At 39.3% G+C, this 142,454-nt stretch overlaps 3 protein-coding genes across 7 annotated transcripts; 2 read left to right on the top strand and 1 right to left on the bottom strand.

Annotated features, from left to right (window-relative positions):
- Positions 1–6,741: 6,741 nt before the first annotated feature.
- Positions 6,742–87,918, top strand: LOC117813093 (vacuole membrane protein 1-like). Of its 5 annotated transcripts, none has more exons than XM_034684169.1 (12): positions 6,742–6,869; positions 9,216–9,318; positions 9,838–9,976; positions 14,458–14,548; positions 17,078–17,188; positions 38,930–39,172; positions 47,423–47,554; positions 56,624–56,704; positions 56,976–57,092; positions 61,787–61,848; positions 84,901–85,003; positions 86,137–87,918. In XM_034684169.1, exons 2-12 carry the CDS (start codon positions 9,240–9,242, stop codon positions 86,278–86,280), a joined length of 1,302 nt encoding a protein of 433 aa, XP_034540060.1. In that variant the 5' UTR covers positions 6,742–6,869; positions 9,216–9,239; the 3' UTR covers positions 86,281–87,918. The 5 variants fall into 5 exon arrangements, with proteins under 5 accessions (XP_034540060.1, XP_034540063.1, XP_034540064.1 ...); XM_034684171.1 differs by having other exon boundaries at positions 6,787–6,869; positions 9,219–9,318; XM_034684172.1 differs by lacking the exons at positions 84,901–85,003; positions 86,137–87,918 and adding an exon at positions 80,671–80,738 and having other exon boundaries at positions 6,757–6,869.
- Positions 87,919–106,292: 18,374 nt separating this feature from the next.
- Positions 106,293–130,743, top strand: rps6kb1a (ribosomal protein S6 kinase b, polypeptide 1a). The gene is made up of 15 exons (XM_034683287.1): positions 106,293–106,580; positions 109,319–109,362; positions 113,112–113,232; positions 115,863–115,931; positions 116,555–116,702; positions 118,816–118,873; positions 119,486–119,586; positions 119,741–119,831; positions 119,961–120,051; positions 121,531–121,638; positions 121,727–121,789; positions 121,927–122,004; positions 122,093–122,200; positions 124,186–124,298; positions 125,898–130,743. Exons 1-15 carry the CDS (start codon positions 106,509–106,511, stop codon positions 126,160–126,162), a joined length of 1,530 nt encoding a protein of 509 aa, XP_034539178.1. The 5' UTR covers positions 106,293–106,508; the 3' UTR covers positions 126,163–130,743.
- A 4,350-nt stretch (positions 130,744–135,093) lies between these two features.
- rnft1 (ring finger protein, transmembrane 1) lies at positions 135,094–141,715 on the bottom strand. Its single transcript, XM_034684076.1, has 9 exons — positions 141,532–141,715; positions 139,601–140,067; positions 139,437–139,513; positions 139,241–139,341; positions 137,027–137,180; positions 136,761–136,919; positions 136,598–136,663; positions 136,405–136,506; positions 135,094–136,170 (listed from the first exon to the last, which is right to left on the bottom strand). Exons 1-9 carry the CDS (start codon positions 141,555–141,557, stop codon positions 136,036–136,038), a joined length of 1,287 nt encoding a protein of 428 aa, XP_034539967.1. The 5' UTR covers positions 141,558–141,715; the 3' UTR covers positions 135,094–136,035.
- Positions 141,716–142,454: the final 739 nt, after the last annotated feature.

Raw genomic sequence — 142,454 nt, forward strand, 5'->3', positions numbered from 1 at the left:
CTCTTGCTCGACTCCTCTAAGGTTTCGTATGTCTTCTCCATCATTTTTTTTGTGGAGAGACTTGATCAAACTGTAAAAGAGGCAGATCTAGTGAGAGTGGAAACCAGAGGGGGGTAAACAACACAAGCTTTATACTTTCTTTTCTTTTGAATTGGCAATCAAACACCTATTAAAAAAACAGAATCTGATAAGGATAAAGGTCATACATTAGCTTTCAAATCTTCATTCTTCTCCCTTAGTGTCTTTTTTCACCTTCTCTGCACAAAACAAAAAGACAAGAAAATATATTAGGCCAAGAAATCCTCACTTGTTTAAGTGGAAGTTGCTAGCTGGTAAAAGTTGATCTGATACCTACCCCTATAAGCAGCAGTTTCAGTTTCTTGTTTGCTTTTGTAGATGATTATAGTTCACAAAGTTAATTTGAGTTTGTTTTATGTCCAGTAGGAAAAACCCTCACAGGAGGTTTAACATAGTGAGGAATAAAACCAGGCTGGGCTAGATCAAATATTCTAGCAACAGAACAGACTTGGTAAAGATGGAATATATTATTTGATAATGCACCACTGGGAAGAAGAAGAAGAAGAAGAAGAAGAAGAAGAAGAAGAAGAAGAAGAAGAAGAAGAAGAAGAAGAAGAAGAAGAAGAAGAAGAAGAAAAGAAGAAGAAGAGTGGTTGTTGTGTGCAAAATAATTAGTATTGATAGACGATTTGATGGTAAAAACTTGACCAATAAAGCATCATACTTATCATGCATCAAATTACATTCTTGCCCCTGATTATTATTGTTATTAATAATAATAATGATAAAAATGATAATAACTTATATTTATATAGAACCTTTAAAAGCAGATGCAACTTGCTTTGACAAACAAAGCGTGGCAGAATTCAGGAGGATGACAGAATACACCTTTAACAGAGAGGGAATAATGTAGAAATTCTAACAATGCAACAAACAAAATACAAAGCAAAAGGTACCGCGGAGAGAATAAACACAAATTAAACCATAAAGTGATGAAACAGTAGACCAATATATCATTGTTATAAAGGTTTTTTTTAAGCATTTAATGACAAAAAAAAGTTTTAAGAAGAAGACGACATCACATCAGATAATCTATAAAGGGATAGATTAAGAAAATTAGAATTATAAATAACAAAGGAAATAATGAAACAATAAATGATAAATTCAAATGAATTAGTGCAACCAAATAAAAATGAATAAATAAAAATAAATTGCAACTAAAAAGGTAAAGTTGCATAAAAGCCAGTCTATAAAAGCCTGTCCTAAGAAGAGACTTAAAAGATCTCGCTGACTCTGGAAGGCCACTGTGGCTTCACCAAGGGTGAGCAGTGAAGAGTTTCACCCTAGAATCAGACAGCTAGAACATATTCCAGTTTCTACACACTGTACATATAAAGGTTAAGGAGCCTGATGCTGTTACATCTTGTCTCTGACTTCTTAACTGGAGCTAAATTTAGGAAGTCAGTAAGCTGTGGTGCAGAAAGTTGGCTTCAAGTTGCAGGGGGAGGAATATGTTCAAAATGTGTGATGCAAACTGTACTTACAATGTACACTGATTTTCAGATATACTGCAACACCTCAAGTCACCTTTCAATTTTGCACCCAGTTTACTTCAATTTTCTTGTTGATGTTATCTTTTTCACTGAGTATACTTTAAAAAGAACTGTGAACAACTTTGAATTGAACACAAACTTTGAAACTATCAGAAGATGTATCAAACATAAGTGTGTCAGAGCAGAAAATGAAGGATTTATAATGTAAAGGTTTCAAGACATGTAATCTGAATTTCATATCTTTAAAATTATCCTCCTAAAAATCTGGACCAAGTTTTGGGTAACTGTCCTTTTCCCACAAGATCATCTTTCCACTATTTTATACCTTTGTCTCTCATTTTCTGATTTGATGTATCTAAAATCATACCCCGAGCATGCACTTACCAACTTCCTTGTGTATACAAATTGACTCTTAATCTCCTCCTCCTCCTCCTCCTCCTCTTCCTCCTCCACCTCCTCCTCCTCCTCCTCTCTACACTTTTTTAAAAATATTTTCCACCTGATCTTGGAATCTGAATATCAAGTAAACCAATGAAATTGCTGTGATTTATATGTTTTCTCAAATGAGATTGGAACATAGGAAAAAGTAAAGTTTTATTAGTCAGTTTTCATACTTTTTGACTTTGCAGATGAGGGGCTTTTTCTCAGCTTCCATCTCGTTTATCCGTTCTTCAATTATCAGTCCATGCTCATACAGGTTTTCATGACACTCTTTTAACTCCCTGCAACTTTCTTCAGCCTGACTCTGTTGTCTCCTGAGCTCCTTTCTTTCTTCTTTTCTGTGGATACACCAGGATTCAAAAGGGACTTACTGACAGATTGCTTTAAGGTAAGATACGATAAGAGAGAGTCCTTTACTTTTACTTTAACATATTAAAATAAAATAAGATTTATCCAACATGAAGGAATTTGCCATGGGCAGAGGGGCTTCATATAGTTTTTACATAACAGGATCGAAAGCCTCTAAAATTAGACCAAATATAATGACAAATTAAATTACAACTAAAATTATCTGAATTATTACATAACAGTGGTAACAGGTATCATGCATTAAAAAAAAAGGCTTATGTTGCATATATAAATGGGTTACTCCACAAAAGTGTTTAGGAAAAGAAACCAGACATCTTTATTTGATATTTATAGCTGTTTGTGTTTATTTTATGGCTCTGTAATGTGAACCTGAGGACAGCACTACATTTTCATATATTTCAACCAAGACTGGGAAGTTGAAGAAAATCCATGTTTTGCCCTGATACAAAGAAACATCCTTGATGTGTTGCTCCTCCTCATTTATCGCCTGTTGCTTTTGCGATACATCAATGATTTCCTCCAGATTAATAAACTGGACCTCTACCTTCTGGCAGATTGCTTCCTGTGAAACATCTCCAGCTGCACAGTTTTCAGACATGACTGTTGCTCTGCTGAGGCTGATTTAACACCAACCTATTCACTACCTTACCAAATAACCTCAGAAACTTAGACTGCCCTCTGAATGTGCTGTCATCCCGCAACGGGGAAATTCACAGAGTTATAGCAGCAAACAAGAAGGTGTACAGTTCAAGAATTCCAACTAGAATATATATAGAAAAAAATATCCATCAGAGACGACAGCTTTGCCATAATTCTCCTGTCACAGCAGTGAGGGTAACACACAGTTTGATTTCAGTTCAGTTAGCAAAAGCAAACAATAACATTGGCATAAAGATAGATCATTATTGTAAAGTTATTTTACATGTCTCTGCGGTCAGCCTTATAAGCATATATAGAGATGAAGATGACGTGGCCCTAAGCCTACAAACATTACATCCTGCCCACCCGTAACTTGGCCATGTCCCAAATCTAAAAATGGCTCATAGTCCTCCTCAAAGCAGCAGAATTAAGTTGACACTCTATTTTACTTCCTCTTGTCTACTGAAAAAAACATGTAACATAGTAAATGAACTGTGCTGGTATATATACAGCTTTCTCAGGTCTTCTTTTTAAAAAAACTTTATTTATGAAGTTCTGAGTTTATACAACATATAAACATAAACACATACTGAACTTGTACAGACAATACACCACAATAACACCCTAAGTACACCCTAAATACAGAGTGATGAAGGAGATTCAAGAAGAGGAATAAACAGAGTAAACAAAATGACAAGCCAACAGATGGTAATATATATATATATATACATATATAAATAGATCAAAAATAAAAGGAGAGATAACCTTACATTAAGTTGTATATATAAATTGATATCTATTGACAAGTAGCAAGTAAGACAAAACAAAGATATATTGAGAGAAATAAAAAAAATATTAAAAAAATAAAAATGAATAAACAATCTCTGGTCTTCTGATCACTCGGAGCCTAAGCACATTGCCCTAATCACACTACATTCATAAACTGATGGCAGAGGCTGCTCTGTAAAGCGCCCATTAGTATGAATTAATCCCATTCACATAGCCAAACCCCCAACCTCCCGATTAGGAGACAGCAAACTCTACCAGTGAGCCACAGCTGCCTCAGCTATAACCCAAAAAGTGTCAGTAGTAGACAAAAATAGTCATTGAATTTAACTGGCATCAACACTGTTCTTCTAATGTAGCGAAATCTTATCTCCTTAACTGCTGAGCTGCGTTAACTCAGTTCATTTGAGGTGTGACAGTAGTACCCCCTTCCAAACTGCAAGTTTTACACCAACTTATAGGCAGATACTGCCCTCTATTGCACAAAGCAGGAATCATCTTATGAGACACAAAGTACAGAAACAACAAAACATTTTACATCAGTCACTTTGAAAAGCTGAGAGTATCAGCATTGTCTGGATAGAATATTCTACACTACTCTACAGGCTAAGGAAGTCCATGCTCTTCGGCTGTGTAAGAGTTTATATTTTTATAATTCAAGATGATCTGACTGTTTCACCCTGAGTGTCCAATAATTAACCCAGCTCTTTTGAAATTAACAAATGATGTACAACTCTGTAACATCTTCACAAGAGAGGGGTTTTAAAAGAGGAAAAGGAGGAAATAAGATGCACTTAATTGTACTTAAGGGCTGTGGGGAAGAAAGAGCATGGGACAACTTCTGCTGTGTGTCGTAATGCCTTTAATGACACTCCATCAACATAGGACAACAGCACATTGAACTCATGGGACACCTTCACTTCAACTCCTAACCATATCACCCTGAGCAACTTTAAAGAGGCAGTACAATATATGAAATAGAAGTCTTTCGAACTTCATGAAAGAACTCAATGATACAAAAAAAAAAAAAATTAAATAAGGACTATTTGGTGACACTTAGACTAAAATCAATCTCATCTCACACAAGAAAAAAATCACCAGTATGGACAGTAATCTTTAAAACAGAACTCTCTAATTAATCTGCCAGCTAGTTAACATATCATCTTTCAACTACAACTTGTAGATATAAAAATAGCTTTATATTGACAAGCTTTATTAGCTACCCTAAAGGCAAGTTAAATGATGTCAAATTGGTTTCGCTCATACCTTCTTGCAGGTAAATGTCCACACACCTATGCTTGTTCTGCATTGCTGTGGTGGAATGGTTCAATGCCAGTATAACCAGAGACAACCTGCATACAATTTTATTTCAATTGTTTATATAAAAAAAACGTGCAGATCACACTGCACTATGAAATGCTATCCATCATCTATGCTTGTTTACATCCAGGTAATAGAGCATTACGGCATCAACTAAATAACTGAAGCTACAGCCCTGGTTAGTGGTGTGTGGCTGTGCTATGGTTAAGACACAACATTTGACCAGTAATAAAGGCCTACAATGATGAAAATATTGATAATTTTGTTTAACTGACAAGTCATCATGATGTCAATAAACAAGGGTGAGGATGTTTAATCTAAATTTAACATTGTTCAATTAAAGGCACACGTCAAAAACAAAATATCAATGTTTTAACACTTTGCCACTGAATGCATTTTCACCTGTTTATTTATAAAGCGCTTGTTGGGATGCTACCATCATACTTATCTTCAATACTAGTTTGGTCCTCTGGAGCAAAACACACCAGATCAACTGATTGGCTCACTCTCCAGGTTCCCAGAGTTAATTCTGAGCTGGGTGGATCTGTCTTTTGCGTTTTTGCACCATCTGCATGGAACTCACTTCAAAGCACTTTAAAAATGAATGCACTGGTTTCTTTTAATCATTTTAAATCCTTAGTTTGGAAATGTTTGACCTCTGATTGTACCCGTTTCAACTTATTTTTCAGTGGTTGTTGTATAACGTTTAATTGTTGTCTGTTTTTAATTCATCATCATTCTTTTAGGGTTATATCTTTTATTTGCTTGGCATGCATTTTAATGTTTCTTTTATATGCTCATCGTCATTGTAAATGAGGGCTTGCTTTCAATGATTTTTTAAGTTTAAATAAAGATAATATACTTTCTCAATATAACAGAGCTTGTCTCTTTGTAATCCCAGGGTCATCTCTGGTGATCTAGAAAACAAATCTGTGGTCAGTGTGATTGGGCAGACCTCAACATGCCATGCTGCCCCATTGCCCACACTAATGAGGTAAGTGTATGCAAACTATGTTTCTTTCGGGCTTTTGTAATTAAGCGGCTACAAGTTATGACCTGGCGTTATTGGAGATCTCCTGAATCAACTCAAATGACCTGTTGTCACAGAATAATGGAGTAAATAGATGTGTGGATGCCTATTTGCTTAAGGCCTCAGGAGAATTGTTTTCATGCCCAGTTATGAGCAACTTCCTTCACTTGAACCATTCTTAAAACATTTTTCACTCTGACTAACAAGATGGCGGCATCACTGAAATAGAGTGACACCCAGTTGAGGCCGTCTGTCTCTAGTTATGACCTGAAAAATGTGATGTCCTGAGGTGTTTTTTTTTTTTTTTTTCAATTTGGGAATTAGCTGAGCTCTCTTTGCCCACATGCCATTCATTCACCGTGTGCGAAACCTACTGAGGACTGAGAAGTGTTAGAAGTGCGCTCCAGGAAAGTGATCCACTTATTTATAGACCTTTAATTAGACTGGCTCTCTGGAGGTTCTACCAGGCAAGTGATGAAATCTCTCCTGCCCTCTCTGTGTGTCTTTCCCTCCTGTCAGCCTGCTCCTTCTCCCCTCCCCCGGCACTCTGTATCAGTACTCTATCCCTCCCTGGCCCCCTCCATCACCACACCCTGCACTGAAGTTATGATGCAGTTCATGGGTAGCATACTTTTGCCCTACATTGCCACCGGGGCTCGTCTGCAGAGTTTATTGTGCACAGAGTTTATTGTGGACAGAACATCTGCTGAACGGTGAGTTACCTCCTCTGCTTAGTACATAAAAAACCTTGCTCTGCCATAATGCTGTCTTTGTTTCCACTGTTTTTTTAACTAATAATGTCTCTCCAAGGCAGGACAGTGTGTTTTTTTTGTTTTGAAATGTGAACACTCGATTGCTACTTATCAAATTTCTCATCCCAAGGTGCATGTGCTCTGTTTTCAGTTTCTTATTGTCCCTCACACAAGAAGTTACTCAACAGGTCCGGGTTGTTTTGGTAGAAGCTATTGCGCAATCAAGGGCTTGAGCAGCACTGTGCTACTGTGTTTTGCAGCACTGCTGAGGTGTTAGTATGAAACTGTTCACAAAGTACTGAGTGTGAATAATGCATATAAATGTATGAAAAAATGAAATAAACTGCTATTTAGAAGAATTTGCATTTTTTACTCTTGCAGATGAGTTGCATGTTTCTTAGATAGTGACCTGTTTGGCACCATCTTCTATAATTAGAGTTGGTGCTGCTAACAGGATATCACAGATTGACGCACTTTGTTGAGCTCTTGTGTTGAACAATGCATTGTTCTCGTCAGTGCAGGAGCAGAAATGATAGGGTGAATTAAATACTATTGTGCCATGAAGGGTCGGCTCAGGGCTTCAAGTGTGTGTGTGTTCAAGGTTTGTGATGAAAAGCTTTTGTTCGTGGTTCCCTGAGAAGTCCAAAAAGAGCTGGCCAAAAGGAGCTCTCCCATGCCTCACAGGCTGATCATCTGAGAAGATTTTTTACTTTCCTCTTTGTGACACTTCAGTTGCTGCAAAATATGCAGAATGTCATTGTTCACTGCCCAAGAAGTGTTTGTGTTTGTCCACTCGACATCAAAAACATACCCAACTTCTGACGTGGTTTTCATCACAATTTCAGGGTTAAGAAATTAGGAAAGTCACTGCAACAACAACAAGAATAATCAGAAGCTGTTAAGAAAAAAAACAAAAAACACAAAAAACTGTTTTTTTTTACTTTCAACCCTTTAATTTTTTTCTATTTATTAACCTTTAAGTAACCTTTATTTAACCAGGAGACTCTCATTCAGACAGATCAAAAATCTGTCCTGGCTGTGACAGGCAGCAGCACAGTATACAAAGTTTCCAACATACATACTTAAATTGCTGTTGCCACATGAGTTGAAAATATTCTTTATTAGCTTTTACATTTCCCATTCTTTTTCTCTTAATCTTTGCTGCCCAGAAATACTTTTATTCTCTGTTAACCAAATGTATTTTACTATGTCTAGAGAGTATTTTCGTCAGCTCATATTGTTTAAATAATGCTTAAGAACGAGAAAAGAAAATGGCCTTGACGCCTCAACAACATAACACACTGAACTCATTAAGTGCATCTCAAGCTGTTTTCATGTCTTGAGGACATCATAATATTCATGCTATGGTTATCTATAACTAAAAGAAATAATTCAGACACACAAAAAGCCCTGACTCTTCCCTGACTTTTTAACAAACACAAATAGTCTTTTGATTTATTAGCGTTTAGATACACACTGTTATATTGAAATCTTCCTATTGCATTAGCAACACTTAACTTTTCTGTTAATTCTAGTGTTGAAAGAACACAATTGACAACCTGAATTTATCAATCAAATCCTGCAGCTTCTGAAGAGGCACCAAAGCCTGGTGTAACATCAGTTTAATGTCTGTAGCGAGTGTAAATACATGGAAACAGGAGCCAGAGGCCCAGACCTCTGGCACAGGATGGAGGGATTTAGCCTTGAGAGAGAAAGTGTGTGTGTGTGTGTGTGTGTGTGTGTGTGTGTGTGTGTGTGTGTGTGTGTGTGTGTGTGTGAGAGAGAGAGAGAGAGAGAGAGGCACACTGACAATTCCACCAGATGGTAAGCTGCATACCTCCATGTCAGAGTCCCCATCTCACTGCTCACTGACAGATTCCTGAGAGACTTGAAGCTCGGTAGTGAGACACTCTGTGCCTTCGCTTGTAAGCGCGTGTATAAATGTGGGTGGCTCAAAAAGCCAAAAAACTGTCCCTGCTCTTTCACTCACACATCACTTTCTTTGATCAGCAGGAGAGGTGTACTTATAATCAAGTGAAAACACAGAGAAGTGCTCCTGGTGTCTACATTAATGCCAATTAAAGCACTCATCAGGTCATGAACAGGCCTGATTGGGTTACCATAATCTGCAGGAGCAGGAAAACACCGGCTGCTCAGCAGCTGTGTCAGAGAGCACGCAGACATGTTGGAGTGTAAAAAGCATTAAGGGGAGCTGCTGTGTGCTTGTGTCTTTTATTTGGGTGTCAGATTTTGTAAGCAGTGTGGAGTGTGTGATAATTGTCCGAACGTCCGTCCCTTGTCCCTCAGCAGGACACCTCTCTGGAGAAAGAGATGGCAGAGAGTGGAGCATTAGGTGAACTACCTCAGAGGCGTGCTGGGGTGAAGGAACAAGAAAATGGAGAGATGGCAGGTGAAGGCAAAACACATTATTTATATATATAACAGAACAAGAGTTAAAACCAGATCTCAAATACACTTCAAACGTTAATGTATGTGTCCTAAAATTCCTCTAGAAAGATGGACATTTTGTGACCAACATGTGTTATTTATTTTTCTAACATTTTCAATATTTTCCTGAGAGTGTTAGGGATTCACAGTATCTGTACTCTGATATGTGTTACTATTTAAATCACTTTACAACACAATTGTCAAAATGAAGTTCAACTGGAGTATGCTGAAAAATTGTTTCCATATGTGCCAGTAGACTTTGGTTACATGGGTTAGCTTTTGGTACTCTAGATCTGTCTTAGCTGAAAGCAGTTGATGGATAGTGTGTTTCTCATTTTGTGCTGTACATGTAAGTGAAAAATACAACATAATGATACAGAAACCTTGTTTGTTTACATTTTTTGTATTTCCCATGTACTTTATTTTTTAAATCAAGTATAGTTTTTGTTGGTGTGTGTGCATGTGTGTGTCAACGCTTTAGACTCTGAGCTGGTCAGGGATGAGAGGAAACAAAAGGACCAAGAGGAGCGTGAGAGTCTGGTGTTGTGGAAGAATCCTTTCCTAACACTGTACTTCTTCATCCTGGAGCTGCTCATCATGCTAAAAGAGTGGATGTCGAGGTAAGACCATAGGCTCTTCTCATTCTCAGGCTCTTTAGTTTGTACTTCATTGTATCCTGTCCTAAGCCCAGAGAGTCTTAGTTATCAGTCTCTAATTCCTCAAATACATCATGAGGGGAAAGGAAGAGAAGACAGAGGAGCCATTAGCAAAGATGCACAGGTGTTCGCTTACAGCAATAATAATATTGATGATGACAATGATAATAGTAGCAGTAGTGACAATAATGGAACATGCTTGCACAACATTATAACAGAATTTTACCTTCCCCCCTGTGGTGGTATCAAAGGAAAATGGCAGTTGTGTGTGTATGTAAACATGAGGCATTTCTGATACTTATATTAGTATCAGAACAACTCTTCACTATTTGTGCGTTGATACCACTGAGAGATGCATCAGCGCAGCAAGGTCACAAGTTTTATTGGAAAGCTTTAAGAGCTGCTTTGAAATCTTAGGCTAAAAGAGAACACAATGGTAGTGAAAAATAACGCATGCACTCTGCATACTTTCCCCCACAGCCACACTAAAGCAAGAACGCACATATAGAGCCAGACAGGAGGTGACCTTGATTGTCTCAGTGTTATCACCACAGCAGGCATCTCCCTCATAGTTTAGTCTTCCGTCAGAGGCCAAACGAAACCTAAAATGAAAAACAAAACAGACATTACAGGAAAGGTTTCATTACACTTCATTCTTCCTGCTGATAGGGCTAACAAATTGAACTGAAGTAACCTCCCTGGTCAACTAAGTACATCACACTAGACAACACCACGTCAAAGCCTCCTTGCTGAACATCTTTTTTACACACCTAATAATCTTTGTTGACATCGAGGGCCCAAAACAAGGTCAGAGTGTTCGCTCAGGGAGGCCGTTGTGGTTAAGTGTGTGAGGACAACGTGTTTATTTTCTAAACTACAAGAGGATGTGGTGAGCCGCAAGCACCACGAGCAGCGTTCTCACTGAGAGAGGCTGCTGCTCACCAACACTGAAAAACACATGGTGCTGTAACTGCTGCAGGGGAATACATGCAAAGATGTTACAACTTAGTCCACAAGCGTGCAGAGACGTTTATCCTGAATGTTGATAAAAGCGGTTGGTAATTTATAGCACATGTGCAGGGAGTCCTCAGGGCAACGTTCTGTTGTGGCTCTGCACTTGTTTGACTTCAAATGTAAATGAGGGTATGGCTTGTGAATCAAAGTGAGGAGGATTTTTGGCGTGTGAGACTCATTTTAATATCTTGTGCAATTTTGAAAAGATTATGGTCCAGTTATTAAAAATCGAAATTTCAAAGCACATTTTCAAAGCATCATACAGTTTGTGCTGCCATTGAGATACAAAGAAGAGACTAAAGAGACCAGTGAAAAGAGATTTTTTTAAGACAGGTCTCTCTTGGAACTGAGACCCTGTGTCTCACTGCGATTACCTGTATAAGTAAAGGTTTACAAAATATCCTATGTGAGAAGCCTAAGGACTGGATCATAATACTGAAGCTTTCATACATTTTTTTGCATCCTTTTTCCCATGATAAATGTAATTTCTGATTGGTTTCTGGAGATCTCAACTTTTCCTTATCATCAAGAGATGAGCATACATTGTTTCCCTTTTGGTTTTCTCATTATCTTGGAAAACAATGTTGGCTCTCCCATCATTATAGAACTATTGCATTATGTCAAGATCACAAAGCTTGTTTTATGTGATAGTGTAACACGCCATGCTGTCATTTCCCGCACTAATGATCTAAATCAAGCCTGTTTCTATGTTTTTTTTGTGCTTTTGCAACTCTGGCAACTCTGGGGATGCAAATTATAATCATCTGACATTACAGTGGTGCAAGTGAATCAAAAAACAATGACTACTTGTAAGAAAAATAAGTTGAGATCTAAAGAAAAAGACCAGAAATAGCAAGTTATTCAGGAAATCGGAAAAAATCAAATGTATAGATGCATGTTTACTAAGGGCTGTCATAGTTGTGTGATCAACTGTAAACAGATTAAGTAAGAAGTCAATACAGAGTTAATGGTATCAAGGCGTTTTGTGTTAGGAGTGGATGTGTTTTTTGGGATAAATCATAGACTAACTTAAATGAACTGTGCCGATTCCTAATCATTGAAATATCTAGCATCCTTCATTTAAGACAAATAAAGTTACAATTGGAAAGCTAAAGCTTGTAAAAAGAGAGCTAATTAAATGTGAACATTTGCAGAATGTACTTGTACTTTTTTGCACTAAAACAAAAGGAAAATTTGGAGTTGTTACTTTTAGGGTTATTATGTTGTGATTTTGCTGGTCCGGCCCACTTGAGATCAACTCGGGCTGTATGTGGCCCCTGAACTGAAATGAGTTTGACGCCCCTGCTGCTGTAGACTAACTGGTCATTGGGTATTAATTAGGTAGACATTAGCCATATTTATGATAGGAATAAACTATCAGTGGTTAGCACAATGCTACCTGTTAGCTAACCGCCACCTGACTTCCTCATAGCCGTTAGCTTAGGCTACAGTTAGCTACGCAGACAGTTGTGGGAAAGGAAGAGTCATTTATTAATCTCACTTCACCCCATGAATCTCGTCAACTTTATCTCTCCGTCAAGCACACCGGTAAGTTAATAAAACCGGCTGATCAAACCGGGAAACAGAAAAACATTTTAATTTAGGTCGCCCGAAATAACTTCAATGAAAAATGACTCATATTAAACTGATGTTTTCTGCGTCAGTTGACAGATAGGAGCCGAAAGAAAACACCAAACAGGTTCACAATGCTGGCATTAGCTTGACAACCTAAGTATAGCAGGTGCTTTAGAAGACCTTCATTTGAAGTCGTAAATATTCGAAAGTACACATCATAGATAATGCAAGTTTAAAGTTAATACCCTTATACTAAAAGTGCCCCTCGGTTAGGGTTGCCAACTTTCTCACTCCTAAATAAAGGACAGGTGCACGGTGCCATGGTGGTGTGAGCATGATGTGTGAATTCAGTGTATATTTATATTCTGATTCAACTGGAAATGCAGAAAGTGTGTATATTCCCTTTAATCCGTACTGTGTCATTATGTATACCTCATATGAGTAAACTTCAAAGAAACCACAATTTGACTCTTTACATCAAAAAACAGGCAACAGAAAATTAAATGCAGAAGATGAATATGATTCACTAAATGTACTTTTTCCATGGATACTTTTTGCTGCTCTTGACTGACTCAAGCAGTCTTTTGTCCTTTTGCACAGCCAGAGAGAAGTCCTTACATGACAAGTCACAGTTTACAGATATTTGAAGTTCATTTTTGATCAGCTCTGTGCTGCATCTGTTTCTTGAGTCTGAACATTTAATGGCCATCTCAGAGAAAATCCTCTCCACACTTGTTTTGCAGGTGTGATTGGCACATGATCTGCCACTGCTGTTTTATCTGATCTAGGATCTGTAGAGTGCAGTCTGCTGTATTTACAAGAGTTAATAGTCAATATACGGGACAATTGAGGTCCCGGTATGAAACAAACCAATTTAGTCCAATATACAGGATGTCCAGGCTAATACGGGACAGTTGGCAACCGTACCCTCGTTTCCAAGTCACATTACAGTTGGCATTGTATCGTTATATAGTTTAGTCGCAGATTAACGAGTTCAAAACATTGCATTCTCTGTGTACCCATCATTTTTTTAAATAACTCTCAACCATGGCTTTAAAATAACATCAGCGTATTAATGTGAAATTAACCTGTTAGCAGTAAATGTGAACAATTCAGCCCAAGTAATTCAAGGTTGCGCAAATATAACGTCACCTGATGTGTAAAGTAAATGTTAATATGCTTCACCACTGTTAGCCTAAATCAATATCAAAATCAATTTTCAAATGTCACATTTCAATTTTCATTAAGTCTCTATAGATTTCAGTGTTTAGAAGTCTTTTTAAGTTTTAGTTGTTAAATTGTAAACTTGAAATTAATCTAAGTGTAGTGTGTCATTGCGGAAAAAAGTAGTCGACCTATGAAAAATATTGTGCCTTATTATATTGTACAATATATTGGTTACTATGTTTATTTATTTTTATACATCTAGTACTCATGATATCCTTACTGTATGTAAACTGTGAAGCCAACATGTGCCATTCTCCTTCCACTCTTGAGGTCAAGTTAACTTGATAAGCATTGTATCCAGCGTACAACACAGTACTGTTATCCTGCTGAGAACATGCCATTCCTGTTGCTTAATTGCAGTGGTTTGAATAGTTTCCAGCAGATGTCCCTCTCTCCCAAAGATGAAATGAAAAGAACCTCCTCTTGTGCCAGAGAGTTGCATCCTTTCCTTTCACTAATACGGCTTCATTATGCATCTAATGATTCATCATCTAATTAATCTGCTCCAACACAGCTTCCTCCCTTCTCATGTTCTTTATCCCATCCTTGAGTACTATCACACCTTCTTCTTCCTCACACTCTCACATCTATCATTTTACATCTTCATTCTCTTTTTCAACTTCACCTAGGCTCTGGCAGCAAAGACAGACTGTGTTTGGCCTGCTGATCCTGCTTGTCCTCTTCTTCATTGCCTACTGTGTTGAAGGAACGCATCAGAAGGTGACGGCGCGCCACTTTTATAATAATATCTTCTGTATTATTTCGGCCCACTTACCTCAGTTCTGACCTGTTTCCCCTCTATGACCCAGACTTGGTTCATTAAGTTTGTCAGGTTTTAGTTTTATCCTCCCATTAATCTTAATTATTTTAAATGGTAAATGGACTGCATTTATATATCGCTTTTGCTGGTCTTCTTTATGATGTTCACATTGACTAGCATACAGCTGGTAATCCCAATTCCTGATCATTACAGTGTTAAGTTATCTTAACACACAAGATTGTGTAACTCTTGATTTCTACCTATCTCAGTCACTCAGGATATAATTAGGGATATCCCGATCACGATCTCAACTATTGAATCGGAGCCGATCTAGGCGTTTTTTTAATTAAATCAATTACGTCTGCTGTCACTGAACACTATTTGCAGCTGAAGGCTAACGCTCCTGTGTATATATACAGTGTTATGTATACATAATGAGAGAAAAATAACTGGGACATTTCTGTAGAACTCAAGCCATGATTTAAATATTATTATAGAACACACATGTGCATCGCCAGACACATTGCAGAGAAAGCATCTGCTGTATGCACAGACGTATGGTTCAAAAGGACAAAAAAATAAACTAAACACAGGACTGTCACATGTAAGCATTTGCATCCTCGTAGCAAATATTCAGTATTAAAAAATGGGATCGGCATCAGTAGCCGAAAAAGCTGATCGAAACACCCCTAGATATAATATTGTTTTTTTTTCAACAAATAAGATAAGATAAGATAAGGGGGGGGGGATTCAGTTGTTACAGCAACCCAGACATAAGTACAATCAAGAAGAAGTTTCAATTAGTAAAATAAGTAAAAATAAAAATAGATAAAATAAAAGACAGAGTGCAATTTAGATATATACAATGTTACAATGTAACATTGTATATATGTTACAATATATACAATGGAGTACCTTACGAATGTAATATAGTATAATGTAGCTGAGCTGATATGGGTAAAAAGGGAGAGCCATGTTTTGGAGGGTAGATGGTTTCCCTGCCCTAAGGTTGGAGAGAATTTAGAGACAGTCTCCCTTTTAACTTTGTAATATTAGGGTTAAACTTTCTACAAGCAATTTGCTATTTATAATGGTCCTGCATAGGACTGTACAATAAAGAAACAATTTTTTACATGCAGTACAATTTATTTATTTATTTATTGCACTTTTAAAAGAACAAAACAAAACACTGCTGTTCAATAACATGAGACAAATTATAACAGGTAAATTCAATAATAAAACTAACCACAGGCTTGTCGAGTGGCCCTCCAAAGAAAACAATCAATACAAAGACAAAGAATCAATGTGACTAGAATATCTACATACAAAACAAAAAATATTAATAAGAGGGAGTAATGTTTAAAACAATGATGAAAAGAAAAGAAATGGAAACATTGCCAAAACTAGAAGTTATAGCTAACATGCACACTCATATATCATCCGTCAAATAGCTGTCGCAGTAATTGGACAATATCTATCAACAAAACAGATATTCCTCCTAATGTGAAAGCCTTGTTAGTGTTCAAATCTGCGCCTCAGGAACTGAACAGTACTTATGACAGGGTACCTGTTTGAACATAACCTCTAACAAGTGTATGCTTGCACCAATGTCTTTGACTTTGGTTGAATTATTAACCACCCACAAAGCTGTGTTTGAGCTGCTAATCTCTTATGTCCACAGTTCAAACAACAGAGCTGTTAATGTATATGAAAGCAAACTGTCCTGGGGTATCACTAAGCCTTTCTCTTCCTTTACACTCTTTTTTTTGTTTTTTCCTGCTTTGAGATGTAGTATTTTGAAACCTCCTTTTTTTTTTAATGCTGTGACGGGAGTTGTGTAATCACTTCTGAGTAACTTCACGTAACAATTGCTCATGGCTGGTACTGCGTTTCCCAGAATTCTGCCAGTAAAGAAAGAGGCCATTTGTGGTGTTTTTGTTTTGCTGGGTTTCCTGGGAAATGAAGTCTTTGGTCCCCAACCTCCTTACAATCCTTAGTCCCCTCCCTTCTTCCCGTAATCTACACACTCCACGCTTCCTCCTGAAAACAACCTGCCCTGAGTGGAGGGAGGAGGTGTAAACAGAGTGGTGGATGAACAGGAGGAAGAGAAAGAGAGATAAAAGAGTTCTTGGCTTGCTTTGCTTAACTAGTTGTGTAAGAGCTGGCTGCCACCAATAAGAATAATAGTTCTGTTCTTCTGTCAGTGTGCTGAACACTCCTACCCTACGGCTCTGTCCTCTACACTCAACAACAACCTCTGTCTCTCTAAAGGTCTCTCCCTCTCTTTCTCTACCACTCACTTGCCCTCTCCCACCCTTTAAAGTGCCCTCTGTTTTGCACACTTTCACTCTCGTACCTTCTTTCAGTCTGTCTCTCACTCCCTCCCTTCCTCTATAACCCCCCTCCTCCCACCCCCTTCTTGTTTTCCTCACACTCTGTGCATGTGTCTCTGCCATGTGGTTCACCGTCCCTCTCTCTGGCCTCTGCAGTATGTGCACTACATGGAGAAGAAGACGCTGTGGTGCGCCTACTGGGTCGGTCTGGGCATCCTCTCCTCAGTGGGTCTTGGCACTGGCCTGCACACCTTCCTCCTCTACCTGGTAAGAAGTCTTTTTCCCGTGACCACGACAAGTTGTCTGCCACTTTTTGCACACTGCAGTTATTCACTTGCCTGTGCATGCTTCTGACAGAACTGAAACTCAAACACAGTGAGTGGATGGTGTTGGTGGTGGTGCAGTGACGCAGGTCTCAAAAAGGCTGTTTTGATGCTGTTATTGGGTTGTTGCTAAGGCTTTAATAAGAGTATTAAAAGCTTTTGGAGGAACCTCATACATTTGCACATGCATACATGAGTGCGTTAGTATAGGGTTTGTGCGTGTGTGCGTGCGTGCGTGCATTTTCAAAGTGGGGCGGAGATGAATAGGCGCTGTGGTAGCCGCACTGTTTTGACAGGCAGTCCAGGAACAATCGCACTCACTGACCCCTCTGACTGAGTGCAGATGAGGATAAAATCACTCTCCCTCCCACTCTTAGAGTTCTTTCTCTTTCCTTTCTCCGCGCTCTCCCGCTCCCCACTGTGAGGCTCCCTCCCCTCACTTGTTCTCCTTTTTATGTCTCTTCTCTGCCTTTTCTCCCCCCTTTTTCCTTCTTCCCTCTTCTTTCATTCTGTTTTTTCACTGCAACTCTCTCCATCTTCTGGGTGTTTCTGCTCTGTTTTGAGCATGAGGAGGTGTTGGGTCTCCTCTGCTGATCAGATCAGGGTCCCTAAACATCTGCTTGTCTTCAGTGTTCTGAATCCATCTGTCATCAGGGTGTCCACTGTTGCACTCATGTGCCCTTGCCCAGTGGAGCTGAACTGGAAACTTTGAAGTGCGTGTCCTCCATTCTGCTCTTTTTAAAAGCCAAACTCTTGCGCTCCCAAATGTAATTTGACTCCCACTTCATGGCGCAGCTTAGTTTTGTAGAAGTGTTGGTAGGAGACCACCATCTAGTGTAGCGTAATTGCTACTGCAGGATTTGGTGTCACTGGGTTCATGTTAGAACTTGGTGCTCTTTGCTTGAGCTGCTGTGGTGCATTTTTATAGAGTTTGACAGATATTTAAAAGCCGATACTGGTGCAGATATTTTTGAATTAGATCTGTTGACGCATGATGTTGTTGTGTGGGTATTCCAACAATTATTTAAGAAACAATTTACCCCACATGCATCCTAATAAAAATGACTCTTTATTACTGTCTTCTACAATCACACCTGAACTGTGTCATGGCTTTATTGTTTGTCCCATGTTAGATTATTTTACTGATCAGGCATGGATTTAAAAGACATTTTGCAGTAAGTGAGGATCATGTGTTACTTTAAAGATAAAAGGCCTTAATTAGCTGGTTTTCATATTTAATGAAAGTGTTGCATAACACTGGCCTGAGTTACTAACCCAACCTCATTTGTTTGTAAAGATAACCCTCTGCTTCCTCTCTTCAACTGTGAACCCAAACCTTCAGAACAAAACTGACTTCAGTGAAATACTTCACCTTCATGTCTTTAAAGGATTAAGATGATTTAGTACATCTTAGAGTCCTGATGGAAATGTTGTGACTTCTTTTGATAACATAAAGTAGGAGATATTCTGTGGTGACTGATCAGTGAATACTGCCAGAAGACATGTTGTCCTGTTTCGAGGACTGGGTCAATGTTTAAAAGTAGGTCACAATTTCAGAACATTGGCTAAGATGCCTGTACTTGTTATATTAGCCTTACCCTCCTTAAACTGTTTCTTTCTTGTCCATACGAGTTAATATTCTACGTGTAATGAGAAATGAAGTGGATCTGGGTGTTAAATTGCCTTTGAGTTTGATTTACTCATGTGTCAACTTGAAAAAAAAAGTTACCCAAGTGTGCAAGTGCACCACCAGGGAGGTACACCAGTTTGGGAGAGAAATTCTACAGCTTCTGTTTAAGTCTACAAGTTGGTGTGACCCTTAAAGGAGTCCTTTGATGATGAATATTACAAGGAGTATGAACAATTCAATAACACATAATGTGCATTCATTTTACGTAGGGATAGACAGATTATCTGCGCCGATATTCGGCATTTTGCCGCATATTGGCATCTGCCATTTTTAAAAAATCTGATGGCCGATAAGAGGTAAATCTAAAACTGTGGTATTTTGGCTCTAATGCAGCCGCACCACCAGGTAACTCCAAGAGCATACACCTAAACGAAGTTAGTGCTCGGGTCGGAATCTTTCAAAATTCGCTAAATCATGTGGCAGAAATGACACCGTCTGTAGAAACCATAGCCTAGCTTGCGTTCCATTTCTCCTGCAGTTTCTCATCACAGGGGCTGAGCTGAGCAGCATCTGTTGTGGCCCCTACAATTACTAGTGATTTAAAACTCATACAACCCCACTTCAAAAACACTGAAATATCCCCATAAAACAAAGATAAGTGAAAGATTAACATTTCAATTATATTGATATTTTGGAAAACTTTATTTACTGTAGAAATCTTTACAGAGCTATTTATTAGTTTAAGTTTTCATTTAACTTTATAAGACATGCTGCTGAACCTGGGAGCTCCCTGCACTTTGTGTTACACTTTTAAAACAAAGATGTCTACTGTCTAAGATAAAAAAAAAAAAACTTTAACATGTTGCAAATCTGTAAAGCTGTTCAATAAACATATGCTTAAAGGAATTTAAATGAAGTTAAGCATTGGAGTTTGTATTATTCAAAATTTTGACTCCAATATTTCCCCTTTTACTACAAATGAATATCGGCTCCAAATATCGGTTATCGGCCTCCTTGACTACTAATAATCGGTATCGGTATCGGCCTTGAAAAAATCATATCCGTCTATCTCTAATTTTAAGTTTTACTGTATGCATATGATGGTATGCTCTTTATGCTGTGACAGTGCTACAAACATTTTAGGTTGTAAAATCCCACTGTTGTGTTTCGCAAAGTATTTTAATGCCTCGCAATTTATGCGTTGTTTGACAGGCCTCTTGCAAATACCCAGCCCTTTATATATTTAATTACATGACAGAAAACCAATCGTAATATTGATGAGAATGTGTTCATCATTTTGGTCGTCTTTAAGCAAGATTTGTGTAACACTTATGAAATTAGGTTTGAATTAAAATGTGTGTCATATGGCTCAATACTAGGGCTAGAGGTCCGCCTCGGAGGCTTTGTTGGAAATTAATAAACACAAACAAGAGTCAAGTTCAAACAGCTGTATTGAAATGTGATAACAGAAAGTCAAGGAGCAAAAACGTAAGTAAAAATAAATGTACAAACAAACTTAATTTGTCACTGTGTTATAAAAATTAGGAAGTAAAGAAAAGCTAGCTCAATAAAGTTGAGCTATATCAAACGTTTCCACTGTTCACAATCACTACCAGGATCAATCATGGTTCATTTACCTGGTGAAGTTTCCTTTCTGTGGCAGTAAACTGTCTTCATTAAGACTTTTCAAAGGCAAAGTTATAGAAAATAAGACATTAAATTATGTTAGCCATGGGACTTTGAAAGTCACAAAGTTGATTCAATCAACACATACCAGTATTATTATTATTATTATTATTATTTTTTAAAGTTATATTTTTGGCCTTTTTGCCTTTATTTGAGAGGACAGCTGAAGAGAGACAGGAAATGTGGGGAGTAGAGAGTGGGGGAAGACATGCAGGAAATGGTTGACCGGCCGGGAATCGAACCGGCAACCCCTGCGACGAGGACTGTAGCCTCTGTATGTGGGGCGCTTAGACCGCTAGGCCACCAGCGCCCCATACCAGTATTTTTTTAATGGAATTGAGCTACAAGTACTGTTTTATACTCATGATAAGTGACATATTTAGTCGATAAACACAAGAGAAGATCTCATTGTGCCGTTGTGTACATTCTGCAAATAATACATTTATTTTCAACATAATCTAGCATGATCATCCAGTTTCTTCCGATGTGGCATATTGAAATAGAGCTATATAACAATCATTTGAGTTTATTAGAATTAGAATTGAGTGATGATTTGCTTATTAGCTGTGTACATGATTTACCCAATTCATTACTACTAACAAACACTAGAGGGAGCCAGTGGTCTTTAGATGTCCACAAACTAGAAAATCATTGCAGGTCATTCCAGTAATACTTTTAAATGTTTCATATTGTTATATTGATAATACGAATACATAGTTCTATTCAGATGAAAGTTTTGGTCTATGTATTTATTCTCTCTGGCCAGTTAGGCCTGGAAACACAAGAGAGTTTTCTGTTTTCTGTCATTTTCAAAATAAGGACTTCACAACAGATCCCTTGAGGAACATTGGATACCACTATATCACCTTGTACTAGCAAAGATGATACAAAAGAGGATTTTTTTCTAGTAGTTTTCATTACATTACATCTATAGTTCTTGAATATCTGTAGGAAAAGGCAAGTATATCATCAGGTCTATTTACCGACTGTCACATGACATAGCATGTGACCGTGTGATGTCACAAGACTTCTCCCACCGTCCCATCTGTTGTCATTTGTCGGCCCTATTTCTTCCTCCTTTAAAGGATTGAACTTCTTGTCTTGATTTTATCCTGTACTCTCTGTGTTTGTGGTCACACTTTTCTGAGTGTTGACTTGTATTAGACCTTTATTTTACCAGGTAAAAACGTTTGAGAACCAGTTCTCATTTACAAACATGACCTGACCAAGAGGCGCCAACAGGAACACATACACACATAGACATATAAACATAAAATAGAACAAAAGTGAACAAGTAACACGCAATGTGAACGAGGTGTAAAAAAGTATGTGTGTATATAAGTATGACTTAAATAAGATGACAACTTCTGGATGAAAGGTTTCTTGTTGTTTACCCCTGTGGGATTAAGATGACACATTTTTACTGCTTATACAGAATTTTGTTTTAGCCTTGCCCCATGGAAACATTAACTCACCCTTTGGCCATCAAATATATTACACGGAGGTGGTCCCTGGATGTTACCAAGTTTTATCCCTGTTCTGATAACTAGAGATCTTCTATTACAGTTTACATCACAATCAGAGACAGACTGATTAATCGGCCGATTTATGACATTTTAAAATATGCATCACAGATATGTGCGTTTACGAGGTCAAAAAATAATCTGATATAAATATCAGTCATGTTCAGAAACCAATGGCACGACACAATGTATTTTCTATTCCATCAAAAATCCATCTAACACATTTTACTGGCTAAGATGACATGTATATTAGATTGTTATGTGCATTGAATAATGAATCTTATTATTATTAAGCTGTTGTATTTATGAAATGCAAACAAACAACAACAAAAACATGACATCGACATTATACACCGCCCATCAGCCAATCTGCTCTCTAATTATTTGCATTGCCCGTTTATATAAAAAAACGGTTGACCTCTAACAACAGTGTTGTTGATTGATAATGCTGTGTGCTGAATTCCCTAAAAGCAGCTCTTCTCCCTGATTTCATTCAACAGTCATTACCAGTGGTAGACAGTATTTCTCTAAGGTGGAAGTAAAAATGACTTGCTGTGTAGGCGACTGTAGGAGCGCCAAAATTTTTTTTGACCAAACCATTTCCAGAAAATGATTTTTGGCTAATGTGCACAACCTGTTACTATTTTTTTTTTTTAATTGCTTTTGTAATTTAACCCGATTTAACTAGGAGGAACACATTGAGATTACAAATGTCTTTTCAAGATTGCCCTGGTCAAGACAGGAAGCAGTACAGTTAACAAAGTTTCCTGCGACAGTTAGCAGCTATACAAAGAAACATAATCAAGCATACACAACTAAAGTACATTAAACATGAAATAACAAGAAAACAGGAAATGTTTGGGAAGATCAGCCTCAGTGATATCAGGCAGAACATCCCCAGTGAGACCCATCTACTTGCAAGTTGTTCAAAATCACCATTCAGCATCCAGTGAGAACAAAAAACTAAGAGTTCTTTGTTCTTTGTTCCAAGTAAAAGGAGCAGCAAACTTTAAGACCTTTTTCTCTCACCACATGACCTTTGGAACAGACAGTAAGAACAGTTTCTGGGACCAAGACTGTACATTTTTTTGATTACAACATCATGTAATCAGCCCCTTTGGCCATATTGAAAGCATTTCTGATGTAATCAGAAACAGAATTTTTTTTTGCGACAGCACAGCATTGCAGTTCAATAAACATCCAGATTTCTTCATGCTACCATAAGTAAAGAGTCATGCTCTGGCTCTTGAACTGCTCTAATGGCCGAAGAGCTTGAGCAAGTTAGCAGACTCACGCTGTTTTCGAAACCGCCTACTATACTAGCAGTACGTACTGATTTGGTCAAAATTCAGTCTGTAGTAAGTAGTATGTGAACAACAGCAAAATCTGCAGTATGCCAAAACTCCCCAGATGTCGTACTGATTCGAGAAAATTTCTCAGTATGCATCAGACCAGTCTGACTCTCGTACCGTTTCCCACAATGCACAGCGCTCGTTCTGCTTTTTCTTTTCTCTTCTTTTTTTGACGGGGGGAACTCAGTTTTTATGTGCTGTGAAAATTATTAAATTACATATAAACCACTTAACTTTTTAAATCATGAGTGATGCTGAAGAAGCAGTTTATCTATCAGCTTGGCCGTTTTTTACTTCTGCATTCCGGAACTGTAAATTCAGTGACGTCTGACCCAGCGTCCAACAGACCAGATCAAACAGAACTGTCATACTACATACTAAATTCAAACGCAGTATGTAGTAGGCAGTACCTACTGAATACTACATTAGTAGGTAGTATGTAGCAGGCCGTTTCGAAAACAGCCTTTGTGTTTTGGCATGTGGCATCACTACTTGCTCCCATTATTACTACAATTGACCTCAATTCTTACACCTTGACCTGACGTGATGACATTGTCATGCAAAGAAAAATGAGTTACGTCTGGCTATATGCAAAATGTTTTTACAAGTATTAAGATTTTTATTGTGACGGGAGCGCTAGTAAGCCTAGCGCCTTAAGAGCTCACCCCATGTACAGACACTACAGTGTTGTGCACTTGTTACAGCATTTGCTGGTTTGACTCCCAGCCATGACCTTAGCTGCATGTCGTCACCCACTGTATACTTCCCATGTTGTCTCTCTTCAGCTGTCCTATCCAATAAAGGCTAAAAAAACCAAACAAATAAATAGAGTTTTTTTTTTTTTTGTTATATTTTTGGCTTATTTGCCTTTATTCCATAGGACAGCTGAAGAGAGACAGGAAATGTGGGGAGAAGAGAGTGGGGGAAGACATGTAGGAAATGGTTGATCGCTGGGAATCAAACCGGCGACCCTGAGACGAGGACTGTAGCCTCTGTATGTGCGGCGCTTGGACCGCGAGGCCACCAGCGCCCCATAACTAGACATTTTTAAAATAATAATCATGACAATATATTCTTTGTTGAAATATTCCAATTAAAGAAGGATGTGCTGATTTCAGTTATTGCCCTCTCTGAATTTTTTCCATGTTTGTTTACTTTTGGGAAAACCAAAATTGTAACTTGGCCACCAGTTTCAGGAATTTGGTTGCCATTTTAGCCTGTATTTAGACATTTTGAAATACATGAATGAACACACTATTTGAAACAACAATTTGAATATTTGGTAACGAGTCAACATGTATGTGAGAGTACAGCAGAGCCACCAGTAGAGGGGGATGTATGGCCAGTAACATGCAAACCATCCCAGTCAATGAAACCAGAGCAGAAGTGGCAGCTCTCCTGTTCCCTGACATGGGCAATTGGTGCCCTGTGTCTCCTCTCTGTGTTTGCATCCCGCTGAGACTGCGGGAGATCATTGTACCCAGACAGGACTGGTTATTAGGGAAAGATAAAACCCTGCAACTCAAGCGTACAGGAAGAAAAAAAGCACACTTCTTGGCACACCATCAAGTGTATTTTATCCAGCTGCTTTGAGGGAGGAGGTAGTGGGTGGGTGCTTATAATACAGGCCATGAAAACAATAAAATCAGACAGGAACACTGGAGAGATCTCATTTCGGCAGGGGCTGTGGAGGCGAGGCAAACACATACATACACTGAAAGTCCTGCACCTGCGCATGTATCCCCCATAATTGTTATGAGGTTCACAATTATGAGTGGGACTCGCTTTCATCTCCCACTTATGTTTTAAGTGTTTGTTTTCCAGCGACAACTAGTGTCACTGCCCTCCATAAATCCTCTTTTAACTGAGAAGGGTTCGCGATGACTCTCAAAAGCTTGGGAATGCTGTAAATATTTTAGAAGAGAGCTCATCTGAGTCATCTACCATTAAATTACTTTCAGTAATGGCTGTTGCCATTAAGTCATTATGGGCAGCATGAAAATTGTTGTGCTCGACGTTAAATCAACAGCAACAAAGCATTAAAGTCATTATAATTGAAGCCGTGCACGTTGCTGTTTACATAATAGCAACAAGGGAAGTCTTTTTCCCTTTTCCCTCCTGGTTTTGAGATGTTTCATGAGTGAAAGAGGTGAGCACGTTGTGTCTTTCGAGGAGCTTGAATGTCGAGAAAACATAACAACAATCATTCAACATTTAACCATGTTTGTTGTGCTGTATGACTCATGATTTACAGTCCCTTGTCTTTAAAAAAAAACAAACCAGGAGCTCATCTAAATAAAGGCAAATTCTGTAGCTTTCTATATTCAGTTTCTTTTAGGACCACTAAATTATATGTTGCAGAGGAGGTTTGTGTAGAATATACAGTGTTTCCCCAGCAAACCCCCTGAAATTAAGTTTTGGCTGTTGGCAATTACCAAGAGTACAGCCTTAATTAGCGCCAACTATTGCTGTAAGTGCTGACCAGGTCTGAGAGTATGGCTTCCACACACTGAATGTCCCTGCAGTGTTATTGCTATCACACACAGAAAAAAAACACACGACTGCTCAAAAATCTTCAAGTTTTCCGCTCATGTGCCGTTGTACAGTTAAGTGCAGTCTGCCCACACATTTACAGTCTGACAAGCTAATGTTGGTGAGGGAAACTCGGTCACAGCATGCCAGGACGTCGTACAAAGGAGTGGAGTGTATGTGAGATGTGTGCATCTGTGTGTGTCTGTGTGTGTGTGTGTGTGTGTGTGTGTGTGTGTGTGTGTGTGTGTGTGTGTGTGTGTGTGTGTGTGTGTGTGTGTATTGCTCTACCCCTTACCTCACCTTGACCATTGCCTGGCATTACATTGATGAGCTTTTTTACATCCTGGAACCAAACAATGGGGCACCTTCGTGTTCTCATAGACAGAAACTTGGTTGCTTTGCTTGAGCTGTGACTCACACACTCCTGCTTGTCTCTTTGTCTTGACTCAATTTCCACCAGTCTTTACTTTTTTTGTTGTTCTTTTTAAAACAATTAACTAATTGATTGAAGATATATTTTTTTCTCTGCATAGAGTTGATAACAGTCGGGGTGTGTATAGGAATATTGATTAATTTGTAATGGGTGTGGACTCAGTTTACAGTATATACAGTTGTGCTCATCAGTTTACATACCCTGGCAGAATTGATGATTTCTTGGGTAGTTTCTGTTGTCTTTATGATATTAAAAGAGGAAACACAGTTGTTTGATAAAAAAAATTGCTTCCCCCAACCAATAACCATGAGTGACAAAAAAGTTTTTCTCTTAGCATTCATATTATCTGAAAAATGGCCAAAAAACACAAATTCTGCCAGGGTATGTAAACATATGAGCACGACTGTATATATACACATTAAGGTTTAATTAAAATAACTTTTATTGTCTGTAGGTTTGGATCAATATACCAGTTTGAATCCCAACAATTTAGTATCATTCATACAAAATGAAAACATTGATCCTTTTCATTATGATTAAGATAATTCTAATGATATATTGGTACTTTCCAAAGGTCTTTTTTCCTTAAATTAAAAGGAAAAGTTTTTTTTCTTTCATTGAAATTTGGGGAAATTTGGTTTAATATAATTTCATAATCCTATTTTAGGTACTAAATCTTGCCTATATGAATGTGAATTATTGTTTTAATTGGATTGATGAAGTCAACGTATACAGTTGTGCTCATAAGTTTACATACCCTGGCAGAATTTGTGATTTTTTTGGCCATGTTTCAGAGAATATGAAAGAAAAGAAAAATTTTAAAAAGAAAAAAAATATTTTCACTCATGGTTAGTGGTTAGGTGAAGCAAAATGTTTTATCAAACAACTGTGTTTACTCTTTTTATGTCATAAAGACAACAGAAACTACCCTAGAAGTCATAAATTCTCCCAGGGTATGAAAACTTATGAGCACAACCGTATGAATCGCTGGCCTTTTGATTGCATTACAACAAAAAAATCTCATGGCAATAGCAGCAAATATTTTTATTGTTGCCCTGAGTACTGGTATGAGATCAAATCCTTATGAAAACTTGTGATTCAGAGCCCATTTGATGAGCATATTGTCTCTAAACTCAGAAGTCTTTTAAATAGTTACTCTGCTGCTCTATAAAATAACATTGCAAGTTACCGGTTCAGAGCTTTCTTGCTTTCACTGTACATACTTTCTGTAGTCAAACATGACTGGACGTAGCATACGCGCTTCTCTTTCCACCAAAGTGAGAATTGATACCTCACATGCATGTTAGCCGTAACGTGGGTGACACATCAAGATCAAGTTCAGTAGCTCTTTGAAAAGGTGAAAAGCTACTCTTGACTCACCGTTGGCTGGCAGTAACAGATCTCTGGCTCTAACTCCAGCTCCTCTTAAACTTAATTTGAAGCCATCAATTTTTAACTGCATCTAGATAGAGTGTCAGAACTTAATCGCACGGATTTGATCCCCACTCTACAGAAAAGGCAGTATTACTTACAAACTATAAAGATATGTTGGTTGGGAATTTCACACGGGTAAGTTGTGGATCTGCAGCTGCTTCCTCTGGGAATTTTCTGACTTTGGGTTCAAATTTGAGTTTCATGAAAGAGCTTTAGCAGAAAGGAAGTCAAAACTGTGGTCTTCACCGTGTCAGGTAATTACATTTCTTTCTCACAAGGTTGGAGACATGGATCTACCCAGCTATCCTCAGTCTTAGTCATCTTCACTATCTCCTTTAAAGCTGAATACCAGAGAGATGTGTTAACAGGGGCTTAATGGTATCTCAGTCTTAACTGTCACACTCCAGCCATCCAAGGCATGCGTCTGTCTGTCTGTGTCTTGGAGGCCCAGGGAGTCCTGTTAATACCAAGTACAATAACTACTCAAATACACACACACACACACGAACACACATGGTGCCCACAGGAAGCAAATCTCTGGCCAAAGTGAGCTTAGTGTGTAGCCAGTCTGGAATGAAACCAGTAACGCTGCCAGAACAAGCCAAACCTGACCAGACCAAACCAGAGCCCTGCTGGCACACTGCAGGTATTTGGGATATTTGAAGCATTTTTTTTTCAGAAAATTTCCACAAAGGTTAAATCACTCACCCTCAGGTGGGTCCGTGTGTGTTTGTGCGGTCACTGCATCAGCCTCCAGTTTATCCTAGTAAAACTATTACAGGGTCAGAGCTTATGTTTCCCTGCAGTGGTTTGGTTTGGCAGCTGAAAATTACTTAAGGAAGGAATGAACAACCAATACGCTTCGATGTAATTCATCTAGTGCAACTTATACTTTTTTTATTTTTCAGATATAGTCACAAAAAACATTTACATAAAAAAAACCCAACAACAACAGTAACATATGACAATCACAGACAAAAACAAACATGTCCTACTCCCTTTTCCCACAGCACTAGATCATCAATAAGCACACAGCCAGACAATTAAATAGAAACATCTATACAGACATAACGCACACAAAAAATATAAATATATGTGTAATACAAAAATAAAAAAATATACATTTATAAAGACATAAGAATAAAAAAGTAAAGATGGGATAACAGAGTCATGTTGGCAGCTGCCATGTTTTCAACATAGGATAGGAATGGTTGCCAAGTGTTAAAAAATGTCCTGGTACAACCTCTGATGGTGTATCTTATTTTCTCTAGGTGGAAAAGACACATGACCTCCCTTATCCACTAGCTATATGTTGGGGATACAGGGTCCTTCCTTTTAGATAGGATAAGCCACCTCACCAAAAGGGAACAAAAAGCCATCATGTTTAAAAAAGGAGCATTCTCTGGGGCAACTCCGAATAGTGAAATTAGTGGAGAGGGGTCTATTGTTGTGCCACATATTCCAGAAAAGGTCTCAAAGATGGAAGACCAGAAACTATGAAGTTTAGGGGAGGTCCGTGCAACTTATACTTTAAAAGAATACGAGATGTATCAGATTTAGTAGGGAATCCTTTTTGTTAGTTTTTTATTATTAGGATTATACACACTGCAATGAACCATTTTGCCATTTTTAATTGTCATCCAAGTATTTGCTCTGTTTTTACAGCATTAAAGTGAAGTTTGTTAATCACGGGCATTACAATCAGGTGTTGTGTTTTATAAAATTACCTGCACAACTCCCAGGTTGTAAGGTTGTATAGGTTGTAAAGTGTGTGTCTTTGGTTTAACACCAAAGACACACACTTTACAACCTATATAAGACAAAAGCAGGAAACCCTCACAAGAGAGGATCTGATATCAGGGAACATTTTCCATAGTTTGACAATTACGCTTCCCTTAACAATATATCTGAACTACTCGAATTAAAGAAAGACAGTGTGTGTAATCACAATCCATACAGAGAATCATATCTAATAAAATCTAAAATTAAATGGTAGAGAGATTTTCCCCTAAACAAGCTCCTTGATTTTCTTTGAGTGATATACAGTTGTGCTCATACGTTTGCATATCCTGGCAGAATTTATGGTTTCTTGGGTAGTTTCTGTTGTCTTTATGAAATAAAAAGAGTAAACACAGATGCTGATAAAAAAAATTCAACCACTAACCATGAGTGAAAAAAAGTTTTTTCTCTTTTCATTCATATTCTCTGAAAAAATGGCCAAAAAAATCACAAATTCTGCCAGGGTATGTAAACTTGTGAGCACAACTGTAAAATTTAACTGAATTCATTGACTGGCTTTACCTCTAAATGTGAATGACTGAAAACTAATATACATAAATACATCAAGGTTTCCTTTTATTGCCTGTTTAAAGTTAATTATTTTTCATTTTGTAGAGAGTAAATGCAAATGACTCAACTTTATTTAAAATTCCTCATCCTCATGTAACCATCGAATATTATTGTGTCGCTACACATTCTCAAAGTCAAGCTGAAAACAATTTTGGGTTTGGTCAGATTTTGTATAAAAAATGTCCACCAACACTTCTCAACTGAATTCTTCTTCATCAGTTATGTTTGGCAGGAAAAATATAAAACTCACTGGAAAAATATGTTTTTTTGTTCGTTACCACCAGAACAAATTCATCCGTAGTGATAATTTATGAAAGACTCAAATGTTCACCCATTCTTAGTAGAGTTATTGCAAAAGTAACAACATTTTTAAATTTAATTTACACTCAATTTTCCTCAGAATGTTTGCAGTGTGAGATAATTTACTGAAAGTCCTTGAATCAAGTTTGTTTCAAATCATTTGGGTGGTAATGAAAGTGTCTTCTCGTAGATGTATAATCACTCAGTGGGGGGTCACAGTGTCTGTCTGCTAGTCAGGGAGAAGTCTCTGAGCATAAAGTCATTTGGTGAAACCACATGGATAAATCACTGGGACCAGCCCCTAAAACCTCCACCATCTCTCAGTCAGCGTCTGTGTGTATTTGTGTATTTGTGTGTGTGTGTGTGTGTGTGTGTGTGTGTGTGTGTGTGTGTGTGTGTGTGTGTGTGTGTGTGTGTGTGTGTGTGTGTGTGTGTGTGTTTACCACCCACTTCTAAACAGTCCCTGCCCCTCCTCTCGTCTCTGCTCCATCACTGGCCTCAGTCCAGCGCTCTCTTACCTCCCTCAGAGATCCTGACCAGGGCTTCTTCATAACAAACTAACCTCTAATGTTTGTCCTGCTTCGCCTGCAGCAGTCTCCCACTGTAAGAAGCGGTTAACAGGTTATGCTAGCCCGACCGTGTCTAATGCGCTTAAATGGCCCTTGACAACCACAGCGACCTGTTAATGACTGGAGCGTCCTGTGGTCGTGGTCCCTGAGAACTGGTCAGTTTTTGGTCACCCATTAATGTCTGGTTTTGGGCTACATTTGCCACCATGGACTAACAAGAGGATTCCACACCATGAGTGGTGGCTGTGATGGTTATGGTTTGCATCTGGCAGTGTCTCATGATCAAAAACAGTAAATAAGAGATTGTTTAAATTTCCCACATGATTTGTATGCACACATATAAAAGTGGTAATATAGAAGAGTGTTCCTTAATCCAAGTCAAGTAAAAAGAAAACTCTCTGACACTGGCCACTATGACTGTACTTTGATTTTCTGGTATCCAATAAAAGTGCTATGAACACACAATATAAGGACTGTATTAAACTTTTACAATGTTCCTTAAATGTACCTGCAGTGACAGGCGCACTGGACTGGACTGTAAGTTCACAGCGCTCTGAACTGCATCTTCTTCTTTGATGATTAGGAATTGATCGAAGCTTCGAAACATATAACTGAATGTGTCTAATGTATCCCAAACTGGAATGAATCAAGCTGTAGACACAGAGCTATTAACGGTAATAGTGGCAAAAAAAACGCTGGTAGGAGCAAAAGTCGTCAATGAAAATTCAATTCAAAACCTTTATTTATTCTCGAAAAGACACTGAGGTTTCCCCAAGCGGCAACCTCCGGTCTCAAAATATGAAGCCCATGCAGAAGTGTTATAAACTGCAATTCATCGAGAATCCACTTGAGGCTGGCTGCAGAAACACCGGAAACCACATAGACACCAATTCAAAAAAGACGATCTTTGCAGCATTAATAAACATGTTTACAGCCTAGTTCAAAAAACGGCTTGGCTCTACATAGCTAATTTCTCTATCGGCACACACTGTAAGGGGGTGAGTTTTTTTCTAATGCGACAGTTCAGAAGATATTAAGATTACGAGTTTTTGCCCAAATATGGACATTACTGACTTGACTCCTGGACGGGAACACATAGCTGTTGGCTAAGAGGCTCAAACTCCGCCCCTTTACGTTACACACTGCCTGATTGTGTTCCGCATTTCCAATATGGCTGCCGCCGTCGATTGGCTTCAAAACAGCGCTCAGGAACAGATGGGTGACGTCACGGATACTACGTCAATATTTTATACAGTCTATGGGTTTCCCTCATTTCCAATGTTGTCGAAATCGCAGGCACATTACTGTGGCACAGATTACTTAAAACTTACATATTCCATTTTCCCCCATACCTCCAGGAAATTGTAAAAAAAAAAAAGGGGAATTACGTCTTCAACTGGAGTCACCCTCTGACGCATAGGACTTAGATTCAGGTTTGCTTTTCTTTGGCGGGGGGGTTCTCTGTTTTTTTTGGTATAGTGCAGCTATAGCAGATTTGGATGTCATATATACATTCTTAGTTACTATTATTATTATTCTGTTACTGATATGGTAACTGTTGTCAATGTTGCTTGTTGTTCTCTTGTCTGTCTTGGAGGATGCCCTAGCTTGGATGGTGGAATATTATATGTCTTGGTCCGAATGGTTGACCACCAGTTGTTTTCGGTGGTCTTTCTACTGTAAAGAGCGCTGTTATTGTTTTGTTTTGTCTTGTTTCGTCTTGTCCCTTTTGTTAAAATGTGAAAAATCAATAAAAATCTTGAAATATAAAAAAACTTAAATTTTCCTTGATGACTTAAAACGTTTGCTTTCCTGTAGCGTATACTTAAAAGCAAGAAATTGCTTGAAATACAATGTAGATAAAAACATTTAAAATGGGATGAAACACACTGTACTTAGCAGAGCTACAGGTGTCAGGCATCTCGGATGTGGAAGCGGAAGTGTGTTATTGTGGCAGCCCTGAGTAGGCTCGAGGCGAAAAATTAGAAAGATGAATGGAGGCGATCAAAGTTTGTACAGACAGCACACTTGTTGTGGGTAAGTGACCAAGCGAACACTGCACCCCTCAACCAACTAACTCGTCTAACTCGAAAAAAGGTCGTTGACGAACATACAGTATGTTGTCACAATTTTTCGTTAAGGAAATTAACACTATGCCTTTGATCGGTCACAGAATTAAAGACATGATAATTGTTACTAATTACTACTTACAGCACTTTAAGCATTTATTTATGTTTGCATATGTGACATTTAAGTTGCTATTTCTTATCCCGTTGTCTTGTTGTGAATATTAGTTACCTGTCATTGTTTCTTAAGGTTCAGGTGTGGGTGTGGTGATGTAGAGTTTAATGGAGAAATTGTGCGAGAAAATCTAGATCATTCTTATTCACAAATCCAATTTATTAATTTATTGCCCAGCCCTATGTTAAAAACTTAAAAGTCTACCAGTGTCGTAGATTGTATTGTGGACCAGAAAGAGTCATCAGAAGTCAGTGGTGTGCCAGTAGCTCATTTCAGCAGCAGCTATTTGCCAACCAGCTTTCACATCCTCCTTCTGTAGGCACACTTTGTTCCCGCTGTGACTGAGGGGAAGCTCCTTTCCGTTCATGTGATTTTACCAACTGCTGGGCTCATAGCCAATGAATCCTTATCACTTGGGCAGAGTTTAAAGTCATAACCTGGGAGTTTTCTAGTTAATTGCATTCGTGTTAAGTCACTATCATATGCAGAATTAGATAAAGTAAGGAGCAAAGTAAAGTGCTGAAAAGGTTCCAAATTGAGAGTACACCTACACAGAGAATATCGCTTTGATTGGAGTTTGTTTGAATTAGCTGAACTATGTGGTAGAGCCCGTCTGCAGCGGCTGATATCCTAGCTTCCATTCCAGTTCTTCATGGCAAAGGGGTTGAGCTGACCAGCATCCCCTGTGACTTAATATTAACAAGTACCTCATATGACCCCCCAAAAAACTGGATTAACCATTTTAAGTTTAGCGACTGTTCCCTTAAATAGCCCATGTTATGGCATGTACCATATTCAAACTGTGTGTGTGTGTGTGTGTGTGTGTGTGTGTGTGTGTGTGTGTGTGTGTGTGTGTGTGTGTGTGTGTGTGTGTGTGTGTGTGTGTGTGTGTGTTAAGTCTCTGTGGATACACACAAACCCAGAAGTGGGGATCCCACTTGTTTTGGAGACTAAGCGTTGGTTTCTGCAGGTCCCCACAGGAATGCCAGAAATGTCGCCTCCATTGTAAATCCCATCGGGTCAGAGAGAGAATTTTAGTACCTCTGTCACTGCTGATGTATATTTTAGTGGCTGTGAGCATCATCGCGCAGCTAGGAGGTTGAACTGTAATTTCAACACACAGAGGTATCCCCTTACCACAGCTTTATTGAAAGTAAACACAATGTATAAGGTGGAACAAAGGCTTCTCTCAGAGAGAAGAAAAAATACTTCCTCTGCTTTTTATTTTGTATTTTTCTTTCTGAAATGAATCCTCTAGTCTTTCCTAAGTGATGAAATGTGAATGTGTCCCTGTGTGGGCATGCGTGTGTGTGTCACTAAGTCAGAAACAGAATGAGGCTGACAGCAGCTACCTGGATGTAGGTTTCGGGTAGGGCTGCACATGACGGGTGAGTCACCTGAACAACACAAGATGACTGGGCTTTTGTGTAAGGTGAGAGGCAGTGACACAGCGTTAGAGGGAACATGTACTTGAAGTCACACAATGCTCTCGGTTGGCAGGCTGTCTGTGTGTGTTTAGTAAACACACATTACCTGAGACAGAGCTGGAAGAAACATAATCTTACTCGGCCACACAAACTTTCTGCTCGGGCGAACTGTGAGCTTGGAAGTGTGCGTATGTGTGCGGTTGATCTTACTGAGGAGTCATTGAGGAGTGTATGAGTCCGCAGAGTATCCAGCTGACTGGGTCAGTACTGGGAGTTTCTTGACTTCTCCATGATTCACAAAAGATTCTCATAATGTCTTCTGCTTTTGTAAGAAAAACAAGTGTCTGATATTTCCTCTTCATGTCCAGGGAGTGTTGTTCCACATTATTATGCAAATGAGACTGCGCCTACCTCATAACACTGTGTGTATAGTGTGTAATAGAGTGACTTATTTGTGTCATATAAACCAAGTGCTCTTGGGAGTAGACATGGCTGTTTCCTGTTGCCTCACACGCCACTGTCCTGCCCTCCCACATCCTATACTGTCCTGCCTTGCCCCATGAAGCTCCGGAAGTTTTGGCCCCACCCCAACTTTGCCAGATCACTTTTGTGCTACATTGCGTAATGCCAAACTGCCCCCTTGTGCGTCAGTGGGAGCACCCTTCCTACACAAACATACGCATGAGTGTAAACACAAAGAACAGGCTGAGTACACACGGCATCTCTCTCCATGGACTTGCCTTTATTTGCAGGGATCACACTTGTGTTCCTGACTTGTTTGATCATCACTGTTATTTCAGATCCATGCAGGTCTTTGTTCAGTGTGTTCCTAGGAAATGCAGATCAACCTGACCTTTGTCCCTACTGATTGCATCCGGTTCAGTTCAAAACGTATTCAAACACTGAACTCACAGAAACTAGTTTGAACTTTATTAGGATAATTTGTGCTGCACCATTAATCTAGCCACAATATTTTTAGTCTTTGACTTTGACCCCAGAACCCTGACTGACACACCTCCCTTATGGTCCGTCTCTTCACTGCCAGACCTATAACAACCAAAAATTGAAACCCTATTCCTTTAATATTCTGTTGTGTATAGGGTCATTTAAGAAGATTGCTTGAGATTTTCTTCTGAAACATTTATGATACCGAGGCAGCTTTTTGTTCACCTTCTGACTGACACACACAAGTAAAGCATGCTGCTTTACCAAACACTGTCCTGATCATTTTTTGCTATAAATGGTGAAGAAATGTAAGTCATCCTTTTTTTTCCACAACACTGTCATTCTAATCAATTTAAGGATATCCCCTCTATTTGATGATCTGGATGGATTGTGATTTGTTGAAATGTATAGCGGGGAGGGATTCGGGTCATCCGTAGCTGAACAAAGTAAAAAGACATATCCGAAACAAGATCTGCATTAACAAGTAGGGGCTTGTCCAGATTTTTTTTAACTGGTCGCCCCTATTGGGACACTGACTTATGGCATAAAGTATATGAGCCTACATTCCAATAAATAGCATGTATTATTGCATATGTATTAGAAATATGTATTGATGTAGTGTTTACAATGCTAAAACTAACACTAAAACTAATAAAAACTGGAAGCAAAACATTTTTAAAAACAAACTAGAACTACACTGCACAGTGCTGCTCTGTACTGAACCGGTACTGTACAATCTTCATTTTTAGTATTTTCTAAATTCAAAAAATGAAAAATATTTCACCACGATTCATCTACTCATCAATTATCATAATCACAATATTGTCCACCATTATCACAATCCCAGTTTTACGGAATCGTGCGGCACTAATAATAATGAGCCAGTGTGTAGAATGACCAGCAGCCATTAGTACAACAGGATGTTGTTCTTTTAAGGCAACAAACTTTAATAATTAATTGATTAGTGCAGCACATATGAGACTCCCTAACTCATGCTGTTTTGTCTGGATGAAAGTGGTTATGCATGATGATGCTGTGCCTGCTTTGGGGAGCCATGTGACCATCACCACCAAGATGTTTCTCTTTCACCCAAGAAATTGCGTCTCCGTGTGTGACACAAAAATACTTGTTAGGATTAAGAAAAAGATCATGATTTTATCTGTGATACATTTTCTACATCAGTTTCAGAAAGCAGGCCCCTGTATTTGATTTCTGTAGTTATATAGAAATGAGTACATCAAAATGTCATTATACAAAATTGTACTTATTTCCAGGTGAGGCATTATAAAGAATTACTTGAAGGAGTCTAACTGGAGCAGCAGTTTTGCCAGTAGTTTAGTCACAAAAAGCAAATGCTGAAATGAATCTCAATATATTGATGATCACAGATGAATTTTAAAATCATCTCTGTGTAAGGTGACACGTAGGTGAGGGGTCTTTTCTCGATTTAAAGTCCAAGTTGTTAATGCACACATTAGGTTTAGAAAAAATCTTTTGAGGTTATGTTTTTGTTGGTTTATCTAAACAAAGATATACATGAGAATGTACTTCAGATAAACACAACTCTCTATGTGACGCAGGATGCAAGTCACCACCCCCTGCATGTTTACACTGAGTGTCCTGCAGGCTGAGCAGAATATTGTTTGAATATTTTTTCTGCTGTGTTCTGTTTAGCATTATACTTTCACTTTGTTCCTAATAGTAGTATTTTGTGAAATCTATGTAATGTTCTATTTTTAAAGTTTAAACTAATAGACGTACAATCAGAGAATGGAGATTTCAATGAACCATGCAGGTACTTTTACTTCATAATGCTAGGAATGTGTTGAAATTTAGATATTACCTCTTAATGTCTTCATTTTGGTCTCTGTGTTATTTAGTTTAATTTTGTTGAGCGTGTGTGGCCTTCAGATTTTTTTACTCAGCGTCATTGTGGATATTGTGATAACTTGTTTTAGAGTTTGCCAAGTAAAAAAACACAAAGCTGGCGGCTCAATGAACTTTCAACACACCCAGAATCCAACCTGCTTCTCTCTCTCCCGTCCTTTGATTTCTCTGCTTTCTCACTGGAAGTCTCATTGAAACGGGTAAATAAACAAGAGCCTTAAATCTAAAGCAGAGTGGGCCTTATCAAAGACAGCGGGTTCTTAAGTATGCTAATGTGTCATTCTTATAACAGGAGCGGTCAAACATCAATAAAATCTGTCTGAAGTCAGCCCATATTCAAAACAGCCTTCTTTTCCTTTTGCTCTGTTTTCATTTGTTATCACTCTGTATTATCCCCGTTCTGCAGGCACACATGCAGCATGTTACTAAAATTAGGTGTGTGTGTGTATATGTGGGGGTGTGTATTTGTGCATGTGCATTAACCCCCTGGCACTTAGCTCATCCTGTATTGACAGAACAAAATTGAATGATTATTTTCCATTTACTTAGATTTATTGGAATTATATTCTGAAGTAGATTTTGTATTTTGACTCTAAATTTGAATATGAAGATAAGTTCTTTTAAATAAGACAGTTGTACAAAACAGATCAAGATTTATCTATATTTTAATACTTCTTAGAAAGTCTTTTGAACAGGAGTGATTTAATTATAAATAAATTAATAAATAATATTTGACTTATTGTCCTTTATCTTCCTCTTCTATTTTTTTCTTCAGAGTTGGTTGGCATAGAAACAGAAACAGTTTTCTGACCACATCCTCATGCAGTTTATTGGAATACCATGTGACTGTTTGAATTTCTTTCAAAAGAGGCAACCAAAATTTAATACTGAATAAATGAAGTTTTACTGAAAGAAAATACAATATTTTTGTGTTGTTTTTTTGAGTATATCAGCAACTCAATACTAACCCTTAGGCGCTTAAAACAAATGAATGATTTGATTAGCCACATCATGTAGGTTAGTAAACAAGCACTCTTTTAGCAGAAAACACTCAATATTAGTTGTGTTTACTCGTTTCTTAATGGTCAATTAAGCTCATTTAGAAGGGAAATTAGAGGGAGTTTTCACCCCTACAGCTAACAGTAAAAAGCAGACAATGACTTTTACTGATGTAGGAACCAAGGAGAGACAGTCTAGATTCTGGCCTACACATAACTGACTGTTTGTCACTCAGTATTTGATGTCACTTTCTACCTACGTTCAAAACAAAGGGGTCTTCCCCTGACTCAGAAACACTTCCAACAGGTAGACTTACTCCCACTCTAACTCTCACTTCTTTTTCTTTTCCCTCTCTGTCTTTCTCTCTCTGTTTCTCAGGGACCACACATAGCATCGGTGACCTTGGCGGCCTATGAATGTGGCTCTGTGGATTTCCCCGAGCCACCCTATCCAGACCAAATAGTCTGTCCCCAGCAGGAAGCACAGGCACCAGGCCCTGATGCAGAGCGTGTGGGCGTGGAGGCAGCGGGGGCTGATGGGTTGGTGGGGTCAGCAGCTGTCCAGGGAAGCATCTCTCTCTGGACCATCATCTCAAAAGTCCGGTTGGAGGCTTGCATGTGGGTGAGTGCTTCTGAAACAGTGTGTAAAACAGAACAGGAAAAAGTCAGCGGTTTAGTTTTTATAAACATTTCACATGGCTCAGTTTTGGTTGCAGTGATATTGCACCTTTGCCACAGCTTTAACCAGAGTTCCTACTTTGGGCTTCAAACACTAAAACACTGTGTCCCAGGGTGTATGACAAATAGAGCTAATTCAGCAGATAGGCAATGTAGCACATCTACACATCCTGACTTTACTATTACTATTCCATAATTGAAAGGGGATTAACAGAAAGAAAAAATATGTGTTGTTTTAATTTTGGAATTAAAATTATAATTTATATAAATTGAAAACTGTAGATTTATATATTTTTTTGTAAACATGTGGTAAAAACTTTGTAGTTTCAATGTATATGTTTTTTTCACACCCCGCACCTCTGCCTTCTACATTAAAAACAATGGTGGGATGAAATAATGATGTAAAAATATATTGTCCTGGTTTAAAATATCACAGTCATTACCAGAAAAATCATATCTGTGAACTGGAGAGACACAAAACCACCAACATAAAAAGTCCAATGTTAAAGAAATATGTTTAATGAAAAATTTGAATAGACATTTGAAAATAAATAAATAAGTGCTCTGAACAGACTCTCCTTGTAACTTACCACATCAGTAATTCATGAATCCTTTTTATGGCCCTATTGACAATAACCTTGCACTTACCTTTAAGGATGTTTAGTTCAGATATCTAAATATTATATTGTATTATTGTCCTAAAATTGATCAGTTATAGCAGGATAGCTTTGTTGTGACTTACTGTTGGTTATGTATCTGGTATCCTATCTGGAGTTTCCATGCAAGGCAGGGCAAGTTTATTTATAAAGCACCATTCATACAAAGAGCAATTCAAAGTGCTTTACAGAGTTAAAAACAAAAACCATAACAGTAACAAGCAACAAAACACACAGCAAACACTTCAAACATTTACATTTTATATGCGGCCAGTTATGTTTGGTCAACCCTTTCTCTCTCTCTGTACTTATGTAACTTAACGTACATAGTGAATAGTGTTGGGTCTTATTATTTATTTAAATTAGGAGGGATTATTATAAATAATCATCCCCCTTCGCTGCTCTGAAGTCCTTAACCTGCAGAGTCTTACTGTCCCGCCGGACACAGAATCACAACTGATCTTGTCTTAACCGAAATAAACCTTTAATCATTTGATTCATCTCAGAACTTCTTCCCAAGGATTAAGACTCACACATTGAATCTTAACTTATGCAAGTCTCAACCCTGATTGAACATATTGCTAACATTACACTTGCTCAAAGCATTAGTTACCATATAATAACTTATCCATCATTAAATGTATTGAAAATATAACATTTGTTTACACTTTATAAATTATTTTGATCTAGTGTTGGAATGTCATCGCATCAATGAAAGTTGCAGGGTGGAGGTCAGATGTAAGGCCAGTGAGAGCAAATTAAAAGCACCAAGACAATTATTGGTTTCTTTCACTTTTTAAAGCCCAGAAGCAACGAAACCAGCAACTAGCAACAGAAAGAGAGTTAAAGCCAGCTTTTCTAATCTTGTCTTTTGACTGCTGCTACATTTATTTTGAGGTTGCAGGGCGTACAATACAAGTAGCTATGTGAATCATTTTGATCAACCCCAATCCATTGAAAGGTTGAGGTCCCTGCCCCCTTATCTAAGAATCATCGTCACATGAGGCGACAAATAAATTGCTCATTTACACTGTTGCACTTACTTCCCCCAGCGAAGGCTTGGACAAGAAATGACTAAAATTTTCATTCATTGTAGGAGTAAATGTACTAATTGATAACTCATTTGCTTGGAAATCCCCAGCCTACCGTGAATTTCCCCCCCTGCAGTGTTGGTGGTTTCACACCTCTAACAAGCTTTGTGGCTGATGAGAGAAATGACTTACTTGCAGCCTGCTAACTTTTGTACGGTTCAGAATAACAACCTTTTTTAGATTGTACTCGTTTCAATGCAAAGCTCAAAACTTGGATTTAAACAAAGAACAACCGTCTGTTGTGTCTAGTTCACCAACAGTGGCTCATGCTACCATCACATGCACATACAGGGCACATAAGAACTCAAGAACAAATATACCACAGTGATCTCAGCTTCTATCATCAAGCTCTTTGTATCTACAGCATCTCTTCTGGCAGTTCCCTTTCTATAGAGAGAGACTGTTGAACATGTACAAAAGAGAACTTGGTCACTGACCCTTGATGTGAATTTTATCACTCTTTGTGATCTATTTCCTTATTCTGCAAACTGTGGAACAGTATGAGATGAAGGGGAAATACAGATCCTGAGCTACTTCTTCACTGCTGAGAACTTAACAGGAACCAGGCAGGCTTTCATAAACATGTAATTGGCCTTTAAGCTGTTGTTCTCTGTAACACAAATATATATGTACATAAACATACTAAATACTGAAAAACTAAACAAAAGACTGCCTTTGATTTGATTTATGTTTCACCACACATAATCCCATACTTTTACAAACAGAACTTAGCAAGGCTGTTTTATTGAAGATACTAATTCACGATCTCACCCTTACATAAACCATTTTTGGTAACACTTGTACGAATCCACCAGTTATAAAGCATTATAAACACATTTATAAAGTCTTATAAATTAATGTATATGTTTTCATAACCATCCATGTCAGTGATTATAAGCATTCATACCAACGTATAGCAATGTTTGTGAATTGTTATAAGCAGTGAACATGATGTCTTATGAAGTGATTTTTAATACATAATACCTTCATGCAAAAGCAAACATTTATTTAAGTTATTCAGAAATGTTGCATTGTTGTCACTTTATCAAAGTAACAAAGGTAGCTCATATATGTCAGTTTGAGTGCAATGAGTAGTTTGTTTTTTTTAGTTAAAATTAACGTTACTGTGCTTTTAGCCTGTTATTGATAATTTACTGTATGCGTTAGCATCAAGCTAATGAACTAAGTATTAAGATTCAATGCCTGGATGAAGCAATCACGCTAGCTGTATGTGAAGTTGTTAGAACAATATGCTGCACTGTGTATATGATTACGTATGCCTTTGTTACTTTGATAATGTGACAAATTGTATTACCTTCATGTATTTTTGTTTACCCTTATTCAGGAGACAACAAACACAGGCTGAACCTGGAAGACACTCACTCTAATTTGAAGGACTTTGAAGGACTTTGAAAGTTTCCTTGGGGAAACATTGATATCAGTACTTGTACACTCTTGTTTCACAATACAGAGGCTAAATCTACACACTGAAATAAAACTTAAAGAAACTGTCAAAGTGAACCATTCTTTGCACAGATATGACTACAACTGCTCTTTAAGATTTGGGCTTGTCCTTTAGAATACACTAGACGGAGAACTAGTATTTATCTTAAACTTAACATACAGCAACAAAATACTGCTAGTAAGTTATTTTAAATGTGTTATAGGATCACATGATTGGGAATAACCTCATATAGTGCTGTCACTTTACTTAAATGACCCAAAGTCCTTCTAGAGCATATTGTAAGTATTAAAAAGACATCCCTCTATTTCAGAATCATAGAAGTGATCACTCCTTATGTTACTTTGAATGACTTCTCAAAGAACTTTTATGACTCGATAAAGTTGCGGGAGTTATGGTTTATGAAACCCAGAATTCAAAAGACACTGTCCTTAGTTTTTCATGAAGGTATAATGGCATATACATCACACCTTCATAAGGCATATTCTCTGCTTATAACACTTCATAAAAAATGCTGTAAGTTGTCATGAATGCTTATTATCACTTACATGGATTAGGCTTTATAAATCTGCTTATGATGCATTATAAGTGGTGGGTTCATACAAAGTGTTACCTTATCTTCTTCATAAACCAACCAAACAATGCATTTTTCGTCAGTAATAAGTAGGGCTGTCAGCGTTAACATTGCAATCAAGTGCAATCATGTTCACAAATTCATGCATTGTCCCTTTTGGCATGCTATAAATAGAACATTGCAGTGTATTCCTGCTACCTGCTGCAGATGTGATGAAACATAACAATACCACTGTGCTTAAAAAAACTCGTATACAAGACAAAAGTAATATGCACTTTTTGGTCAAACAGAATCAAAATGTCACCAAAATACTACAAGTTTAAGCTACCACCTGCTAACTGGGCATATAAGTGCAGCTAATCTGACTGATGACAGTCTGCTTGCCCACTGTTTCTCCTGCTTTCAGTTCAAACACTCGCACACATATGCATGTACCTATGTACTTACACACAACACAAACTGCTTAGTCAACTCAAAAGGAAACTCATGACCCACATGTCATAAGTTGAAGAACTTAAATGATTCCACTAAGATTATAGCATTACATTTGATCATTTGACAAGACACTGGTAACACTGTTGTTAATGTGGAATTTTAAACAAGCAATTAAAAATGCTTTTCATCGCTATTATCTATTGAAATTCAGCAATTAATCATGGTTTAAAAAATAATAATTGACAGCCCTAGGAATAAGATACAAAAAAGACATCTTCTAAAAGATTGAGTTTAGAATGGCTGTTATGTAACCACCGAGAAACAAGAAATCCACATTTAATTTAACATTTTAGAAATAGGCAAGGAAAAAACTTTCTTTTCACAAGCAGAAACATTGACCCGAACAAAAATCCCAGGTGTATGACCCTCTGCCTGAACTGTTAAAGTTAAGAGGGAAAAACACAAGGAGAGAGAGTGAGAGTGCACTTATAGTAGACAACTTTTACCATGCCTAAGCATGTTTCATCTACAAACTAGTGAGTGCTTTATACCGTGCTTAAGCATGGTACTCTTACTTGGCCCTGGCACAGTTGGCAGAGGTGGGCTATGGCATGGTGCAGTTGGTCTTGCATGAGCACAAACTTTGGTGTGCAATGTGGACATGACGAATAACCGATCTGACCGTTCCTCTTGACAAGAATTTGTAAAACAATAGTGCAAAGGGTTCACATTGGTGTGAGGCAGAGGTTGAGTGTTAAGTCAAAAGAAAAATGAAATGTAGGCAGATGTGAATGTTCTCTGTGTTGTTGTCCATTGTGCTGACTCTGAGACCGCACTGCTTGTAAACTAAGACCGCCACATGATGACGTAAAGCCATGTGTTTATCGTACTACGATGTGATGACGTATGTAAAAGAGGTGACGGTGTGACAGTGTGAGTGTGCAGGCCAGCAGGGGACCTAGGGAGGGGGGAGAATTATGATTCGGCACGTGGTAAGTGGGTCTGGAAGGAGAGATGTTATGGTTTTCCCTAATATTTTAGATTTTGCATATTTCTCATTTCTTTTTCAAAAATTGGCTCAATTGTTTCTGTAACTGTCATGCCAATATTTGACATCAATTAAATCCAGGCCAATTAATCGAGAGCAAAAGAAAGTCAGACTGACAGATGGGCAGGCAAACGGACAGAGACAGATGGACAGAGAAGCACAGCAACAACAATAAAAACTATAATTATGTGAATTTATAGACTAATGATATAAATTAAATTTATAATCACATTAAGAAATATGAATGACTGTCAAAAAAAACTACAAAAAAAAATAAAATAACAACTGTTCTTTTAATGACATACAACCCATTGTGTCATTTCAGCTAATAGAATATAAATAGCAACAAGTTGTCTATAACAATACTCCAGTGAGTCGGGGGGGGATATAAAGCTAGTAACAGGCATTAAATGACAGACATATATATACAAGTAGTATCAAGTCCCCCAGCAGTTTAAGCCTGTAACACAGTAACTAGAGATTGGTCCCAGGACGGCCGGAGACTGTAATAACTCTGATTCTGTGATACTTATGATAGCTTGATGTTGCTATATGATACACACCCCACCTCTGCTGGTCTGTATGATTTTAAAAAGTCAGCATGTTTGATTTATTGGTGAGGCATTATACCTTTTCTGGCTTCAAACTAGTGTCACATTTTCTCTGAGCTGCAGCCAGCAATACATCCCTGGTGTCATTTAGGAGTCCATGTTTGTGGTTGTGTGTGCCACCCAATCCCCTTGGATTCGCCCCCACCCAGTCACTGCCACTCCTCCCTGTAACCCCAGCCTGGCATGACCTCGGCCTCGGCTTGTCAGCTTTACAGTTGGAGACACCTGTTGTGCCCACGGTTACAAAGCACCCACGCCAAGTGTTCCCCCCTCCTTCTGCCAGAACTTCCATCCTCTGGATTCACTGATTATGACACACCAGACACTCCCCTCTCCACTACCAATACCCCTTACTCTCCTCCTCTCTCCTTTCTCTTTCCTCTTTTCTCTTTTTTTCTGGTTTGTTCCCTCTCGAGTCCTCTCTGTCCTTCACTGCAGCACCCTTAAGTGCTCCACTTCAAACACCACCACTGTGCAGGTGGACGTTTTTCATTGCCCCTTCGACCATCACGCACACACGCACGCTCGCAGATAGGCAGAGGCACATGCAAGCTTACAAACAGAGGCAGAGCTACTGAATGGAGCAGCTGCCAGGGAGATTAGGGCATGTCTCCATTATGAGAGAAAACTGGCAGATTTCATCAAAGGCTGCAATGTTAACAAGAGAACAGGGTGTCTAGATTAAAGATGCAGTCTGCCAGTTTTTTTTTTTTTTTTTGAGTAGCACTGCCGCCCCAGAATGATTGTTTTGGCTTGTTGTCGCTACCATGGTTTCTAACTACCCACTAATCATCTGGCTCTGCCATGTAGCTCCAGACAAGTAATGTGGTGGTGATTAGTTAGTTATGCTGTTCTGGTAGACTGAATTAAGCTTATTTGTGTGTATGTGTGTGTGTTTGTGTATATATATTTATATATATGTGTGTGTGTGTGTTATAACTAGACAGCTGAATTTCACTCCATGTTTCCCTACTGTGCATCATAGGATGTCAGGGATGTGTTTGGGCTTGAAATGATCTGTAACTTTAACTGACTGCATCCTAAGCATCTTCTCTCATCCCCTTGTGTAGCCCCTGTTTCCCCTCCTGTGCCTGGAAACATTAAAGTAATGAGCTGTGAGTTACTCCAAAAACACTGCGTTTCTTGGCGGTGGTTTTCATTGTGTTAATTAAGACTGTAACCCTCACCCCCTCACCCTTAACTCCCCCCCCCCCCTCCTCGTCTTCACGTTTTGGCGGTACGAACTTGGTGAACCCACTAAGAGCTGAGGATTTATTTCCCTCAAATCACTTCCGCTTTCTCCCCTATTAAGCCCAGCCGTTTTATAACTACAAGCTCCTTTTGGCTGTGAGATATCGATGTCATGGTTTCCTGCAGACCCCCCTGGGCTTGTTAGCACTTCTTAAATTTTCCAGAAACTCTGCATTCCACATGTCCAAAGTATGTTACAACAAAGCAGTCAGTGGCACAGTGTGTTGATGTGCTGTTTAGAGGTGGCATCTGGTTTTTCACCTTTCCAGGACCTGTGTTTCTATGTGTCTGTTATCGTTTAATAATCTGTGGGATTTTCATTCTCATAAATCCTTTCCGTTTTATTCCTATTAAGCACTCTGATCGCACAATCCCAGACGTCAAGCTGTGCAAGCTCCTTTGGGTAGTGGATATTGATATATTTGCTACATTAACCCTCCTGGACCCACAGTGACATGCCTGTTGTGATGATTAGACAAATATCAAGACAGAAAGGGATTCTATTACAAAACTACTTTGGGCATAATATAATTGGGGTATAAAGTTAAGGATTATGGCAAGTAAGTGCATTTTGATAGTAACCATATTCAAATCTTTACATACTGATGATTCCAAACACAGCTGATTTCATGTGGAGTGGGGAACCTCTGAGGTGTAGTGTGCTCAGTCTGCCTCGTGTCAAAAGAGGACACAGAGAGAGAAGGATTTGAACTGTCACATTACTGTACAGTGTGAAAAGATACTTCATAGATGTTGTTGAGAATTCTTTGTAAATATTCTTGCAGCCCTTGAAGTTAATGAATCTGTTTATGTTGTAACAGTTTGTTTTTTTCACAGATACAAATCTTATTCTGTAGTAACAAAGTGTTTAAAGTTGAAAATCATCCAAATTTCAATCATGAGTTTATCATTCATGTAATAATTTTTTGGTTTAACAGCTCTTTGGTGACATTAACTCACTTAGATCCACTCCTTACAGTAATAAAACATCTCTAACAGTCTGTGTACGTGTGTGTTTGTGTGTTTGTGTATTTGTGTCGGTCTCTGTGTGTGCCTGTTCAAACAGGGTGCAGGTACAGCTATAGGAGAGCTACCTCCTTACTTCATGGCTCGGGCTGCGCGGCTGTCTGGTGCAGACCCTGATGACGAGGACTACCAGAGGTTTGAGGAGATGCTGGATGAGACCCAGTCTGCTCAGGTGACTCCCTACGCACCCTCATCATCATCTTCAGCACACATATCTACCCTCTGCCCCTCCTTCTTCCTCTCATCCTTGAAGCACTCATCTAGTTCAATAATAACTTTGAGCTCTACCAGGCTTTCACTCTCTCACCTCCTTTCAGCTTTTTGCACCTCTGTTATTCTTTCTCACTCTGTTTCACGTTAACCATTTCGTTTTTATAAATCTCTTTACTCCTAGTCATGCCTTTTTTTTCTCAGTTGTAGTATTTTTCCAAATTGGTCATCGCAAATTCCCTGAAGTGAAGTCTTGTGCCTCATTTATCGTATTGTTCCCTCTGTGTTGGTGCGTGTGACCAAGCCCCGCCCCTGTTTCTCAACGGTACAACAGGAATCAAGTGCTTTCACAATGATATGACAAATGAAACAACACGAGAGTAAAATGTTCTCTCTCCGTTTCCGGTCCTCCTTCATTTAAACATTTCCTGTAAAAAAAAAAAGTTCTCATATCAAACATCCGAGAAAAATGTTTCAACAATGCCAAAGAGCCTACTGTAAATATTTATTTTCCAACCTCTGGTGAGTATGAATGATGAAGGGGGGAGGATTGAGGGGAAACTTGCGTGTGGTTTAGTAACGGCTTTCGTCAGACTCGTTTGTCCTGACACGGTCTTCATCCTCAGGAATGTTTCCTTCCCTCCAACATGTGGGTCAAACAGTCGGACAGGTCAAGTGCAGTAAAACAACTCAGTCCATAAACGGTTTTCAGCTTTACTACGGACTCACTTGCTCTCTCATTTTCAAATGAAGCAGAGTTACAAACTGCAAATAATCAAATCATTCAATTTTAAGAGTATTATTTTTTTATGATGTGTATTTTACTTGAATAAACAGTCCAATCATAGGCTAGATATGAATTGTGAAGGACTGGCGCACTGTATTTGTCCCTACAGGAAACATGCCTTCAGAACACAAGATAGATCAGGTTTGTGTAGGAGTTATAACCTTGTAACCTTGTATACAATAGATGCATTTATTTTAAAATGCTACCATGTTTGATTTTTAAGGTGTAAAACTAAGTACTGTTAACCTGAGTTAAGTTTGTGTAAAGATAATAGAGTAGAAGGCAGATTTCATAGCATCCTTGTTTGCAATCATGCTGTTCCTATTGTACTTTGGGTCAAGAAGGTTTCATAAGAAGATTTATCTTCAAGCAGGGTTTCACTTCTCTCTTTCTTGTTTCACAACTTTCTGACAGCTAACTATCTTTAGGGCAAAACACTCCATAGTTTTGTGTAATAAAACCTTTTTGTGTCAAAATCAAAACAACAGCAACCATAATTGAGTACAAATAAATAAATGATTAAATACTGCACTGAATCAGTGGTCCTTAAACAGGGGTCAAATGTCCTCTTGTGTCATTGTCTCGATCACCAGAAACTAAAGAATAGTATATATTCACTTTAGCTCACTCAAATTCACTGATACATTAAGTGTTCTAATTTGATTTCAAATTGTCTTTCAGGGGAGACTGTGACACAAGTTAATACTTAGCTGTTTACTGCTTTTTTATGTCTCATTCCACATACACCTGTATAAGATGTCCTAAACAAATAAAGTGTAAAATAACTGCATTCACCTTTACCGGCACAGATCCTTAGATCAACACTTTCTTTGAGATAAAGATTTGAACTTGGTATGTTGTATTTCCGACCACAGCTCTGATGATGTCGAGGCAGGTACTTACCCTGTGGCTGGATTATATGATACAACTCAAACTTTTATTCCCCACAGCAGCAACAGGTGATTCACTGTCCTTAAGACATGCTGGTTCAGGCAGTGTATGTCTCACCTGGGTTTGGCTGCAAGAGCATGCTGATCATTCCTCTATTGATATTTTCAGAAGTATAGAAAAAGAACTGCACTTATTTCAAAATATAATCACAGCTTACTCATATGCTATGTTACATTCAGACATTAAGCTGTGCTGTATATATGTTATTTATTGTTTTTCTTCGGGTAAAGCTCTTCGTAAAAAAAAAGCATCACATCAACCACTTTTATTTTCACTCTAAGCATCAACACTTCTGCCCGGCACACAAACCAAAGAGACATTTTAAGACACTAATACTGAAACAGATACAAGGAAGTTACAAAAAACGTAGGAGGAAGAATACGTGCTGCTTGTAACAACGAGCCGAGCTGCTGCTGCATCTACTGTAAGGTCCACTCACACTGATGTTGTGGACAGCTGGATAGGTTGGCACCAACATCAGACCACATGTGTGTGAGTGGAACTCTGACATCACTTACAGATAAAGTGCTGCTTCCCACTCACACGGTGAGAAAAGCGCAGAGACAGTGGACGAGACAAACAGGCGACTTGGGGATAGGAGATTTGGTCTAAATGATGGTCACAGCGTTGAAGAGCTCCTGGTGTGTCTTTTTCGCAAACAAACTAAAAGCGCGGCGCAGGAGGAGCATCGCCTGTTTGCCTCACATCCATGATACGAAAGTAGATTAGAATTGATGCCGCAGCTGCTGCCTTCTTTCTCGCTCTCTGATATCGTTTCTTTTTCTGTCCCTCTCTTACTCTGCTCTTATTCTTTCTCACGCACTGCTCAACTCCTGCTGTGCATTGCGCTTTCCCTCTGTGTCTCTGTTTGCCTCTCTCTCTCTGTCTCTCTCTCTCTCCTCTTTTTCACTCCCCTCTCTCTCGCTCTCTCTCTCTCTCTCTCTCTCTCTCTCTCTCTCTCTCTCTCTCTCTCTCTCTCTCTCTCTCTAAATGTCTCTCTGATGATATGGGGCAGCTGTGTGTATGTATATAATGTGAGTTTGTGAGATTGAACAGCATCTGGAGGCAGGTTGCATGCACCAGCGAGGACCTGCAACATACGGAAACATTTTTTCTCTCGCCAGGGCTTTCACCCGCCACTCGGATGTTCTCAGGGTTCCTCTTTGCTCCAGGAGATTCCGCAGCACATCCTTTTTTTTTTTCCTTTACTTTTCCGCTTTTAACCTTTTTTTTGCACCTTCTAAAGGTGAACACAGAAGACTTCATCAGCTCTGGATTTGTGTCAGTTTTTGATTGAAGGTTACTAACCAGTGACTGTAGGCCAAAGTGGAAACAGACTTCATCGAAGTTGGATTTGTGAAGCATTGGTATCATTTGATCTTTGTGTATCAGTCAGGCAGCGGTTAAATTTTGTCCTCATGGATGTGAAACCCCTCCACACACACTCATGCTTTAGATCTCTCCCACACACACCCTGTGGCAGCAGCTGGACTATGATGCTGACTTTGTCCCTGCACTCCAGTCACAGAGGACTGTCGGTGCCAGCAGCTTGACTTAAACCCAGTGGTATTTCTCCAGACCAGCACGTGCCAACTTCCTGCCACAAGTGCACGTGATGCACAGCAGCACTGCACTCTGGGATCTTTTTTTCTCATTCATTCAACAGAGCTATTCAAGAATAATGAAGTCATGCTTTTTTCTAACAGCTCCAGACGCTGATGTCATGAACATCAGCTTCTTTCCCCCCCTCTTAAATCTTTAGCTCATAGCGCTCGTGTACAGGGGAGGAATCCTCAGACCGCCTCCGAGGATCCTGCCTGCATGGATCCGGTTCATGACTGCTCGTAACCTGATAATGAAGTTATTTCCTGCCTTGTGTGTTTTTCTTTCATCCGGCACGGAAGGGGTTAACAGTCTGTGAATTCTTGATTGCCAGCTCCCAGTATCATATCTCCTGTAACTCAAATCAGGGCCATCTGCGCTGGGCGTATGCCTGCCTTCCCCCCTGGCCTACTAAACTCAAAGACTCTCTGTGCTGTGGTTTGCCCGGCCCCGTCACGTGACTTCTCTGAAAGTGCCCCCTCCCTCCTCCTCCCTCTTTATTTCCAGTAAACTGTTTGAAAGGAGGGGGGTGAGTCAGAGTAAAACCAGCTTCCCTTTAACCACAGCTTGTTAAAGAATTTGTCAACGTGGACTCAGGGGTACACTTTTTATGTGTGTCTGTGTGTGCGAATGAAAGAGTGCATGTATCCATATAGGTTTCAATGTACAGCTCTTCTTTTTATTTCCTCTTGAAAGGGGGACTGTAGCTGTCTGTTGCGTCAGGAGTCCTTAATCACTCCTCTTCCTGTGCCTGAGCGAGCAGGCGCAGACTTGTTGGAGTTAATGAGATGAACTTTAGCCGTCATCGTGTCGGGGGGCTCTCGGCCGCTCCGGAGATGTGTGTCTTCTGCGTGAAAGACTTTCATTGAGAAAAAAAAAAGAAAACAGAGCGAGAGAGAGAGCGGGAGAGAAAAAAATGTGCGTGGGTGTTGACTTGTGTATAGGCTATGCATAGATTTTTCCTTGTCAGACACTTTGACTTTCCACATGGAGCACAGTGCCTTGTCTCTGACAGTTTTTTGTCTGTGTTTGAACTCTGTACCCCATCGGCACCACCAAAGACTACTGCTCTGCAAACTTCGGTAAAGGGTAATCCCCAATTTTGAGGACCCTCTCAACACCTTTAAATAAAGAAATATCTTATCCTGCTGTAATGCGTTTTATAAGAATTACAGACAACGGAAGAAACATCACAAGTTATTTCCCAATCTGTCACCTAGAACACATCTTGTCAACATAAATAAAAAAAAACATTTCTGGCAGATAAATTGGTAAAAAAAAAAGGTTTCCCAGTAACTGTCATCACCTAACAGCTGTAACCACACATATTTAAAGTATCATGTTAGCAATAGAAGTCACTCTGATTCATCCAAAATAAAATTTGAATCAGGCCATGTTATTGAGTCATTTTTCTAACGTGAGCATATTTTATTTCATTTCAATAAAACATCTCTGTGACATAATTTCATAAATTCTCATTTTTTATCTAACGCCCTGCTATTCCTCATTTGTTACATCATGATAACCATCATGAGTTCTGTGCTATTGTACTCCAACAGCTCTGTGTTTTCATGTCAAACATGTCAAAAACATGCTGTAAAAAGTAGCGCACAAGACCCGTAAAGTGTGGTTTCTGAGGATGTTCTTTTTAAAACCTATAAATCACATCAGATGTGATTATTTTGCTGCGCAGAGGTTGGCTCCATGTGGGGTGACTGTGTAGACTGCTGAGTAAAGCATCTGTGCCAAGCATCCAAAACTGGAACCAAAAGAACTTCCATGGTTATAATGACGCTGCACCCTTGACAAGATCTACCAAATGTAATTGCTGCTAAGCCCAGCCCTGCGGGCCGCGGTGACAGGGGTGAAGGAGGAGGAGGAGGAGGAGGAGGGGGGGGGGGGGGGGGGGGGGATCGCCAGGCAGCACTTGGCAAGCTGCCTGGCAAGATGGTGATTTTCCATAAGCCGTCAACAACAGAGTCTGGATGTCTGAACCCCAGCCATCCAAGATAGACGCTTCCTGGGTCCAGAAATGCAGAACAGCGAGAGAGTCCAAGTACAGAGTTCAACTATAGTAAATCACAGTGTCACAAGTTCACACACACACATTAACACACCCTCCCACACCCTCCCTCACCTCCTTGGGGACCCTTTGTTCAGTGCTGTGGTGATATTTCCATGATTGCTCACACTGCATGAGTCTAAAGCTTAAATACAGCACCTCTAATGTAAACAATGTACGTGTCATGATGTCATGAAATGTACGGGGGATTCACGGGCGGTCTCCATGGTAATGATTGGTTCTGTAGGGTTCTGTCTGCACTACAGCACCCACAGTCGTCAGGTGTCTCTGGTCCAGGATCAGTCCTCAGCGGTTCAGCTGTGCACCAACCATACACATTCCTCCTCTCCCTGTCTCCCACCAGCTGAGGCAGCGCTCAAACACACGCGCACACACACACACATACACACAAGCACACAATTGCACACATGGGGACAGGCTAGAATTAAAACTGCACGCTAGTCCAAGGAGAAACCTTCCTGATTGGACGTCAGTGGAGGCAGAAATTCAAATCGTGAACCAATCAGATTGCATGTAACTTCGCTCCCCCCACCAGTGCCTTATTAGGCGACCTCCCATGTCTCTCAAATTTCCTGACCGCTCGGTTGCACCCCGTAGAGAATGTCATCAGCACTGTACTGGTTTTGTTGACCATATTAGGTATGATCATGATCTGCCAGCCCCACCAGAGCCTGATATTTTAACATTTACACCATGCTTTGGAAACAGAGGGCCTAAGTTTTCAGCACAAAACAATTTCTTACTGTATGTTCATATTAAAACCTTTTTTTGTTTTGTTTTGTATTATTTGATTTGATGTAGTTAAAAATATGTATTATTGTTGTGGTAAAATAATCTTTCCATAAAACCTAAATTTGTTTGACAAAGGTTGTGCCCAAATGATGAAACCAGAACATAAATTACTTCATATTTGAGGTTCTTGTTTTTAAATTTATTAGATGGTTTTTGGGATCAATTTTCTGCATGAAAACATCCAAAATTATCAGAAAAGAACTTCTTTGGTTCAGGAAAAACTAACAGTTGTATTAACTGACTGTGGTGAATTATAGCAGAAATGAGAGTCATTATAATTATGAATGTGAAAGTGTGATTTTTCTGTAAATAGACGGCATGTCACTTTGAAACAAAAGCTTCCTCAAACTTTTAATTTAAAACCGTAACAAACAGAATGAAACTGATGTCAAGTCTGAAAAATTACAGAAGAATAAGAGACATCAATATCTCTTTAAATAAATAATGCAAAGTTAAACTCATTAATTTGTTACATAGATGTAAATTAAAGCATATGAAATTATAATTTCCAAAGCATGATTTTATGAAGGGATACATTTAGGATACTTAACAAAGTTTTTATTGTATGATAAGAGTCTAAAGAGACTTTAATTATTGTTAAAATTGTGAAAATAAATAATTCATCTAATCAGACATTAATGTATTAATTTTATTTACTGAAAACTTCAAAGCAATTAAAAAGAGGCATTAACATTTTATTACATGAACTTTACAACAAATGAAAATCTTGTTATTGATAAAAGCTCAACAATGACTAGATAAGTTCAGAATTACTCACAAAAAATAAACAGAACAAAAAACACTTCCAGATTTTTCAGACGAACATGATCAGCCAGCAGATCACAATCTGAACAGATTAAGGCCTTCAAAATAAAAAATCTTTCATCAAAAACTTTAAGAACAAAGTATTCTTTGTGTATTCAATTGTAACTTTTGCAAAAGTTTAGATTTTTACCAAATTAATCATATCATGCAAACAATAATGAATTGGCATGAAGCAGTCATACATGCAGCTTAATCTAATCATTTTATAATTACCTAGATATTGAATGTGTCCTTCAAGAAAAGGTCCAAGATCAGGGCTCTGCTTTGCTTCCCCACTGTGTTCCCAGAACTAGTTTAGGTTAAAATCCAAACAGATTGAGGCTCCTCTTCCCAGAAAAGGTATATTAGGGAAAAATGTGTGTCACTGCTGTGAAAAGAGGCTTTTGTTGAGCTGTCAGGAGGAATAGGGCAAGAGGGGCAGAAAAAGTAAGAATATGTGAGTCACTGGAATGACCAAAGTCTGTTGTCTTCTTCTCACGTTCCTAGTGACAATGGAGTTAAAAACAGGCAGTAGAGGTTAGATAAAGACACATTTAAAGCTGTGTATTAATCCTTACAAGGAGGAATTATGATTAGAGATGAGTCTTGTAATTGTTTTAGAATATGTAGCAGGTGACTCTGGGAATTTAACAAGTGGACTTGAGGATGTATATGCCAACAAGATGGTCAGTATGTATCTCAGAGCTTGATTAAACTGTTAAACCGTGTGTTTTTATTCAAACATTTATATAAATGTATTTTTCCCGTTAAAAAAATGTTTTCTAATGGATGAGAAAATGTTTCTGATGTTGAAAATTCAAACAGGCAACTTTTCCCCACCAAGACCTTGTGATCACTTTTACTTTTAATGTTAGAATTTCCAGATAAAAATAGAGTAGAATTAAAACAATACAAATGTTTTGACAACAACATGCGTGAGTATTAAATATTTGAGTTCTTCATCGTTAAAAACTAAGCACTGAGTCAAGGGAGGGTTTGAAGACATAAATTCTTGTATTAGGAAGGGAAATCACTCAGATGCAAAGTTTGTTAAAATATGTATAACTTCAAAATACTAACAGTTTGAACTGCTGTACATATAATTTCTGAGGATTTTATTATTCTGTTCATCATCTTATATTTTTACTCAGAAATAAATAAAAGTCTGAAGACAAGCACAAATTCACAGAAGTAAGAAACTCCTTCTGTTGAAGCTGCTGCTTCTTTGTACTTATTTATAAAACACCTCAGATTTGATATTCAGGTTATTTGCTGATATTTCGTTTCATTTGGACACAAGCATGTTTTTAGATCCAAAATGAAAATTTTAGAATGTCAGTAAACTTACAGTAATTTGAGTTGAAGCTGAAACATCAGCTTTCAGATGAGCCAGAGAAATCCTGTAAGCAGATCTTTAACTGCAGGATTTTTATCTTAAATTAGGTTTTTAACTTAAATACAGATTTTTTTTAATGTCACATTTAAATAAGCTTTCAATTTTTCATTAAAAAGAATTACTTAAACAAACATCTCTGCAGCTGGCTGTACACACTCACTTAACACACCTGTGATTTTCCCTCTACAGCACAAATGCTCATGGAAAACAATTAATTTATTACATTTAATACAGCAAGTAAGTTATTCCTGCAGCATTTATTTCAATGATTCAAATTGACCTGAAATTAATTGTAAAAATACATGAAAAAAACAAATTATTTAAAAAACATTTTTTTAGAAAACATAAAAACTGTTCAAGGTTTCCTTTAAAATGCAGTATTTAGAAAGACAGCTTCATTTTCAGCTGATTTAGACTTTATAAATGATATTAAAGAGATAAATTGTTGTTGTTTTTTTTTTCAATTTAATGTGTTTTATAAATTCTGTGAGGCATGTCTGAGACCTCTCCCGTGAGTGCAGCCTGTATTATTCACACTGTGTGAATCAGCTGAACATCATCAAGTCTTGAGTCAAAATTTAATTTCATGTTTTTGTAACCACTTCTCTCTTTTTAGGACTTTGCCACCCGAGCAAAAGTAGCCGTGCAGAAACTCATCCAGAGGGTGGGCTTCTTTGGAATTTTAGCCTGTGCTTCTGTAAGTCAAATCACACATTACTCTTTCACTTGTACATGAATATTATCAGCCACACTGTTAGCTGATTTTAGTTTTATTCATAATTTAATGAATATCAGTGACATTCAACAGGTGAATTTTAACACAGATGTCATGTTTATCAAAAAGTAAAATCTTCATTAAGAAGCTGTATTTGTTTTATGTCCTGAACTTTCTCTGGCTGATTTTATTCGTACTTCTCGGTTAAACTCTCACAAAATCAAGTCTCATGTTTTCTGTTGTGTTTCTCCAGATTCCAAACCCCTTATTTGACCTGGCAGGGATAACATGCGGACATTTTTTGGTTCCCTTTTGGACTTTTTTTGGCGCAACACTCATTGGAAAAGCAGTCATCAAAATGCACATTCAGGTGAGCACTGTTTTATAATATTCATACATAATAGATGATGCCTAAGTCAGGACTACACAGAAGAGTTATGTGCTGTGTCTGAGAGATCTGCACTTATCTCTCATCTTTTAGACTGCAGACAGACAGCTCAACTCTTTTGTGCCAAACTTTGAAATTAGCATACATCTACATACAAGGGAAGAAGTGTGTTAGATAATGAATACAGTAATGCACAGCATCTACAGCACTACTTAACTCAGCTGGTAGTGAGGAGGCCATTTTGTGCAGCCAAAGTAGGGGGAGTCAACCATTTTGTGATTGCAGCTGCAGCACCCCCAGTAGCTTCAGTGTACAGTAGACGAGTCAGACTGAAGCAGATTGAGAATTTATAGGAAAAATACATCCTAAACCCTGCAGAGGAAAATGCTGTTAGGAGACTTGGCATGGCTAATGTTTTTTCTAATCCTGGAAAATCCTCAATTTGAGTCCAGGAATTTGCAGTATGTGTGTGATTACCGTCAGGGGCTCAACTTTCTGTTCTCTATGCAAACGCTGGAGTTTTCTCATTGTGACTCAAAAACAAAGGGTTAAAAGCAGCATTTTTTTCACTCTGCCTCATTCCTTATCATACGCAGAACTCTTTGAGCACCAGCACCCAATGTGAGGGAAAAGGTGGTGGTCCCGGGTGGGTTGAAAGTAGCGAGTGAGAGGGAAAGCAGATAAACATTGTCTGTGGGAGGGTGATGGAGAAAGAGAAGGGGGAAAAGTGAGAGGCACGGGGTGGGGGTTGCATGCATGGCAGGCACAATCACACACACAGTACCAGATTACACCCAGGGGTCCCAGGGGCCCCCACTGACAGAGGTGTGTCCCTCTCTGTCTTACAGAAAGAAAGACTTCACTGGGCTCTCTGGCATGTTTGGGGGGCCCTGATCCCCCTGGTGTAGCTGCTTGGTTTCATTCTCTTCAAGCTTTAAATGCAAATGATTCTGTCATTATTCAGTGTGTGGGCAGAAAACTCAAAGTTTTTGAAGAGTAGGTGACGTTCTCCCTCATGGGCCCGGGAGGGAACAAAAGGGGATTTCGACTCTTCTGTTGTGTTTCAAAGCTGCTTTTTGATCTGGGTTCATACCTGCGCGTTAGGTGTGTTCTCAGCAGCAGTCTCCAAGGAGAGGCTTCTTTTTTTCCTGCTTCCTTTCATGCTCGTTTAGCGTCATGCTTTAATGTAAGCCAGTGAATGGAGAATGTCAGGGCCTTTGTGACGCAGCAGGTCACTAGAGAATGAGGGTTTATGTCATGCAGACACACGTGAGAAAGGAGGACAGAAAGGGTTGTGAGGTGTGGCAGAGGATGAGCACTTTGCACAGAGTATGAAGTTGTTACGGCCTTACACATTAAGAGAAGGATGCTCTCACTTCCATTTTACCTCCAATCCCCTCCAGGTTCTTGTTAATGTTCTTTCAGGCTCTGATGTAATGCTTCCCTCTTTGTAAGTGTGTGTTGCTGTGTGTTCTGTGCTCTCATCAGCATTATCAGTTATCTGAAATCAGCGAGTCATTATCATGTCACCGTCAGTTTCCCAGCAGACACACTTAATCTTTCTTAGTCAGCTTTCCTGTCAGCCATCTTGCTGTCCCTTCCTTTTTTTTTTAGCGGAATGATGGATCTCTTGTCAGAGTCTGTTTAGGAGATGTGGGCGCTCAAAATTCACGTTCAAGTGCATCGTTCCCAAACGTGTTCCTCAAGTTGCCGTTGAAATGTCGCTGTGGGGGGGATCTACTTACAGTACCGCCTTGTGTTTATTTTCTGAGAGGCACAGAAATAGTAGGACTGCAAATGTCAACGTTTTTTTTTTTTTTCTATGCTTGCACATGTCAATTATAAGTTTGGTTATTTTTGTGACAACACTGTGACTGCGTGTCTTTCTGTTCATTGTGTCTAACCTTCAGTGAGCCTCTGAGGCTTAAGACCCAGTTTGGAGAAGTAATTATTGGGAGACATCCAGATGACAATGCATGTATGACCTAGATGACATGTTATGCAACTTTACAATGAACACTGTAACAAAGAGCGCTGTCACATGTGATTAAAAGTGTTGGGGTGTCTTGGTGCTGAGTTATCTTCAGTGTAGTCATTTGAAGGTGTTGTGCTGGCGTGGCTGTCACAGTTATTTTACTCACTCAAAGCGCCGTTTGTTGCTCTATGATTATTTCCTTTTAAAGTTCCACACTTGAGTTGTCTTTTACTGTGTTGAAAGTGTTTGATTTTCTAAACGGTTGTTGCATTTAAACCTCTTACCTGTATCAGAATGCCATGATGCAAGATTGTCTGTCACTCAATCAGGACTGCACCTTCAGGGTCGTTACAACGATGATCAGAAGGTGTTTCAGTGTGTACATTTTCTGAAAAGTGCTGATTTGACAGTTCCTTTGTGTTTTAAACTCTCAGCACTGTCTGCCATAGGCATGGATGCTCCCACAAATCTGTCACGGCATATAATCACACACTGGGACACCAGTATAACACCAGTTCAGGCTTCAATGTGTAAGATCAAAGACAGTGATAGCAGAACTTTGTTCTTCTGCTGTAACATAGTTGCAGTGTAGAAGAGGCTTATGTCTACCAGCTGCTTTTTATGGGCTAAGCAAAATCTGAATTTACAACGCGTCTCTCCCATAGACTGTATAAAATATGAGCATAGTATCCGTGATGTCACCCATCTGTTCCTGAGCGCTGTTTAGAAGCCAATCGACGGCGGCAGCCATATTGGAAATGCAGAACTCACCCAGGCAGAGTGTGATGTAGTGTGAGCCTCCTAGCCAACAGCTATGTGTTCCCGACCGGGAGTCACGTCAGTCACGTCCTTATTTGGGCAAAAACTCATAATCTTAATATCTTCTGAACCGTCACATTAGAAAAAAATTCACCCCCGTTCAGTGTGTCCCATTAGAGAGATTAGCTACGTAGAGCCAAGCCGTTTTTTGGACCAGGCTGTAAACATGTTTATTAATGCTGCAAAGATCGTCTTTTTTGAATTGGTGTCTATGTGGTTTTCGGTGTTTCTGCAGCCAGCCTCAAGTGGATTCTCCATGTATTGCAGTTTATAACATTCCGCATGGGCTTCATAGTTTGAGACAGGAGGTTGCCGCTTGCTCTCTCCTGAATCCTTCTGACAATCTTTAAAAAAATAAACCAATCAGTAAATTTTTTTTATGACTTTCAATAACATATTTTTTTATTTTACAAAAGTAAAACAGCAGTAATATATGGCACACATCTGTTTGTTACAAATAATCCCTACCCCCACCCATACACAAAACCTTAACCAAGAGGGTTCAGCAGGTGCTATTTTCTACAGTGACTTAGCATATAAAAGAACTTAAAAATAATAAGATCCAATTGACGTAAAAATAAAAAACAATACAAAACCACTTCTAATTTTCACACTTGATCTTCATTCTAGCCTGTTAATCCCATCAAGATACACGCCCCACTTCAGAAGATATTTTTCTGTTCTGTCCTGCATCCTATAAGACATCCTTTCGTATGCACCTACTGTGCCCAGTTCGGAAAAGGAGGTTCTCTCTGAGTTTTCTTTTAATATAAAAAGAATTAATCCCAGTCTCATAAATCAGACAATACTGAGGTACCTACTACTGCCCTTTACTTTCACCTATAATGAGATGTATTACTAAAAACAAAAAGAAGTCTCACAAACAATCTGAGATCTTTTCACCAGAGTCAAACACACTAAGTTTCCCGATGTGATTTATCCCTTTCATATTCTCGATGTTTGAATAAAGACAAATATTGAGATCCTGGATGACATTTGAGTAATGCTCCATCATTACACAAAGTGGAAAACTCTAGATGTCTCATGTATCACTTGATACACGTTTCCCTGTAATTTCAGCAGTATATATTTAGTATGCTTGGAGACAGTTGCATCTGGACTTGAATTTAGAAAAAAGGCTCTGCGGGTTCAAATAATCCTTTTCTGCACAAGTCTTGTAATGAAGGCCCCCGGTTAATAGCCTGTTATGATGAGCTTTTCTAATGCCATGCTGAAGGTCAGCTCCATTTCACCGGGTCAAACTGCATTGAAAGCGGCCGAAATAGATACTTGTTTATAAGAACACGGTGATGTTCAAACACTGCAAAGGGCAAGTAAAGGCACAATCTGCTAAATTTCTGGTTACATGTTCAACGACTCGAGGCAGATGTGATCCAAAATGGCTGCCAGTCGCCTATCTGTCCCTTCTGGCTTGGTGACTAAGCAGGAACAAGGTTGGACAGGAGCCAGCTTCCTGGCCCCCTACACAGCAATGACACATCTCCTTTGATTTCTACACACACACACACACACACACACACACACACACACACACACACACACAAACACACACACCCGCACCCACACACACACACTGAGCCAGTGTGAAATGCTGACCTAGTGCACTGTGTTGGTCGTGTGTCATACATCTCAGGTCTTTCATTTCTGGCCCTCCATGACAAAAGCTGCTTTTAGATCAAACCGCCCTGGTGGTGCAATGCATGGGCATAATTGACAGGGTGTGTGTGTGTGTGTGGGTGTTTAGGAATTACTGATCAAACTATGATGCACGTACTGCGATGTTCTGAACCCCAGCAGTGACCTCACGGTTCAGTTACTGACTCGCTTTCTTTCTGTGTGTGTGTGTTTCTTTGTCATCCAGAAACTGTTTGTGATCGTCACCTTCAGCAGGCACATAGTGGAGCAGATGGTCTCCCTCATCGGGTGAGTAAGCCTCAAACGGGTGTGTGTGCGTATTAGTGTGTGTCTATGTGTGTGTGTTTGCTCACCAAAAGTACCTCAGGGGGTGTTCAGCTAACACACATCAAAGGGTTAAAGTAGAACTTGACAGTTGAGGGGCCTTTGCATGGTGATGATGCATTCAGGTAATTTATGTCCATTGGGGTGAAGTGCACCTCCTCCTCTCCTCTTTGTGTGACTGTGCGAAAGGGAACATAGAGTCAAAGGAGACTTGAGGTCCAACATGCTGATGTTTGAAGATGACTTGTTGCTTGAAAAAGACCTTGAAACAGAGCTTTTGTCACTTTTTGTTCCTCTGTTGGCTCCCCGCTCTGCTGTTTTAGTCTCACATGGTGATTAATGTCTTGGATTTTTCCACTGGATGACTATGGGCATGAACATGTTCTGGCTGCTCCACAGGACAGGATGAACTCTTGTCTATCAGAGAAATCTCCTCGTGGTTGTCCCCCCTTTTTTACCAATCGTTTATTACACACCTGATCTTACGAGAAGCACAAGCCAAACTCCAGCCTCCTATGGTTTGGATAAAACGAGGCCTTCAGGTGTCAGGCCTCTCAGGTTGGGCGTGCTGATGATTATCAGACTGGAAAATTTTGGGAGGAAAGAAATAAGCAAGATTAAGTTTCTGCTGAGAGACATTTCACAAAGGAAACTTTTCTGTGTCAGTATTTGTTTACACCACGGGAAGAGAGTCGGGCTGTGCTCGAATCTGTGTTTTAGAAATTTAGAAATTCTCTTTGAAGAAGTCAGACACGTACTGGAGACAGAATCTTGTGAAAGCAGTAACGAATAAAAAGAATGAATAAAGATTGAAAGTAAAAAATACATCTACTCGCACCGCTCACTCTATCACTCACACAGGGACATATGAGGAGTATGAAGGGCCTTGGTGCTGGGTGAAGGTGCTGATGGGTGCCATGGTGGGTGTCCTTGTAGAGATGCCAGGCACTGCAGCTGGAAAGTGCCCTCCTCACACCTGCTGGTGGGAGTGCCGTATTTTACACACACACACACACACACACACACACACACACACACACGCACACACACACACACACTTTCATGCATGCACTGTAACAAGGCGATGAGATTGCATCAGCTCTTATCCTTGCTGATTGTGACTTTTGCACATCTGCAAATATGATTTAGGAAAACTTTGGTTGGAATCAGTCTCTAAGGAAGCTCCTGCTTCTCTTCTCTGAGCATATTCTTTTATAAATGGTTCTTCATTATTGATTTATCATAGAAAAATCTGTTACATCTGACGCAAAATCAACAAAGATTATGAAGTCAGAACCTCGTTAGAAATTGAAAGACTTCTTCTAAACTCTGAGTATATGCGGTTGTGAAAGGCCTGCCTCGCAGTCAGTCACTGTTCATTGAGCTGCAGACTCAGACTGAAACATCTCCACAGGTTTCATTCTGACTTGCAGCCCGCTTCTTCTAAAAAGGAAGTTTCCCTTACAACTCTAACCGTTAGCTTCCTTCCTCTCTGAGGCCTCTCTACATTCACCCCTCTCTCTCTCTCTGTGAGCCTCTCTCTCACTCTCACACTCAGTCACACGCCACCTTATGAATGGGTGACAGCCTCAGTTTGAGGCCTTCAGGGCCGACTGACCGCAGTGTCAGTGTTAACTACGCAGGTGCTTGAAAATACATTTTCACCTTTTTACACTCTTTAAATACTGGCACCTGCAGGTCCCCACCTACTGTGCATACGTGCATGCATGCAAGCACACACTCACACACACACACACACGCGCACACACACACACACACACACACACACACACACACACACACACACACACACACACACACACGCACACACACACACACACGCACACACGCACAAATGCCTGTAACTACACATTTTTTCTCACTAAGCCATAAAGCTTTTACAAAATTTTCGGTGAAGGATTTTAAATCCATCTATGATTATAATTGCACTTTGACCTTTTTTAATCAGATTGTTTGAGAATTTGGAAACTTATTTTTTTTAATCCTGGTTTAGAACCGTGCCCGCAAGAAATGTTTGGTAATGTACTTGAACATTTTAACAGCAGTTATTCAGCAGTCGTGTGGTATGATTGGTGTTTCTGATGATCTTGAGTGAAAAGTTTAAGCACATGGCGCGTTATTATTTTCCCTTTTCTTTTCTCTGGTGGTTTCTGCCTTTTTATATATATATTTTTTTTTTATATTTTATTTGTAACTTTTGTAATGCAACAAGGCAAAACAAATACAGTCAAACAGGGGCTCAGACATGTGAAATGAAATAAAATAAAATTCATACTATGAAAAATAAAAAACAGACAAATAAATTAATAGAAAACACGTGAAATAAACAAATAGCAAAATAAACAAAGATAAGTAATAGAATAAATAGAAATACATATATACACATAAACACACATATGCACACACATGCATACGTATGCATACACATACATACACACATAAATAATGTAGAGAGATAGCAGAGAGAGAAAAAAACAAAAAACATAAAAAGACCATACAAAGCTGCCAATTAAGATGCCTACGCTGGAGTGCTATGCGTCAAGTCTGCATATATAAAGAAATACTCCACTTTCATCACCTGCCTTTTTATTTTTTACAAACCTCCGTTCTGGAGGAAGAAACTAACTAAGGGCACAAATTGTGACTTTGTTGTTTAATCTAATTATTTCCACTCAGATTGTTTCAGTTTGTTTGGCTCTGTGTTCACGTTCTGTAAATGGAGGGCGCAGTTTTGCTCTCTGTGGGTGACTGAAGTGACCGTTGGACTTTGGCTGTAGTGATTTCATTCTTCAATGACATGACATAATACAACTCTAACGTAGTGAACTTCCTGCTCTTTGCCTGTCAGGTGAGCTAGCTGTCACACTAATATACACACACACACACACACACACACACACACACACACAGACTTTCCCATAATCTTTAAATTTCAGAAATTTACAAAACTTCAACTGTAATCTTAAACATATTGTTTTCTGTTTTCAGTTACTTTTATAATTATGAGTTTAAAAGTTATGAAGTCATTCATTTTTATATATTTATTTATTTTTCATTCATTTAATTTAAGTGAGTGTTTTTTTAAGTGAACACTTTTTTAGGTTTTCTTGACAAAACATACAGCTATCACTTTGAGAACTCTTTGTTTAAAACTTAATGATAGATTAACCTGTTGACCCTGAGTCAAATGTTATAGTGTGAACTCTAAAATATATATATATTTTTGAATCCCTCAAACTTGATTTCCTTTGGTGATTGGTTTGTGTGTGTTTTGTGTTTGTATATGTGCTTTTTACTTTATCCAAGCCATGCATATCTAAGTAGCACACACGTACACTTCCTACTTTAGACATGACAATGGAAAGATTGTTATTTAAGGGAAGTTTGATTGACGCTTCATTTAATGAAAGCAGGCATATTTTCTCAGTCACTCAGCAGGGAGTGTTCATGAATTCTTCTGAAGTTTCATTGAGAAAATATTTTGTATTGCAACACTGTAACGTTTAAGAAATAGTTGTGTGGCAAACAGAGTCGTGCATCATGGCACAGTCATGTTGTGTATTACTTAATTCATTTGATAAATGAGTTAATGTCCGAATGGGCCTTTCTAAAGGACATTTCTAAAAAGTCATCAGAAGTTTAAATCAGGAGTGTGTTTTTTCTGTGAATGACAAATGGAAAACTGCGTGTTGGAGTTGAGCTGTTTGGATTTGAGGCTTTAACGTCACAAGGCTCTAAAACTGTCAACAGCCATTTTCATCACCTCTGTTAACAAAAATGACCAACTCCAGCGTTCTTTTACTAGCTGGAAATAAAACTTTGAGAATATTCAAAGGCACTTTTTTAGAACATGTTGGACATAAGTGACTTAAGATTTCCATTATACATTTATGACTGTCTGATGTTCCTTTTAGAGCTTGATGTAAAAAGTTTCAGAGGGAAAATAAGTTCTGTCTTTTAACACTCAATAACTGAAATGTTGTGTTCTGTATTTTCAGCACGTTTTTCAGGGATAAAAAATGTGTTGGACATTTGAAACTTGACTTCTTCATGTGTAACAGATTTTTATATCTCTGGCAGATGAGTTTCACTCTTGTTTTCCTGCCATGCAAAGCATTCAAAGTTAAATCCATAAACTTCTGTTGGCTCTAGTTAGATAATAACAAAGATAATTAAGCTTTGAACTGCCAGGAAGTCACAATAAAACCTTCCTCAGAGGCCTTTTGGCCTGATAAGAAAATTTGATAAGCTGTGTGTGATCAGACTTGTTAGCTTTCCTATGTCCTGTGACTAATGTACAGATGTACTGCTCTTCAGGGCCAGCGGTGCGTGTACAGTCACTGTTTAGGTTTGCAGAAAAATCTGCAAACTCAGTCTGAACGAGGCTTTGATCAAGATCTGAATCATTCGTATGTCAAGAGGTTTCATGCTGTTATTTGCTGTAAGAAAGTGCTCATTTTGCACTTTTTCACCTTTAGTCACAAAAATCCCTGCACTGGCTTTAACGTTGAGAGTTTAGAGATTTGATCAAAATAGATAACCAACCTTTTACAGTTTTTTTAGAAATGAATGTACTGTTCTACCTATGCAATGAAACTTAATCTTTTCAGTTCCATTATATCATGCTAATGTATAATGTGACTTTCCCCCTTTTAAAGGGTAATTCCATAAAAATATGAGGATCTTAGACAGTCATTTATGACATTTATTGTGTTGTCTCAACAAGTACAAATACTTACACAACACACAACACTGAACAGCTATATGTACTGTTTAATTTCATCTTATATTGTATATACTGACACCTTTTTACTTTACCCCCTAGATTTAAACACAAATGACATTCAGCTTTAACCCTCCTGTTATGTTCGTTTCTTAGGGACAGCAATAATGTTCCTGGGTTAACTTGACCCGGGGCATTTTTAATGATCCAACGGTGTCAGAACCCAACAACATCCCCATAAACATTTCAATATTTAGTGCAATGGTGTTCTTCAATTCTCACAGATCATGGTTCATTGAGGATAACTCACTCGTTTTTCATGAAAATTCATGTTAAAAACTTTTTTTGATGTACATTGAAAAGCCCTAAATATAAATACAATAGATTTACATGACATAGATTTTTGTTACTTTTATTTTACATTTTAAATTTTGCTTTTATCCTGTAGTGATGTTGATAAATTAACAAGACACACCTTCTGTCACATGCAGCCCAGATTTTTATGCTGCATTTAGCTGGTTTGGAAGGCATATAAGATAAAATAAGATACTCCTTTATTCGTCCTACAACGGTAATATTCATGGAATTACAGCAGTAAACAAGAAGGTGTGCAGTGCAAGAATTTCAACAAGAATATATATAGAAAAAAAAATGTCCATCAGAGACGACAGCTTGGCTATAATTCTCCTGTCAGCCACCACCTCCAGGACTGAGCTGGCCTTCACCTTATATTACCTAAGATGGAAGGAACCTCTGAATACCACTACTAGCTTTTCATCCACTGTGACATTAGAAATGCAAAATAATACTTTTACAATTTTTTTTTTTTTTTTTAACTTTAAAATGGGTCAATTTGACCTGCAACATAACAGGAGGGTTAATCCATTTGTGGAGAATCATTGATAATTCAGCATCCCTGTGTGATGCCTTCTCCACATAGACCAATCCCCATTAAATAGATGATACTTAAAAAAAGATGGTAGCTTTACATATCAGTCCATGCACATCACAGACAACAGACATATCATGACAAAATCAACATAATATAAAAACAACTTGATATCTATGATCAGGGAGAAGCTTGTAGTGGCATGGGTGGAAGTGAATCCGCAGATGTTACTTAAGCTGGAAGATTATTGTCAGGATTAGAGCACTAACATTCTTTATGCAACTAATGTTCTCATTCTGCAATATTAATTTCAGACATTAAAGTGATTTTCATTTATTCAAGGTGACTGGTTTAAATGTAATATTCTACAAAGTGGGGCTCAGTTAATATTAACAGAGGTGATGGAAACGTCCCTCAGATGGTTTCTTTTGTGTACCTTTACTTGTCAAATAAGGTGCCAACTCAATTCAATGCTCATGTTATACTCTTGAATTTGAATGCAGGTCAATAATCCTGTAGGGCTTCAGACACAAAACAAGCCCCTGCTCATGTCCCTCATTTACCTTCAGAGCAGCAGATCTATCTTTTTCTGTGCTCAGTCCTCCCTGTCCTCCTCTCTCTTATCTCAGCTGGGGTTTCATCAGCTAGTGAGGAGGTGATCTACAGCAGGAAAAGCTTTAGAATCAACTGTTGCATGCAGTAATGGAACAGGGAGCTTTCCTGTGTTTGACACGCTGTCTGGACCTCCAGTCTCCCTGTTTGATCTGCTGTGAGTCGCTTAATTTAGACTAGATTCCAAGCTCTGATTCAGGCCACTTTCTCAGCCGCTACATGTGATGACATGTGAACAGGAAAAAATAGATTTCTTCCGCTAATTATGAAAACAGCTCTTGTGATGAGGCCTGCTGGGCTGCTTTGGTGAATCACCTTCTGCAGGACTCCTGTGTGTTTACACCTTTTCTGTGGCAACTGTGGTGGACTTTCTGTTGATGTCTGGGATTGAACTAAGTTTGAGATGTGTTACGGTGCTGATTGTGTTTGTGAGAATGTGGAAAAGAGAACAGAAGAGGAGAGAAACTGAAGGCCTCATCATCTGATGGTACCCCGTCAGTTGTTTCAAATTAATCTGATCAGATTTCAGCTGATAGGTTGATCAAATCTGGGAAATGGTTTGTTCAAAAGAAAAAAAAGATCCTGTATTAGGGCATGTAATCCACTTTGGTTTTTTGATCAGGATAAAAAAAAAATTATATAATGTATTATACTTCTGTTTTCATGTATTTTAATTTGGATGTGAACTAACATTAAACTGTTTATATAAAAACAGACAAAGAAGATCTGGGTCACCTGCAAATAATTTTATAACAGTGAAGTCAAAACAAAATAAAGGCGTTGGTTGTATACATTTAAAAACTCAACTATCTGTCAAACAAAATTTTCTGAATTTATAGTTTTTATTAATTCATATTTGAGCCATGGCAGTGTGGAAATGACTCTAAACGGCACTGTAGGAGTCCAGAGGACCTTTGAACAACGTTTGTAAGATTCTATTTTATTTTGGACAACCAAGTCTGGGTCGAGTCAGATTTAAATGAAAGGCATCCTGTTTTGTTTAGTTTTTTTATTATTTATTTATTTGATTGATTCACTGTGAGACTTGAGTAGGACAAGCCGTTAAAAAGTCATTCAAATGAAAGAGGTCTGTCTGTCTGTTTCTGTCATTGTGCTTTTTTGTCTCTTCAAATGAACACCTTTGAAGCAACAACCTGTTGCCTGTAGTTCAGGTTGGTCTGTTCAAAACACAAAATTCAGTCCATTTAGGGCGATCATCTCTAATATTTGTTGAAAATCATTATAAGTAAATTGATAAACTAATACTAGACAAGATCAGATTTCCAAATCCAGATTATTCTGATCTAGATTAAATTATTTAAACAACTGGGCCCTGGCTTTGCAGCCTTACTTTAAATCACTGTCACAATAATCCATCATGATCAAGTTTGCCACTCTCTCTGTCTTGTATTGAGCTTGACAAATCCTTCGGACTTGTGTATCAGAGGAGGGACTATCACTGTCAGGATCTCAGGGAGAAAGCCATTGAGGTGCAGAGAGGAAGACTCTAGACCTGAAAAGGTTTTCCAGTAGGAACTGGTGTGCTGGGGTTTGGGGGGGGGGGGGGGGGGGGGGGGGGGACACCCCTGTACTTCTACATGAGATACATGCATTTCCATGAGAGGCCTTCTCTGAGGCGGGAGTCCATTAACAGCACAATGGGTCTGCAGATGGCTGTTCCTGCCACACAAGACTAACACCGCAGGCAGCCCCACCCAGAGGGAGGCCAGGGGAGAGTCACAGGGCAGGGCAGGGCAGCCAGGAGTGTATGAGCAGTTCACTGGATCATAACTTTACACATTACAGTCAACACAATGGGAGAAAAGATACATGACATTTGATTTAATTCCCTTGAAATATACCCAGAGCTGCAACTCTTCGTCAGTTAATTAGTCAATTAATCTTGCTGGATTTGACATCTTACTACATTTTCTACATTTATGATATAAACAGGAATAATTAAACAAAGTCAGATTACACCCAAAGTACTTTAAAAGTTTTAAAGTGGTTCCTATTGATGTTTCAATTCTGTGCATGTGAGATACTTTTCTATATTATTATCCTGGTTAAACCTCATTTTATATATATATATATATATGTATATATATATATATATATATATATATATATATATATATATATATATATATATTGGTTAATTATTTATTTATTTCAACTCTGATGTATTCACAGTAGATAAAATAAGCAGCTTTTGGTATTGTAAATCCCAAAAGTACTGATGGAAATACATTAAAATGCACAAACCACAGTACAACAACGCCCCCCTGACCCATACGCCCTGTTACACTACATTGAGCTAAAAATAGTACAGCTCTGAAGTTCAGAAACCAACCCTTTATTTGTTGATCTTGGAACCTGCATGGTTCTGATCTCAGTTTGTAAAGAGCTCCACAGTTCACTGTTCTTAATTGAGAGAGCGTAGTGTTCGAATGAACATCTGCAGTGTCACAGTGTTTTTTCTCAGATAAGCTCTCTCTTGTTTTCTTCAACTATTTGAAGGAAGACATAACTGAGTAAACAGATCTAAAAGCAGAGCAAATAAAAACTTTGTGACTGTAGGTGGTGATGCCTGAGCCCCTAGCTTCTTACATCATGACAAAATCAGAAAAATTAATGCATGTACAAGTGACAAAACTAGCTAATTCATTTGAAACAAAGTTTGTCTTAACTATTACACTTAAATCCCTATTTGTTGCTTGTCTGATTATTATTAACCTGTCCCCTGCCTTAGTCGCCATAGGATATTATTTTAACAAGGCTCTTGCGTCACAACAGGAGTAGGTGCTAATCATTAAACATTTGAGCTCTGCTGAATATCGAGACAAAATAAATGTATGTAACTTTTAAGAGCGCTGTCAGTAAATCCTGCTATTAATGTCATACACATCTGAAAAACTTCACTTGTATTTCTGTTTCTATTGTCCAACTCCCTGAATTCAAAGTTGCATATACTTATGTGCAAGCACAGGTAATTTCAACCTTGCAACAATGCAAGAAAAAAAAGTGTTAAAAAATCCCTCTAACACCCAGGGAGATACAAAAAAAACAGCATAAGGAGCTTAATTTCTATCTGTACAATATTACCATATGAGTTTGTAAATAAAATATTATTTGAAAATGCTATATCCCCCTTCCCCCAGCACTATACAGCAGCCTCAGTAAAACATATAGCACTTATGTGGAAGTTGAGCAGCATGTTGTGGCTTTTCACAGGTATGTAGACTTTGTGGTTGTCTGAGCAGTTTGTCACAGTATAGATAAACCACTTAGTTTCCATACAGTTCAATGTTCACTACTTACACATAAAGACACACTGCAAAAGTCCCTCACATATCTCTTTGTTCTAAGTGGCTAACCTGCTGTGCTGGGGTTTATGACAGACATTGTATTCATGGGACAGTCAAGCTTCAAACGACCTCAACATCTCATTTATTCCACTTGTCATTTACTCTTGTACTACAACCTTGTTCCTTTCATGTGTTTCTGCTACATGTTGTAGCATGGTAATTTCCCCCATTTAGGACTTAAAAAATACAGTGGGTGTGGTTATCAATGTCCCTTAAGAAACAGTATTACTACAGATTCTATGGACTAGTTAAACCTAATTTTACACTTCATTTTATTATTTTTGCTCAAAATGAGTCCTGGACCTTTTGTTAACCCTTTACATTAGAATGTGTCATTTAGAGAGTGATTATGAAATGTCCATTTCTTAAATGTTTAAATGCACACCTGCTTGTTTTAAAAAAGATTGAAAAAATGTGAACCTATCATTTTCATGTCATGTTCCTATTTAGCACTGGCCTCTAGGTCAGCCCACATTCTTCTGACCTTTAACTACCAGCCAACTCAAGGAAAGTCGGGTTGCTTGAGAAGTGAAATTGCTGAGAAACATGCAAATCAAACTATTCTGGGTTTTCACAGTAGTGCAGTTAAAAGTACTGGTGTTACTAAAGGAAAGAAAAGTCTGTTACTGCTTGTTTCCACTGAATTTAACTGATCCTAAGCAACCCCCCTTCCTTTAACTCATACTGAAACTAGGTTTGTGTGGTTTCAGACTGAATATGGGGTTGTCTGGGCTAAAGGTAAAAGTGGTGTGGTTCTTGGAGTAAAGTCAGTGAGCAGTGAAAATTGATTTAAATATTGTCTTTATCAAGACATAAGTCATTTTAAAACACATCGCACCATTTAGGGTCAAGATCTTATCCGTTTTTTTGGGGGGTCAATCAGGATCATCTTGAGTAACATTCAAAGAAGAAAAAAGATCACAATTCACTGCTTAAGTTAGTTAACATGAGATGATGACGCAAAAAGTAGCTGTACTTCAAAATATGTTGTAATAAATAGTAAATATTATTGAATGTCTGCCCCTTTATTCCTTTATTCAGATCCCCATTAGCTGCCACCAAGCGACAACCTCTGGTCGAAAATGTGAGTCAATGCGGAAGTGTTAAAAGCTGTAGTTCATCGAGGATCCGCTTTAGGCTGGCTCCGAAAGTAACGGAAGTCACAAACACATGAATGGGAAAAAGCTGATCTTTACAGCAGAAATAAACATGTTTACAGCCTGGTATAAAAGACGAGTGTAGTCTGAATAGCTAATTTCTCGATGTCCTCTCACTGTGAGGGGGGTGCATTTTTTTCTAACGCGGCAATTTTGAAGATATTGAGATTACTAGTCTTCCAATGAGAGACACAGCTGCCTGTGGGAACACTGTAGCTGTTGGCTAGGAGGCTCAAAGCCCGCCCCTTTACGTCACACTGGCTCGACAGAAGCAATATGGCTGCTGCTGCCGATTGGCTTCAAAACAGCGTTCAGAAACATATGGGTGACGTCACGGATACTACGTCCATATTTTATACAGTCCATGGCTGTCACCAATGCAGCAGCTACACTTCCTGGGGTCCACATAAAACAAACATAACATACAAGATATACATGAAATACAAAACTGAAAATGCAACAACCATGAAATACGAAAACAGAAAAATGCTACAAACAGAAAATACAACAACTGAATATACTGCAAATGTAAGACACAACAACTGAAAATGCTGCAAACATAAAATAGAAAAAATGAAAATAATACTCCTCGTCTGCAATATGAATTTTTGGGCGGAGTCTTTCCACCTCTGATCCTCCCTCGAAAGTAGGAACAGAGGTGTACTGAGGAGTAGAGGGTGGCGAGAGGGTGTGTGTTTGTGCATGTCCGAGTGTGTGTATGTAGCACTCCCTTACGAGCCATGCTTCTCGTGCTCCTTCTACGCCGTAATGCTATGTGTCAGTATGGTGGCCGGAAATCAAAGTGACCCGAAAGGACACCCTTGGGGCACTCCCATCATTTAATTCTCATAATTCAGTTCAACAACCTCTAAAATTCAGTGTATTTCCAATTGGTGAGAAAGCTTATTGAAGATTGATGAAAGACAATCCCAAATTTTGGTGTATTTCTATAACTGCCCACACCTTCGTGACATCACTGATCCTATATATAGCCCTGTATGAGTAAAGTCTTCCCCTTAACCCAATCTGCAATAAGGGAGTGTTTTTCGATCCTCTTAGTCACCAAGTGCTCTGGTCACCTGAGAAGCACCCTGACAAAGATGGCATTGATCAGTCCTTCCACTGCTTGCCCTTCTCTCCTCCAAACCCAAACACAGTCCGACGCCTCACTCAGGGTGACGGCATCTCAGGGAAACAGGGTAAGACAGTGAGAGTGAGGGATGGAGCGGCAGGTCATGGCCGACTCCCTTTTTATACAGAGTCGTTAAGTTTAATGCGAGGCTCGGCGGGGCGTCCATTTTCTCATCTACCCCCACTTTCATTCTGATTACCTTGGCTCTCAAGCTGTGACAGAAATACAGAGGCTGTAAGAGAGGTTTGACTCTGAGCCAAAAGGTCTTACCGCAACTGTTTAAGAATAATATTCAATCTCTCAAGAAGACAGTCTGTTAGAATGGTGAACTACAGGCCTTTTCTGAGCTTATCAGCACACTGAGAGATTTATAAGGGGTACACAAAGATGAGAATGTAACTGTAGCTTTGATGAGTAAGTGAAAGAGAGAGGAAGACACAAAGAAAGGGAGAGGTCAGATGTGTGATCCAGGTCTGGTGTCATATTATATGCCTCTTGGGTGCATTGTATGTTCCAGGACCTCCGGCTTTATTCATCTCTGATTCATTTGTTTTGGTCCTGAGTCTCACACTACACTCCTGCTCGCTCATCAAATCCTACAACAAGCACAAGTCGAGGCTATGAAGTTACTTATTCACCGGGATGGCAACCGGCTTGTATGTTGTTTTAGGAAACAGTACCCCATTGAGTCATTTTTAGAGCAGCTCATTCATCAGGAGGAACACAACACGACCCCAAGCTCTGAATCAGCATCATCCTCTGAAGGGTATTGTTTTGTAAATCCCATGAACATCGTAATGTGTGTGCTGTAATTTCACCAGTTGTCAAGAGTGTGTGTGTGTGTCTGTCTGTTTTCTAAGAGGAGTCATCCCAGACAGGCCCTGACTCAGAGGCCAGACAGGCAGCCGTCCAGACCCCTCACCCTTCCCACCCTGCCTCCACCACACCTCTGTCAAAACCCACATATAGTCCCCCTGTCGTCAGCCCAAATCTCAACATGTTATGAGAGGGAGCAGAACTATTACGGGGGTCTTTTGTGATAATTCTCCCCATAAATATGCTCAGTTTTGTCCAGTTGTGGATAATCTGTGTAAGGCCTGGAAATGAGGGCAACCATAAATCTTAATTACGAGAAGGCTTTATTTGTTTCATCCCAGACACATAAATCAAATGCTTATTACTTTATTTTGTCAAACCTCAAAGATTCACCACTGTGAACACATTTTATTACTGTGCAAATCTCCAGACGAGACTGCTCTGGGATCTTGAATTACAGTCACACAAAACAACCATTTAATCGGAAAATCATTTATTCTGTTATTTTTTTCTAGATTGTCTTTTTCTCCATGATTGTTCCAGCACTTTCAGATCTTTCTTCGCAGGGATGCTCCTAAGTCCTGCCTCTGCAGCATGTAAACTAAAGTGCAGTGCTACAGGTCAAACTGCAAAGATAAATGAATTGATTTTACTTGATTTTGTATCATTTGAAAGGAACAATTATAGTAAGTATAATTTCAATTTTGAGCCTAATGTAGGCTAATGTGGTGCACAGGGAGTTTCTAGCTATATCTAATTTTCAACTCTGATGTATTCACAGATAACTGTGACTGTAGGTGGTGATGCTTGAACCCCTAGTTTCTTACGTCATGACAAAATCAGAAAAATTAAGCATGTATAAGTGACAAAGCTAGCTGAGTCGGTATATGCCATCTAATTCATTTGAAACAAAGTTTGTCTTAACTATTATACTTAAACCCCTATTTGCTGCTTGTCTGATTGTATTAACCTGTCCCCTGCCTTAAAGACCGTAGGGTCCTTGATATTATATTAACACGGCTCTTGCGTCACAACAGGAGTAGGTTCCAATCATTAAACATTTGAGCTCTGCTGAATATCGAGACAAAATAAATGTATATAACTTGTAAGAGTGATGTCATTAAACCCTGCTATTAATGTCAGACACATCTGAAAAACTTCACTTGTATTTCTGTTTCTATTGTCCAACTCCCTGAATTCAAAGTTGCATATACTTATGGACAAGTGTAGGTAATTTCAAAAATACAACTCGGAAAAAAAGTGTTATAAAATCCCTCTAACACCCAGAGAGATAAAAAACTTAAAACAGCCTTAGGAGCTTAATTTCGATCTGTACAATATTACTATATGAGTTTGTAAATAAAGTATTGTTATAAAATGCTATATCACCCCCAGCAGCCTCAGTAAAACATATAGCACTTATGTGGAAGTGGAGCAGCATGTTGTGGCTTTTCACAGGTATGTAGACTTTGTGGTTGTCTGAGCAGTTTGTCACAGATAAACCACTTAGTTTCCATACAGTTCAATGTTCACTACTTACACATAAAGACACACTGCAAAAGTCCCTCACATATCTCTTTGTTCTAAGTGGCTAACCTGCTGTGCTGGGGTTTATGACAGACATTGTATTCATGGGACAGTCAAGCTTCAAACGACCTCAACATCTCATTTATTCCACTTGTCATTTACTCTTGTACTACAACCTTGTTCCTTTCACGTGTTTCTGCTACATGTTGTAGCATGGTAATTTCCCACATTAGGACTTAAAAAATACAGTGGGTGTGGTTATCAAAGGTCAGTAGATGAGACATGTCCCTTTAGAAACAGTATTACTACAGATCGTATGAACTGGGTGGATGACGATGCTCACAATTGTCACAATGCAGCCATTTTCCTCTGATGTCACACTCGGGGGAAGCTGAAATGCCTGTATGATGCCACACTGCTGTGTTTCAGGTTGGAAATATAACCAATGAGAATCTGACCTGTTATCCTCATTTAAACTCTTCATGAGTGATTGGGACAATATTAAGGACAGGCAACATATTTGAAAATGCTCTGGCTACTCTTTGATTCAAGCTATTATAACTCAGCTGTTTTTGATTCTGATTGGTTATTACTTAGCAACAGTTCATAGAAACAGTCTGCTATTTCTCAATAGGTGACTGTTGCTGTGATGAACAGGCTGTTGGTTGGGATGCAGCACAAGCCTTCAGTCCTCTCTGCAGGTTAATGTTTACGAGGGATGCACGATATATTGGATTTTTTGCTGATATGCCGATATTTTACAATTCATTTGTCCGATTACCGATACCGATATTTTTTCCCACACACCTGATTGCAGAGATCATCAATTCTCTTCTGTATTGGAATTAGCGTACAGTATTATGGTGATACTCTTATCACATTTGTTATGTAATATTCATTTCTTGTGCAAAATAAGAAAAAATATCTAATACTTAAAACTGCATATTTATTTATGACAATAGCTTTCAAACAAAATTCATGCTCTCTCTGAGACAATCATAACAAACCCTCAACCAGGGCAAATTTGGCCAATTTCACATTTGACATAATAAGTAAACCTAACCTCTGTTCACAGGGAACATGTGAAAAGTGCAACTGTACAGCAATTAGATCCAAATTAAATGAAATGGTTTACTCTTTGACAGTAAATGTGCCTAAATTAGTCAGCTACATGTACCTCACAGACTGCTGCTTGAACTAAAATTTAACTTCAAACATGAGCCCAACATGTGTGCAGCAGCCCAGTTTTTTATCGGTTAATGTTTACATACATGGGCTGGTTACCCATCTCTCTGGTTGAGTTAACCAGACTCAGCCTTCATACAACTTTATCATCATATTCTAATATACCAAACCACGCTGCGTAATGAGATGCCACCTGTCATCTGTGCTTGTTTACACCCGGATAGTAGTTGTCATCAAACTATAACTTCAAGTAGTGGCTGCCTTTCAGCTCAGACACATTTCAGTCATTTCAGACCTACATTGACATTAATAACTCTTGGAACCTACAAGTAATTCTGGTGTTGACTAGCAAGGGTGATGACGTTATGTGGTGTTGTAGACCAAACGCACAGCCCTATTTTAAAGTAAAGTATTACTGTGTAGCAAATTATTCTTAACCAAAGAAATACTCTTTCAAATGCTGGAGTCCTGCTCACCCTGTTAGCTTTTGAGTCTGCTATAACAGCCTACTCATGATCCTGTACATCAACCACTTCTTTGCTTTCATTACTGCTTGGTGATAGGAAAGGTTTGATTTTGTGTATAAATGCACATCTTGGAAGCATTTATTTGAGCCATGAAGTAAATCACTTTGGGCCTCTTGAATTGTTCACATGTAAAAACCTCAAACGTCAATTGGAAAGTCTTGGATCAATGCTATTTGAACAGTAGCTATAAATAATAGTTTCAATGGAAAAATGGCTCTCAAGATTTGGTGATCCATAGTATTTTCTTTATTCAATTATCTTTGTACAAGAAAGTACATCACACAATCATCAGACATTGTAACATCTCTTATGCATTTTTATTTTACCTTTTTTTTAAACCATTATTTGAGATCATAGAAGGAAATGCAAAGATAAACAGGACAGACGAAAATATGCTGAACAAAAGCCTACACACAATTCACAAAATCTAATCTGTGTATCCCTATTTCCCTCCACTATTTAACCTCAATTCTTACACTCCATACAGTCCTTTAATAATGACATAATAAAGAAAATAAGAAAGTAATTGCAGAAGTTATACATTTGTAGTGGTGAACCATGGGATTGTGAAAAATGCTTCTTTTCAGCTCAAATCTGGTCGAATTGTTGAAACAGACTCGATTTATTTTACTCAGATTCTTTGAAAATTATCGGGCTTCAACCTGGCACAGAAAATCAACTTTTCATTGTCTTCGCGTTGTGCATTACTTCAACTCAATCCTCAACCTTGGATGTCTATTTAGTCTTTTCAGTTGCTAAGAAATCAAGATTTGGTCACCTCATATCAATCTAAGATTCCTCGTCTTTTTACTGTTTGCAAATTTTGAGCAAGCTGTAAAAAGACGTTGCAGTATGATAGCATTGAAGCCTTGCACCCTTAATATTAAGACATCAGGGGACAAGACCTCTGTTTGAGTTTGCTGAATGTCCCTCACCCTCGCTTCTCCCCCATCTATTTCAAGCCCACTCTCCAAACAGCAGTATGACTCGTCTGGATCTCACATCTGACTCATTGAACAACTCTTTCTCACCATTAGACAAGTCCAGGCCTGGTTACCCAGTGACCCAGCAACTCCACACACACCTTAACACACAGAGGGTCCGTGAGGGCATGTCGACCTGAACCTTGAAGGGTGGGGGTGGTGGGGTGTTGGGGGGTGGGGTTGGAGGGCTGTTTTATGTGGCTGTCTGGGAAGTGAGAGGAATAATAGACTGCTATAATTGGTGCCCCCTGATTTCCTGGCAGTGCTGCAGTCTCCCAAGAGGATAGCATGTGTCCGAACTTGTGTATATATGTGTGAGTGTGTGTGTGTGTGTGTGAGAGAGAGAGAGAGAGAGAGAGAGAGAGAGTGTGTGTGAGTGTGTGTGCTGGCTGACACATGGATGGCTGTGGAGCAGGGATGTGATAAACACGCTGGGCAAAGGGGATCTCCGTCCAGGAGTGGGCTCCATGCTTTAGTGGTGAAGTCATTGGGAAAAAGCCTAGATGAACTGGAGGGGGAACAGACACACACTTGCACACAGACAAACACACACACACACACACACACACACACACACACAGATAGATAGATATTACCTTACAACATTTGCACGTGAGTCAAAATTTTCCTTACAAAAACGGGGACACACTCCTCCTCCCATAATTCCATTATCTCATCATTCCAACACTTAATAAAGTCAAATCCTATCAGCATTAATTCATCCAGCTCATAAAAAGTAGTAACTGAGAGTTTTGCAGAGGCAGGATGCAGAGGTCAGAGTCTCAGCACCCCAGGTCAGAGCGTTGTCTAACCACAGTGTGCGCCGTGCGTTGCTGTTGTGTTAGGTGTGAACCGTGGCCCTGCGGAGCGTTGGGTAACACTGGTGATTGCCTAAGCAGTTGTAGTGATGATGTCGTAACTGGTCGAACCTGGCCGGGGGTTTGGCTGTCATGTGAGCCCTTGTTCTCTATCACTCTGCTGCCTGTGGCGTCAGGGGCACAAGTGTTTGTGTGGGTGTGTGTGTGTGTGTGCGTGTGTGTGCGTGCGTGATCTGATTTGGGGATTTTATTAACATTCAGAACAAGAGATTGTGACTTTGTACTGTTGTTTGGAGTCAGTCGACAGTCGTCAGAAGAAGGGGCACACAGGTCAAGGGTCGCCTCTGTCTCATGGTCTGTGTGATTTAGTTTTCACAGAATGAACGCAGGACGCCCAAACTCCCTCAGCAGCAGGAAATGATAGATCATTAAAAAATGAGAGGCTGAGATGGCGCTTACAGATTAACTCTTTACTGCAATAATCAGGCTGCAGGAAGCTTAGAGATGAGGGGGTTTCCCTCCATATCTAAGAGTTTTGTCATCCCATTCTTGTCCCTTTATTCATCATTGATCAAACTGGACTCCTTTCTCAGCAGGACGGTGTCTGACCCTGGTCTGTCCTGTACATATAACAACAGGAATAACACTTCATGCAAAAATGTAAATGTCCATCATTATTGAAAACAGATGTGCGGTTCTTAATTGCAGTTACACAGTGGGTGTTTTATGGATACTACACATTTGGAGCAAAGGATGCTGTTTTGTACCCAAAGCCTGCAGCCTACCACAAGCATTGTGATACATGATGCTGAAAATGATAACACCTATATTTAAAGACCTTTTAAGACAGAAATATTAAATCATGAAGACTTTTACAGACACATCAAAAACATGACAGATGTGCTTTCCTTCATATATTTTTTTTGAAGACTGAGATTAAAGTGGTCAACTTTCTTAAAAAGTGTTCATCACATAGATGTTAGGATGTCCTCCGTTACAGCTGACATGATTCTTTTTTCATAATCTAGTGAAGTTACTTAAGCAGACAGCAGGTGATGCAGGGACCCCTTCAATTAAAAAGGTATTATTATTTTTCACATTTCAGATTACGTAGCTTTTCTATAAAAAAAAAATGTATACTTCATATCAATTGTTATGTGTGTGTGTGTGTGTGTGTGTGTGTGTGTGTGTGTGTGTGTGTGTGTGTGTGTGTGGTGTGTGTGTGTGTGTGTGAGTGTGTGTGTGTGTGATAGAGACAGAGAGGGACTAGCGGATTACTTTATGAAATTTGTGCCCCGTTGGTTTGATGCATTGATGTAAAATTGACTCTGATTGTGAAAGTCCACCAACACACAGCTTTGTTGAATTTTTCTAAAACACAATGATCCAAAATGTCAAACACATCACTCTGGTTCACTTGTTTATGTTGTGTGTTCTTACTGTATGACCACACTGAGGAGGATTTGGAAAAATGGGATGGTAGTGGACTGTGGGATTGTTGCAGAGGATTTCACTGTATCTCTCTGGATGATCATTTTTAAGGAGACATGTTTAATTCAGTGCTGGATGAAGTTGTATTCCTCTTTTCAAGACGCAGTAAATTTGAAGACTTTTTCTGACAGGCTCGAAGTGCGTGTGATTGCTAAATGTCAATTTCTTTCTGTTGTCAGTCTGGATCATTTTTACATCATCATTTACCATTAAAATAAATCTGCACTTTCTTTTTGATCTGCTCAGCCCACAGACATGACATATTACCAGGCGTACTTTATTCTTTTTGCTGTAATAGCTTTGCTACAACTTTTCATTTTATATATTAACCCCTAGCTTCCAGTGTTATGTCTCTATATGACATAAGATGAGTTCATGTAGAGCTAATAAATCTAAAAGATGTTCACTTTTTACTGCTATTTTTTATGATTTAAACCTCACTAATGTAAGTTGTTGTGTGAAGAATCCGAAACTAATTGAAGCTATAGACGTACTGTCTATCAGCTTGCATGCCTTACATGTTCAATGTTAATGAAGACATGATGTATCACTAACATCTCTTATCATTCAGAATATGTGCAGATATAAAACATGCCATGATGGTGTTCATAATAACAACATATATGAAGTGGAACCTTTTTTTTTCATAGCCCACGTAAGTGAAGCACCTACAGCTTCTTGCACTTCTGGAAGTAATTTGAATTAGAGAAGAACTGTTATAAAGTTTGATAGGGTACACACAGGCATGCTTTTATGGATGTAAAACCACCTACAGTGTAAGACTTATTATTATTATTATTATTACCCTTTTTTCTGTCAAGAGGAGAAACTGAGAAGAGGCACGTTTTATAATTCTGATCAGATCAACTGCATTTTATGCACTTGACAAAATAACTGTTCTGTCCCTTTAAGATCTTTGAAACAGATTTTAAAAAGGAGGATTTAAATACAGATAAAATTTTAAATTTTAATTAAAATATTAAGTTTAATAATATCCACACTCACTTTATGTTGCATGTCATTTTTCACTTAATGACGAGGAAAAACAGGTTGAAGACAAAAAATTCTAAACTGTGTAATTTTAAACACTTTGTAGTTTGAGCTTTTTCAGCTGATTAGATCAAACTGGAGACGAGAAGCAGTGAGCTTTATTTTCATCAGCAGTACTTTAACATTTTAAAGATTTTACGAACAATAGATTACAAAACTGCCTGCTTTCTAAAGAACAAGTCTGGAATTTCATTACTTAATTATAACCCTCATAAAGTAAGACATGTTCTTTTTTTTCTTTTGCTATAAATACACTTTCAAAGTTAATACAGGAATTTACCAATGGCTTTTTACAGTGTAAAAATCTGACTGTGCTTTTAAACGGGCTGTAAATAGTTTGGTTCAAACTGATTTATTCCCCTGTTTTTCAAGGCCACAGACGTTCAGAGTCTCACTTTGGGAGGAAAAAAACACAAGTGAAGGGTTTTCTGTTTCTCTTACTCAAAGCTGAGGATTTTAGAAAAGTTAAGTTTTAGCAGATTACTCAAGGTATATATTTCCAAGGCATCATTTAATGGATGTAAGCTTATTTTTCATCCTTCACCTTTTCTTGTGAAATAAAGAACTCAGACTGGACTGTTCAAGATTTCACAACTTTTGAAAATTCTAAACAACCTTTACATCTGAAACTCTTGAATCAAATACTGTTTATTAAATTTTTTTCATGCATGTGCAAATCAGACAATTTTCATATTTAAGTCCATCTGTCTCAGACTCAGAGAGAAGATGATCTGAACTTCTTTCAGAGACACAGAATGATGTTCACACAGGTACTCACGGATAAATTATGAATACACCTAGAGTAGAAGTCCAACAAGTTCAAAGCATCTTCTTCAGAGGGTGAAAATATGTCCCCAAAAAGCAGAAAATCATCAGATTTTTAATGGAAAGACAGAGAGTCGGTGCTGACTGTAAGGCATTAAAACGAGTTTTAGACTGCTAGCTTTGAGCTTCTTTGTTGGTGGATTTGCCGGGCTCATGACTCAGTATTGCTCATCGTGTAGGAGATGATTCGCCCGCCATTTCTCAAAACTCTTTCTCTCACTCTTTGTTCTTGCCTGTTTACCTAGAACTCTATTTCTCCTGTGTCTCTAATCTCTCTTTTCTTGTTCAAACTCATAGTTTCATCCACGTTTGATGTTTTTGAATTAGTTTTCGTGTTTGTAGATGTGGGGATTTTTTTTTCTTCTATTTGAAAGTGGGGGATGGGAAAAAGGAGAGGCTTTGTTTCCCTCCAAAAAAAAACAAAAAACAAAATGCTAGCTTGATTTTTGATACTCCTGACCATTTTGTATGGTGTAATTTAACGCATGATTCATCTGCTTAGACATCCTGTCTTCTTTATGCTCATTCACATGTAGGATATCCATTACCTGGTTAATCATTACTAAAAGGCTTCCTTGTTTTAAACTCAACCATTTTACACAACCTGTTTCTTTCTCACCATTATAAAGGTGTGTGTTCTTGTTCCTGTGTGTGTGTGTGGAGGTGGGGAAGAGACGGAAATGACTTTGCCTCCCTCGGAGAAAGTTATCAGCCATAAACTCAACCGTATGTGACATGAGCACCCACGCAAACCTGCCCCTATACCTTTGATGTTGGTGATGCCTCTAAAACATGCACAAAGGTAGATGCTTTTGAAACACAGGTTGAGGGGATGTAATTGACTGTGTTAAGCAGAATAAGTGAGGGTCTTTAGTATGTATTTGTTTAGTGATTAATCACTAACTCCAGCCAAGGGATGGGCCACTGATTCAGTATTCTCGGGCATTCTCTGCAGTCTCTCGCGTCTTTTTTTTATTTTTTCTTTGCGTGTGTGTAAGGAGGGGGGGGGAGTGGTGGTGGCTAAATCTCGTAAAGGGTTTTCCTAATATGGGCTGTCTTATAGGAGTACCCTCCCCCGTGGGCCTCCCCCTCCAGGTCTCAGCCAGTGATGACACAGCTCGGGTACGACTCACTTCCTCATTAATTGGCTGAAACCAGTTCTTACAGGAACCGCCTTGTGATAAATGTGAGAGTTCTGAGAAGTCATTCATTTCTCGCTGCAGCGGCAGAGGAGGCACTGCAGGGGAGTTGAACGGGTTCACCGATGTGTGTGTGTGAGCGAGAGAGAGGAAGCAGAGTATGTGTGTGTGTGAGTAGAGAGAGAGGAGAGGAGAGGAGAGCGGGAGAATGTGGGTGACTATCGCTGCTGCCGTGGCCGCTGTATGAGGATCAGTGAACTATTTTTTCCTTTTCTTCTTTATTTCTTTTCCTTTTCACTGTTTTTTGTTTTTAAGCAGCTTTTATTTTCTACAGCACAGCCTGTTCTTGTTTTTTCCTCTCTCTGTGTGAGTGTGCGTTTCTGTGTGTTTGTGGGGATGAGCAGTGAAGGGATTGCACTCGTTGCTCTCTCCGTCTGTCTCTCACCCTCCATGGAGGGGAGAGGGGGAAGCAGGGGAGACCGACGACACTGTACAGGACACAGGACAGCATGCCTCCCTTTGTTGCTGCCCTTGGGCTGGTGAGTAACAATGATGTGACGTGATTTGTGCCCCCCCACCCCCCCCACCCACCCCCAACCCATCCTCCTCCTCTCCTCTCTCTCTTCCTCTCTCTCTCTTTCTCTCTCTCTTCCTCTCTCTCTCTTTCTTTTTTTCTTTCCTCCCTCCCTCTTTCCTTCTTTCCCTCCTTTTCCTCTCCCCCCCTCTCTCCTTCTCTTTCTATGTTGGAGGCAGATCTGTTCCTCTGCTGGGTGCGGCACTGCAGAAGCCCTTCAGGGAGTACTTGGAGGCCCAGAAGGCCAAGCTGCACCATCACGCCAGAGAGGGGATCCCGACTGTAAGTACAGGGGCCTCACAGCCTCTATTCATTCACGTGTGCGCGCTAAGGAAAGAATGCGGCCCCCTTACTTTTGCCTCTTTCACTTCTTCTCCCTCCTCTTTTTTTTTTCTTTTAGTCCCTTTCTTCTCTTTATGCAAGCCCTCTTTTATTTCTCTCCCTGACCCATTTTCTTCTAAAGAGCACATCAATTGTAATTTCACCTTTGTAACCTGAGTTCAAATCAAGATTTGAACAATTTCTTTAACTTATCATCATGTTTGAGATTTCTTTTTTCACTCTAACCTGTGGTGTTACAGTAGATTACAGGGGCTTGTTTAGGGCCAGAATGACAGAGTAGCTCCGGGCTGTACTGGGCGGACTGGGGAGGGAGGAGAAAGAGGGGAGGAGAAGGAGGAGGAGGGGAGAGGGGCCAGTGTGGGGTCTGGCTCCGTTGCTGTATTGAACTGTACTACTGTAGCGCGGGCCGTGCTGACTCATGCTCCCATCTTACCAATTGGGAGTGTGTGTATGAGTGTGGTCACTCCCCTATGTGTCACATACACACACATGCACTCAGTGCCCCGCCTGAACCCTCACTGACTGTAGACCGGGGCGGGGGCCTCATCCACCTCCACCTCCGCCAGTGACAATCCATCAAAACCCCCCAGTCCAGAACAAAAAGAGCCAGTTGTAGTTTTCTTTCAAAGCTCCTCACTCCCTCTTTCTGCGACTGATTCATTGAAAACGATTCTGCTTTTTTACGGGCTTACTAAGATGGAGAGGAGGAAAAAAAAGGAGTTGCACAAGGACAGATTAAGGCATTTCTAGAACAATGTTCCTTTTTCTTGTAACTTGAGCCTCCTGCAGTTACAGGAGAGAAGCGAGGCAATTTAACTTGGTGGAGGCAGGCTGCAGGCTGGGGTCAGCGGGGGCGTTCGGAGGGGAGGACGGTGGGGGCTGCCGCGTGTTTTATTACCCCTGATCTCTATCTGTCCTGCACATGGAGCTGGATCCCCACCTAGCCTACAGCATCAGGAGCAGAGAGGGGAAAGAGTAGGGTGTGGGGGGTGAAAAGAGGAGGAGGAGGGGGGTGACCCTCAGCACACTGACCGAGCTCCTCTCTGTGTTCTCTCTGTGGTTCTCTCTGGCAGGAGGAGAGCTGGCTGTCGTGGCTCTTCGAGAAGGTTGTGGTCATCATGGTATGCTTCTTTGTCTGCTCCATTGTCAACTCCATGGCGCAGAGCTACGCCAAGCGCAAGCAGCAGGAGAAGTACTCGGAGGGGAAGACAGAGTGAAGGCCGGCACGCAATCAGAGCAAACTTCCTCAACCTCCCATCGGTCCTCTCCTCCTCAGCTTTATGTGAAGCTACGTATCTGCCTCCATCTCTCGGTTTCTCATCTTGATACTATAGCAACATGTTTCTGTTGAACTTGGACTTCCAATTCACTTTGGGGTGTTTTTGAAGGCTTTGCATTTGGTAGTGATTTTCTGCGGTTGTTCTCTGTAAGGTAGGTGCTTGGTGGGGTGCGTGTGAGTACGCTGTTGTCTGTGTTGGTGTTTTTAGCAGCTTGTGAGCACGTGAGAAGAAGCTGCTGGCTGTAATTCTCCACAGTGAGGCCTTAAGCTGCACTGTCTGCTCCATAGAAGAACCTCAAAGTCTTATATGACTGTAGAGACTCTACATATGAATAAGATAGTTTTGTGTCTTTGATTATGTGATGCTATTTATTCAATAAGATGTTTCTTTATGATCCTCACTTGCTTTAATTCTGTATTAATGGCTGTACAGTGAAGAGTGTTACAGTACTGGCTATGGTTAAATCCAATCCATCTCATTTCTACTTACTGTAGAGCCCTTAAGTCAGTAGTAGTAGTAGTAGTAGTGATGGTAATGGTTTTCCCATGCTGTTCATGGACCACTTCTTTGTGAGTGCAGTGTAACAAAAAGCTCATCTTACTACTTTTTGGATTTGAAATGATAAATCGGCCATGAATCACCCTGCTGGTCCCTTTGTCTGCCCTTATTGTTCTGCTTCCAGGAAGAGAGCACATGAGTCAGCCCGGGGGCTACTTTACCAGATGCAGCCATATATTGAATCAGTTCTCCGACCTTGTGAGTGTGTGTACGTGTGTACGTGTGTTTGTGAGTGAGGCTGGGATAGTAGGCTGCGTGGCTGCCACATTTGTTTCCCTCCCTTTTATCTTTTTATGGATTAAAGCAGATTGTGCTTCGGTGATAGACTTCAGTGGGAGTCTGCCTGGAAGTCGTAGGATAGCAAATAGTGGCTGTTCGTAACTTGGACAGACTGTGACATGCTTTTCTTTGTCTTCAGTTTCAATCAAGGTTTTTTTTTATCCTTTTTTTACCCAATAAGGATAGCAAGCTAATGTTTGACATCACATGACCCTCCCTTAAAGCAGAACTCTTAATTTTACATAACCACGCTTCCTTTCTCTGGTTAGCGTCAGCTTTCTCTCGATATATCTTCTCCTGTTTTTGTAAATTACCAGAGAAATGTGCTATTTTCTCCCTCTCAGTACCGCCGCTGTGCTACGCTGGACTGAGCACAGTGGGCGCTAGAGCAGGCACACAGGCAGGAGGGAGGGAGGGAGGGAGGGAGAGAGAGAGAGAGAGAAAAAAAACCCTCAAGCGCAGCACAGTGAAAAGCGTCTGTGCCGTTACCTCAGCTGAACCTTCGAATGAACTCGTTGCACTGCCCCAGTCACGGAGCCAGGAGACGAATCACTCGAGTAGATTCAAAACAGAGGGGTACTGTTGAGCGGGCTGAACCCTGCGCTCTGCACCAGCTCTAGTCAGAACATTTTACACCTCCTCTTTTCTCTCCTCTCATGGTAAGTCGGATTAGGATCCTTTTTTTCTTTATTTCATTGTTGTCTGTACATGCGTTCGTCACTCTCTCGGCCTGTCAAATAGCTTATCAGACTGGTGTTGGCTGTTAAGATTGCAAGGCGACAACAGTCTGTAGGCTGTCTGACATTTCGGGCTCTCTCATCTGACCAGCATCCTGTTTTGTCCTCCTTTCTGTTACTGTCATTGTTTCAGTTAGCATCAGTTCCCATTTTTAGAGGTGTGTGTGCTTCTGCGATGTCACTTCCCTTTATCCCAACCGCTCCTGTAGCGTCAGAGACATGGCTCTATTGTTTATTTCCTCCATGCTGACGTCCGTTAGGGTTTTAATGTGGTTTTATGTGGGGGGGAACTGTGTCTTCTCGTGTTTGCAAATGCAGATGTAGTGATGTCAATGGTGTACTTTTGTATATGCGTGCTTGAGTGTGTGAGTTGGCTCCGTCCTCTTGAATTTCCAGAGAATCCAGACAGTACACACCTTATTGCAACACATCACATTGTGACACCCAGTCCTAGGTATGGTACACACAGTGCTCACTCGGCTCTCCCCTTCCCTTTTACACTTCCCTCTTCTCTTATTCTGAGTACTTTCTTTGTTACTCAACATCCACTTTTTTTGTCGGAGGCTGCATTTTATTGGGGATTTTTTTCTCTAAGGGGCCACAAATTGGTGATTATGTAAAGCTGAAAATCATTGCTTGACCATTGGATACTTTTTTTTTTGCCACAAAGCCTCAGATTTATTTTAGCTTCTTCTTATTTTTCTAGAGCTTTTTCCTCGTCATAAAAGCTAAAATCATTGGATAACACAGGAATGGCTCGCTGGCTGACGGAGTGTTTTTCTTGGCAGTTTCAGGATGTCCTGTTCCATAAGGGAGCCCCCTTTTGGCATGCCTGTCTAAATGCGTGTGTGCATGTTTGTCTAGAAATTCTGTTTATATTTTGATGTGTAAGCCTGTATTTATTGTCCAACAGCAGCCTGAACATGGATGGTTTTAAATATGTAAGCTGTTTTTGATTTCATCTGCTTTAAATAAAGTCTGTTAAAAAAAAAGAGGATCAGTGTTGTTCTGTTTTTTATCATGTGATAAGTCTTGACCACACTGAGCCGGCGTTGACCCTAAGGCCTCTGAAGAATCTCACATGTCAGCTGAGAAAGAGCGACAAGGAGGAGAAGTCCATCACAACTCTGATTTCCCCGTCTTGTGTTTCACATCCAAACGGTTATCACGTTACTGATTTACTCTCCTCACACTGACATCATCTCCATTTTAGATACCAAGTTAACCTTCTGCTGTGAGGTTTAAATGAAGACCATGTTTATTATCTTCTACCTAATGCAATCAGGTTTAAACATTATATTTTTACTATTGAACATAGGTTGTATTTTTAGCAGTAAATACTGAACATTCTCTCATTTAGACGCACTAAAGAGCTAATTTAAAGTATCGGCGATGACCTCCTTTTGGTAATGTGGGCTGAAATTAAAAACAAAAACTGAAAACAATTCATGTTATTTCGGGTTTACAGAGACATTTACAAACATTTAGAAGGACTGCAGCCGTAAATAATCTTTAAGCTAATGCATCAAAGGGTAAAATATGTGTGTTATTGTACAAAGTCCCTGTGAAAAACAAATATGGATATAAATATGAATCTTAAATTCATATATATGATATTATAAGCTCTATATAATTATAAATATGTCTTTGTTAGGGAAAACTGTGTTTTTCTTTGTAAGAGCATTCTTCTTGTTTTCTAAAGATCAAAATGAAACATGAACCTGACAGTGCTGTGTTTCGACCCACTGTGATCTCATGTCTCGAGGTCAGGTGTGTGACCTGTGCTGAGACCCCCCTGTAGAGGAAAGTCCTGTTCCCTGAGCAGCCACACCCTGAGCACCATGAAGACGACTGTTTCCACCCACCTCGCCCCACCCCACCCTACCCCGGGGCTCCGACTGAAAACCTAACATGCAAATCCTGCCTGTCCAAACAGGCTGGGGGACCGACAATTCAAATAATGACACTTTGCTGTTGTCCTTCCCCCTCTCATTCTCTCTCTCTCATCTCTCCTCGTGCTGTACATGGTCTACTTCTACTGTTCAATAGCTGCTTTAAATTCTGGCACAATTACCCCCTCATCCTCCTAACACCACCTCCCTCACTGTCTCTCACTCCACAGTTTTTTCCTCCTTCCTGTCAGCAGGCTAACCACCGAGGGATGCTGAAATATCACTGACTTCATCCACCGCCCACCCACAAGCCCACTCTGCATTTGGTTATCCACTTAGTTCCTTTCACACTCTGTCTCATTAAATTATGCTGACCATTTGGATTTTTTTCCTTCCCTTTTTTTATTTAAAATCACATTAAGCTCCTTTGTTTTTGTGAGAAGCTGTCAGGAGGTCGTTTTGGACCACAGAGGAGGGAGTAGGCAGAACGAACTATACAGAGAGAGATGCTTAGCAATGGGAATTCAGATTTTATGGGTATGTCACCAAGGATTATATACTGTTTATTTACAAGATCAGGATTTTTTAGAATTCTGTACGAAACAGGACGATCAAACAAATGTACGGGTAACAGTAGTTTGATTTTCTGGAGGAGGAATATAATTTGAAACCACTTTTAGGTTAAAAACTACAACACTGTGTCAAACATAAAACAGGAGCACTAAATGTCAAGCTTAAATTCACCATTTACAAACAAAATTAGTGCTAAATATGTTCCCCTTTCTAAAAAAAACATTAACTTATCACATTAACTGTGAAATCTAACTTTCAGTTGTTTTTCTCTTCTATCCGCTAAAGTGGGAAACATTTAATCAAAAAAGTTATTAAGAATACACACATACAAATTTATGATGTCTCTAGTTTGGCAGCCAATCCAATGTGCAATACGTGAATACATGTGTCATTTACAAATATTGTGTAAAATATTTTGAGAACAAAAGATTGGACACTAAACATAAATTTAAAATTATTTTAACAAACTTTCTTCCACATAAGCTTATAAAAATGGAACATCCTTTCCATTTTGTCTTTCACTACAAAGAAACGTCCCAGGATTGTGGAAAAAGATCCAACTTGTCCCTGTAATTATCCCCAACTAATACCTGTAGGGACAAAATGGAAATATGTGGTTTGTAATCAACTGCTCCTGGTTCATATTACTCACACAACCTTTTCGTCCTCTTGTTGAGCCGACAACTTTAACTTTAACAGGCCTTTGACTCCTTTGATATGAGTCAAGTAAGAGACCTCTTGTATTCAACAGTCAGACTTTCTAAGATAAAAGATGGTTGCAAATTGATGGATTTTGCAGTAGAGTGTAAGTAGTTTAGTAAGAAGGATTTTAACATCTCTAACTGTACTTTGTGTCACTGACCATATCCAATCAAAAGTAACCAAAAGCTGATTATTTGAGTCTTCAAACATGTCTACATGTTGTCTTTTAGAATAAGATTAATCCTTTATAAGACCTTTTTTACTGTCACACATTTGACCTAATGGTGGTTTTTAATTTACAGGCCGATAGCAGCCCTGAAGAGAAATGATTCTACTTGAGTTATTGAACACTAACTTGACTGTTCATGATAACAGTAATAATAAATTATTCATTAAAAAAAACCTTTCTGAACAGGGATAGAGAATGGTCCACATTAAAACAAATAGAGAGATCGGAAGTATTTATGAAACAGAACAAAACTATAAAACAATGAGAAGCTACGAAAAATAAAACCAAAGCTTGGAACATGAGCTTTATGTGTGCAGATATCTCTTTCTTTGTCATTCACACATGTTTATATATGCACACACACTCTCTCTCTCTCTCTCTCTCTCACACACACACACACACACACACACACACACACACACACACACACACACACACACACACACACACACACATCATGACTGTGGTTAGTGCAAAGCCTCAGCTCCAAAAGCCTTTGTTTCCTTTATTGTGGCTTTGGCATGCCAAGATCAAACAGGCTTATCAGCGGCTTCAGACTCTTCATAATTCACTCCATCTGAGAGCAGAGATTATTGGTCTCATTTGAAGTAGATCACTGGGTCGATTCAGAAAGATTTAGAGCCTAAATCAACGTATCAACAGGAACTTGGCTGCCCTCTGTTGTTCTGTGATTTACAATTATTTAAATACAGCCTCTCTAACCATTACTATCCACTGATGCTCGGTCTCTCTCCGATCGGCTCTGACACAACAAAACACATCTCCCTGCGCTGCGTTAAACTAAATTATGTGCGGGTATTTTAACAGAGCATAGTTAGGCAGAAGCATCTGCTGTTCCTGCCCACAGAGTGCCAACATGGCAACACGCCTAATGGTCGATGCCAGGTGGCAACACCAGGGCTCCGTGACGAAACACACATCCGCACTGCTTCCGCTTTCTCAAAGAGTTAACACCCAGATCCAAGTCAGGCTGTGTACTTGTTGACTTTTAAACACAGGTGAAAGATTATTCAACATTCATGAATTTTAAGCTTCAAGTTTGTGAGAGAGACCCTGCAATAGTAGTGACTTAACTTCTTATCCGCCTCAAATAAAACTTGATTTTGATCTTTGCCACTTTCATAAGTCGGCTCTTTGACTTATCTTTATTTATCTACGTGTAGTCTGGAGAGGTGTAGAGTAATGAAGTTAGCTTTGTTAGCTTTATTTAGTTACATTTTCATGTAACTGCTCTTTACTCAAGCACTACCTGACAACCTAACTTACCTTCTACCTACGTCTAAACATGAATTGTTGTACTCTTGTTACATTTTAAAACAAGCTTGTTACTTTAGCTTCTATGCATTTCAGCAACACTACTATGCTTGTTATTCAAGGTGGCATCATTGTATAGACAACATCAAGAACAATACCAATAGCAGGACAAAAACACAAAGAAAAGACAACTTGTTGCCATATCTATTAATGCATGCGTACAGCAGACAAACATGATAAATATTGTAAACATAATAATAATAATAATAATAATAATAATAATAATAATAATAATAATAATAATAATAATAAACTTTATTTATATAGCACTTTTCTTAACAAGGTTACAAAGTGCTTCACAACAAAAAAAAGCAGAGAAATTACAAAGCATAAAAAACAGTGCAAACGGGGGAGAAAAAACACAGCAGCAAAACAAGACATCTGAATTCAGAGCAAATTCAAGAATTAGGGGTGGAGAGATGCCTTCTTATATAAAAAAGTTTTTAGTGAGGATTTAAAAGCAGTTAAGGTTGTGGACTGTCTAATTGTCAGTGGCAGGGAGTTCCACAAACTTGCAGAAGTAGATGCAAGTTTGCAAGGTCTGTAGATGTAGATGCATCTACAGACCTGAGGGGCCACCCAGGCACATAGGGGGTTAAAAGGTCGCTTAAACAGTTTGGGGCCTGTCCATTTAAAGTAATCAATAAGATCTTAAAATCAACACGATAAAAAAACTGGCAGCCAATGCAAACTGGCGAGGACAGGAGTGATGTGTTCATATTTTGATGTGTCTGTTAAAATCTGAGCGACTGCATTTTTAACTAGTTGGAGTCTGTGGAGGGAGCTCTGACTGATACCTGTTAAAAGTGCATTACAATAATCCAAACAAGAAAAAATGTAAGTATGGATGACTTTGGACAGATCGGAGGGGGGAAGGAAAGATCTTATTTTTGAGATTTGTTTGAGGTTGAAAAAACAGAATTTAACAGTATTTTTTACATGAGTGTCAAAGCAAAGATCTGTGTCAAATGTCACTCCTACATTTTTGACCTTCATTTTGATGTTATTGCAGAGGGGGCCGAGTTTGTTATGGATTACATAAACGTAAGTATGAAACAGACTAAAGTGAAACTTGACTTAACATTTACCACGTACAGCCTGACATTCTTCCTTTCAGTAGAACAAAAGTGATGTACTGTTACTTTATTTTAAGAAGCTTAAAGCTTTGTGTTCAGTTTGGCATCGGTAGAAATGTTCTTCAGAGAGCTACTTTTAAATTTGTGTTAACTAACTTCATATTGGAGCCTTTTTCCACTTTTACTTCACTAAAGAAACTGAATTAGTCTGTCTTCTTTGATCATAGTCTTTTTACACAAGCATTTTTACTCCTACCTGAGTAAAGATCTTTTGCACTTAAGCCAAACCTTCATAACCAGACAGAGAGGAGTCTCTGCTCAACATAATATCTAGTCATGCATCTTCCACCCTCCCACCTTTTGTGTCCCAGGAGTTCTGCCAGCAAAACTGCGTCATCCAGGTGTGTCATAGATATACCGTGTACTTGACTTTTAAAGAGAACACAAGAAAGACACAGCATGCCTCGGAGTAGAGTCAGCGTAAACCTTTCGAAATGTATTTAATGCTCCAACCCACACACAGACAAAAACAACACACCCCTCTAATGTGAGCGGACGTCACAGAGCCATCCTCTAGTATGCTTAAATCTGACAGTATGCACTCCACCGCACTGTTTTATCCTCGGGCTCTGAGTGCAGCTTAAGCACAGCTTTACATGTCAATGCAGGTGTCTGTGTCATGACATGATGCCATCCCAGAAATATTACTCAGGAATGTCTCACACTGCCTTCCAAGCATACCAGCACTGAGAATGTGTGGCGTGCTCTTTCCACTGAAGATGCAAATTAGGCAACACGAGATCCAACCGCGAAAACTGCCAGTGGATGCATATTCAGGGGACGTTTTTTTAGGTGCACGGGAAACACGCCAAACAGCTTTATAAACTGAAGGGAGGTGCAAAAGTGAAAGCAAATAACCCAGTTTCCAGATAGTAAAATCACATGCTGCACGCCTCACATTAAATCACCCATGCCACTTCCTCTGGAGAACATGCATGTCTCATGTAACCTGATTTATTTGCAAATTATTTGATAGTGATCAAGACAGTTTAAAGCCCATTTAAAAAAGGAAGAAAAATCAGGCTCAAAGAAATGTCAGTAAAATTCTTACTCTGTGGAAGTGCAGAAGTGTTAAAAACTGCAGTTTCTCAAGTGTCCTCTACAGGCTGGCTCCAGAAATACCGGAAACCACTTACACACCAATTCAAAGAAGCCGATCTTTACAGCAGAAATAATCACGTTCACAGCCTGGTACAAAAGACGAGTGTAGTCTGGATAGTTCATTTCTCTATCAGCACACTGTACGGGGGTGAATTTTTTCATAACGCTGCCATTTTGAAGATATTAAGATTATGAGTTTGCCCGCCTCTTTACCTCACACTAGCTCGACAGTAGTTAGGTTGATTTCAGCATATCCAGTATGGCTCCCGCCAACAATTGTCCTAAAAACAGGACTTTAGAAAAACAGATGGGTGACATCACAGATACTACGTCCATTATTTATACAGTCTATGGTTAACAGCAAACAATTTTGTTTGGCCATGCTAGCTTATGCTAAAGACATACACTTTATATTAGAAATCAGTACTTAAACTCTTGGTCCAATGCAGAAGTTTATCTACTCAGTTTTATTGATATTTTTAGCCTTAGTTTTATTTTCAACTCTTATCCTTACCCTTTTTTAATGTATTTATTTTGAGTTTTTGTATTCTTAATTTTGATGCTTTAACTTATTGTAATTACACATATTTTATTTTTTGGTGTGCATTAGTGTCTATTTTATTTTAGTTTATTTTTAATTTGTATTATTTTATTTTTTTGTATTATTATTATCTTCCCCTCATATGTCTTGCCATTGTTTTATTTCTGCTTTCTTGTTTTTCAATCGCTATAAAGCACTTTGGGTTGCATTTGATTTGTATGAAAGTTGCTATATCAATAAAGCTTGATTGAGAAGTGACTAAATCAGGGCCACCAGGGGAGTTTGCATAAATGGCAAAACAATGTCAGATTGTATAGAAGTCTATGAGAAAATTAGCCTACTTGAACTTTTTTTTATTTCTGAAGTGAACACTTTCCTAGCAAGTCGATGGTCTCAATTTAGTCTTTTTCAACACGGAAGAATTTTCATTTGGCCCTGTTTGGAGGAGAAAATAGACGATAAAGTGAAGCATGCTTTCTGGCATTGCTCACTTGTAGTTGACAAGTCACTACTATAGGGATTCTTCAAAAATGATAGTGATTAAAAAAATGATATCCAGCCTGTTGTCCAAACAAGGCCATTACTGGTTCCTAAAAAGCCAAGATGGCAATGGCCAGATGCCCAACCCCAGTCTTATAATGGAAGACTAACAAATTTCCATGTGCACATATATGCACTGACAATTTTTGAGGACCTTTATGTAGTAATTAGCACATTGAACAAGTGCATCCTTTGACATAATGAATTCCACGAATGGAGAAATTTAATATTCTCCCCAGACCCTGCAAAGGAAAGGGTAAGCCACGTGTGCTAACCACATAACAGTTAACCGTTAGCACACTTGGCAGGTTCTGTCAGAGAGAGAGTTACATGTGTCATGTTCGCCGATGATTCATGGACAAGAAATGTATAAACAAGTTTTGGTATTTCTTGGCATCCACTTGCTGAGCACTGTGACTTTCTGGAGTCAAGTCATGTTTGTTGTCATTTCTCACATGCTTATGTTGAGTGTTTTTCAAGATGGTAAGCTAGTGTTAGCATTAGGCTAACTATCAGTTTGTGGTTAAGCACATTTGACTTTCTCTCCCAATACCAGATGATTCATATGTGGGGGTTTTTTCCCATAAGTTAATGTCTCTAAACTTCAATGTGAGGAAAAAATTAGAATCATTTCATGTGCGGAAAGTTGACGTCAAGGATTTCTTTAGTAATAAAGTCAATGACGCATTATGACTTTATGAAACTATGCTGCAATTTTTCAAATGAAACAAACAAAGAAATTAAATCCAATGTGTATCAGTGACATCACCTCAGAACCAGTACCAGTATAGATCCACTGTATGGGAGCAGGGCCTTAATAGTTACGTAAGACCCTCCAGAAAGAAAAAATAACTTCTTTAAAGATTCAAGATTTGAACAAGACCTCTGTGAACAGAGAACAGAAAGAAATCTAACCGTCACACCGCAAATATCCTTAGTGTCTATATTCAATCATCAAAAACATATGACATGACTATTACAAACCTAAGCTCTCAGATTTTATGGCATTGCAATCAGAGCTAATTTTAGTCCTGTCCACATACTCTGCATGAGGCCTGTTCACCACATGCAGTGTGGTTGTATTCAGTGTGCCCATCAACGTGCTGCAAACGACCACAAAGTGCAAACAAAACCAGACACATCCATGCCAGACTACACAACAAACACACTGTGCTCCAAGCTCAGGCTTTTCTGCAGTGATATTCCACCATAGGGTTTTGACTGCTGCAACAACCTGAGATGCTTTAAAAATGCCTCACAATAATGACGATGCAGCCAGAAGCGCTACATCGACTGCAGGACCGACATCCTCCTTAACTCCTAAAAGAAAATAGGAAAATAAACCCAAGGTCTTTTGTCTTCACTGGAGAATCATAGATGTGGACAAAGACTTCAATCCAATATTTAAGCATTCATTTTGGAACTAAAAAATTCAACATCCTGGTTTTTTTTGGAGCTAAGAGTGACCATATTTGGACAAGAAGGTGGAGCTGAATAGGAGTTACTTGTTAGGAAACAAATTGTCATCGAAGTTTTGTGTAAGGCTAACTCATTAGCTGGCTAATGAGCCAGGTAACCACAGTGTTTCCTGCAGAATGAGATTCAATTTGTGGTGGTAGCTTACAAGAGTTTGTTTTTTCTCTCTTTTAAGACACTAATGAGGCTAATAGTCTGTGTAGCATGTCGCAAACTCATAAACAAACCAGGTTACTTAAAATAACCCACAGCACCAAAGCCAACAGGAACCCTGACTCTTTTGCACAAGCCTTAAAACAAACAAGAAGAGATTATCTAACAAGTCAGGTATGATAAGGGCTGACAATAATCACTGCTAACCAGAACAAAGACATATTTACGATATTTGCATGATGTAAATAAAGTATGTGGTTGACCTTAATGATGCACCTTAAAACACAACAATAGCACAATCAGAGGTTAAGATCACAGGCTGAATTGGCTGTGACAACACTTTGCAAAAAGCTAGCTGCACCCACCTGTCACTCAAAGCTACCACACCCCTAATAACACATAACTGTAAACCTTGGTATGTTAAACGGTTGACTTGTATGGACTTTAAAACTTGTAAGGAATAAGCTGTGGAAGTCAAGGTCATTTAATCTACCTTTGCAGGATTAATTCTGCCGTAGAGTTGAGCATTTGATTATGAGGTCTAATGGAGATGACTCACTTTTGAAGCCAGCCTCAAGTGGCCACTTGTGAGACTGCAGGCTTCTGTTTTCTGCCCTATAGAGCAGTTGTTCTCAAAGTGGGGTCCTAGGGGTCCGCAAACCATAGCGTGGGGGTCCGTGAAATAATTTGAATACATTTCTAATAAATTATAAAATTGTGCTGTGTCATTACAAAACAGCATATACACCATTGTTATGATACCATTTAGTGGCTCGAAGGGATATGTGAGTGTTCTGTTAATTTTCTGAAAGCGTTTAAGATCAATTACTTGAAAAGTATAAATCCTGTCATGTTGAGTCCACAAGGAATGAAATGACCCTCTGTTTTAAAGTATACAAGTGGTATTTACTTGATTCAAATTTAAGTGTTTTCTGTTTATCACTATGGTACAGGTCTGAAGTATTTACATTGATAAGTTTTACAATACAAATAGTTCCAAGGGCATCTAAGAGTGAAAATGGTAGTAAGCATGTGCTTAATCTGTGTTACAATTATAAGGGGGTCCTTGGACAATTTTTTTTACCTGTAAGGGGTCCCTGGCTCCAAAAAGTTTGAGAACTCCTGCTATAGAGGTTTCTGCATAAGGACACATTTTATCAGTTTAGTACTTGCACAACAACTGAGCATTGTAAAGAGTGATATGGTTCTGTGTTCTCGAGTTGTGGGGATTTATTGTTCACATAAAAACATTTAGATTGTGATTGAAATCTCCAGAAGTCTTTGTTCTGCAGTAAACACCAGGAGAAGAAAAAATCAAATCAAGATGCTGACAGCTTTCACCCTCCATCTTTAAATTAATGCCTTTCCATATTGACAAAGTCCAAACATGAGAGCACAACGCAGTTGGTTGATATACAAAGTGATTTTGGTTGAACACAATACTGACCTCAAGTCATCACACGGACCCACAACAGAGCTGTGCGACTTTCTAACAGTGTCTAGTCTGTTCTTCTGTAAACATAAACAACGCTAAACAAAACAGAGAACACACACAGAAAACATATTTAGTTACCCAGTGCAGCTGGATTGGATCACAGGGCAATCAAAGTAAAACAAACTATCAGAGGGAATTGAGGCAGTGCTCAAGGCACCGCCGCCCAGCAGGGGGCCACTGAGAGAGAGATTTCAGGCTAACCCCACCGCAATAAAAGAAGCTGTGGTGAAGACTGACCTTCTAACTCCTGCACTGATCTGTAATCATTGTCACTTTTACTTAAATTAAAAAAAGATCCATCTCTTTTAAGAAAAATCTCATCAATAATTGAAGTCTATGCAGCGGCAGCTCCCTGCTGGCTGCTTTTACATCATCTGTGCTGAAAACAGCAGGGAAGGATTACATTTATTTAATACACAATTTCAGCAGGCTTCCCTGTTTACCATCATGGGTGATCATGATCGGCTGACTGAAACGGGGCAACAGTTTGTGTTTTTTATTGTAAACTTAGATGATTTGTTTCATGAATTCTGGAGTTCAACGCTGCGTCATCACAACAAGTCATTTGCTGTTATTTGATATGAGCAGGATTCAAACTGAACACTTTGTAAAGTCCCTCTCTACTAGAAAAACACATTAGCTTGTTCCACTCTTCAGAGAGATGCAGTTTGACTTTATAGAGTGTATTTTTAACATTCATCTGAAGGGACAAGTTTGTGTGCTAACTTTACATCTGACTTTAAAGCAGTCACAAAGAGAGAGACTTTTTTACATGACAAGTAGATGACTAATTTGGTCTAATTTGCATCTTGCTGAAGTTTAAAGTGTAGTTCTCAAATTGAAAACAGACCTTGCAGTGACGCAGAAGACATCTTGTGTTCAGTGCTGTATCTCAGGTTGTTTTTTATGACACAAGAGACACATAGGCTTTTATTGAACTTGTTTGTCCTTCAGAAAAATAACACTTCAGCTATAAACAAATGTTTTAAGCAGAATATATTTTATGTCTTAAGACATACTTGGAGCTGACCTTTTAAAATGTGTAGTATATCTATTGTTATTATTTTTTACTACATGGAAAGGTATCAAAAGGTTTGTGATATTGAGATATTTAGTTGGAATTCAGCTGTTAGTAAGTGTGCCAGATAAGCATCATTATGGTTTTAATAAAATGCACTATGAAAGTAAATGTGAAGTGATGATCCCAATGTTATTTAATTGTGCATTCAAAAAATATTTTGGGGAAAGGAGAGAGGGAGTGGCATGAACCAAAGAGCGCCAGGACTGGGAATCAAAACCCCAACTGGGGCACTGTCATCCTTCATTATCCAGCTTACTTTATTGATTGGCCAAAACCCCACAACAGCGTATTAATTCTAAATAGTAAGAGTGAAGCCAGGAACAACCAGATCACAAACACATCATGTCAAATCAAACTACAGAATGGGCTTCCCTGTTGACTATGTGGCAAAAACATTACCATTTTATATGATTGGAGTATTAACATGGAGAAAAGTGCTACATTTAAATGTCTGTTGCAACATAGATCTAATATTTGATTTGAGTATTAAGTCTCGCCTCTGACAAGACATACAGCCAATCATAGTTTGGGATTTTAGGGTGGTACCTGGGTGGCCAACCAGATTTCAAGGGGAGGGCTGTGTCACCCCTGGCCACCCCCTGGCGACCAGTGCAATTAGGACTGCAGACTCCACAGATGGGGCACCCGCTCCACCAACTGTGCCACTCCGGTGCCCCAATGTATGCATATTAAGGCCCCTGTGAGGAGATGTTCACTGATTACGAAGTAGACTGAAATTAATATTGTTACCTCTAACTACAAAAGCAAGCAAGCAAGACCAACTTTAAAGGGTCTGAATAATTCTGGGGTGTAATTATCAGGTGCCACAAGGTCAGACAAGAAGAATAACAGCACGCTGAAGAAACTGTGTTTTTCATATTTCCCATCACACTTATCCTCAATGAGTGATGCATTTGACTGTTCAAAGACAGCGGGATGAGTCAGACTCATCCATGTTGTCAGAAAACATTACATATGCATGTACACAACAAAGAAAAAAGATATACTACTTTTTCCACCTGGGGGCCAAAATCAATGCAATCAGAAAATCCCTTAGAGGAGCTTTAAATGTTAAAAACAAACTCAAAGCTCATTGAAAGTAGAAATAAATGAAAAGATTGCCTACATATGGCTTTACTAAATTACGTAAATGTTGTTCTGCATCCTCATCCTCCAAAAATATTTGTTACAATTTTTTTATTTTGACAAATCTCTTAAAACCATGAAGCTGAAACATGATCCCACCTGGTCTCATCGGAGGTGACACTTTGCCATTTTCTGAGATGTAGTTTGACATTTCCAAAAACAACAAAAATCAGAGCGGGGATTTCAAGAAGAGTTACAATTACATCACCCAGCGTCATTGATCAATGCTTCAGTTGTCTCTGTGTGAGGGAGGTTATCGCAACCACATATCATGCAGATAATGCTCTATAATCTGTAGTGTGGTGAATCAGTTAAAGAGTTTCTTCTGTATTGCTTCATTTGATTTCCTATTTAGGTTTTGTAAATAAATGTCCAAATCTATTTCTTAGCAAGCTCTGACTCAACAACTGCAACACATACAGTTTCTTCTACATCTTTAGTCAGGATCCTGAAGTCACTGAATACGGCAAGAAATAAGACTGAAAGAAAAAACGCCTCTCACACTGTGGAGAGGATTCCCTTCTTCTTGCTGCCACCTACTGGTCAAAGGGAGTACAATGATATTTTAAATGTAGCCCATACTCAAAACACACACAGTTTACAGTTTCCCTTTTCTCTCACAACCCCAAAGAAAGCAACAGACCTTCAAGGTTGAGAAACGAGATGATGTTTGGTACTTATTGCTAATGATGACTCCAGGATTCTCTAATAAAGAGTATGTTTAAATAGCTCTTGTTCCTTTTTTTTGTGTGTTACAGTGATTCTTAAATTGAGTGTCAATTTTGCACCATCCAAAGCTGAAGCCACTGATATAACAGAAACACCAAATAAAAGGAAAATAATTCAAAACAACAAGCTAAATATTGACTTTCATGTTCTTTGTCTGATGATCTGAGATATGTCTTCATCTGAAGAAACAGGATTAAACCTCTGAATGTGAAGAACTGGATCTTCTACATTTCTAGGAATGAAGACATAAAGGGAGCTAAATGATTTAACTCATCTTAAATTATAGGTGCTACAAAACAAAAACAAAAATAATACTATAAAGAGCAACTCAATCTATCGTATTCATGGGAAGCTATAAGAAAAATGTCCAGAAATTAACTTCAGTAGATAACATCTAGCACAGGGGTTCCCAAAGTGTGGGTCGGGATCCGCTGGGGGGTCGCGAAACACAAATGGGGGACCGTGAGATGTCTTTCAGAATGTTTGTTTTTTGAAATTATCTTAAAATAGTACATTTTACCCATTACAGTAAATAATATTGACACAAATAGTAGCTAACCTGGAAATCAAACCTTGAAAATAGAAAATGTAATGAGTTTTCTGCCTTTCTTTTTGCAAGATGACAACAAAGTTTGGGGTTTGTGAACAGTTAATTATGAAAAGCATCAGTAGCAGTAGGTTAATTCATAACGGCACATGAAACACAGCCACATGCTCATAAAGGTAGGCAAATTTTCTCTGGACCAAGAAAGTAGACCACATCACTCCAGTTCTTAGATCTCTACACTGGCTTCCTGTCTGTCAGAGAATAGACTTTAAAATTATGCTAATGGTTTATAAAGCACTGAATGGTTTAGGCCCAAAATACATTGCTGATCTGCTGCTACTGTATGAACCACCTCGACCTCTGAGGTCATCAGGTACTGGTCTGCTTTCAGTCCCTAGAGTCAGAACGAAACATGGTGAAGCAGCGTTTAGTCATTATGCACCACATATCTGGAACAAACTCCCTGAAAGCTGGAGGTCTGCTCCAACTCTAACCTCTTTTAAATCAAAGATTAAGACTTTTTTATTTGACACTGCCTTCCTATCTTAGCTAATTTTAACTCACTTTAAATTAAATTTCAATGTAATTTTTAATATATTTCTAATTTTCCTTTTCTTTTCTGTTTTATTATATTTGTCATTTTAATTATGTTCTTTTATGCTTGTCTGAATGTCTCCAATGCTTCTAATGTTTTAATGTAAAGCACATTGAGTTTCCCTTGTGTATGAAATGCACTATACAAATAAAGCTGCCTTGCCTTGCCTTGCCTTGGACCAGCTAAATGAAGCCACATTAAATCCCTGAGGAACAGTGGGGGTCACGAGTCTTTGGCACCTATATTTTTGGGGTCACGGGATGAAAAGTTTGGGAACCCCTGATCTAGCAAACTTAATTCAAACAAAAAAGCTTCAGAAAAAATTAGGGGAAAGGCACCAGAAGGGTGCCTGTTACATATGGACTTAAAGCCACAAGAAAACAAATGGATAAGAGCAACACCATGAGGAGAAAGGACACGAAGTTATCACAGTGTTGCACCAGACACATTGGCACTTCTTGAGCAATGACTATAACTTAGGGAAATCAAACATCAAGTGTCTTCATACGCTGCTGAAAAACCCAAACCAAGCCACCTCAAACACTTTGTGTGTGAACATGTTCTGAAGTCTATCTTCATCAGACATGGAAAACAAACCAGGACAATTTCTGACATTTTGTAGAAAACCTGGCATTTAAGAGTATGACACAATGAGCATTAAACACAAAGTGAATTTGACTTTCAACCTCCCCCACATCACACATCCAACATCTTCCTTTGGTACTGATAGAAAGAAACCTGTTTCCAGTGCCAGAGGAAGGTATCCACACCTCAGCTGTGCACAGACAGATCTTTGCGTTACCTTTGGTTTGGGTAAGTGGTACATGGAGTTCCTTTGAACAGACATTATGTTCTTAGTTTGGGCTGCTTACACTTAACTTCTCCTAATCATTTCTGTTTGGAAGGACACAAGTTGAATGAACTCTGCTGTGTACTGTGTGAAATATTAACACCCCTGCCTGCAGGAATACCTGCCTCTTTATTGTGTTTTGGTTCATTTGTTGTTTCTGGCGGCCATGAGGGATTTGATCCTGCAGTCACATGCCAAAGTGTCCTTGGGCAAGACACTGAACCCCAAACTGCTCCTGTGGTTTGTGAATGTGTATGAATGAGATTAGCTAACACTGATGGTCCCTTACTATAGCAGCCTCTGCCAGCAGTGTGTGATTGATGTGTGAATGGGTGAATGTGACGAGTAGTGTAAAAGTGTAAAAGCGCTTTGACACAATAGGGAGTAGTGGTAGTGGTCACAAAGGCTAGAAAAGTTCAATATAAGAACAAGTCCATTTACAATTTAGGGAATGAAAGCAGACACACAGATTGGTTTGATACATTTTACACCCAAAATACACCTCTGAATAATCATGGGACTTAATCCATCCTGTTTGCAACCTGGGCCTCACTTAGCACCCAGCTTTAGATCTCTTAGAGAGCAGATATCTGACAGTTTTTGTGACACAGCCCAGTCAGATTGGATGAATTTTAAATTCACTGATTTGTATCCATGAGGTAGCCCCTACCAGTGTGACTGCTTCAGCAGGGAGAGAGCTACTTCAGTCATGTCAGACTGGGATATCTAGCTGAACTCGTCGACATGCTTAATTCCATCCTCACTTCTGAGCAGAATAAAATACTACCCAGTGTATAAAACTGGAAAAAAAGAAGAAGAAGCAAGTCTCCCGTCCATGGCCACATAACTGAAGACTGAGAGATAAGTTCCTTTATTATTACTTTTTATTGGGGGTTGGGGGATGTTGTTTGGATTATCAGGTTTTAAGGTTATATATTGTTTGTGGTTTCCCCTTTTGCTTATCTTTCTACATGGCAGTTACTGTGTGACTTGGCATTATGTCTCTGTCTTCCCGGGTCACTGTTTATGATTCACACCAACAAACTATTCTGTCAATCTCACATCTGAATCGCACTGTGCTTTCTCATCCTGTGTAAGATTTTTAATAACTTGGTGCAATTTTATCTGTGCAATAACTTACATCACTATCTATTCATCAGATAGAAGTGTACATAGTGTATATATATCTGTAATATTTCCCATATTTTATTTTATTCTATTTTATTTGATCATTACTGTTATTATATTTTTTAACTATGTAAGTATAATGTTGTATTCCCCTGTCCTGTGTTGTAAGCTGCTGTAACAAAAGAATTCCCCCCAATGGGGGATCAAATAAAGTATATCTTATCTTATATCTTAAGCACTTTGTAAACCCTTCTTTTATGTTGTTGTTTTTATTATCATTATTATGATTAGTAGTAGTAGTAGTTGATTTGATTAGATTTTTGATTTGATGTCTTTATTTCGATCATGTAAAAGTAAAATAGTAAAAAACATACAAGTAGAAAAGACGACATAGTTCTACAAACATACAAGAAAAAAAGAATACATAGTTATACAAAAGAAGCAAAATCAATCAGTTCCATTAGCAAACACTGAAACATTTTACTTTACATTTGCAAAAAGGAGTAGGAAGAGTGTAAAACTTATCTAATCCTACCCCTTTATTCACTATTTTCTGGCATTATACTAGTGCACTCCCACATGTCAAATCTTCATATATTATCTTCATATTTCTTCATCGGAATCGCACTGTCCTTCATACTGTGTATGTTTGTTTTTAAATAACCTAGTGCAATTTTTATCGTGCAATAACTTACCTTATCTATTTGTCAGATAGAAGTGTACATAGTGTGTATATATCTGTAATAGTTGCCATGTTTTATTTTATTTTTACTTTATTCTATTCTATTTTATTATATTATATTTTACCCTTGTCATGGCTATTATTACTGTTATTATATTTTTTAACTATGTTAGTACATTGTTGTATTCCCCTGTCCAGTGTTGTAAGCTACTGTAACAAAAGAATTTCCCCCAACAGGGGACAAATAAAGTAAAATAAAGTATATCTTATATTTACACCTACAATCAAAAGTAAACCCCTCATGATTATCAACACTCGTCTTCCTCCTTGTAGTATTAGTTGCCTAGTAGTTGTTGCAGTAAAAGTACATAAATTAACTTAACTATAAATATCGCATCAAATGTGTCTCTCCTGTTGTTTGTTATTGTCAGTTTTCACTATCTTCCGTCTCCCCGACCCACCCTATGACCCTGAGTGGAGCAGTGCCTGTGGCTGACACTAGAGGCTTCCTGCTGCTCGGTGGTTGTTTTGGTTAGCTGGATGATGCTAGCACATGCTGTCTGCTGTAGCCGGCTGTAGTGGTGATGGCTCTCCCATAAAGCGGGGAGAGCAGGGGGGCTCTGTGTTTTCCGACCAAACACTCAAACAAGTTCCGTGGCCATGGCTGGAGTTTTCGACATCGACTTGGATCAACCGGATGAGAATGTCTCTGACGACGACCTGGAGGATGGGGTGAGTAAAACGTTAACGTTCAAAGCCAGTTAGCTGGTAATGTAGCGCTTAAGCTAGCACTTTCGAGGCCTGTGCTGCTCGGACTGGTGGTTCCATTCTCGGACATGTCCTCGTTTACCCCTTTCCCGCGGAATCCGGTAGTGCCCCACAAAAGACTACACTGTAGTTACAGAAGTTTCCAAATGTCCGGTCTGCATTCAGAGTAATGGCATCACATATTTAAGTTTAATCACCAACACAAGGCAAAGCACATACTTTATCTTTACTGTTGACGGCTGTTTGTGTCTCCCGGTGTTTCGTTGAGTTGTGCTTCGTTGTGAATCCATAGCAGAGGCTGTGAATCCCCCTTCATCTGATACTGCTCACAGTAACCACTTTGTTTTACATTACCTCTCGCTCTGATTGCATTGACAGAGTAATTGGAGCACGTTTTACAAGTACAAAAACTGAAGGAGGCATCCAGGAGCTTTATCTCCATATACCAATAAGGCCTGTCTCTACTGCTATCAAAAAGTGATCCTAGTACAGATTCATTTAACATGACACCACTACTCACTCAGTCTGCACAGTGGGAACATGATACTACGTTTCAATACTTTTACAAAAACAATCAGAAACGAAGGGAGCATTCATTTGAATGCGCAGTGCCTCATCTCGATAGGTAGCACTTTTTGACAGAACACCGGCTCAAGTTAATGTGACTACCGTTCCTGTGCGAATTACGTTAATACTGTGGACTAATGTGAGCCGACAGTTCGGCACAAACATGACCGTGTTGTTTAAAAACTCTGGAAAACGACGCCCACCGTGCCCACTTTACAAATGACTGGTCTTACGTCGGCTCGTCGAACCGCGCGTAGCTAACTACATGTCCGATAATAGGTCTAACTTATCAGATGAGGCGGTTTTACACATTCCATCGGCATCCGCCTGTAGTAGGGATGTAACTACATAGTATCGAGTCACATAAATGCCACATGCTTAGTTTGAAAACAACTTTTATAAAGAATAAGTGGGATATACATTGGTTAAAGGTACAGGTAGTCAACAAACGCTGCTAATGGCTCTGATGCTAACTGACCTCACTGTTTACTATGGTGGCCCTGAAGGATAAAACACATTTACAAAAGATGAAACACTTTTACAAAGTTGGAGACAAATTTACATTTTATAAAACAAAATGACATCAGCAAAACACTTTTATCAAGGTCAAAACAAATTTACATTTAAGGAAACAATTTTACAAACCAAGAACACTTTTACAGTTAAGTCTGACTCCTTTTAGCCGGACTCCGTTTAGCCTGAGGCGATATGGTCTGATGCCGTTACATCAGAATTCTGACACATGATGAAAGTTTTGTGGAGATATGACGGAGCTTTTTCAGAGACATGATGCTTTTTCCTCTGAGGTCTGATACCTCTCTCTAAGACCCGAGGATGTCCTAATATGTAAACCGTGTCCATCTCCGTTTGGTTTCTCTCCATCAAAACAAACTAAATGACCCCTCCCTCCATCACTTCAGGATCACTTACGGTATTTGGTACATTCCCTTTCCATAAAATGAAATGTTAATTTGTTTCAGAAATGGTAAAAGTGTTTCATCTTTTGTAAATTTGTTTTCTTAAATGTAAATTTGTTTTGGCCTTGGTTAAAGTGTTTTTGCTAATGTAATTTTGTTTTATAAAATGTAAAAATGTTTTCCAAAATGTAAATTTGTCTCCAACTTTGTAAAAGAGTTTCATCTTATGTAAATTAGATTTGTCCTTCAGGGCCACCGTAGAATACTGTTCCATCACTCATCTATCAGCAAGTCGGATATAAACACAACTGTAGTGACTATCCTGACCGGATTTTAGTCACTGTCTGGGTGCGGGAGTGAGGTGTTTTTGACGCGCTTCTAAAAGAATCCAATGTCCAATCTGAGGTTATTGTTGCGTTATTTCTTGCCGTTTATTGTTTCAAAACATAAACAGGTAAAACAACTTACTTTGATGGTGATAGGCGTGATGAAAAACGAATGTGTGGTATAGGACAAGCGGTAAAAACCGTGTGCTCTTCCCGTTCCCAAGATCACTACTTCACCTGTGCCCCTTTTGTAGTATTTACCTGCCCGTTTACCTGAAGTGCCCCTTGTGGTGATTGTGTGAGTAACAAAACACAAAACAAAAACAACATAGGAAAGAATGGCTCATACAACAACTCAGGTTATTGTTTCAGGCAATAGTGCCACAGTTAAGCCCATATAATGTTAGGTGGGTTCATTATTGATTTTAACAACATTTTATTTTCAACTTTTTAATGTCCTGATGTTCCTTTGTATGCAGTTCTTGTTTTGTCTTGTCTCTTTATTTTCACATGCTATGACTTATTCGAAAATAAAATGCATGAGCTTAAACAAGAGCATTTTGGTGCAGTGGTTAGTCCTGTTGCCTCACACCAAGGAAGTTTTTGGAGCAGGCTCCCACAATGGGATAATATAATAACAACATAATGGAAGCTGTATGAACCTAATGCAATTCAACAATTTAACAATTCTTATAGCAGTAGCTTAGGAATTCGTTGGCTGCTGCTACCTGTTAACTTAAATTAGATGAATTAAAGTGAAATATTTTACAGGGGTGTATTGTGGTAAACCCCAGTCATTTAAGCAAAAACATGCATGTTAATGTTTGAGGTTGGTTCCCCTTGCATTCAGGTTTGTTGATTTTTCTTTTCCTGTTTTTCCTCTTCTTTTCAGGGTCAGCTCGGTGAATACATGGACCAGTGCAGTGGTTTTGAATTGTGAGTATACCTAGAACTTTAATTAACTTTATCCTGAAAGGGTTTTAAAAAAGTAATTTTTACACATATTTTTGTGGACAGTTATTACTTATGTTGAGGGATTTTGAGTGATTACAGGGCTGTTTTTATGAACCTGTTTCAGTTAACTCTTAAAGGTGACATATCATGCAAAATGGACTTTGTAATGGTTCTTTACCTGAAATATGTTTCCCTGGCATGTCTACAAACCCCCCGAGAATGAAAAAAATCCATTCTGCCCCTGTTTTGATTTCTCCACCTTTCTGTAAATGTGTGTGAAACGAGCCGTTTCAGACTTCCGTGTTTTTGTTACGTAACAACAATATCCGGTCTGTCACGGAGTCAGAGCTCGGAGCTTGTTCAGCCCATAGACTGTATAAAATAATACTGAATCCCTCCTCCGTTTTTCATTCCCTGCACAAATGTGTGCTAACAAGGAGCTCAGGAGGGAGGCATGCTAGTTGTAGGCTGTCTTAATAAACACAAAGGTCGGTTTTACTCCCCACGTCTGCAGATTTGAAGATCTAGTGGATGATTTTTATTTATCATAGATAAGTGCTAGCGCTAGTTAGCATAGCTACATAGCTACATGTCGTAGCTGTAGCTGTGTACCAAGACACACGTCAACATACTGATAAATAAAACAACAAGAAACAGAATCTGGAAGGTCCCGCTGCCTTTCTGGCAGAGGTCGGTTTTACTCCCCACGTCTGCAGATTTGAAGATCTGGTGGATGATTTTTATTTATCATGGATAAGTGCTAGCGCTAATTGGCATAGCCACATAGCTACATGTTCATAGCTGTAGCTGTAGCTGTGTACCAAGACACACGTCGACATACTGACAGATAAAACAACAAGAAACACTAAATCTGTGACCAATCCTTCATAAAAGGTCCTGCTGCCTTTCTGGCAGAGGTCGGTTTTACTCCCCACGTCTGCAGATTTGAAGATCTAGTGGATGATTTGTATTTATCATGGATAAGTGCTAGCGCTAGTTAGCATAGCCACATAGCTACATGTTCGTAGCTGTGTACCAAGACACACGTCTACATACTGATAAATAAAACAACAAGAAACACTAAATCTATGACCAATCGTTCAGAAAGGTCCTGCTACAGGCGCCCCTCCGTCAGGATCAGATTCAGAGGGTTGAAGTAACGCGATCTCTGAGCAGCCGTGTATATTCAGCCAACATGTAAACATTAGATCAACGTGCTGGAGAGCCGAGGCACATCCACTTCCGGAGGGGGCGTGGTCAGAGGGAAAACAGAGTGTTCTGATGAGGAATGAAGAAAAGGACTTTTCAGGCATGCCAAAATCTGATTTCAAAGTGTTTTTTTGAGCATAAACTTTAAAGACATGTTTTGGGGACCTCTTAGACCAATATATATTGATGAAAAAAGCGTGATATGTCCCCTTTAACATAAGCTTACTTTACCAGCTTGCCATTAGAAAGAGATAGGTGATGAAGAAGAGCGGTAAAGTCACTTAAGGTGTGTCTGATCATCACAAGCTGCTTACTGTTACCAGTTGAGTTTAACTGGATGGAAGAACTGCACTCTTCTTAACCCTCCTGTTATGTTCGTTTCCCCTTGAACAGCAATAATGTTGCTGGGTCCCCAAACCCCAAAAAATCTCATTGCACATTTGTTGTAATCTAATTTTTTACTCCATTACTAACCATTTAAATCAATATTTAGTCCATTGGTGTTCTTTATTTCTCATAGATCATGGTTCAAAGAGGATAACTCACTTGTATTTCATTAAAATTAATGTTAAGACTTTTTTTAATGTACATTGTAAAGCCCTAAATATAAATACAATAGTTTTATATGACATAGATTTTTGTTCATGTTATTTTACATTTTGAATTGTTTTTTTTTTATGAAGTGATGTTGATAAATTAACACGGCACCTCTTCTGTCACGTGCTGTCCAGATTTTTATGTAGCATTTAGCTGGTTTGGAAGACATATATTGCCTAAAATAGAATTTAAAAAGGGTCAAAGTCTCGTCAAGTCAAACTTTATTTATAAAGCACATTTAAAACAACCTCAGTTGACCAAAGTGCTGTACAGATATTAAAATACAATATAACCATACACAATATAACAATAAATAAGAACAATAAAAGAACAGTAAGAGCTCAATTTAGGAAATAAAAGAGTAAAAAAGTAAAAAGCCAAAGATTCTTGTTCAACTGGGACTGAACGCCGAGGAGAAAAGATAGGTTTTCAGCAGTGTTTTAAAGTGATCCACAGACTGTGCAGCTCTTAACCTGGAAAGGTAGGCTGTTCCACAGCTTTGGGGTCGCCACTGAGAAGGCTCTGTCCCCATGAGTAGAGAGTCTGGACCGAGGTACTGCCAGGAGCAGCTGGTTAGATGACCTAAGTGCTCTGGAAGTACTGTGAGGCTGTACAAGGTCTAATAAATAGGACAGTGCCAGACAAGTTAAACACTAAAAGACAATTAATGAAACCTTGAACTGGATCCTAAAGTTAACAGGCAACCAGTGCAAAGAAGCAAGGACAGGACTGATGTGATCCCGCCGTTTCTTTCCAGTCAGCAAGCGGGCGGCTGCATTTTGGACTACCTGTAGACGGCGCAATGCTGACTGGTCGAGACCAACAAACAAAGAGTTACAGTAATCTAAGCGCTAAGTAACAAAGGTGTGAATCAATCTCTTGAAATAATTTCTGGGAAGATAAGGCTTCACTTTTGCTAATAGTCTTAGCTGAAATAAGCTTGTTTTAACAATTGAGCTTATCTGCTTGTCAAACTTAAAGTCACTATCAAAAATAACACAGAGGTTCCTTGCATAAGGGTGACAGTAAGGCTTAAGGGTGCAATGGCGCTATCATTGCCATCTAACAGATTTTATTGGCCAAATAAAATAATCTCTGTTTTGTTTTTGTTCATGGAGAGAAAGTTCACTCCAAAGGGTCAATTGGTTTCCCAAAGGTGTTGAGTTGACTTTGGTTGACAGTTATCAGAATCGTTTTCATCAAACGGTTAATGAAGTTCCCTGTTTTGATTGGCCAGAGTTTTCCACCCAGAAATAATTTACTTTATTTCCTCAAACACTTACTGGAGCCTTTTCTAACCTCCACAGCTTGTAAATGAACTTAGTATATACATTTCTAAACTAAGCTGTCAACGACAAACAATGGCAATGAGGTATTATGGGAATTTCAGTGAGTTGCTTATCTTCTATAAAGCACTTGTAACTTATTTACTGCCATCTTTTGGCACTTGTATGTCACTGCAAATGACAGTGTGGCAATTTGCTCTATTAATTGTTGAATTTATTAATTTAAAGGAATGAAAATAAACATTCTGTTCAGTTGAAATTGACATAAAATAGAACAACCAGAGAATATCCAGGTTTGTAACTGGGACAGGCCTTTGTTTGCCTTGACCATTATCAGAGACTAGCTATTATTTGAGGAAGTACGGCTTATATCTTGGATTGGATCACATTGTAATAACTACAAACTGGTCGTATTGATGGGTTTATTTGAGGCACATTCACATGCTGAAAATTTAAACTATTCACATATATGTATATGTCAGCCTCAAATAATATAACTCTATTTTATGTTTAGGTCAAATGCTTGTAACGCTCTTTGATGTACTGCGGTGTATCTTGGAAAATGTAAGCACAGTGTTGATTGAATGCTATGAATCAGATGTTAATGTTCTTATTTCTTGTATTTCTGTGTTTTTCCAGTAACATGGACGACTGTGAGAAGATTGAAATTTCTGAGAACAGCGTGAATATGGGAACAGAGCAGATCAGGCCTGAGTGCTTTGAGCTGCTGAAAGTTTTGGGGAAAGGTGGCTATGGAAAGGTGAGGCATCTGATTCCCTGACATAAGAATGTAGATATGAACTCAAGTCATTGGCAGCACTCTTATGACAGTGACTTCTTTGATTTCCCTGCATAAATATACAATAAATTGACTGGAAGTTTGGACATTGCAGGTTGAAACCATAGCATTGGTCAGATAACAGTGAAACAGCTGTGCAGAGCTGTGTAGACAATAAAAATCCACAACGATTGACACAAACACGATGAAATGTTCTGAAAGATTAGTTTGAAAAGTGGGGGAATACCCCTGTGTCCTTAACCTCTCTGGTTTGGACCTGTCATCACATTGTCATTATGTGGTGCAGACACCTGCAGTTGTCTTTGCATTGAATCGGGTGGGGACTCTTTTACTGGAAATGAAGTTTTGCACGCTGAAAATTACAGCTGTTTATGAGAAGCCTCTCAAAAACCCAGACATACATGACACTGTGTTGAAGCGGTTGGAAGTTTTACAATTCATACTGCACCTTCAAACATCAGATCTGCCGTCATAAAACGGCCCCCTCTTTAGCCACATCAATATAATACCACACTGTAATCATCTGCACCCTCTTCTATCGAAGTGTAAGCCCACTGACGTTTGGAAGTTTGACTTTATTGTTTTATTTTTGTGTTACCAACACATGGAGCTCTGGAAATTTTCTGACCTCTCTTTTTCTGAGCCTGGCAAAGAAAGTGCACATCACAGTTATTTTGGAAACACTTCTCACTTGGCAAGTAGATGCGTGACTTATTCCTTCTTGAAGTGGTTTTATGTCTGATGACTAACAAGTCGATTTCTGCGTCCTGGGAATTTCTCGGCCAGCATTTTCTCTAAAATCACATGTCATCTGTTTTTGTATTCTCTAGTTTATGTTTTTGCGAAATTTGAAAGTCATTTTACTTAAAACTAAACTTAATCAGAAAATAGAAGTATAAGTCATTTTAAAACTTTGACTGTAATCTGTATTAATTCATCACTTGGACTTAAAGCGACCATCAGAACTTTAGTTATACTTTTAATTTGTTTGACACAAAGTGCAGATTACTTTTGACTTGTAAACTGAGCCGTCTGGGAGCTTTTTTAAGTGACATGCGCTATTCAAATGCATATTAGTGTTAGAAATGCACAGGAAACTATGGTGGCTAACTATGGTGTGCCGAAAGGGATCACTATCAAAAAAAAAGGAACCTTAATCACTTCCTGGATAACACATTCAAACTGGTAGTCCAAGAAGGAATATTGGCCTATAATTACTAACCCCGAATACAAGATGATCCTTCTTTTTCAGATGTATTTAAAAAATAATAATCTTATATTGGGGTCAATACGATTTCTAATAACAGTCAATCTTTCTCTTGTTGCTCTGGTTTACTTTACTAGGGGCGTTAGCAATAATCTCAGTCTGTTAAATGACCAGCTGAAAACTCCTTGAAGGAGCTTTGAACACGCTCTAAAGCAGCTTTTAACCATTCCTGGCAGTACTAAAAAGATTTTTCACTCCTAAATGATATCTCTGAAAGATATGACAAAGTTAATGTTGTCCCGATCGTCAAAGGTAATTTGAATTCCCAAAAGACGCATTCATATTTTTTCATTATTGTCATTTTGCTTGCCAAAAATAAATCTAGTCAGAAATGTATGTATGTCGGGGCGCTGGTGGCCTAGCGGTCTAAGCGCCCCACATACAGAGGCTACAGTCCTCATTGCAGGAGTCGCCGGTTCGATTCCCGGCCACGACCAATTCCTGCATGTCTTTCCCCACTCTCTACTCCCCACATTTCCCGTCTCTTCAGCTGTACTATCAAATAAAGGCGAAGAGCTCAAAAATATAACTTTAAAAAAGGAAAAGAAATGTGGCAAACAAATGAGGCTGATGTGGAAGTGCTAAAAGCTGCAGTTCCTCGAGTGTCCACTTGGGGCTGGCTGTGAAAGCTGCAAAAAGACCCATCTTTAGAGCAGAAATAAAAGTGTTTACAGCCTGGTTCAAAGTACAAATGTGGTCTGAATAGCTCATTTCTTTTTTTGCACACTAGACAGGGTGGACTCTTAAATAACTCATTATTTTTTAATAAATTAAGATTATGAGTTTTGCATAATTGGGTGCTTAGTTTAACTTAATTGACAGGCAGGTTCACTGTAGCTGTTGACAGGAGGCTAAAGTTCCGGCTTAGCTCCACCTCTTTGCCTCCTGTTCGGTTGGGTCAGAGCCTCTTTAACCTCAAACGCTTTAAACCAAAGTTTAATTTTGGCAGCACTGGCTTTTGCATGCAATATTGCAACATTATCAGACCTGCTGCACACACTTTCTCTGCTGCTGCACATAAAGTAATAACTTGTTAGCTCCTTAAAAGCTTATCATGAGGTATTTGTCTCCATCTCAGTGTGCGATTTAGGCTAAACTAATCTAGCTTAGAATAATTAACAACTTTTCATTGCTTAATTATTCCATTTCTTTATTTCTGCTATCACGGCAGAATTATTTTGTGATACTATGGCTGCTGGGAGGTTATTATTATGATATAATTGATGTACTGTTTCTGTCATGCCTGTATGGAGTGGAAGTTAAATTGCATGCAGTCACCCTGTGTGGATGCATACTGACTTTGACATATTGTAAATGTTTGCAGGTGTTTCAAGTTCGGAAAGTAGCGGGTGCCAACTCTGGGAAGATATTTGCTATGAAAGTTTTGAAGAAGGTGAGTTCATCTGTCTTTATTAGCTGAAGAAGACATGTTTATTAAATCACTCATGGAATGTGAGGTGAATGTGAGCCCGTCTGCCCCCTGGTGTACAGACAGGGAAGTGCAGGGAAGAGAAATGGCATCTGCATTCAAGTAAATGTTGATGCATGGGGAATTAGCACCTTAAATACTTGGTGGAGTCACAGGCCAAATGCAGCTTAACTGTGTCTACTGTTATGTATGCTGAATGTCATTGTGTGCCGTCTCTGGTGACATACTGGTGCATTCAGCCGTGAAGCCAGAAGCTAAGGGCAGACCACCCAAAATAATGGCAGCAGGCTTTCTGCCATTAAACCTCAGATGTGCTGCTTCTGTTCAGCTTGGCCTCCTCTCTGCAGCTGACACCGAGCTGGTGCCTGACTCTGCTCCAGAAGCCAACTCTTATTCCCCGAAGCTTGAGGTTTGGGTTAATGACTGTGTTTATTGGCTTAATGAGACTTTACTGTAGCTACCAACCTGGCTTCCTGTATGTGCTCTGGCCTGGCAGCAGTTGATGTTGGAGCTATAACACAAGCTTTAAGTTAAAGCCTGAATAGTTCCACTGCGCTAACTCTTGCTGCTTTCCTGTCCCACTCCAGGCTATGATTGTGCGTAATGCAAAAGACACAGCACACACCAAAGCGGAGAGGAACATCCTGGAGGAGGTGAAGCATCCTTTCATTGTAGACCTCATCTATGCCTTCCAGACTGGGGGAAAGCTGTATCTAATCCTGGAGTACCTGAGTGGTGAGCAGAGCTATGTTCAGTCAAACAATGTTTCCTAAGGTTGAGAATCTACTCGTACTAATCTTTATTTTGAACATGGTTATAACATATAAGTAGGTACAAACTGAGCTCAAAAAGCAATAAAATATGTAAAGTAAACCTAAACAACAATGTTCAGTGAAATGTTCAACGCAAAGTAAACGTTTTGTTCTAAGAGACTTTTCCTCAACCCCTTTTTTCTGCTTCAAAAACTATGACCAAAACAGCCCTTTAGTGTCAATAGAAGAAGATAGATAGATAGATAGATAGATAGATAGATAGATAGATAGATAGATAGATAGATAGATAGATAGATAGATAGATAGATAGATAGATAGATAGATAGATTGATTGATTGATTGATTGATTGATTGATTTACACTCTTGATAGTTGTTCAAGCACAAAGTGTCCATAGAAACCATCTCCATCAATACAGGAGGTCTAAGACCTCCTTAACTACCAGCATTGCCTCTCGGTGGACCTTAGCAGCAGGTTAATATACTAAAATCAACTTTTGAAATAAATCAAAGAGAGAAAGGTAATTGTTTTACAAAATGCTTTAGAAATATTGGACATGAGTGTGTGAAGTTCTTCTGATCAATAGGAAACTTCTAGTGTTCAAAATTTAAAGCCAATGTGGAAGTGCAATAAAATGCAGTTCTTCAAATATCCACTAGAGACCCTGTACGATCCCATCAGGAGATATCTCTTGTTACAGGAGAGTTAGACATAAACAAAGCCTTGCTCTAAAATCGGTTTAGTCTCTGAACTCAATTAATTTGTCCATAACAAATAACAAAAAAATATTTCATAGCTAATACGTTCTGATCACTTCTGGCTGCAGAGATCTTTTCTAAACTTTTGCCCTGAGACATATCAAAACTCATTCATTTAAAGCACATTTTTGTGTACTATAAAGTAAATGAACTTTGTGATCTGTTGCTCTGATTGGAAAGACTTCTCAATTAAAGACAAAAAGTGTTTTGGCTGTATGGGGGGGTTGTAGCGGTTTGCTGGGTGGCAAGGCAGCAGCCTCAGCTCCGTCTCTTTGATGGTTTCTAGATTAGCTTGAAGTTATTTGGAGTCAGTATTTCCAATATAGAGATCACTTCAGAAAACAACGAGTGATGTCATTGAGACTAAGTTCACATTTAAACAGTCCATAGTTCTGACTAATCTTACTCTGGTTTGGCTAAAGGACTTGACCGTTTAGGCACCGTCATGGATGTTGCAGTTGAACCTTAAAGCTGGGGTTGGTAGTCAGATTTAGATACACTTTTTGTTGAAATGAACTTTATGCCCCAATGGCAATCAATACATAATGTGTTCTTAAAAAAGAAGTAAAAAAAAGCCGCTATCTACAGCCGGAGTAAACCTGGGAAAACACCAACCAATCCCTGCCATCAGGATCCAAATTATGAAACCAATCAAATCCCATCCTGCCGTTCTGCCCGCCTCCTGCAAAGCGTACATTTCATGTTAATTTGTGTTTTTAACTTTCACTATGATAATGTTTTGGTGTTTTCTTATCACTGAGTGAGACATGAGTTGACGTAGTGCAAAACACAAACGATGTGCTGAGGACGGGTTTTGAATCCGTCACGATCATATGGTCGCGAATCAGTGGCGCTCGTACATGTGAGCGTGGCATCGTTTATGAGGAGCTCCGAGGGGAGGGGGTGGAGGGGTTAGACGGAGTCCTGAGGAAATGCTACATTCAAATTCATGCTAGTTTTCCGTGATTACCAACCCTAGCTTTAATCCTACTCTATAGCTGTTGCTGTTTCCTATTTATCCTCCAGGAAAGCTTTGTAGACCAACACTTGTTTACTGTGTTAGCTGAAAATGACGTGGTTGCTTCCTGGTTGAAAGACTGCCCTTTGCCGTACCCTGTTAAACAGTAATGCAGGAGACTCAGTGACAGCAGACAACCTTCTAATATAACCTACATATTGGAAACGGTGAAAAAAAAACACATTCCCCTCCAGGGATTAAGAAAGTATGAGGCATTTGTCTCTGAATCTGGTAATAGATGATTCATTATTTCCACTGTAAATACCTTCGACTGATATGTTGTTTTTGCGGCGCCTGCAGGTGGGGAGCTGTTTATGCAGCTGGAGAGAGAGGGCATCTTCATGGAGGACACGGCGTGGTGAGTTAGTTCGTCCGACACAAAAAAAATCTTTCTCTGAGAAATGAATACAAACGATTGAGTTTCTGGAAACTCTTCTGTTTCGGGATGTTTTTCTTAAACATGTCAAATCTAAATGTCTTTGAATCTTTTCCTCCCCCTCTCCTAACCACACTTCTTATGTTAACACACATATTAAAAAGCCGCCCACACAAGTGACAGCATGAAACTATTTCCAAATGGGGACTGTATTGGTATCCTGAAAAACAGCCATTGAAGCATGGTAGAAAACTAACACTGACGGTTAAACAAACAAGCTTTTCATTTTGGAAAACAGGCTGATGGTGACACAGTTTGTAGTCACTGTGACGTTAACTTAAAACAGGAATACTTGCCGTACCAGCTGCTCTGTTTTATAAACACAGCCTGTGATGAAAACAGTGATTACATGAGCTGAGCTGCTGGACAAATAAGGGTGTGTAATATTCCTGGAAATGACAGCCTCACTGCAGATTATTGAAGAACACTCGGTGGAAATGTATGGATGAATATGATCAGTGATACGTTTAGTGGAAGAACACTTCATGTAAATGCATCTGTGCTGAATTTAAAGTCTATTTTTCATGTGCACAGTTTCTACCTGGCTGAGATCTCGATGGCGTTGGGTCACCTGCACCAGAAAGGCATCATCTACAGAGACCTGAAGCCTGAGAACATCATGCTAAATAACAACGGTATAGAAACATGAGGGCACTTACATACTTGTCCTTTCTTCTCATGACCTTTAGTTCTTAGACTGAATTTTTACTCCGAGTAATCTGAGACTTAATCTATATGTTCTCTGGTTTGTAGTTTCCTCATGTTCCTTCTTTGGCTGTTTTCCTGTAGGTCATGTAAAGCTCACAGACTTCGGTCTGTGCAAGGAGTCCATCCACGACGGGACGGTTACTCACACCTTCTGTGGGACTATTGAGTACATGTACGTCACACACTCATCATCCAGAGTCAATAAATGAGTTCAGCTTCCTGCTTTGTCCTCACATTTCCCGCTTCCCTTACAGACCGATGTATCAGCTGTTTTATGTTTCACACACGTGTCCTTCCTCAGGGCTCCAGAGATCCTGATGAGGAGCGGACATAACCGTGCAGTGGACTGGTGGAGCTTAGGGGCCCTGATGTACGACATGCTGACAGGAGCAGTAAGTGCAGATTAACCAACCAAAGAGCTGCATTGATAAATAAACTGATCATGACTGCAATATAAGGGTCTCTCTCTTTTGAGATTTTAACATGTTTCTCTTACTTGGATGGAAACATTCATAGCACACTAATTTCCCATAATTAGTATGAATATGGTATACTCTGCTTTTGAAACAGGCATGTGTTATATATAGTTATCTGTCAGGGACTTTGGATTTTACACACAGAAGGGTAGTTTTCAGGGTCCTAGAGTTGTACAGTCCATGATAAGTTACTTTTTAAAACTTTAAAGCACTCAATTAAAGCTGGGGTTGGTAGTCAGATTTAGATACACTTTTTGTTATACTGGTTAAAATGATCTTTATGTCCCGATGGCAATCAATACATAATGTGTTCTTAAAAAAGAGCGAAAAAAAGCTGCCATCTAAACCTGGGAAACCTGGGAAAACACCAACCAATCACCGTTTTTGGGTCCCAAAATTTTTAACCAATCCAATCCCTTCCTTCAGTTCTGCCTGCCTCCTGTGCGTACATTTCCCCGGCGTTCACTCCCCGTCCCCTGCCTCTGCTTCCCCTGACTCTACTGACTGCCCCTCTCGCTCGACCTCGGGCCTTGCCCTGGGGGGCATCGTTTTGGAGGAGCTTCGAGGGGAGGTGGGGAGGGGTTATACGGAGTTCTGAAGACATGCTACATTCAAATTCATGCTAGTTTTCATAGACTACCAACCCCAGCTTTAAATCAATTCTAATGTTACAGGATACCAGGAATGTGACATCTTTTGGATACTTTCATGTTTATGTTAAGTGGTGAAAGTAGGGGTAAATAAATGCTATCCATCATGTGCACACACATACTTTTCCATAGTTCCTTAGAGCTTTCATTGTTCTAAAAGACTGCAAGTATCCCAGTCTAGAGAGCACACACACTTGTTTTGAATCCATGAAGTGCTTCTTGCTGCATGTTTTCTTATTTTGATGGACAGCCTGTCAAGTAATATCAACAAATCACACTCAGGGCAGAAAAAAAAGACAGTACCAAGATATTGTCATTTACATAATCTAAGATAATAGAGTAGCATGTAGATTAGGCATCCCATTTAGGGTTTAAAAGCAGTTTGTGACACGTGGCCTCTTGCCTGTTCACAGTCAGCTCTTTGTGTGCACAAAGTGACCAGCTGACAGCTGTCTGCAAGGCTGATGTTAATCAAAATGCAAAGTAAGTGAACTGCAGTCTTAATGAAAAGAGTGACAATGATGTGTACAAACCTGCAGCTGCAAGTTTCTGGTGTGTGTGAGAGGAGGGAAAAAACGTGGATAATTTTTTATCCTGCTTTTGATTTGGATGGCCAAAATTGAAAGCTTGTTTTGATGAATGTGCAACTTAGTCATGACATTGAAACAATTACAGCACTGCAGATGTTAGATGTGCTAGTGTTGCTCTTTCTGACTGTTGTTATTGTCCTGCTTTGTTTTTCTAGCCTCCATTCACCGGTGAAAACAGAAAAAAGACGATTGACAAAATCCTGAAATGCAAACTCAGCCTTCCGCCTTACCTCACACAAGAAGCCAGGGACCTCCTGAAAAAGGTGAGTAATGGAATACCCTTGACTCCTTGTCTCTGCTGGCTGAAACGGCCTGAGTGGCAGAAAACTGAGTGTCTAAACTCTCTTTCAGCTGCTGAAACGAAACGCCTCATTACGGCTCGGAGCTGGACCAGGAGATGCTGCAGAGGTCCAGGTAAATGTATTTATCAAAAATAGACTCAGGAGTGTGTGCATGCAGTGTGTTCCTATGTTGATTTTTGAAGATTCAGAAAATGCTTCTTAGAAGTCATGAAAATATCAAAACCTGGTTGCTGTCTCTGTGTTTTAAAGGCCCATCCATTCTTTCGACACATAAACTGGGATGACCTCCTCGCCCGTAAAGTGGAGCCTCCATTCAAACCTTTCCTGGTGAGTTTTTCATTTCCTGCTTCTCCTCCTTCTCCTCCTCCGTGACTTGTCCATAAAATGTGATTAACTGACCTGCTTCTTTTGGCAGCAATCAGCTGATGACGCCAGCCAGTTTGACTCCAAGTTCACCAGCCAGACCCCCGTGGACAGTCCTGACGACTCCACGCTCAGCGAAAGTGCCAATCAAGTCTTCCTGGTGAGTTACTGAAGCCTAACCTCCTGGTACACAGCAAGACTTGTTGCTCCTCTGTCTCAACTTCTTTTTTGTACAGAAGAGCAGCACCAGAGTTATCTTGATACCTGTATCATAAATGACTAAATGCAGTACATGTGTAGGCAAGTACGCAAAGTAACACACTAATCTGTAGGGGTGGGAATTGATAAGATTTTATCAATATCAATGCCATTTTCGATTCTGCTTATGAATCCAATTCCTTATCAATTCTCCAAACGATTCCTGAGTATTTTTTTGAGGGGAGAAAAAGTAGTTCAACACAGTCTTTCGCAGCAAAAGCAGCCATTTTATTTTTTCCAAAATGATGTCTGCACAAGACTGAACATGAACATATTCAACTTGAACATACTGAACAATCTCGGCCGTGTGAGTCCGGACGTGGCCCCTCAAGCCTGGATGAAAAGACTTTTAATTTGGAGAGGAAAAACGCTTTGCCTCCAGGGGTCATCGCGGAGGTATTTTACCCGCTCTCTGTGCCTCATTTTCAGCCACGTGAGTCCGGACGTGGGCCCTGGACCCTGGTGAAAATTACTTTGAATTTGGAAAGGAAAAACGCTTTTCCTCTCCATGTTTCTCTGTGGTTGAAGGAGTTCTGCGTCACAGAGTGTGTGACGTAATGCAATGTACCGCAACGTGACGTGACGTTGTGCTGGGAAATGAATCGTTAAGAAGAATCGATAACATTTACTAATCTGACATCATAATATATCGTAGCATCCACCCAATCACACAATCTTGAAACCCCTCAGCCCTCTACAATAAATGCCTTCTCAAACAATAACCAAATTTGCGGGCGTTCCTCTTAAACAAGTGATTAGTAACTTACAACTTTTCTTCACTGTCAAACTTCAGAAGTGATCACAAGTTCAGAACAAAGCAAAGGCCGGACGCGCCCCTCTTGATGTTTGCAAAATAAATGGTGTAATTTCTAGTTCATTACATCTCTTTGAGGAATCCCTGTTCATCTGTTTCTGATAAGTCTCAGTTTCACTGTCAATAATAAGCTACACAGAGGCTTTACTCTGGCTTACTTCAGCAGTATAAAAAAACCCAAAAACAACTGATTTCTTGTGATTTACTTGCAATAAACAGTTCTTAAGTTTGCTGAAATAACAAATACATAATACAGTTTTTTAAAGAGTAAAAGGGAAAACTTTGTCAGTCTGTCCCAAAGAGTGGCAGCAAACTTTCAAAATGTTTCCTATTTCTGATACATTCCAAGTAGTCAGGAAGTCTGACCGCTGATTTGTTTTTGCAACACCGCATTAAACAGATTTGTTGCCAAAGGTAGCTTTTTTTTAATCTGCATAGAACAGGCTGTTAGCTGTACTCGCATGCAGATGTCTGTTTTTAGATGTACAGAAATGACCCTCAGTGGATTGTGTTCCACCTGCTTTTGTTCACTGTTTTTTGTAGAATCTTTAAATACTGATAATATCATAGAAAACACCAACAGCGCAAGTGCAGACTGCTGTGTCAGACAGACATTTCAAGGACTTATGTTCAACATTTAACTGCTCGTACTGAGAAGAGAGATTTAGTTTTGTCAACACTTGTTTGTTTTCATACTCTTTATCTTGTCAATAAATGTGACTTCAGTCTGACTGTGAGCAGGAGTAAAAACTTCCTAGATCAAAACTTGAATTCCCGTGCAGCATCAAAACATCATGTAAACAAACACATGCACAAACAAAGATCAGCTGTAGACTTAATATTGTTTTTATCCTTCTCAACAAGTGGCTCTTACGAGAATCTGTTAATGCATCACATCTGGTCCAGTGTTGCTGGGTTTCCTGGAAGCTCCTCTCACTGTTTCACCACATTGCATGATCCGGTTTACTCAGCATTTCATTGCTCATCATCAGCTGTGGGTTGTTTTTGGAAACATGGTCTTTGAAGAGGTGGACTCACATCTCTCTGTTATTGTCCCCCTCCTCTTCCCTCAGGGTTTCACATATGTAGCCCCATCTGTGCTGGAAAATGTCAAAGAGAAGTTCTCGTTCGAGCCAAAGGTCCGCTCACCGCGGAAGTTCCCTGGAAGCCCAAGAACACCTGTGAGGTAACAACAAATTTTTTTCTCTCTCTCTCTGGTTCCATTGAATTCTTTTGGTCATCATTTACAGATTTTCAACACAGCAAGTCCTTCCTGCTTCGATTACTCATTTGTTGAGCTTATAAATGTTGCCAGATTGATCTGAAGCAGGTCATTAGAAAAACAAAAGCTCCCTTCCAACGGCACGGTCTCTCCAGCACCAGAAATAGATGAGTAAAAATGGACAATACAGTAAATCCCACATTTTTTTCATCCATTTGTATGGATTTTTTGGGATGTATTTGAACAAACTCCTCAGTGGTCTCTGTGCCAGCATGCCAGCATTTTCTACTTTACACTTTGCCTTTGTCTGAATATACAGTAGTCTGTTGCTGTGAATCTCAAATGTTATTTGTGATCATATTTTCATATTAACACTTCAGATTGATGGACCGTCCCATCTCTGGTTGGACAAGTTGACTAGAGGCTTAGATATTGCAGTACTTTTGCCTTTTGGCAATAGAGGTAGTCACAGAGGTGCAACTGCAGGAACGGAACAGCACAGCGTATGTGAGGGGGGCACTCTTTGTGAACATGCCTCTTTTGCTTTCACAGAACACACTGTAGAGATAGACCCATAATTTGTTTTTTGGGGCCGATACCGATTATTAATAGTGAAAGAGGCGGATAACCAATTATACCAAATAATTGGTTATCGGCCAAATATTTAGAGCCAATATTAATTTGCAGTAAAAGGGGAAATATTGGCGTTAAAAATGTGAATAATACAAACTCCGACACCTAACTGTGTTTAAATGCCTTTAAGCATATGTTTATTAAACAGCTTTTCAGATTTGCAACATGTTGAGGTTTTTTTTTTATCTTAGACAATAGACATCTTTGTTTTTAAATTCTAACAAAGTGCAGGGAGCTCCCCGGCTCAGCAGCATGTCTTATAAAGTTAAATGAAAACAAATAAACAGCTCCCTAAAGTTTTCAACAGTAAATAACGTTTTCTAAAATGTCAATATAACTGAAATGTTAATCTTTCACTTATCTTTGTTTTATGGGGGTATTTCAGTGTTTTTGAAGTGGGGTTGTATGAGTTTTAAATCACTAGTAATTGTAGGGGCCACAACGGATGCTGCTCAGCTCGTCCCCTGTGATGAGAAACTGCAGGAGAAATGGAACACAAGTTAGGCTATGGTTTCTGCAGACGGTGTCATTTCTGCCACGTGATTTAGTGAATTTTGAGCCAAAATAACCCAGTTTTAAATTGATCTCTTATTGGCCGTCGGATTTTTAAAAAAGGCTGATGCCAATATGCGTCAAAATGCGAAATATCGGCACCAATAATCGGCCTGGCCAATAATCTGTCTATCCCTAACACACTGACACTGATATGTTGCTGTGTGGTTCAGTGTAGAAATTCAAAGCCGGATGAACACCAGAAATCTGTTACAACGCTGTAATGGAAACCCTGAGCGAAAACAGTGCTGCTTTAAACTCTACTTTTTTCAGGACTGCGAACTCTTTCAAGAGGCAACACATTCTTACAACATAGTCTGTTTTATCAAAGACAGCCCTCAGAGGAATAACTTAAGTTCCTTTCATCCTGTTTCACAGTCCAGTGAAATTCGTCGGGGGGGACTGCTGGCCTCGGCCTCCGACACTGACCGATTGCCCGTCCCTGCTGTCCCCTGGTAACTCCGTGGATCTGCCCATGGAGGTGTCGGTGGTGGAGCACATGGACACGAGCGGTGGAAGCAACTGTGAAGCCTCTGCTCCTCTCCCCATCAGGCACCCTTCAGGCATCAACGCAGGGTCATACAAAAAGCAGGTTTACCCCCTGAACTCCAAACGACCTGAACATCTACGCATGAACTTATGACACCCGGCTCGCCTGTGAACATTTAGGACTCTTCCTCTTTTGTTGTTTTTCTCTCAAAGAGACTCTTAGAATCTTTTTAAATTGACTGACTGACACTGTCAAAGCAGATCACCAGCCCTTCACGCAGCGCCTTCCCGTCTCTCGGCCTCTTAAAAGCTTCCAGACTCAGCCTGGCCTCCACAGCCTGATGCAGATAATCAGCAGGTTCAGTACAGAAGACGTGTGGTCAGTCAAAGGAGAAGGTGCTCTCAAGGAAAGTTGACTTGCTTGTTAGCTTGGTTGTGTCATCTGATGACTGCTGGGGTGGTTTTGGTGGACTCAACTGGCTTTATCATGTGATTGAATGGTGCTCTTTTATCGTCAACTTTGGACAATGTTACTTTTGGTGTTTACAAGTAGATGCCGCCATCAGTGAGAGATAAAGTGACAGGGGGAAGTTAATTCTCCCTCAGTCGACCTTATTTTTTTTTGTTCATTGATCATGTTGTGATAAAAATCTAGCAATTCACACTGTCAGATGGCAGGACTCCCAAAAAATCAGCATATCACTCGAGATGTAGTTGAACAAAGCAGTGTTCATTCTTTAATAAGTCCATGTGTTTCCCTGGATAGTTGTATCTCTTTTACCAAGGAAGCCACTAAAGCCAAAATACATGACAGATAATACCTGAAAGCATTCTTTTAGAAAAACACATGATGCTGAAAGCTACACTGCAGCTGTTTTGCAAAGCAAAAGAAGACGATTGCGGTTAGGTTAGATCAGGGAAATGATCATGGCTTGCACCTAAAAGATCATTATCAAAAAGAATTAAGAATACACACCCTGTCTGAGTAGGTTTTTTTTTTTTACAGAATTGAATGGATCCTGATGTCAACATATTCTAGCACGATTCAGCTGAATGAATTAGGTTGTGGTAGTTTAAATGAGAACTTAAAAGTCAGGTAAAAGTCTGCAGAGAAGTCATTTCTTGGGTTTCAGCCATGAACACGGCACAATTACAAATTGCACCAATTTAATTGTATCTTTGTGAAACAGTGATCTTGAATAAATACAAAGTCAGCTCTGTTTGAAGTTACAATAAGGCGTAGGGTCAATCTTAGGGTTGAGCTAAGTTACTGAAATATTTCTTTTGTAAAGGCTCTACTCGTATAGCTACCACAGTTACTGAAAAATACATATCACACTAACAAAACTCTGGGAGTCATTCACTTGTTATAGATTAAGGCCACTAATAGCACCAAATTGCGCCAATTGCACCATCTTCCCGCTATCTCATGGTCTGGTTCACAAAGCATATCAGACTAATGATATTCCAGTGCAAACAGACCTGTAGAGTTTTGTAGATCAGTGCTGTTTGCTCTTGTTTTGCGTCTGACTGAGGAGATGAGCTGTCAGCATCCTCACTCTCTGCTGTGCTGAGCTGCGCTGTGCGCTCTCTTCCTAACATAGTTCAAATCTGTGCACATACAAATGAGCTCCACAGGGAGGGGACCCGTCATACAAGTGTTGTCATGATCACTGCAAAGTTACAACGTGCCATACCTTAAGAATACTACCACCAGCTCTCAGCAGACTGTAAATATGATGCATGTGGCTGTTAGTGCTTGTGTTTGTGGATGTTTTTGGTTCATTTGAAACAAATTTGCCCCAAATGAATACATAATGGATCATTTAGGTATGCGCAAACAACAGCAACACACAGAGGTGCTATTTGCTCTGCAGAGCAGTTTTGGATACATGTAACCCTTAAACTCTGATTTAGATTGTGTCTTTTTGTCTCACTTGCAAAGATTTAGCACGCGCAAAAGATCCACAATCATTTTGTGAATACGCCTCTTTGTGACTCTGTGCACAGGGGTGAAATGCAGTGTGCTTAGGGAGTCTTGTTAGTCTGCAGGGTCATTGCATAATATTCCACAGTGAACACAGCATTCCTTTATTTTTGAGGAAACAATCACATTGCCTTTTCTCTGGAGCAGGTGGACTTTGCATCCTATATTTAAAAAAGCAGCTGTAAAAAGAAAGAGATAAAAACATATCACTTCCACCACAATCAATACCAAACGACTGGGACGCTTTCTGTAGGAGGCCTTTGTTCCAGAAACACTGTTTAGTTTCTTTGTGTTGAATGTAAACAGACTCCAAATGCCTTTTTTTTTGTGCGTCACTTATATCCTGTACGTTTAGCTCTGAAGACCAAAACTGTTTTCAATCCTGAGTTGAGGCTCTGTAAAGTCTCTCAACGTCTCCAAAACATCTACATAAGGCACACCCGCGCTCATGCACACACATGCACACACACGCGCACACACACACACACACACACACATACACACACATACACACACACACACACACACACACACACACAGGGCTTTCATCTATAACTGCTCTTAGTGATGTAGCATAAAGACAGATTAAGTCAGCTTAAGTCAATGCAGGACTTTGACCCCGCAGACATGAGTTTGTCCCTCATAAAGTTACAAGTCATGTTCAGTTATTTTAAAAAGTACCCAGCCACATGTTAGACAGAGAGAATACCGGTGCTTAAAGGTGTGTCTGTATAAGAGGTTGTGATGAAACATTAGTATTGGATCCCTGACATGAGGTGTTGTAAGAACCCTGCAGTATTTCTGTGATATCAGCTTCAACTCCGCTATCATATTAAACACTAAAAACCTGAACACGCTCACCCTCAAGAATATTAGCCTGGGAGCTTTGCCTGCATTAATATCAACATGGCTGGAGGGGTTAATGCTGTCTGATCAGAGACATTGATGAAGCTGCACGATGAGCCCGGTTGTTCCAAAGTTTTGATCAGGATAAAGATGAACTGGATTTGGGAATCCACATTTTTTTACTGTTCACTATCAGTTCACCAAGTTTACTTTTTTCACTTTTTTAAGGACAACCTGGAGGAGATCAACCTTATCTAGACACAGAAGATAGCAAAATACAGATTACCAGAATTTCTTTTACACTTCTTGTATCCACCAATGGCATTTTTTGGAGCCCCTACTTTCTGTACAAACCAAAGTAGTTCAGCATTTTTAGCCCTTAGTGTCCTAAGTGCAGCATCTGCTCAACTTTTGGAACACCACTGCGCCCGTCAATGTCACTGACCAATCAAAACCAAGAAGGGGTGGGACTTGTGATAACAACTTTAAGACAAGGACGCGGTCAGTACAGAGAGACTAACCACACGTTTATTCAAGGGCACAGCGTCCAGGTTTAGAGCATCAAAGCTGCTGCTAATGCTACAACAGGATGTTCAATTGTTTTACCTTTTCTTTGTAAATATATATCATTGCAAAAATATTGTATTCTTGACCTACTAAAATATGTAGCACATTTTGATCCTGTAATTAAAGCTGAATCCAGCCCACTGCTGGGACCAAGATAACCCTGACTTGGGGGATCAAAGGTATCTCAAACCTGCTCAAAAAGGGTTTGATCTGGATAAAAACTAAGACTGAATTACCTCATCAAATCTGATATTCGTTTTCTTTTTCCTTTGAAAAACCTCTTTAAAAGGTAGATCACCTCTGAACCACTGGGCCCTAAGTCTGGCCATTCTAACCCTAACACTAACTGAAATGTTGGCTGCAGTTTCCCATGTCACTAACTGAACGATGGATGAGTAACAAGAAGCTTCAGTGATAATGGCTCCTTTACTTCCGTTTTTCCAAATACTTTAACCACTCTTCAATTAACCAAATGATTTGAAACCGATAACCCTTTCTGTTATAATTTCACGTTTGATTTGAAGAGTTATGTTTTGTTCCACAGTGGTGCTCAGAGGATTTAGATTTTTCTCTAAGTTACTTTTTTAAACTTGAGGAGCTGCTGCTTGATTTTCTTACTCTATCATTCCAAGACAACATTGTATTTAAGACCACTCCATTTTTATTCCTTTGTTAAATTGTTACTGTATTTATTTTAAGTGCCATTTAGTTTGCATCGTTCACACTATGCAATCTTTGTATTTATTATGTGGTATTATTATTTAGATGAGGCTGCAGAATGTGTGATAAATTGATTTGGAGACTTATTCTCATAGTAGTTAGCACGTAACAAATGATTTCATTTCTGCTGAAAATGTCTTAAAGCAACCTCAGATGAGTCTTTTTCTTCCCTGTACCAAAACTGATGACGGTGATGGCAAAGTCTGACAGTATTTATTGTGAGGCATACAATCATATTTGTGAGGGATTTCCAGAATGCATTTTGATATTTTTCTTTCCTTGCTGAAAACTTGAAGTTCATTTTGTGTTTTTGCAGTGCTTAAGGCAAGGGGGTAGTTTTTATGACAAAAAAAAAAGATGCAAATACGTATGATGATGGCATTGTGCCTTTGCTGATAATGATATGATCTAATTGTTTAAGTCTGAGAGGAGTCAGGAAACAAAAACAACACATTCAGCTCAGAAACAAAATCCAGAGTTGTTTTTTCACTATTGGGCTTTGAATGACATAATTTCTGTTGCTTTATCACCTGCCGTAGACCTGCCTCTTCAGAGTGAGAATGTTAACATGTATCATGTACATTATGAGGTCAAAATAAAAAAATATTGAATTTATTTCCAGTTTAAAGAGTTTCATCTGTGACAATTTTTATTCTTACTTCAAATTAAAGCTGGGGTTGGTAATCTGATTTAGATACACTTTTTGTCATACTGGTTAAAATGATCTTTATGTCCTGATGGCAATCAATACATAATGTGTTCTTAAAAAAGAGCGAAGAAAAGCTGCTATCTACAGCCGGAGTAAACCTGGAACACACCAACCAATCACCGTCGCCTTGGAGGAGCTCCGAGGGGAGGAGGGGAGGGGTTAGACGGAGTCCTGAGGAAGTGCTACATTCAAATTCATGCTAGTTTTCCGAGACTACCAACCCCAGCTTAAAAGCTCCTGTGTGGAGTTCTCTTTCATTCACCCTGTATTTCACTATGGGGTACGCCCCTCTGCAGAGTCCTCAGAAGCCCGATGCCATTACGCCAGCCACATAGGCTGGAAGTCTGCATGAAGAGGAGGGACATCCCAACAAAAGGTATGATGCAGCGTCACTAAATCAAACACTTCTTCTCGCTTCTACCTCAAAAGCTCTGTCCCCCTGCACGAGCCTTCAATGTGGCAGCCCCCACTCTTTGGAGCTCTCCCTCCCGACATCTGCAGCACCCCAACGCTGGACACTTTTAAGAAAGCAATCAAAACGCACCTTTCCTCAAGGCCTTTCCCCATTACATAGTGTAATCCCCACCTAGACGAAGACCTTACCCTGTGAAGCGACCTTGGGTTTCTTGAAAGGCGCTATAAATACCAGTTATTATTATTATTATTATTACAACTGCTAACGGGACTATTAGCTCAACCGTCCCCAAATTGAGCTAACCACTCGATTTGCCGGACGCTAATTTTCTGTGTCGTGTACGGTTTCCTGATTTCTTTGCAATAAGAAATTAAGTTTCCCAGTGCAACTACATGCTACTGTCAGTGTCTCCATATATGCTACAACACTAAGCATCTTAGCCAAGCTAGCCATCACACTTGCATTAGCTGAGCCTGCCTCTAATTGAGCAATAGTGGCAAGCTATCACCCGTACTAGCCCCGCTCTTGCTAATCTCCAGACTAGCCAGACTCAGCTCAGCATTAAACGACTAAGGAGAGTCTGAATGCTCTATCAGCTCACCTGACATTCTGCTCTGAGGGGGTGGACAATGATATTCTCAACAGCACAAACACCTGTATCTGCCACATTAGTTGCGTGGGGTGTGGGCGACGGGGTGCCACCCCAGGTCGTTAAAGGAATGGATTTACATGACGTGTGCAAGAGGGCAGCTGAGAAGCTTGCCATCTATGCCATGGCTCCAGGTGTAGGCTGAGACCTCAACATCTCCTTATAAGGGAAGGAGGTTACCAGAAGCAAAGAGGGCAGCAAGACAGCTTCTACCCATTTTCCCTGAGTGTTTAGATAAGACGATGTGCTGTGGAAAAAAACATTTTCTGCTCTGAATCCAGCTTTTGACTGTGTGGACATGAAGGACAAAGGCATCTATCACATGCCCACAGTTGAACCAGCCAGTTAACCAAGTCTTCCTCTGGCCCCTACCTGCCCACCAAGGCAGATCAATTGTAGTCCTCCAGGACTGAGAGAGCCTATAAATCGATTGATAGGATTGCTACATCCTTGAGCACTCTGAATGTATCCTCTCTACCCCTGAAGTCAGCTGGGAGGGCCATGTCCACCATGATTGCTCAGGAACTAGGGCTATGTGGCTCAACCTCTCTGACCTGTCTGACAAGCAGAGGCACGACATCCTTGGTGAGTGCGTGCACCCAAATGGACTGTTTGGTACTTTTGTAGCAACCATGCAAAGGCGATTTGAGGAGAAGAAGAAAGAGGGGGAAGCCCTGCAAGCTTTGCAGAACTCAGCAGACCAGTGGCACAGCCTTTAAGATTCCAAGGCACCCAGCCCCTCAGCCCCCAGGACGGAGACAGCCCAGGCCCCCAAGCAAGGGACCCTTGCTTGAAGAAGCAGGATAAAATTTTTCTAAACAATCTACTTTTGCATGTACAGGACAAGATCAGTAGAGATAAGAGGTACCACTTTGCCCACAGGGGGTGCCAAAATCAACACATTTGAGTTCCTCATAGGAGCTTTAAGAAGGCTTTATAACATGGCTTTCATACTCATTACCAGGCTGTATTAAATACAAATAATATTCTGATTATTCAACCCCGAATAATGATAATTCATTCTCAACAACAGAGGTGACTCCAGGGACGACTTGGTAACACACATTGAAATCAATACGCAGAAAGGAGTTCCGGCACGTTTCACCTCTGCCTGTGGACACTGTGGCAAAAATGTAAGTTTCTGTCTCAAGACGGTCTCAGAGTCAGGAAAATAATGATATTTACCGGACACAGATGTGAGAGCAGCCTGAGAAGCTCTTGGACCCCAACTATCTCTGATAGGGAAAGGAGGAGCGACATCCTGTCCTGCAATCCAGGCAACAGCAGCAAAGCTGGTGAGAGCATGTCTAAGCTGCTGATCTCTACAAAGTCACTTAAACCTATACCATATTTAAAGCTGTGACATTTGCCTTTTTAATGCTTTAAGGTGTGTCAACTACAAAAGGCAAGAGGGCTGAATGAGGACAGAAATGTCAACATGTATGCTGAAGAAATCCTGTTCAACGTGTCTAGCGTTTCCTGGAATGGATATGTTCTGTTTAAAATGATATTTAAAGAAATAGGTTTTAATCCTTGACTCCATTTATCACTCTGCGTTACGATTTATTACAGGTGACCCCTTTCACACACATCATTGCATACTGTACAATAAGGCTGGCTGGCCCTCACTCCATGAAAGACGCAATATCCATTGGAATCTTTTTATCTATAAAGCTGTTTTAAGAAAATTACCAACCTACCTCACTGAACTTCTTCATTACCCAGACCGTTTATACTCGCATCTCAAACATGCCACTTTTGCATGTTCCTCGAGTTCGGTCAGAACTGGGAAAAAATGCTTTTTGTTTCTCTGCTCCTGACTCCTGCAACAAGTTGCTGCAGCGTCTTGAATTAAATACACTTTTAACTTTGGACAATTCAGAATCCTAATTTTAAACCTTTCAACCCCGCTCTGCAACTGTTTTATCTAGGTTAACCTGTGTATGTTTATTGTATCATTTTAACCATCGGCCCTTCCTGTTTTAGTGCTTTTATAGTCAATCCCCAACACCTCCTTTTATTTGTATTATTTTATTTGATCTTTTAATTGTTTTAATATCCAAATTAAAAAAAACTATCCTATTTGATGACTTTGATACTCTTGATGCATAGTTGTTTGTTTGTGTTTGTTTTTTAAATGTCACTGGAAATGACTCGATATCATTGTAAATGAGGGTTGCCCCTCAATGATCTCTGGAGTATAAATAAAGGTTAAATAAATAAATAAATAAAAAAATCCACATTAAATGGAAATGTTCAGTTTATTGTGAATTTTTCCTGTAAGGAGTCTTATAAGAATTTATTGCTGTGGAAGCTTTACTGACTCTGGAATCAAATGGACAACTATTGTGTTTTAAGATATACAGATAAATTATTTTAAATCCACAAAACATCTATAACATCAAGAAGATCAGACCCTACCTGACAGAACACGCATGCAGCTCGCATCAGATACAAAACTCTAATCATCACTTACAAAGCAGTCACCAAAACCGCTCCAGTTTACCTGGAACCCCTCATCCAGGTCTACTGCCCTTCTCGCCCGCCACGCTCAGCCTCTGAAAAGTGCCTAGTGCTTCCAGCACACAAGGCCTCAAAATCACCAGCTCGACTCTTCTCTTCTTTTGTCCCTAAATGGTGGAATGAATTGTCCAAATCCATTCGATCTCCAGAGTCCCTCTCTACTTTCAAAAGACAGCTAAAGACCCAGCTCTTTAGTAAGCACTATGCACTTCGCTAGACTGTTCTCCACTGTTGTCCCCAGTGGCAGATCATGTCTTCCAGCTACAGTTGACTCGCACTGTCCTGCTCTACTCTGGGAATCTGTGTTCAGCTCAGGAGTGACCCAGCACTTGGTACTTTGGTCATTATTGTGGTGATGTTAATTGTTGATGATGATAGTGGATGTCTTAAATTGTTTGGTTGCTTCATTGTTGATGTTTCTTGTTTTACAAAAAAAAATCAAAAAAATCCTTATTTACTTTTGTGCATTGCCTTTACACTGCCTGGCAGTACCTGCATCCAAATGGACATGAAGCACTTTGTTACCCGTACTGATCTTGTCTAGATATTTGCTTGTGTTGTTCTTGTTCTCGTATGTACGTCACTTTGGATAAAAGCGTCTGCTAAATGACATTGTAACATTGTATTACAACATTTCAACTCAGTTACATAAAACAATCCACACATGACTGAAATTAAGATTTTTATTGAGATAGTTTATGGATTTAAATGGATAAAAATAACAACAAAGTGAACTGACCTCATAATAAAATAGATTTTTCTCCCGGTCTTTGGTTTTTTTTACAAAAATTAGGTCACATCACCTCGATAGAAAAATAATTTATGTGTAAATCAAGCTCATTTGCATTCTCATTATCAGTTGTGAAAATAAGTCATCAAAGCTGAAAGCATAAAGCAAACTGTTCATCCACCACATACAACTGTTTACATCCCCAGTGCCTGAACGCAGGCTGACCATGTAATGTCACCGTGTACAGAGCTTCACATAAACATTTTCAGTACGCTCGTCAGACCTCACGTCTCACATTTGTTTGAACACACTCGGGCTCAAAGATTCATTTGAAGCAGGTTTCAGAAAGCACTCCTGAGGTGTGCAGCCTCCACACATTCATTAGTTATAAATGACAAAAATCGCCTCCACAAATTTAGAAACACTGGATAGGAAAGGGTTCATGTTCATCAGGTTGTTCAAATGTACTATAAAGGAAAACTCTTTTTAAAATACTTTTTAAATATACTTCTATGGTGCTCCTATATTTACAGGTGGATGGGACATTTTGCTGCCCCATAGCGAAAATTCATTTTGAGATTTAAGGTGGAAAAAAAACAACACCAGAGGAAAACAAACTTGAAATAGAAACATCAAAAAAACATGACAATAATCAACTTTCCTGCAGGTGCCAAGAGTGGATGTTCTGGTAAATAATTCAGAGACATGCCTACTGTCGGTGTAAGTCGTGTGTCCCAACAGACCCATCTGACAGGATCACAGCCCTTTGCTGAGAAATGAAACAGTGTGTACCTTATTTTCAGCCAGAGGAAAAATAAACTATATTAAATACAAGATAATACCAGTGTCCCACAAAGAAAAGCTCCAATCTCTGTGCTTCATCAGTAAATCTGCAGGTGTGGAGATGTGGCTCCGTCCCTCCATTTGTAGACCTTCTCTGTGATCACGGTTCGGCACAGAGGGCAGCTCTTCTCACGGTTAAACCACAGAGCGATGCATTCATCACAGAATATGTGCTGCAAAGACAAAACAACAACGTGTGAGCACGAACTGTGCTGACATACTTGACTATGTAAGGGATGATGTATAGTGAGCGGGTCATTAAAGCAGATTATTACACAGCTGTGTTTAACACTTGATTCTGATAGGTTAAAACACACAGCCATGGCCAATTGAAACAAAACTACTACAAACCAAACTGGCATGATTTAGTATGACAGGCCGGGCGGTGCACTATTGTGTAGTTTTACCTGACAGAGCAGAGCCTGAGGCTCCTTGTACTCTCCCTGACAGATGGGGCAAACACCTCCAGCCTCGCTGCACTGACTCCTGCTGGCTGCTGAGCCTGTGTGCTGAGAAACAAAAGAAGACTCATTCCACCACAGCTGCTTACTCATTATAAACATTTGATATTTAACCCCCCAAAAAAAGTTAACCACTGACCTCGCCCTTTAGAAATATCCTCACAGTTTTCAGTAAAGATGTCCACTGTCCATACAATCCTAAAAGCTGTGAGGTAGAAAGAGAAATATGTTTTTAAAAAATAATAATGCTTTCACTTTTTCACAGTACAACAAAGATCTGAGATTATACTGACTGAGCAGACCTTCAGAATGAGGTAGAGCAAAGCAAGCAGGACCCCAAGTGTGAGTCCAGGGGTCCCATCGGCCTCCTGGTAGGTGACCAGGTAGCGGAACCACAGTGGAACAGGCGCTAAGGCCTGGTGTACCTGACCTATCTCCTCCGTCAGCATCAGCCACCGGCCCTGGAGACAGAAATACACACAAAGTGAAAACTACTGAACCTGCACCAATTCTCCAATGTAAGCTTTAGAGTGATCTTTTAGCAGAGAGGAAAATTGACTGCTCTCACCTGAGCTCTGTAGGTCACCAGTGAGGGTGGCATCAGCAGAATAAGGCACTTAATCCCCATAAAGAGGAACTTTATTACAAAGTTGGTGATACTGACAGCCCATAGAACCTCCCAGAAACTCAGCAACTCGATGGTTGGGCTGAGGAAGATGAGGCTGGAAGGAGATTGACATGCAGGTTACACGGCACGTTTAATTCATATATTCACACCATGTTACAGGTTAAGTAGTACAAGCTGAAAAGAAGCCGTTAACAATATACTGTAGATTTCACTGTATATTCCCTTGGACCTGAATGAACCGTTCTGTCTGCTGTAACTGGGTTAGTTCTTGAATTAACTGGTGAGAAAAGAGGAATTTCATTAATCAGTCCTCAGACAGAAAAATAAACCTAGTCCTTTGCAAACTTGCAGGGCAGTAAAAATTTAAATCCTGCATAAAGCAGGACCAAAGCAGCTTTCTCTCACTGCAAAGGTTTGGCAGTTCTTGTTTCAACATGATGACGAAATACTTGTTCATGCATTTCTTCCAGTAGATTAGATTCCTACAATGCTCTTTTCACTGGTCTTCAAGTACAATTCTTTGACACACTAAGATTTATATTAATCTCTGCTGCCTGTTTTTTTAGCTGCATATCACCCGCAGTTTGAGCAAACCTGCACGGACTCAAAGCGTCTTTTAGAATTAGTTGTAAAGTTATTCACTTGTTGAAAGCCTCTGAATAATTTGAGAACAGACTGAATTCAAAATTCACCACTGTTGTGCCTTCAGACCTTTTGCTACCAGTGTTTTTCCTAACTATCACATAAGTATAGAAACTATTTAGTGAAGTCTTTTTTACTCACACTCAAAAACAATAGATTTCCCTCCCAAAGGAAGCAGAGATACAAAGTTTGCAACAATTTTTTAACATTTAGAAACATATTTAATTAAAACTGCTTTTAACAAGCCGTATCACATCTTTAGTTATTTTTCATATCTTTAAAATATTATTTTCCTTTAAGCACTTCAGACTATTTTATTTGCCACTGATTTCATTTCTTTGTTATTTTGTTAAATTTGTTTGTTTTGATTTATTCTCCTGTTTCTTCATTTCTGTGATGAGCTACTCCTGCTCAGTACGAAAACCCTCATTTAAAGCTGAGGTTGGTGGTCAGACTTACATACACTTTTTGTTATACTGGTTAAAATTATCTTTCTGTCCTGATGGCAATCAATACATGATTTGTTCTTAAAAAAGAGTGAAAAAAAGCCGCTACCTACAGCCAGAGTAAACCTGGGAAAACACCAACCAATCCCTGCCTTTGGGAGCCGAATTATGCCCAATCAAATCCTGTCCTGCAGTTCTGCCCGCCTCCTGCGCGCTCATATGGTCGTGAAGCAGCGGCGCTCGTGCATGTGAGTGGGGGCATCATTTTGGAGGAGCTCCGAGGGGAGGGGGGAGGGTTTAGACGGAGTCCTGAGGAAATGCTACATTCAAACTTATGCTAGTTTTCCGTGACTACCAACCCTAACTTTAAGTTAAGTTGTCATCTCTTCTTCTCCTTATCATTATCAAAAGAGGTAGTACAGCTAGTTTGCTGCCTGTACTAGCAAACTAAAAGCGCATATCTTTCTTTTCCCCAAGCCCAGAGACCAACTGCGATTATTATTTAAGAACAGGTCGTCATGGTTACAGAGACTGTATAATAAATGGACGTAGTATCCGTGACGTCACCCATCTGTTTCTGAAGCGCTGTTTCGAGGCCAATCGTCGGTGGCAGCCATATTGCTGCTGTCGAGGGATTGTTACGTAAAGAGGCGGGCTTTGAGCCTCCTAGCCAACAGCTACAGTGTTCTTGCCTGTCAATCAAGTCAGCTGTGCCTCTCATTGGAAGACTCGTAATCTCAATATCTTCGAAATTGCCGCGTTATAAAAAAATTCACACCCCGTACAGTGTGTGTCGATCGAGGAATGAGCTATCCAGACTACACTCGTCTTTTGTACCAGGCTGTAAACATGTTTATTTCTGCTGTAAAGATCTTCTTTTTTGAATTGGTGTGTATGTGGTTTTGCGGTATTTCCAGAGCCAGCCTCAATCGGATCCTCAATGAACTGCAGGTTTTAGCACTGCTGCATTGGACTCGTATTTTTAAACCCAGAGGTTGCCGCTTGGACACAACCCTATAGGTAAGTTGATCAGGTTAGTCATGAGAGATAATGTATTCACTCTTACCAATAGTAAAGTGTCTCAGTGAGGAAAGTGTAATAGAGCAGGAGGGTGGAAGAGGTCAGAAACAGCAGCAGCCAAACACTGTGCAGCCTGGACTGACGATCCTGAGTGTGCAAACAGTCAAAAACAGGGTTGAGAAATCTCACAGCAGTTGAAGGCATCGAGAATCAACAACAGTGTCTTTCTGTTCGCGACTTACCTGAAGAAAAACTTGAGTTTGAATGTTTTTATTCACATATAGAAAAGTTGTAAAGAGGCCAACACCAACTGCTAGACCTGGTAAACGATGAGAAGGAGTTTGATAAGTTTCCTTGTGTTGACAGCTGGAATTATGGAGTCTGCATAATTTACTAATTTACTCACCTAGAGCATGCTGGATGACCAGTTTAGCACACAGTATGATGAGGAAAGGAAGACTCTTTTGGATCCAGCGAAAGAGGCATCGTAGCTCTGACAATGAGGTGCTGGGTTCTCCAGAGTCCACATCAGAGTCAGGTGAGTCAAGCTCTGGATCTGAGTTTGGGTGATGCTGCGTTCGATGGTGTCCGTGCGACTGAGAATGGGAGTGGCCATGAGAGCTGATTCTGCATCTCCTGGATGATGCGCCTCCACTTGACTCCCCAGGCCCACTGGGCATAGGTACCCGTACCTCAACGTTCTCAGGGCTGGCAGCAGGGGCAGCAGCAGCACCAGGGGCTGGAGTCCTGGTGAGAAGCTCTGGCTGCAGAGTTAGGGATAAGCCATTTCCTGCATGAGCACCTTGCTCGCTTGAATTAGGCTGCATTACAGTAGGAGACTCCCTCAATTTCAGTGCTCTTCTGGTATCACTCCTACGACATGAGAGACAACATTATTCAACTCAGTCACAATCAAAGCAGTGAGAATGTAAATAAGTTTTATCACAATGTAATAATCTGATTATTCATTATTTATTTAACACAGTAGGCAGTGGGGTGGGAATCACAGGGTAACTCAAGCTGCAATACCAGATATACTGCCCATGATACATAAATATCACAATACAGCTATTCTGCAGTAATAGACAAATTGTAAGATAAGCCAATGATACATTACCGGAGTGTTTTTATACTGTAGTAATGAAAATTTTACTTCTGTGAAAAATCTGCACACTTGGTCAATATATATTGACACTCTGGAACCATCTGCCCGAGGAGATCAGGGCTGCTGAGTCAGTGAGCTCTTTGAAATCCCTTCTTAAAACATACTTTCATCGCAGAGCCTTCCCAGATTTTATCTGAATTTTTATTTCACTTTATTTTATTTTAACCGTCTTAAGAAATATGTTTTAAACTAATTTTAATCCTTTAGAGTTCTTTTAGGGGAATTTTATGTCATTTAAAATATGTTGTATTTCTTTTAGGGATGAGTATTGGCAAGAACCTCATGATACGATACGCATCACAATACTTGGGTCACGATATCACGATATCACAATATTGTGAAATATTGCGATATTCTACACAGGTAACTAAGAAAAAAATAGAGATGGGGTCTATGTAAATCAAACAATATTGCTCAAAATTGAAAGGACAAATTAAGTCAAAACTATTTGATGATGATGTCATGTCAATGACTCATATTTTAAAGGTGAGATAATACTCGCATGAACTATTCCTTTCTTTAATATTAAAAGACTATTCAAATATTCGAAATTCACGACTCATCCATAGGTGCTCGATTTCAGATTGAAAGGGAAATCTGTTTAACGAGGGTTATTATGTTACATTTAAAAATCAATCATGGGCAATACAGCTCGAGTCAGGACGAGGATATATTGTGTATCTGTATTCAACACCTGTTGATAGATCAAACTCAAATCTGATGTGACAGCTCTGTATCTGAAGTCTTTCTTATCGAATAACACATTGAATATTCAAACCTGACAGAAAATATAAGACATTACAATTCATTCAACATTTTTAAATGTGTCATTAGGTAAACAAAGACACTAAAGATGAACATCAAGTGATTCTGGTGACCTGTAGGTAACGCTGTGATCATACATGGAGATGTCACTCTTTTATTTATCTGACTTCTGTGGTGTTTTGACGGTCATGTTGACACACCAAAGCAAAAACACAGATGAGTTAATTAGTTCTAAACGCAGTTGTTGTGTTATATATTAAAAGGCCGACCTCACATGTGTTGTGTAAAGTTTACACCGATCATTTTCAGAGTAGTGACAGAGAGCTACAGAGAAGCTGCCGTTAGCATTAGCAGCTAACAGATGTCTTTTCTAAGGACTGATTTACTTCACAGAAGCTTTAGCTCACCTGTCATTCTGCAGCCGGAGTTTCATAGTAAACGCTTGGTCTCCATCTAATACAATATCCAAATCGCCGAACGTAAAATAAGGAAAATGAAATCAAAAACAAAAGTAAGCTTGTGTCTGTGTGGCTAAGCTGCTTGTTCAGACATATTGACGTTGTCTACGTCAGCAGACGTCACAGACTTCTTCTGTTAGATATTAACGGGCTATCTGATTAAACATGATGACATATCGCCATCTAGTGGCATCAAGTGGTAGTTGTTAATTTACAGGATAAGATGATCATTTATTCGTCCCACAAAGGGGACATTTAAGTGTTACAGCAGCAAAGTAGATAGTAAACAATAGCACATATAGCAATATTAAAAATTCATTAGCAATTGAAAATAAAGAAGTAAAAATAAGCATATCTTGAAGAAGAAGAAGAAGAAGAAGAAGAAGAAGAAGAAGAAGAAGAAGAAGAACGTACTTTATTAACCCCCAGGGGGAAATTCCATTTTTTCACTCGTGTTATTTTTCAGTCATGCTACACGCACAGTTTTTTGGTATATACATACAATGCACACACACATGCAGTGGACATGCACTTAGGGAGACATGTCAGAGTGATGATGCTGCCATTAACCAGCGCACCCCAAGCAGGGTTCACTGTCTTGCTCAAGGGAACCTCAGCAGTGTCCAGGAAGGTGAACCAGCACCTCTCCAACCACCAGTCCACTTGCCAAACTTCGTCCTTCCTGGGACTCGAACCGACAACCCTAAGTCAAGTCCCTATTGACTGAGATACTACCGTCGCCAACTAGTATACATATACACAACTAAATAAGTAAATTTACAAATATTTACAAAACCAGTGACGTGGTGAAAAATGTGCAGACTTGTAGCATAGTATAAAACAATGTACAGAACTGAGAAGATGAGTGGAAA

This window comes from Notolabrus celidotus, chromosome 5 (genome assembly GCF_009762535.1).
Source record: "Notolabrus celidotus isolate fNotCel1 chromosome 5, fNotCel1.pri, whole genome shotgun sequence".
In the NCBI taxonomy this organism is placed as follows: Eukaryota; Metazoa; Chordata; class Actinopteri; order Labriformes; family Labridae; genus Notolabrus; species Notolabrus celidotus.

Coding starts and splice junctions, on each gene's coding strand:
- LOC117813093 (XM_034684169.1), top strand. CDS start 9,240: ATGGCAGAGAGTGGAGCATTAGGTGAACTACCTCAGAGGCGTGCTGGG. Junction 9,319..9,837: donor AGAAAATGGAGAGATGGCAG/GTGAAGGCAAAA, acceptor TCAACGCTTTAG/ACTCTGAGCTGGTCAGGGAT. Junction 9,977..14,457: donor CTAAAAGAGTGGATGTCGAG/GTAAGACCATAG, acceptor AACTTCACCTAG/GCTCTGGCAGCAAAGACAGA.
- rps6kb1a (XM_034683287.1), top strand. CDS start 106,509: ATGGCTGGAGTTTTCGACATCGACTTGGATCAACCGGATGAGAATGTC. Junction 106,581..109,318: donor ACGACGACCTGGAGGATGGG/GTGAGTAAAACG, acceptor TCTTCTTTTCAG/GGTCAGCTCGGTGAATACAT. Junction 118,874..119,485: donor TTCATGGAGGACACGGCGTG/GTGAGTTAGTTC, acceptor TCATGTGCACAG/TTTCTACCTGGCTGAGATCT.
- rnft1 (XM_034684076.1), bottom strand. CDS start 141,557: ATGAAACTCCGGCTGCAGAATGACAG. Junction 140,068..141,531: donor CTCCGGCTGCAGAATGACAG/GTGAGCTAAAGC, acceptor CTCATGTCGTAG/GAGTGATACCAGAAGAGCAC. Junction 139,342..139,436: donor AAACTCAAGTTTTTCTTCAG/GTAAGTCGCGAA, acceptor TTGCACACTCAG/GATCGTCAGTCCAGGCTGCA.